Source organism: Pholcus phalangioides, unplaced genomic scaffold (assembly GCF_987345545.1).
Source record: "Pholcus phalangioides strain wild (caught in Gottingen) unplaced genomic scaffold, Ppha-v1.0 ptg000001l_1, whole genome shotgun sequence".
Lineage (NCBI taxonomy): Eukaryota > Metazoa > Arthropoda > Arachnida > Araneae > Pholcidae > Pholcus > Pholcus phalangioides.
In genome coordinates, this window is record NW_028301594.1 from 11543215 (window position 1) to 11687393 (window position 144179).

At 35.5% G+C, this 144179-nt stretch overlaps 2 protein-coding genes across 3 annotated transcripts; both read left to right on the plus strand.

Moving 5' to 3' along the window:
• The first annotated feature begins 8812 nt into the window (after window positions 1–8812).
• LOC149089885 (uncharacterized) lies at window positions 8813–38456 on the plus strand. The gene is made up of 8 exons (XM_089254317.1): window positions 8813–9148; window positions 25033–25138; window positions 26998–27073; window positions 27249–27428; window positions 31940–32128; window positions 32261–32350; window positions 34896–35102; window positions 38141–38456. The coding sequence occupies exons 2-8, from the start codon at window positions 25064–25066 to the stop codon at window positions 38227–38229; spliced, it is 906 nt and encodes a 301-aa protein (XP_089110443.1). The 5' UTR covers window positions 8813–9148; window positions 25033–25063; the 3' UTR covers window positions 38230–38456.
• Window positions 38457–46126: 7670 nt separating this feature from the next.
• Window positions 46127–100395, plus strand: skd (mediator complex subunit skuld). 2 transcript variants are annotated; one of them, XM_089254415.1, is made up of 27 exons: window positions 46127–46369; window positions 55842–56112; window positions 69035–69122; window positions 69551–69631; window positions 71163–71308; window positions 72623–72799; window positions 73168–73651; window positions 74145–74838; window positions 74979–75361; window positions 76282–76504; window positions 77210–77473; window positions 78393–78492; window positions 80396–80556; window positions 81375–81613; window positions 82655–83499; window positions 85131–85295; window positions 86259–86356; window positions 86605–86914; window positions 88164–88322; window positions 89606–89877; window positions 90498–90689; window positions 92238–92467; window positions 93470–93890; window positions 94145–94396; window positions 98197–98361; window positions 98594–98712; window positions 100114–100395. In XM_089254415.1, exons 1-27 carry the CDS (start codon window positions 46301–46303, stop codon window positions 100244–100246), a joined length of 6741 nt encoding a protein of 2246 aa, XP_089110541.1. In that variant the 5' UTR covers window positions 46127–46300; the 3' UTR covers window positions 100247–100395. The 2 variants fall into 2 exon arrangements, with proteins under 2 accessions (XP_089110541.1, XP_089110598.1); XM_089254472.1 differs by having other exon boundaries at window positions 46204–46369; window positions 76282–76492.
• Window positions 100396–144179: the final 43784 nt, after the last annotated feature.

Here is a 144179-nt window from a genome sequence, read left to right on the forward strand (position 1 = left end):
TTGAAGGTTCTCCCCCAAAAGCTAACGAATGACCTTTTGTCAACTTTACACCTACCAGTAACTGGAACACACGTAGGAATCGGTGGCAACCATTGTCCGTCTGACGTGCATTTGCTGAAACCGAGCTCTACAGAAGTCTTGAAGAACCTCTTGCAGTGGAAGACGCAGACACTGTCCTTGTGGAAGCTGTTCGAACATCCGGGTGGATCTGCTATCTCAGCGTTTCTCTTGTTCAATAAATCGATCGTTTTGCAACCTTTTGAGCTGAATTCAGCTATACAATAATGAGGGGGGGGGGGGGGTAGAAAAATTATGAAAAGTTATATTTTTTTCTGAACACACCTCACATTAATAACACCTAAAATTGAGTTTTATAACCACTTTTAAGGCACCTTTTTTGTGGAATACGACATTTGCAACCCCCATTTATAACTGTATTACTGGCAATCAACCGATTTCGCTGATATACCAGAAGCACTCAACTGTTTGATGAGCACCGGCCAGTTAATGGACTTGTGGCCGGCAGCGGGCCACTTAAGGGATTTTTTTAGTTGTTTGCGGGCCATAATGAAATTAAATGGTGTGAAATTCGCAATTGAATAGCACAATAAAAATTTCAAATAAAGAAAAACGTCAGCGGTGTCTTAAGAGGAGTGCCAACATAACCCGATTCTTTGGGTTCCAAGTAAAAAAAAAGCTCTTAATCGTTGAAGTTTCTTTTATTTTTTTTAATGAAATTGAGTTTTTTATTGAATTTTTTTCTTTTTAGCATTTCTTTAATTTAGATAAAAGCATTCCATAGTTTTTACATGGGGGGGGGGGGGTGGTTAAGAAATATGAAAATGAGTCCGAAATGTTCAGAGATCCTCCAAACTTGTTAACACGACCCTCATAAGGATGACCGCCTTTTGACTTTAACGAAAGTCCAGAAAATTGTAGATCTCTTTCACTAGTTTTAATATTCATATATTTTTAATTCAAATGATATCCATCAACCCTTTTGCGGTCCTATGACTAGATGGAATTGACATCAGGAAAAAAAACGGTACTTTGTAACGGCCCTTTATGATCACAGGAAGGTCCCTAGGTGTTATTTAATTCGCTTAAAGGAGCTATTGTAGGGGTTATAAAAGGGGCCTCGAGCTTATAATAGCTTACAAAACACAAAATCTAACATTGGGGGGGGGGATTCCTGTAATTACGATTGCGGGGGTGCTAGAAAGTACGAATTATAAAGTGCCAATGTGTGTGAAGAACCGAAGAAGCCTCTGGACCGCAAAGGGTTAAAGACTTATAATATTAAGCGTAGTTTCACGGGATACATTAGTACTTCAAGTGGAAAATTTGACCCATGGGCCACGATTTGAGCATTTATGGACTATACCAATGTTTCTCAACCTGGGCCCATATGGGCGGCCTACCTTTGCGGTCTTGGGATATTCTAAGGGGCTCACGGGTGAAAATCAAATGGAAAGAGAGCCATGGCAGGTGACTAAAGGAGCCGTGAAAAAAATTTAATCTTTAGAAACACAGCTTTTAAGAGAAATATAGTGGGAAATATGGGGTTCCTTTTCACATTCCATTTTGCTCACTAAATTAGAAAAGTACAGTAATTCAAGTAGAAAGGGTCTTGCTCCTGGAGTGGGGGGGGGGGGGGGTTCCTGAATGAAACAGGGACCCATGCGAAGAAAGTATGGTGCAAAGGACGAAAAAAAGGTTAAGAAACACTAGCCTAAGTATACTATTTTTTCTTTCGACGTTGTGGGAGAAGTTATCCTCATTCATTCTAAAGATAAATTCAAGGGAAAAGTATTTACATAAGTAATTATATGTATTAAATTACCAGAGTTTGTCGAACAATCCGGTATTGGAGGTATCCAACGTGCATCCTTCGTACATATACTCAGCTGACTTGAATTCTCACTAGATTGGTGCCCACCATCCTCTTTTGTGTAGCAAGTGAACCAACACTGGCTACCGATCTCCGCACCATCTGTACATCCAAGATCCCCGTTGATGATGGCGTTTTTACTCTTCAAGGCTTCTGACAGTTCACAGCGAACGCGACTCAGGCTTTGACAATACACACAACCTGGCCAGTATACAGACATTTATTGCAGACGTGCATATTAGTATTTTCATATATCACGAGTTTTTAGATATAACAACAAAGCATGTATTTGGATCTAAAACTACTTAGGAAATATATTTTTATGAGCTGGATCGGATATTTCTCAACACCAAACACCCAATACAAAGAAAGATGTCCTCTTCACTTGTTAATACACAAGATCAGGGGCGTCGGAAACGTTTCGGGCCAGTGGGTGCTCGTCTTGAATATTATGTAGGAAATTTTGATTTCTCTCACTGTATTCTGTGGTTGCTCGAACCCGTGTTAAAAATTACCGTGGGTGCTCAGCACTCCCCGACCCCGACGCTATTATGCAAGTAAGAGAAAAACTGGTTACATGTATAAAAAGATGCTGATTTTTTTGCAAATAAAAATTAATCTCTGCCTCCACGGGGACTCGAATTCCGGTCTCTCGTATGCCGGACGAGTGCTCTACCCCTAAGCTATAAAGACAGATAGGGCATTTCTTCCTTGGAGCGTACGTATATATGCTGAAAGGCACTGTGTGATGGAGAGTGGCAACAATCAGCTAATTGTTCGTAAATGGCGCCGGGGCAACCAGATGGTGACAAGTTATACGGAAGTCCTGTACAGGCTGTGATATCTCTGTAACCGTTGACTTTGAAAACATACTAAGTCATTTACAAAAACTTTCATATTTTTAAATGCAATATTAACGGAAATATTTGAAGTTTTTAGCATTTATCGCCAATGATTAAGAATGTGGTTCACTAATCGCGAAACGTAAATTTAATTCATAGTTGTAAGAATTCTGTAATTGTCAAAATAATTGGCAAAAAATGAAATTGTTATTATTTATTGTGAATAAAAAAAAATAAAATGGTTCAAATCATTACATTTGTGTAGCCCCTAAAAATGTCAACTTTTGAGCCAATGAAAACTTGCCAATACAGTGATAAGTTGTGAAAACTTAGTGAGATTGCGTAGTTAGTATTTCGATAAATATTGCATTTAAAAATATGAAATTGCTTGCAAATGACTTTTCAGAACGAGATCTACACTTCAATAATTGGAAGTTTTAGCAAACGGGGACTGTATAAAAAATAAATTTCTTCATTTTTTATATGTATACTAACTAACCCTGAAACAAATTTTGGGATTTTAAGTAACTTTACGTCATTTGTGAAAACTTTTTGTAATTAAAAGTATGTTTCTAATGTCAGCGGTTGCAGAGGTATCTACTGTGCAAACAATGTATAAGATAAATAATTTTTTTTTCATTATCACGTTGAACTCAAACGAAAAGCAATTAATTTCATGATGCACATAACAAACGAGTAAATACCTGATTTTAAATCAAACTCACTTGATAGTGATAATAATAAAACAATGCCGTAAATTAGGAGAAATTCCCCATCGAATCCATTAAATCTTCTCCATTCCTTCTCTACAATCCAAACACAGACCTGAAAAATTTCAAATACGGGAAATTTTAATAAAAAGAATGTTAATAACATGTAATAAACACCAGGCATATACAGTCAAACTCGGTTATAACGATTATGAAGATTCCATGAAATTTTTTCGTTTTAACCGGGATGTCGATACAACCGAGGTTGACTTTCTTGAGACCTTAATTTACAAAAAAATATAATTAGAGATGCTATCAAATATTGTGCTTTGCGCCATCTACTGCTATTTCTTTAAGATCAGGTTGACCGTATTTGTTGAGAAAAATACTTGAGACTTGAAATAGAGAGATCATCACGCTTATGCTCACCACAACTGTTGCCAATAGTCGGTGAAATTGCCAAATATTGCTTAAACCTTTGCTGAGAAATACAGTGATTCCGTAAGTCCGTTAAAATGTATTTCACGGGAAAAAATGAAACATGAAAAACATAAGAGGAGTATTCATAGTTATATTCATTAGTAACACAATTTATGAATTATGTAAGATCTTCATCACCGATTTTAGTAAAGATTATGCAGAAAAATATGTTTTGTTCAAAAAAATGAAAATATTGGACATTTTTATGAAAAAAAAGTACGGAAGCGAGTTAAATATACGGGCATGCCCCATATACGGGTCATGCCAATGATCAAAACGGAGCGTCAAATAAGTAGTAAATCCTTTTTTGAACGCCAGGTATGAATAGATCATTTGATCATTTTTGTCGCACCACGGTCATTTTCTGAACACTAGGGCTAATTAGACCGGGGCCTACAATTTATTGCCGATTCCGAACGGCAGGCTTGTTTTTTATATTCGTCGAGGGGGTTGGTGCGCTAACTCCTCGATGGGAAACTCCTTGCGATAGCAATTTTTTCCTGCTGTCTTGTCGCCGTTTTTTGTTGCACCCTTGTGTAAGGGAATTTTTCTGACATGGACGAACCGGGTATTGAACTCGCGACATCTCTAAACATCCTTTGGTACTTTAGGTGAGCATCTTATCGACCTGGGCAACCGCGCCCCGGTATGAATAGAACAGGCGAACATCGCTTCAATGTGTTGATCTCTAATTCCACGATTATCTTAGCAAAACGTAAAAGAAATGGGAGAAAAGCAGACGAAAAATGTATCGTAATATCTGAGGTCGTCGCCTTTTAGTAGACGTTATATATAAGTAAGGCGCATTTGCATTATTCTCTATGGGAATCAACTAGCAATACCAACTACTGACGTTATAGCCGAGGTGTCGTTAGAACCAAGTTTGATTGCATAACACTGAATTACAAACCTAAAATTTAAACAAAGGAGTTTTTAAAAATGAATTTATATCGTCCCGAAAATTACTTCATAAAAAAAAATTGATTCGGGGTGCTCCATGGAGTAGGCCTACTGACTGATATGATTCGGTAACATTACTGTTGTCTCTGATTGTTCCATGTCTGAATTCGAGTCCCAACTTCTCTAGAATGCTTTTTGTAGCTGTGAAAAATCTACTCAAAATTACATCCCTATACAATATAAGATAACCGAAGCGATCACGGGCTTCCGGGCATAGTGATGTTCTGGGGCTTCGTACTTATCTTAACGCAACAGCTGACGTATTTACATACTCTCTCAAAAATCATAGTACCAGATCTCTTCAAGTAGGCCACCTATGGATATGAGACCCCCCCCCCCCCGGTCCATACCATGGTACTATGAGCAGTTCTGCTAAAAATTGCGACATTAGCAGTACTTTTCCTTACCATACTTCACTTTTTTAAAAGGCTTTATTTCTTCACACTCGCAATTTTTTTCAAAACACTCTATAGCTCCCTTTAATCACCTATCATGGCTGCAAAATTCCAGTTTATTCGACTCCCCTAAGAATGCTGCAAGGGGAGAATTATGGAATTGCCGTATATTCACAATTTATTTTCCGGCTAAGTTCATTAACATGAATTACGCAACAAAATGCAAATACAGTTTCAATTATTTCGCGTAATTGTAAGAAAAAACGGTAGGGACTAACCATGTTTGTTCTCGATTAGCTCGCTAGCTCTCAAGATTCTGATTCTTGAGTTGATTTATTAATTGGAGCGCACCCATCATATGTATATAATATTCCGTCATCTTTCAAACGCGGAAATAAACAGACTCTCGATCGAAGAAATTATAATATTCATTTTCAACGGCTTGGACTACTCTCTTAAAAAGCAAGGAATCGAAATTTTATGTCATACAAATGTTACCGAAATAAGAAACATGTCAAAGCCTTTTTAACGACTGAATGACTAGATACGTGAAAGAGAATAGAGGTTTCAGAAGGTGATTCCTGATCTGAAAAAAATTCCAGTCCATGTATTAATTGGTATTAAAATTTCTGAGTGTTTTTGCCGTAAAATTTTCGAGAAAAAAAAAAGGAGACTACCTTCATTTTTTTGTATTCATTTTTTCCTTTGAGGAATTTCTAACAAATTGGTCCACACCGGAATTTGTCGACAGAGTGTACGTGTTTATGTGTGTGTTGAAGGTCTACCTGGGACCTTCAAATGGACTTTTCAAATGGGAGGCCCCATCTTGTGACTGGAAATACCCGATTTAAAAATTCACGAAATCGTCGAATTGTTGATTCATCATCTGTATAGACTTCATGATTATCTACAACACTTGAGCGCGCAGTAATTGCTTCACTAATAAATAAATAACAGCAACAAGTGTCCAAAATTAAGATTTTAACAAGGCGTATTGTAAATGCAAAATGCATCGATTAACCGATTAACGGATTTACGAAAATTTCGCCTGCCCTGACTGTATCAGCGATCAAGTGCGTGACTGTGTGAAAATGACCGCATGAGCGACCAAGTGACTGTGTGAAAATGACCGTATGAGCGACCAAGTGACTGTGTGAGAGCGTTTCAGTGATTGAGTGAGTGGGGCGTTTCAGTGATTGAGTGAGTGGGGCGTTTCAGTGATTGAGTGTGCGGTGCATTTGAGCTTCGACATTCCGTCCCTTATATAAATACAATGAGTAGACTCCGTAAAAATGTGAATAATACGTATAATTTTATTAATGCAGTGAAATCACGATAAAGCGATTTTTATGGAAAAAAAACACGATATAACGATATTATACGGTCACTCACACATGCAGTCACTCACACATACAGTCACTCACCTACTCACCTGGTCACTCATACTACCATTTACTCGACCAGTGATGCAGTCACTCACACACTACCTCACCTACTCACTTGCTCACCCATACTGCCATTTACTTGATCAGTCATGCGGTCACTCACACACACACACACTCACTTGGTCATTCATACGGCCATTTACTTGACAAGTCGGTTACTTGACCCATACGGTCACTCACACAATTACTCACATACCCGCTCGGTCACTCATACTGTTAGGGCAGGTTAAATGACAGATGCGAAATTTCCTGGGGCGAAATGTCGGAGTTGAAATTTCCGGATTCCCGATTAACGATGGACGGTAGATCGACTGAATCGGTGAACTTTTTATTTCTCCGTGTAAAAAAAGACACAATTTGGAAAACATGCGCTTATTAAAACCACTCAGAACTTATGGGATGACCCATTATTTAGTATTTATCATTAGACCCGGACTTGACAAATAAAAAAAAAAAAAGTAAGCTCCAGCCAAATTCTAGCACGCGAGTGGCACAGTGGTGAGTGAGATGCTCGTCTTCCACTATGAAGGTTACCATCGAGGTTCATGGATTTGAGTCCGGGCAGGAACATCCGGAACAAATTCTTTGCGTACAGAGCCTGTGGCGACCGCCGAGAGATGGCGCCTCCACTGGTTGGAAATTGCTATATGGCAATATATAACCGGAGTTGGTGTGGGGAAAGTAGGGCGCGGTAGCCCAGGTCGACAAGATACTCGCCTAAAGTACCAAAGGATGTTTAGAGGTGTCGCGAGTTCGATACCCGGTTCATCCTTGTCAGAAAACTTTGCTGACACAAGGGTACAACAACAAACGGCGACTTGACCGCAGGAAAAAATTGCTAACGCAAGGAGTCCCCCCGGGTTAGGGTTAGCGTACCAACCCCTCGACGAGTATAAAAAACAAGCCTGCCGTTCGGAATCGGCAATAAATTGTAGGTCCCGGTCTAATTAGCCCTCGTGTGCAGAAAATGACCGTGGTGCGACAAAAATGATCAATGATCAGTGGGGAAAGTAGCCAAATTTCTAAGAGGAGTGAAACGCTTCAAAATAATATTTTTCTGGAATTTTACGGGATTTAGGCCTCTTTCTATTATGGTACACAAACTGATATAAATTCTGAAATTATTGTGCTCTGTCCTCAGCCTTTAATTTACAAATGACATTACTTAATTAGACATAGAGAATATTTTGGTGAATGAATAAATAACATAATGAATTTTTTAGTCACCACAGCGATCTGGCACCTAAGCTTTTTCCAGATGTAAATTAGACTCAGACGCATTAGACCCCAGGGTCTCGTGAGACAAAAAAGATGTATAAAATTGATCATCACTGAAAAACGCAACTGAAATTATTTGCTTTGAATATTTTTATCACTTATATTAAAACAAATGGATATATTTGTGTGTTAAAAAAAATTAATTTGTTTATTTCCTTTTGAAAAACTAAAATTTATATCGCATTAGAGAACTCACTTTCCCTTACTACTACTTAACTGTATATCTATCTGTGCATGTATCTCGTACACATTCCTTTGCGGAAATACATGTCGGAATGTGCGTTCTGAGTGTATGTATGACCCCTAACCTATGTGTATATTGTGAGAGTTAAGCTTGTTTCATGTTCTTTCTGGCATAGCCATCTGTCTTCCATATTTTGAAGTGAAGATAGCAAATTGTTGAATTTTTATCTTATATATGTATTATGTTGTAGATCTGCCTGCTCTTTTCGGAGAGACTTTTTGGAGGTAGGCTAGTATTTGCACCCCGAAGTTGAAAAACCGCAAAAAACCAACTTCAGTCGACCCACACTGTGCCACCAACGGGGTCCGAACGTAAATATTCAGGACAAGAGTCAAACACGATGACCACGCGACTGCAAAGCGGCCTCACTTTCCCATACAGGTGATAAAAATGTTAAAATTTGATTCAGTAGATTTCGATAACACACATGTGTGTTTGTGTGATATTTCTCTCTCTCTAACTCCTTTATCATGGCTTATTTTTTCTTTTTACTTTTTTTTTCTTCATTCCTTTCCACCCCCGTCATCATGAATCTGGAAGGATGTTCTGGAACTAAGTTTGGATCCCACTCCGCTAAAGAATTTTGGTGCAGCAGGTCCTCTCTCTCACTCTATTTTGCATGCTTCTTCTTTCTTAACCTTACACACACACACACACACACATACATATCTATCACTGCCGAGTCTGTCTTTTATATAGAACACGGTCTTCTCCTTCTCTTCCTTAAAAAAAAAAAAAATTCTCACCATGTTTCTTAAAACATTTTCTTTGAGTTTTCCTCCTCCTCATCCAAGAAAGTAAGCAGAAGGCGACCACGTCCCGCAGTCGCCCAAAGGCAAGGGATTTTTACCTCGTCCATAAATCTCTGAGAGCAGGTCCGGGATCAGTTTAGCTGATTTGAAAGTAAGATTATCTCCATTACACATATTTCTTAACATAGTATAGCTTTAACCCTTTGAGAGTCACTTTTCATTTTCTACAGTATTTAATGAAATTGATAGATGTGATGAAATATGGTGAGAATTTTTTTTTTTGCATACCTGAGACGGAAAATGGATGATGGTTTAGTGGCATAACCACCGCTCCTACATAACATGATATTGATGAATTTTCAAGATGTTAGAGTCATTTGGATAAGTGTTTCACAACGCGGACAATATCAGCTCCGTGGGGGGCGATGGAGTAATTCGAGGGGTGGGGGGGGGGGTAGAAGCTACGGAGCGTAACATAAGATCCTATTTGATAGTGAAATTATTCTTTGATCGTCGTCTTTTTTTCAGTTTACTGTAAAATTCACATTAAGACATTATTCTTTATGTGAATTTTACAGAGAGATCAAATTAAACTTCTCAGCCGATTCCACAAAAAACTGTTCACATTTTGCACATTAACCCTTTGTCAACTGACGGTACTTTAAAGTACCAAGTTAAACAATTTGCAATGTACTAATTAATTGTGTGAAAAACAGTATTTTTGTTTTATTCTTTGATCTTTAATTAGCACTAAAATGACTTACCAAACAATTTACATGATAATTATTTATTATTATCATTGTAATAATACACTATATCCCGCTTATAACGTTCCCACTTTTAATGTTTTGCCGCTTAGTACGACGTATTTTCTTGGCCTCAACTCTAAGTAATTCTCATTTAGATTTCTCGCTTAAAGCGTTTTCCTGCTTACAACGTTTTTTCATGACGGTTTTTCGAAAAACGTTATAAGCGGGATCGACTGTATTTATATTTGTTTTAGCCTTTACTTCTTATTCTACTTTTCATATTAGGTATGTAAAGGTTTAGGGTTTCTAGAAAAATTCTCCATTCGTTGATACTTTCCGAATAAAAGGATTGACTAAATGAGAAAATTCCAAGACACAAATACAAATACAACGCCACAACAGGAAAAATGCCCAACAAGGTGGCTGAGTCGAAAACGTACAAATGGAGAACATTTGTACGTTTTTTAAAACTAAGAAAAAAAGTGAAACTTGGCTTATTCGAAATTAGTCAATTAGAATTTCAAGAATTCCCCCCTTCACTTTCCTATTCAATTTAATGTTAAAATAACCTCTTTAATTCGATCTTTTTTTTCTTCGTTTTTGGATAATTCGAAGTTTCATTCAGAGATATTTCATTCGCAAAATGTCTATTTTTTGAGAATTTCCGGCTGAATTTTGATAATCTTTTCCTTGATTCCGTGGGTTGTTGATCTTTTCCAGAATATAAGATGTGGCCAACACTTAAGAAATTACCATAAACAAAATCTAACTTTTTATTTTTGTGGGTTTAAGAAGCTTTTTTTTTTGTGGATTAATGTTTTGGTTATCAGTTTCACAGACCATTTTTTGTCTTTCCGTGAATGGCTGAAGCTTTACTGTTTCTTGGATGACTTCATTAACACCTGTCAAGAGCAAATTCAAATACCACTACATGGGAAATACGAAAGTTAGTGTGTGTGTGGGTGGGCAATCTCAACAAAGATGGAATGTTCAAAAGCTGGAGTGCTGAAATCCCAGTCACTTGTCAGGTAAAATGAGTTGGAGATTCGTATGTCTCTAGCATTATTACTCGTTTATTTCGGAATATTAGTATAGCTTAGCAACATTTTCTACCACGTCTAAACGAGGGTCATACGCTTGTTTAGCTCTGACAAGGAAGAAAAGGTGGTTTACTTACGGAGGCGGACTTTGGTGAATAAGTAAAGAATAAAGTCACATAGAAATAAAGTCAAAGAAAGCAACAAATGTCCCTGTTACTTGCAGAAGCTACGGACATGTTGGAAAAAATAATGGCTTTTGTGAAGTTCGGAAATAGCGTCATTCACTCTTTGAAACAACTTGAAGTTTTTGTGAAATGCTTAAGAGTATTCAAAGAAAACAAATAAAAAATACAAATTTATTAACTGAATAGTATTCGTGATTTCCTATATATAAATACTAGCTGCAACAACAAAGAATTTTATGTATCTCTTACTATGGTAAATGATAGGTAAAATTCAATAAAATATGAGCTCCTACAGCTCCTCACATACTATGGCAAGTGATAGATAAATTCAATGCATTTTTATGATTATTGGGAATTTATGGTTTTTGTGAGAGTATAGTTGTATATATCCTATATTGATAAATTGGATAAATCGAACTTTTTGTTGTTCCCTTGTGCTTCGCGAATTAACCGAGTTCGACAGTATATTAGAATTTTTTAGAGGATCCTAAGCGTATATTCGTATTTTGACAAATTGACGCCATTTTCCATTAGTTAGCTCAAAATTTTTCAGTGAGTTTATGGTAACAAAATTCATTACCGTTATCAATAAATCAATCATTTCATTATTTTTTGTCAATATTATCATTTTATACCAGCTACAATACCCGGCGCAGCCTGGGTTTTCTCCATATACTTGAGAGCACTCAAGAAGTGACAAACTGTAGCAAGTAAATGAGTAAACTTATCTGAAACGCAATATTAGGGAACCTCGGTAACCAAAGTAAACATTCCAAAAGTCGTTGTTGAGGCTCAAGAAACATTGTTGCCCTACAGTTTTTCGCCCTTTTTTGGCATTTTCTCAGCTCTGGTGAATTTTTAAATTCACCTATCGTTCAAGTCAGGTAAATTTGGCATATATGAAAAATTTGACGACGATCGGTCTAAAATTATAGATTTGTATAGAGAGTACACAGAGAGACAGACAAACATACAGAAAATCAATTATAGATGTACACGAGGATTGAATCCGATATTTGAATCGGATTTAAAACCATTCTTCCACCCGATTTTCCTTGTATCCCCCCCCTCAATAATATAGGTGTTTTCTGATTTATTTGTGAAACTCTGACATTTCTTTTAAATTAGAATTAAATTTTTTTTCATTGCATTGTTGAGTATTCGTTTACGCAACCAAATTCATTAAAAAATGTAGTAGCTGACATACTAACAAGGCTGACAGGGAGACAAGCAAGGCGTGAATAAATTGCGTCTCGAGAAACAAGAGTTACAAGAAGATGCGAAAAAAATATTATTCTTTTCTTCTTTTTTTTCAACAAGGACACGGTATACTTGCGAAGTGTACGAAGGTGTGTGTTTTATATTTCACGTTGGATCAGGTCCAGGTTTCGCGTTGCTTGAAATTCAGCCAGAGCCGTTTTTTTCCCTTTAAGCTTTTGCTTATGAAAATGTATTTGCGGAAATCTCATGTGAGAATAACCACCCCCACCTCAGACAAACTTCAAGTAAATTTTTCAAACTCTTAGTCAAATCAACAGCTGAAAAAAATCAAGCTTATGGTATCGAGGTTAATTAGTTAGATATAAATAAAAAGGGTTGTGAAAAAAATAACTACTCCAGATATAATCTTTGTTATAATGAGACAAAAATCACTAAATTATTTTTCATTTTTTGTTATAAGGATTATTGTTTTTTATCTAGTGCAGGGTTTTTCAAGCGGTGTGCCGTGAGAGAATCGCAGGTGTGCCACGGAAAATTTCAAAAGAAATTAATTCTGAATAAGTTCAAATTTTGTAACAATAAGAGTACAAACGAAAATTGGGGCTCTTATGATATGCATTATACAAGTAATGAGAAGTATATCATACCAATATGGTGGTATATATTTCGCACTTACACTCAGTAAAGTACCGAAGAGCAGAAATTTGAACCAAATATACAACGATGTCATTAAAGCTCAAGAAAGGAGATAGGCACGCTCAGAAATCGTAGCTAAGGAAGTGAAACCCCATACTTTTACAGAATCCGTTGTTTCGTACGAGTCTGCTCTACAGGGTGATTCAGAAAAGATGGGAAAACTTGGAAGAAAATATGAAAAGATGGAAAGATGGGATGGGTAGTAGTACACACAAAAACAAACAATTTTCATGTGCATGGTCTAAAATGAAATGCAAACGTGCTACAAGGCACTACGTAGTAAAACTGAGGATAGGAGGATAAAACATAAGACTAACATATAAAGCAATTTTAATGAATAATTTACAGTAATTTCTCAAAAGAGGGACCGCCAACGGTGATGCAAGAAGAACAGCGGTGAAGGAAGGATTGGTGAACGCTGTGGAATATTCCAGGCATATCGCGAACCTCCACAGCAGCAACCGAAAGTCTTGCAATTAGGTTCTCTTCACAGTCAAGAGGAATCTCATACACCAGACTCTTCAGCTGTCCACACAAAAAGAAATCAAGACACGACAGATCGGGCGATCGTTGTGGCCAAGCTACAGGACCACCTCGCCCGATCCATCGGTTTGGAAAACACGTCTAGATAGTGCCGTACCTCTCGCCCAAAATGGGCTGGAGCTCCATCGTGCTGGAACCACATATGCCGCCGGGGGGGCAGTTGGAACATCCTCCAGCATGTCTGGCAGCACCTCTTGCAGTAATGTCCGGCATTCGCCCTCGTCAAGGTGTTCCGGCAGAAGATACGGTCCTACTATTAGGTGGTCGCCGATGATTCTTGCCCAAACAATGATGGAGAAGCGTCATGTGGATTTACAGACGCTCAGACATGTTTATTGTGGGTACTGCATGCACCATCTCGTGCGAAAATTTAACGTTTGCGAAGCGGCCGTTTCATGTTAGACCATGCATTCTTTGATAAAAATTGTTTGTATTGGTGTGTACTATCACCTCTTAGAGTTTTCCCCATCTTTTCTGAATTCCCTGTATAATCATAAAATTTTTGAGATAAAATATGAGAAGAAATTTTCAATACATACATTCCGCTCAGAGAAAATGCGGTTAATGCCGAGATAATCTCAGCCAATTAAGTATCTATCTGAAAATGTTAGGTGAAGTTATTTATGTGATGTTTGGTATTTATCTGAAAATCTTTTAAATGAGACCGCCAAGTCTCATCAAAAAGAACTAAAAATTCAGTTGGATGAATTTTTTGATATCGATGATGAAGCCCAACCTCCTTTAGTGTCCAGGAAGTATGGTTGCAAAGATATCGCAGAATATTTTTATTTGTTCGACCATCCAAAACAACAAAAAATCAAGATATTAATCGATTTAATCGATAATTTCTTTCAATCGTAATAACTCATCCAAGGATTGTTGCTTGCATTTCGAATATAAATGCAGTTTCCCGCTTTATGTTGGAGGTATAGAATTTCTTACATTTTCGAAAACAAAAAGAACCTTAATATTTTTTTACTGCACTTCTTTCTGTAAAGAAAGGTGCTAGCGGTGAAATCATTATTGCATGAACTGAAAAAATCCAAGTTGGGACTATTTAATTTATTGATCATTTGGAAAATAGGCCATTGCAATCAAATGACTTATCTACAATTAATTATTTTTCTAGAAAATTGCTTCTTATATTCTCATATATACAGAGCCGTACGCAGGATTGACCTTTGGAGGGGGCAAAAAAGGCTTGGGGGCACAAAATTTTTCTTCCCGAGAAATTTTCAGTTACCACCATTCAAAAGCATTTAACTTAACAGTAATTGATTTAAATGGAATATAAAAGGAATTTTTTTCTTTCGATATATTAAATTTTTTTACCGAAATAGTAATTGTTTTCTGATTTTTGGTTCAGTTTAAGGGAAGGGGGGTTCGGGCCCTCTGTGTACGCCTCTGCATATGGAGAATTTTTTATGCACGGATTTTTATTTCAAGGAAGAGTAATATCAGTATTTTATGAATTGAAAAAGAAATTTAGTACTAACCTTTTTAAATTTTGCAACATTAGAAATTAGATATGCGTAATTCCCAAAAGCTTTACGTTATGTTAAGAGGTTTGGTGTAATGAAACTTCATTTACTAAAACTTTCATTTAAGTGTTTCAATATAATAATAGACACGAAAATAATGAAACTAATATCTAACTACAAAAAAGAACAAGACAACACGTCTTCAATTGTTAACGTCACATTTGTGAGAAGCTAGTTCTTTTTCGAATGAAAAATATAAAAATTGAAAACTGATCTCACACAACTAGAATATTTGGAAGAACTTCTAACTCCGTATCCTAAATTTGACGTTGTGGAAAATAAAATATTCTACAAAAATGTATGCTCAGATATGTAATTGAATTTTTTGTTTATGTTTCAGGAAATTTCAATTGCCTTTTTATTACAATATTTATTAATTTTTTCTTCTTCAAAATCTCACTTTAAGTGTGCCATCTAAGTTCAACTTTTGGTTCAAGTGTACCACGAGACAAAAAAATTTGAAAACACTGATCTAGTGTGTCAGTGACTGATTCTTGGGGATGGATATAAAAAGTAGAATACAAATAACTCTTTCGGCATCTTTCATTCCGAAGAAATAAACGAAAGGTTTTTAAACCCTTTATCTATAAATATGAAGATGAATCATCGAGACGTTAAAATAAACATGAATAGAAATGTAAACAAACAAGTTGGGTGTTTTGAACGTTTCAACTTCTCTTTTCTTATTTTCGTTAAATATTATGGTGGAGAGACAAGTGGTTTCTTATTATTAAACTATTCGTTTTTTTTTAATATATGCCATTTTTCAACCCAATTTGCCTTTTAAATGACATTAAAGGTCTTAAGCCGGGATTACACTATAAAAGTTTGATTAAAATATATCCCAAAAAAATCAACCAATAAGCTTGTTGGTTACATTTGCTCGAATGTAACCGATACTCTTATTAGTTGCATTTTTATGAAAGAACTTTTATAGTGTAATCTCGGCCTTATATAGATAAGCAAAGTTTGTTATTTGAAGTTTTTAAGATAAACTGGTTTACAACTGTTTATTTTGTTTTATTTTTCTGCGACAAAAAATTTTTTGCAATGAGATTGGGGATCATTTTTCCCAAAAAAAAAATTAATTTTTTAACTAACGGTTTGGTAGACAAGAGCCCTCGCTGGAATTTAATATCCCTTTCATTTTTCACCCGAGCATTCATTTTTCGGAATTTTCAAAATTTTGAATTTTTTTTAATTCAAAAAATGCATTAAAAGCATAAATGCCAGAAAATTTTTATTTTTCCAATGTTCTTGTAAAGAAATAATTTACTTTGTTCAAATTTTTTTCAGCCAAGATGATGCAGGATATATATTCATCTTCACAATTTTTCCAGAATTTTATTGGCAAATTTCATGTAATGAATTTCACTTTTTCCGGAAGTCCTTTTAAAAAGAACCATGAAAGTTCAATTTCAAGTGGTGCCCTCTGATGAAAGCACCCAAAGTTCATATTCACCATATTTCTAACTCAAAACTTACATAACCAACCCACACTTTTGCGGTACTGTGGTCTTAAAGAAATATACCTGATACTTCTTTCCCATGCTCGATAACACACAATATAGTAAATAGGCCTACGATTATGTGGTTACAGATTTTCTGTCACCAAAAAAATTTGAAGAAAAGGCTTAAAAAAAATTGTTTTTTTTAAATTGCATTTAACAAACATTAAAATTTAGGACCAAGAATTTAAACAAAGATTTGTCATTAGGATGGTTCATTTGTTAATCTTTCGTAAGCACGTGGCATCGAAAATGAATGTGATATGTGCCTTAAATTGTTTCTTTAAAGACATTCATTCCTTCCGCAACGTCCTAATACTACACAAAAAAGAAAAAAAAAAACCTGAAAACTTATTAATGTTCTAATTTATCATAGAACAAATTTATCAAGTGACTATATAACGACCGATTATAAAATGTCTCTTTGAAAACCACTCAAATTCATTCATCAAAAGTTGATAATTCTTTCCTCTATTACAAACGGTGGTCGCGTGATCATAGTGACGAACTCGTATCGCGGAGACCAGGGTACGAACCTCACCGGTAGCACAGTGGTGGTCGGCTGAAGTTCGTTTTCTGTGGTTCCCAACTTCAAGGCATGAACACGAGCCGATCTCCCCTTTAAAAAGACTCACCACGGGAAGCAACAGGCCTGCAACGGTATAAATTTTCCACTTCACTCACAATTTTAAGTAAAGAATTCAGCACCGGAAAATCAGACAAACACTAGATACGCACTGAGACTTTTAGGTACACACGCTTTGTTCCATACTCCACCGCAAATCTGGGCTGGAAGAGATCTCGGAAACGGGATAAGTCCGCTGGCAGAGCTCTGGTGTTCATTTACTCGGTTATTGCAAACGGTAAGGAATATTCCATCCTTTCATATTTTTTTTTAAATTAATTAACTCCTTTAAGATCACGGATGAAATATTTTGTCAAAACGCCAGTGGAATAAATTTAATCTAGTTCTCCGTGTTTTCTTTCTTCTCTCCTCACCGTAGCAAAGCTTTATTGTAACCCTATGAACCGAAGTTTTTTTACCTCCCCGTTTTCTATATACTTCGGTTAGAGATTTTTTTTCCTCACATATAATGTATCTTTCTACTCTATACACGTAAGAGCAAAAGAGAACACGTAGGGGGAGGGTGGAATGAGACTCTAACAACAATACTTTCTTATCTACTTATTTCTTATCCCTTTTCTTAGATTTTTTCTTTTCGCTTTTGCCTTTCTATAACGTGCGGTTAGATTAGGAAAAGTTTGCTAGATTTATCGCCGATTCGTCAAATATTGAGCATCCGAATTAGTTGCCAACAGCTTGTACGTGAAGTACGTAATATATGTAGTTATAATTAATGTTACCCAGTTCTCAGCTTTATATAGTCGTAACTATTCATCAGAGGTTATGGACCTTTGAGAATGTCAGAAAAAGATTGGGAAGAATTTTTAAAAAATCTCCGAAAAAAAGTGAAATGGCGACGCGAAATCACCGTGTTTGTAAAAATTTCACCAGTGAAATATTTCTTGTAAACTAGCCAATATTTTTTCCTCCTTTCAATGCGCTTTCAATTAACTTTAACACCGCGTTTGAAGTATCTCTCACTGAAGATACATTTTTAATTACCATTGACCTGCACGTAAGCAGTCTACCCAAAAAGCAAATTTACGATGTGCGTGGTGATATGAATTTGTGATTTGTCTCGCATAGCAAGACGCACGAAATGCCTGTTTGCTTCAACTGAACATTATGAGAACTTGTGGAAGTTATCAAAAACAAGATTTATTATTCTCTCATAAAACACAGGGAGGAATGAAGGCTAGCACTAGGATAGTTTTTCTTAACCAGGGGTCTACGGACCCAACTCCTTTTTGGGTTTTCGGACAGGTTATATGTATAGAAGTCCATGAGATTGGATGAGAAAACAATTATCTTCTTGTTTTTAAATTGTTTCGTTGACTATTATTCTATAAATGGGTCCGTCACCTTCATCTTTCGACAGAGTGGGGTCCCTGGCATTCGTTTCATTGTCAGAAAGGGTCCGTGGAATGCAAATGGTTAAAAATCCCTGCACTAGGATCACGAGTGCATGAAGAGCGTAATAAAATTTATTGGAACACGATCCTTTCAAAACGTGAAATTAACATTGGTTCAATCTGATTTCTGTACACCATTCGGTGATTACAAATTACACGGACGCTCTTTCTTTGGCAAATCAAAGCAGGGCACGATATCAATTCGATGGAATACCGGTATTAAGAGGGTATTTAGATCCCGTAGGCCAGTGGTTCCCAAACTTTTTGAGCGCGACCCCCTTTTGATCAGAATTTTATCGATGAGCCCCGTCATCACATAGGATGACAATATGTCCCAGTTTCCGGGACATTTCTGATCTTTTCGTTAATGAATGTGCTTTAATTTCTATAATCAGTGATGAATGAAATTAAATTATTTTTCTATATTTAGTTAGCAGAACTGTTCTATAAATGAGATTTCAAACCATTCACCTGTTTTTTAGACCCGTAATTCATTGTACTACTGTAATTGAAATACCAAAATCATTTTTCCAGTACAGTAGTATTTTCGATTATAGTAAGCACCCGCTGTACTCCGCACAATGTTTTTAACCTCCGCCCTCCTCCTTCCCGAAATGTTTTAGTCCTCCCAGTATTTTCAATGACTTTACTTCTTCATCAGAAGATATTCATAAACGACGTACTATCGTGACTAATTGTCCATAATCAACAATGCAAACATTTACTCCACACATTAACACATATTATTCATCATTCTGTGTTTTTAACTTTTTAAAATACATAAAAGTATTTTAAAATCGATTAATTCTTTCTGAATCCCCCCCGTACACATATTAACTTGATCTGCTGATTATTATACATATACAATTTAATAAAATTACATAATGCGATACATGTATCATAATAAGTAGAGTAAGTTTAGCTGAGGTACGGCGTATTTTAGTTTTGATATATTTTTACTTACATTGCAAAAAATAAAAATAAATTTCTTATTCGGATGTTTTCATTTTGAAGAACCTCTCGCGACCCCCCCCCCCCCCCCCACCAGGGGATCACGAACCACACTTTGTGAACCACTGCCGTTGATGAAGATGGAAAATGTTTGGTTGGTGAGAGAATATTATGTTTTTTATGTTTGCGAGCCCGACGTCATAAAGTCCCTGAAAAAACGTTCCCCTTTTTCTCACAAAAAATCTGATCACACCAGTTTACAAATCGTTGTAAGCACGTCTGCTTTTATCCCATATAACATCTTAAATTCATGTTCGTTAAAAAAATTAGACAGCACTGTCGTTCAGTACGTCACCATCTTCAAACGAATGAGAGTCTCAACTTGATCTTAATCGTAAGATTCAATCAAAGGTCTTTGATTTCGTAAATAAATGAGAGCGCACGTAAATAAATGAAAGCACGTTCAGCCTGCTCTAGAAATAAATAATTCAAAAAAGAACTCCTACACATTAATTTTGAAGGCACCTGTCGTTTTTAGCGAGGACATTCAAAGGGAAAAATGTAGCCGCAGAGATGACATATTGCTATCTAGATTCCCGTTCTTATGCACGCAGACTAGTTGATCTCTGATGGCGCTCCGTGGTAATCAGATACTTCATCGGAATCCTCCACCTGGATCCGCAACGTTCGTCATCTACTTTTAAGCAGTGGAAAAAGTCAACAGCTGTCCTTCATCTTTTGCTGTTTGGAGCATTTCCAAAACGAGGATTTTTCTTATTTTTATTTTTCTCGATGCTCGACCCTCTCTGACTTCTCTCACTGATGCCTTATTATTGATATATATATATATTTCCTTGGAAAGCATGCGATATTTATATAATTAGCCTTTAAAAAAACTAGCGAAACCATGTTGACTGTAGAATAAAACACACATGAACCGAAAGATGATGAATTGATCATAAATTGCTATGTATTTGATAATAATTAATCTGGCTTATGAGAAATACATCTCACATGGATCAATCAGTTGAAATAGTGTTCAAATTATGAGAAGTAACATTTTCAAAGATTCTCTTATTTCTTTAATGTTATTATTGCTGAGATGAAGACATTGTTGACGATAATACTGCTTGACAGGCTACCGTTCTCGAGAATACGACTTAAAAATCAACTGCTGTTGATAATACCGCTTGAACAGGTACTGCTGATGATACTGCTTAAATAGGTACTGTTGATGATACTGCTTAAATAGGTGCTGTTAATAATACTGCTTGGGACTCTTTCTAAAATCATTCTTGTCCAGAAAACTGTTTAAAAAAGAACTTTTGTTGAGGACAAACTGTTTGAAATAGCATTATTGTCGAGAACAATGTGTGAAAAGCGATATAGGGAAATGCCGTCGGAAAAAGCACTGTTGTGAAACTGTTTGAGAAAAAGGGTCATCAATAATACAGTGTGAAATTCCAGTGTTGTCGACAAAGCAGTATGAAATGATATTGTTGTCAAGAAAACAGTTTGAAATGACATTATTGTCGAGAATTTTATTTCAAAAATGTACCGTTGCCAAGAACCCAATTCTAAAAGGTCAAAGCCATTGTATATTGCTAAGACGAAGCTGGGCTGGAAGAGATCTCGGCAACGGGATACGTTCTTTGGCAGAGTGATGACGTTCATTCATTCAGATCATAAAAACCGAAGAGCTACGAAATCCATTAAAGATTGATCAAGGGGTTTGACTATTTGATGATAACATAGTGTTACAAGACGTTCTCATTTTTTGATGTCATTTTAATCGACTTCATTACATTGTTGAAATTTGTCTTATTTTCAGTGTTCCAGAATTTTTTTCCTTTTTCCTTTGAAGGGAAAAAAAATATACTGCGTGTTCCATTGTACTTGTATAAATCCATACCAGTATAATGAAGCATACGGGACCATCTTCTAGAGCAGTGGTTCTTAATATTTGGAAGCCCGCGGTCCAGTTTACTTCTTTTTTGTTTGTGGAAGGCACGATCATACGCACGACTAATGCATTATAAATGAGGGAAAATGAAACAGTAAATCACTTACGGCCCCGGTTTGACCAATGGTATCGGGCCGCAGTCCGGTGGCTGAGGAAACACTGTTCTAGAGTAAGGATCTTCAACCTTCCAGACATTGTGGGCCAGAGAAATATTCCCATAAATCCCGATGGTCAGCAAGTAATACTGAGATATCCACAATCAAAACAGTGACATCTTAAGGAGAGGGAGGGCAACGGTTGCTCAGGGCTCAGAGACAAACGGGGGGGGGGGGTGCCCTATATTATTAGAGAATTTCATTTATTCTAAAATTATTTTTTTCCCATTAAATATGAATTTCCACTGATTCTAAAATTATTGTTTCTCAATAATTTTGAAATTATTTTTAATTAAAGCTGAAATTATTTGTAAGAGTATAATTTTGAAAATACTTCTTCCACCAATTCTGGAATACATTTCTTCTTTGAGGTTTTTTTTCAACATTTATCTAAATTCTGTAACTGTTTAAATGTTTTTGTTGGTTGGCCACTGCAAAAGCTTCGAGAGCATCACGTGGCCCACGAACCATGCTTTGAAGGCTCCTGATCTGGAGCTACAGTCCGGAAACAGCTTTTGAAGAAGAAAACCACACCATTCATCTTGAAAATACCACTGTTCGCTTAACAACAGCTAATGAATGTCGTTTATTGGACAGGTGTTACCTTGGATCATTTCAACAGCATCATGGACAAAGCATTATTCCGAGCTACGTGGAAATTTAGATACTAGAAATGACGTACCAATTAAGATACTTTTCAAAATCATAACATCAGATCTCATTGTCATGGTGTCCCCCTGTGCACCTGAGTTCCTCCCCTCCGTCGTGTGTTGGTGGGCTCGGGTGATAAGATGACCCTGGCGTTGCTTCTTCCATTCAGAAATAAATAAAATTGGGGGGGGGGGAGACACTCAATGCCGATTCATTAATTAATACCCTCCATTAAAAAGCATATCCTAAAAATACTATGCAATCGTAAATGCAATTTTTTTTTGAGCTGATATTTTTTCATAGTTGATGACATGTATGAAAAGCCTGAAAAATCGTAAAAAACTCTATCTTGAATTGCACTGCTTATACAGGGCCTTGAAGTTGTCGTCTAGACTCTAGAGCCTCAAAAATCGCCCTTAAAATAAATATATTGAGGTAACATTATATTCAATATGTAATTACTTTTTTTGTGATTCAAACTACAGGGTGTCTTGTAAGGGCTGATGCGACCTTTATTTCATCAACAGTATGTCGTAGAGGTGTAGTTTCAATTTAAAAAATGCTCAAAAAAGAGGCGTTCAAAAACTGCTCTGTACCAGTTTTGAGGGTGAAAACACAATGTGTAACAAAATAAAAAAAAAATCTAAATTTTTATACCCCCCCCCCCTTTGTCCTCTAACTTCCAATTAGAAAGTTGTTACCCTGTCTCTCCTGAGGCTAACGAAATAAAAGTTCCAAGTTTTTATGTGCAATATTCGCTGAGATATTCGAATTCAAAAATCGGAGAAAAGTTGGGAAAGGACAGCATAAACGAGGGAAAGGAGCGCTATGTCCGTTAATTTTTGAAGTTTTTCATAATTTTTCTCCCATATTTGAGTTCAAATATTTTAGGCGAATATTGTACTTGAAAACGTGGAATTTTTTTCTGTTGGCCCCAGGAGAGACAGCGTAACAACTTTCTAATTGGAAGTTAGAGAACAGGGTGAGCGTATAAAAATCAGACTTTTTATTTTATTTAGACACTGTATTTTCACTCTCGAAACTGGTACAGGGTAATTTTTGAACGTCTTTTGAGTATTTTTTGAATTGGAATCATACCTCTACGACGGACGGTTGATGAGATAAATGCCGCATTAGCACTTACAGGACACCCTGTATAGTGAGAAAAAAAAATCGGGTTTTAAGGTAGAAAAAAGAATGAAAAATAAAAAAAAACCTTTTAACAAATTAGGGAAATCACAGCCGCACATGCTCTCAACAAAGAGTTGTTGTCGTTAATTAGGACATCTACCAGTCAATTCAAAATATAAAATGGAAAGGAAAATGACCTCAGCTTATGTGCAAAGTCGATTCTGAATCTTATATTCGAACGAGCTGCAGTAGTAATGAATGTCTATAAGACCCTTTGCATATATGCAAATCTACGCATTCAAGGGCTAAAAGCGACTCTGATTGGAAAACAGTTGTTGTTCTTTGTTGGTGAAATGGTGTCATCTGTTGTAAACATAGTTAATGGACATTGCCAAGGGTGCGAACATGTGCCCTCATTTCTGTGTCTCTGAATCTGGTAAACAAAGTTAGCAGCCTTAACACAGTGATTAACTGATATTATATACAAATAGACATATACTATGAACCCGGTGTTAGGTTCGCCAATACGCATCTAGATTCGTGATTCAGGCATCAAAATTCAATTTTTAGGGTGGTTTTTTTAATATTCATTTTCACACATGCAGAAAGATTTAAAATTAACTTTTGTGAAACATATTTACCATCCAGAAGCTATGATGCCTGTACGGATGGTTGAAAAGTTACGTGAAAATCAAGGAATAAATATATATATTATACAACATGGTCAGAAACATTAAAAAAAAAGAACATGCATATACAATACGAAAAAGACAAATTTTACTCCTCCGAATTTCGTTGAGGAGTGAAAATGCTCCTTCAAATTTTAGATAATTTTTTTAATGATTTCTCACTGATAGAAGATATATATATACCCTCTTTTTATAAAAATTTCCCTTGAAATTTTGGAGAGGAAGAGGAAATTACTCTAGAAAATTATATTTTCCGATAATACTATATGAATCAATAATGTTTCAACTGAAGCTGATCCTAGCCGCTGTAAAAGCATTCTCAGCAGCAGCCATCGAAACCGTAAAAGTAGCTGCTTATCTTCCAGAAATCTCGGTACTTTCAAGAAGATATCATCTTATATCCTCAACGATGAAACCATCGATGCTTTTTCGCAGCTTGTATGTGTCATGCCGTAAAGAATATGAAAAATCTGGCAATCATCAACAGTTCTTTTCAAGTCCCAGGGGTAGAGGTGATAAAGACGTGGAAAAGCAAAACCATTGTGCGAAAACAAAGGTGACCTTGCGAATATTATTAATTGATACACAGTGTGAGGGCGTAGAATTCTCTGGGCCTTTTCTCAAGGAAATAAAAAAGAAAAGACACCGAATGTTCTCCAGGGAAAATCTGGCAGAATATCAGACAGATGACTAAACTACCAAGACACCAAGCTTTTGTGCCAGATTGAAGTACAAAAAAAAAATCAAACATGGCTAACGTAAGAGGAAGAAATGCCCTCTTCCTACAACTACTATCATGTTTATTAGTACTCGTCCAATATTTTTATGTAGTTTTCAACAATTTCGAAAGTTTCTTTGCCAAACAGTATATTAATTCTAGGTAAAAAAAAAACGTAAAAACTCATTTTATTTTTAAGATTTTTCTTTTTTCATGTTTTAGACACACATTTTATCAAATATCTAATTATTTTACAGGCAGAACTCCGAAGAAAAGAAGAGCGAGAAAATGGCGGATGACGAATACGATGAAGAGGAAATCGATATTGATGCTATCGATGACGAAGAAACCTTAATCGAAATGGTGCGTATTTCTAATCTTGAATGGTCTAGATTAGTGATGGTGGGAAAACTACGGCCCGCGGGTCAGATGCGCCTCACCAAGGTGTTCCCGTAGAAAAGTATCAGTATACATAACACAATAAATACTTTGGCTGACCATATTTCCTTCATAAAAAAATGCGGAAAATAGAAAATCGGTATCCATACGGATATCACAAATTATCGCCAAAAAAAAGCAGTCAAATGTAAGTCAAGTTGCCAATAATAGCCAAAAAAAAATTGAAAAAGGCAAGTAAAGTTGCCAACTATCGCTAAAATTGCTGAAAAACATATCTTGAACTGGAATAAAATTGAAATTGGAAAAAAAAAATCGCTAATGGCGGAAAGTAGAGGGCTTCCGCAAGACGCAATAGGTGAAAATTTATAATTCACCAAACAAAACGTATGTTTGACAAATATGTGAGATTAATATGTTTATCGACAAGAATATTAATTATGATACAAGTCATATTATGATAATTATGCTAAGTCATGAAAATAATCTTAATTCTTGATTTAAAAAGTTCAAGCAAGCCTCATTTAAATAAGAAAGAAAACAGCTGTGTTGTGCCAACAATTTGCCACATTTGTGCAATTTACGCACATTAGTGATGTGCCAACAATTTGAGTCTCAGTGTTGTGTCAACAATAGGCTTCTCGGTGTTGTAAGAACCTTTTTGAGACTTGATATTGTTCCAACGATAGTATATGAATGATAGCATTTTAATGTTGTAGCAACTATTTGGACTCACTTTCATTTTCAAATTTCTCAAGTCATAATGGTTCGAATCATAGAATATAAACTATTTCAAACAAAAACTTAATTTTGGCATCTGCTGATTCTATTTGAACTAATTTTTTCTCTAACTATTCTAGTCACTAACCTGATGACCCTTTGATCTCGTTACAAATATTTCACGAGTCAGTCGGCAGTTTTGAAAAAGAATGAAGAATGTTCGAATTAAATATGGGAAAGCTACTGAAAAATCCTTGTAGTTTTATTAGATACCTTCAAAATACTGCTAATTTTAATACAGATCTTCAAAAACTCACAGTTGAGGGGACTCAATCCTGTGATCTGATAAAGAAGACGAAAGTACAAGTATTCAATGTATTGCTGTTTTCACTGCATGCTGGATTACACTGCTAATGAGCTACACTTACAGGAATCGATTATATGTGTTATGTTTATCGTTATTGTTATGGTTTAGTCATCTTTTCTCCCTACTAACAGTGAATTACAACGTACAGGATGTCCGGATAGTGACTTCGCAATTTTAAAGGTGTGTAACGAAAAAAACTATCATCGATAGAAATGCATAATTGCAGAATTTTTATCGGGTAAGGGAGAGAAATTTTAAACATTAATAAATTTACGAATTGGTAACTAATGTTTCAGATGGCGCTGCAGTCTGTAGAAGCTGAATGAGGTTAGTTGCAAGAATCACATGTTACGGTCGCATATGAAAATTTACGGATACCTGTGGCAAAGTCTATACCTGAACGGCACGCATGCATTTCAGCCGTGATATTACTGTTTTTTCAATGGTTTTGTTTCTGAATTTGGTGGTAGAACTGGCCTTTAAAATGATCTAACAGAAAGTTCTGGTGTTACCACTAATTTAGAAAAATTCAATATGGTTCAAAATTTACTGGCTCCCCAATAAAAATACCGCAAACGTTTTTTAATGCAATAAAAGTTTTGGTTTTTCACTTTCAAATCTGTCTACACATTTTCTTCTCATTGTCCCTGTATTTGAAACATAAAATTGGAAATGGTCATTTGAGCTTTAGTCAATGGAAGCACATCATCATACGTTTAAACTTGTTTTTATTTCATAGTTAGATGAAACTGAAGATTTCGACGAACGAAAAAGGATCCGAGACCGGCTCATGAAAGTTCAGCATGAGATAAGAGGTGATAATTTTATGATATCTATATACAAATGAAGAATTTATAAAATATAAAAATAATATGCTTGTTAAAAGTTTTCTCTAATACCAGATTTTATGATTTTGCATGTTTTCCGATCAGATAAGTAAGTATAGTGTGAAATTTTGTTAATTGAAAAATTACTAATTTCAATTGAAAGCAAAGCGAGCGGAAATGATGAAGAGAAGAGAAGAAGAAAGAGATCAAAGATTGAAACAAAAAGTGAAGGAAGCCGATGAGAAGAAGAAGAGAACTCTTAACATGTACGACCAAATGGCCAAATCTGCACCCGCTGGTGCCAAGAAAGTTATGGATGCCAACATATACAAGTACAATGATGGTCAGTAGTCATTTAATTGCTAAAGAAGTAGTTTCAAAAACATTATATAAAAATGAGCAAAAGCTAATTACAAAAACACACAAACATATAAATTAAATAAAGGTAATTCCAAAAATATTAAAATATAGAAGCATATATTAGAATAAAAAAATTAAGAACAGGAATAAGTTCATATCATAAACAAGTTTGATATCTATTAAGAAACATGCAAATGAAGGCATTTTTAAAACGTTCGACATCATAGTTTTGAAGAAAAAAGAAAATAGGAAAAAATGCTGATTTTTCCAAAACTGTAATAAGGTAAGAAAAAAAATGGATTCATTGAATAATAACTGAAGAGAATTATCATGTAAATACTTGCAGAAAAATTCAAAAATCAAAATCGTTTTATCTGATTCGATCGTCGAAATACGAGATTTGTTCAAAAAGTATCCGACCATAATTTTTCGTGCGTGAAACAATAAAGCTAGGGAAGTGTGGTTTGGTGCACGTATGTAAACAATCCAGTGCGCATGCTTGAATTTTTTTCTGCCTGCAAAAGCTACCAGTCGCCAGTAGACCGTTGATGAGTGTGAGGAAGTGAGCTCTGTCGAATTTTCGTCTTTGACAAAATGGCAGGAAAAACTTGAACAACGCCACTACATTGAATTCCCGAGTGAAAACAATTCCCAAGATTCTCCAGTCTCGGAGATGAAGAAATGTTCACCACAGCGAGATAAAGGAGTAGTACAACCACTTCAAAGACGGCCGCAAATCAAGGGAGAGTGAACTCGTTCCGGTAGACCCTCAACATCCAGAATTCAGATCGTTGACTGACTAAGTGAGGACAGGATCAGAGAATTTGCAGACGAGGCAAGCATTAGTATGGGATCCGCCCATTCCATTTTGATTGACGATTTGGTCTTCGGCAATGTCAAAGTCATGCTTACCATTTTCTTTGACTCCAGTGGCGTGGTTCATCACGAATGCGCATTGTATGACACAACAATCACCAAGGAGTACTTTTAAGAGGTTCTGCGTTGCAATCGGCAGCTCTATCACGATAAATGCAGTTGCGTTGTTCACGTTTTTCTTGCCATTTTGTCAAAAATGGAAATGCGACACGTGGCTCTCGCTTGCACTCCCTCACTCATGGTGGTCTGACGGCGACCGGAGGCTTCTGCAGGCACGAAAAAATTCAAGCATGCGCACTAGAATCGCCTGGAAACGTGCAACACACTAACGCACGAAAAATTATGGTCGAATATTTTTGAACAAATTACGTAATTGGAAGTGAACAAGTTGATACAACACATGTATACAGGGTGTCCCGTAAGTGCCTAATAATGCCTTTATCTCATCAACCGTCTGTCGTAGAGGTATGATTCCAATTTAAAAAATGCTCAAAAGGCGTTCAAAAATTACCCTGCACCAGTTTCGAGAGTGAAAATACAGTGGGTCACAAAATAAGAAATACGGTCCTCTTGTCCTCTAACTTCCAATTAGAAAATTGTTGCCATGTATCTCCTGAGGCCAACAGAAAAAATTCCATGTTTCTAAGTCCAATATTCGCTAAGATATTTGAATTCAGAAATCATAGAAAAGTTATGAAAGAACAGCAAAAAGTAACGGACAAGGCCCTTTCCATCATTTATGCTGCCCTTTCCTGACTTTTCTTCGGTTTTTGAACTCGAATATCTCAGCGTATTTTGCACTTAAATATTTGTATTTTTCTTTGTTGGCCTCAGGAAACACATGGCAATAACTTTTTAATTGGAAATGAGAAGACAGGAGGACGTATAGAGATTTAGATTTTTTTATTTAGTTTCGCACTGTATTTTCTCTTTCAAAACTGGTACAGGGTAATTTTTCAAACCCTTTTGAGCATTTTTTAAATTTAAACAAAATCTCTACGATTGACTGTTGATGAGGTAATGACCGCAACAGCACTTACAGAACATCCTGTATATGATGAAGAAACGTTTGTGTCAAAATCAAAAATTTATGTATTTTTAAAAATTTATTTTGTACATTTCAAACGTTTTAGTTGTTGGGTTTCTAAAGCACACATACTAACAGTCTGAAATATATGGGATAAAACATTAAAAAAATCAAAATAATAATACAGGGTAGGCGAAAAGTCCGTGAAAAATTTAAAAAATAAATATCATATCAACCAATTAACGTAAAAAAGAGCTGTTTGCTGTAAAATACTTATTATGGCGTAGAGTTTTTTTAAATGACAAATTTAAAAAATAGTTGAAAATTTCACTCACAGATCGTGCTTAAAAACCTAAAAGAAAACCTCGACATAATACATAAATAGTATCGAAAATTTCCTCCAGTTTATGGATTGGACGATATAGACCCCTGTTATGACCACCCCGGTGTAACCAACACCGAATCGAAGACATGAACCACAGAAGTGATCGACACTCTTCCGCAATCGATATTATTAGCAGATATGGGGGTTGACATAAAACAAACATGCTCAACCTATGGCCCACGGGCCAAATGTGGCCCTTGGTGTCATCCGATGTGGCCCACGACCTCAAACCTAATTTTGCAAAAATTAACTAAGTGACATATTCACAGGTCACTTGAGTGACCAGAGCATTCAAGCGACCCGTGGTGCTGCATCAATCAAGCAGCTCACGATACATTTACAGATCACTCAAGTGGCTCGCGGCATATTTATTGGTCACTCAAGTGAATTGCGGCACAGTTTCATAGCATTTAAGCGGCACTCTGTGTAATAAGTTCCACATCAATTATGTTACAGCGGCACAGTTCCATATCACTCAAGTGGTCCGCTCACATTTTCAGATTACTTAAGTGACCCGTCGCGTTGTTCCCGATAACTTAAGTGGCCCGCAACATGTTTTCAAACCGATGAAGTGGCCCTCACTCACCTAAAGGTTGATCACCCCTGAGATAAAGCATAATTTAGGCCAAGGGTCTTCGCCCTCTCGGGCACGGCCGGTAAAACTGAAACTTCCCACAAAGCTCGCGGGCCATCAAGTCATGCAATTGAATGACATCTTAATAGAAGGACCAGTTGGGTCTCGAGTTAAACAGAGGCAAAAATAATTGAAGACTTATTTGTTCTGAAATTATTTCTTTTATTAATTATCAATTTTTGTTAGTTCTGAAAATATTTTTAACACTGATTTTGAAAAAGTTTTTGATTAATTACTGATGAAATTAATTAATTCTAAGAGATTAATTTTAATCTGAATTCAATCATTTTTTAAATTTCTTCTCCTTATATTTTGAAATCATTTCTTTCAATAATTATGTAATTATTCTTGTATTGATTGTGAAATAATTTACATCAAAAATTACGAAATCATTTCTCTCGTTGATTTCATATGTTAATTTTTTTCACTAATTTTAAAATTGTTTGTTTCAAAATTATTTCTTCCATTAATTTTGAAATTATTTCTTCCATTAATTTTGAAATTATTTCTTTCATAATTTTCAAAATTATTTCTTTCATAATTTTCAAAATTATTTATTTCATTAATTTCAAAATTATTTCTTTCATTAATTTCAAAATTACTCCTTCCATTTATTCTGGAATTATTTTCCCATTTATTCTGGAATTATTTTCCCATTTATTCTGGAATTATTTTCCCATTTATTCTATAATTATTTTCCCATTTATTCTATAATTATTTTCCCATTTATTCTATAATTATTTTCCCATTTATTCTATAATTATTTTCCCATTTATTCTATAATTATTTCTTCCATTTATTCTAGAATTAATCGTTTCTCAATGTTTTCAACAATTCTCTCAAAATGATCGGTGGGCCAAAAAAAAGCTCTGAGAGCTAAATGTGTCCCGGGCCATGCTTTCAAGATCCCTGGTTTAGGTGTAGTTTGAGCATCAAAGAATGCTCATATTGATATGCGAGTTTTATTGAAATATTAATCATGATCTGTATCTTTCACATTCAAGAGTGTTATGTCGAATTTCTACGATACAATGTCATCTAATAGTGAAATTTCTAACTAGTTTTGATTTTAAAAAAAAACAACTCTATCTCTCTTTCGCTCGATCATCATTTTAGCACAAACCGCACTTTTTTATGTCAATTGATTGATTTCTTTTTTATTAATTTTTATAACCATTTTTTTTCCGTGTAACACATTTTAATTTACTGCAGACTTGATGCAGCGCTTTATATCTCCCCGAGTGTTGCTTATACACTATAATTAGCAATTTCATGGACAACTGGTAACATTGTGTTGTTGTTGTCGCCAGAATTGGCAACAACCCGAATACGATCCAATTTCCCATATTTATCTCTCTAAAATGCGTTCACCCTAATAATAATAAAATAATAACATCGTGTATAGTATTTAATTGTATCTGATTATATTTTTTCATACTCTACAATAGTGTTGAAAATGTCAACCTCGGTTATAACGACAAAATTTCATGAAATCTTCGATGTCGTTATAACCGGGTATGACTATATTTGAGTTTATTGAAAAAGAAAAATTTTCTTATTCTTGTCTTCCAGCTACCAGCAGGCCGGATTCACCTTCACCAGCTGCCCAACCTAAGGATCTTGTAGAAGATGCTATACGACAACGTGCAAGAGAAGCTGAACTTCGTAAGAAAAGGATTCTGGCGGCTTATGACCATGCCGCCAAGTCTGGACCTGCTGGCCCGAAAATCGTCAATTTCGATAATTTCAAGAGAGCTGATGGTAAGGAGAGACACCATGTATCACTCACTAATTATGAGAACATTGAGTCCTACGAATGAAATTATTTTTAAATTATCAAACTATACAAGATTTCACACCAACCCTTTAATAATTTTTATTGAATATTATTAGTGTCCAACTTTACACCACCTAGTCCTGGCACTGGTTTTAGTTGCACCTTCAGCATGTCTGGTGGAATACCACAAACGAAGATCGAAAAAGGTAAAATGCATTTACTATTTTATACATATTTTGTGGTCAAACTATGTATTGAGACACTCATAACACTATATGAAACAAAAAAAAAACGTTTCTTTTTCTTGGGTAGAAGTTGTTATTTCTGTGTTTGCTTAGCTCGAATAATCATGAATATGATGATTATTTCCCCCAAACGTTGTTTTTGTGGTGAGCGGTTCGATATTTGTCAATTGGTCATTTACCATTGGTTGCTTGCGTGACTGTCATTGAAAATGACAAAAAAAGCACTTTCGCACTGATAATAAATATAAAAACTGTGCAAATAAATTTTAAAATATAAGTCCCGTATCTGGACATTTAACCAAAAATAAAATTTGAGTTAAAATAAAATTCTAAATTTAATAGATAATAATACTTTTTCCATCTGTGTTCTCACACATGTATACTTCATATTCCCCTTTTTTGCTCTCAAAATAATTACCATGATATTTTCGATGTGTTCACCCTTATAAACATGCTTCAAGTCGAGAATTCTTTGGTGAAGGTTCTCTTTTTGGGTAAATATCCATACTTTCTTTGAATTTTTCTAGATAAGCGTGGAGAAAATGAGATGTGCCATTTGGCGAAACATTGGATATTGTATTTTTGAATAGATTTTTATGCTTTTCCACATGCTCAAGATGGTTTTTTGGTTCAGCTGTTACTTAAGAACCCATTAAGCATGCATATAGATATACTGTATTTTAAGCTTATTTATCAGTCTTTGACTTTTTGAAGTTCTTTTTATTCCACAGGCTCAGATCCTCACATAAGTTGTCTGCTATGGCCTTAACAATCATAATTGTATTGGCTGGGTTTAGGTTGCTTGTTATCTGAAGAGTTCTTGTCAAGATCTGGCTGGTGACTACTACTACTACTTAACCGAACATGCACCTCGTACACATACCTCAACTTTCCGGCCGGTGACTACTGGTTGAGTGTATTTCTTCTTCTGGCTCAGATGTTAGAACAGTTTTCCAACCTTTCTTCGTCATACCCCACCAAAGCATATTGTAAATATTTATGCGCTTTCCCTTCTTCAAGAGACACACGCGGGATTTGTGGGGGGATACGAGGGCCAATGCACCCCCCCCCCCCAAGATGATTGAAAATTGAAAAAAAAATTGTAATTTCCTTGGGGAGATTCTTTGCGTTCCTCTCAAACCTCGAATTAGCCTGTATGCTTCCGGTCCGAAAAGTAGGTCCTGTTTACACCCCTTGCCCACTTTCCGTGACACATAGAGTTCTTATTATTCGAAAACTCCAATCCACGCGTAGCATGCCCAAAAGACTTTCATTTTTCCTTCGAACCGAGCACAACTCCGGTGTATCGCTAAATGGGCAATTTACTAGTTGTCCCGGAAGTGTGAATGTGTATACCTAACAGTATGAGTGGATATCTAGTGTGGTGTCAGATTTTTTCAGTGCTGCCATCTATATTTCAGAAGTGAAGTGAGTGAAGTGTAATGATTGACTATTTGTATCGTTGTAAGCCTGTTGCTCTGTGTAGCAAGACTTTTTAACGGGTAAATCATCTCGCATTCACACCTCGAAATTGTGAATCACAGAAAACCAACTTCAGCTGACCCCCACTGCGGCTGAATGGTAGGGTTCTAACCCGGGTCCTTGCGATGTGAATCCGTCACTATGACCACTCCTTCGATCACCACAGCGGCTGCCCAAAAGATTATTAACCGGATCTAAAGCCGAGGTTTTCAACCTTTGAGACGGTGTGGGCCAAAAAAAAAAAATCTAAGAAGCCCAATGGCCAACTTGTCAAATATACAACCCTATAATTATTAAATAATTTTATTTATTCTGGGATCTTTTTTTTAAATTAAATATGAATTTCCATTAATTTTGGAATTATTTCCTTGTTAAATATATAAGTTCTCATCAATTCTGAAATTATCTTTCCGTTAGATATGAATTTGCATTGATATTTAATTGTTTGCCTTACCATATATGCATTTTCACCAGTTTTTAAATTATTTTTTCTTTGGATATGAACTTCATTAATTCTTAATTTTCTATTAGTTCTCAAATTATCAAATATTTAATTTTCATTGAATTCGAAATTATGTTTTCAATAGATGTGAAAATTTTCGCGGTTCTGACATTATTTTTCCACCAAATATGATTTTTTAACTAACTCTGAGAAATCATTTTGTCATCACATATGAACTTTTAAAAATCCTGATCGCTCCCACTAAAAGTCCAGTCACGCCCCCCCCCCCTCCTTAAAAACTATATTGTTCCGTTATGAGCCGTTGGCACCACGTTGAGAATCACTGTGTTTTTCAGGTTTCTTCTAATCGTCAGTCATCCTCAGTTGTGGGCATCACAGTCGTATTTTATGTGATCGGTGACGTTTTTGATCGAAGCGTTTACAAACGCTCTCCTACAAATAATAGGTCTTTCATACTTCTCAATATTTTGCATTTATATTGATGTCCGACTATTCTGCTTGATATGTTTATTTGTGCTCGATTGTATTAAAAAAATAAAAATCAAATGCATATTTTTGCAGCTCCGATGACCCCAGTCTCTGACATGGACAAACCCAACTTTGGACGTGGTGAAGAAGACTTAGACCCTATGGAACGGGCCATAAGAGCACGGAAAAAAGAGGCCGACGAACGGAAGAGAAGAACATTAGCCGCTTACGACATTGTAGCCAAGACAGGACCCGTTGGTCCTAAGACCGTTGTCCTGGAAGAATTTCGGGATCTGGAAGGTAAAAACTATCATGCTAGTTTCTTATTACTTTTTTAAATTTTATTTTCGCATGACGCTGATCTGATTCGCGCTTTAACCGTTTATATAATGACGGTACTTTAAAGTACCAGGTTAGATAATTTGTTTTGAACTAACCGTTAAAAATTTTTTTTGTCTTTAATTATACAAATACAAGGCCACAACAGGCAAAATGCCCAACTAGATGGCTGAGAAAAAGGATGCCCATAACAAATATGAATATGGATGTCATACATGGCAAAATAGATCAAAAATGACCTACCAAATAATTTTATTATTATCTCTCTCATTACATTTATACTTTTATTTTAATGTATTATAATTTTCGTATATTCTACTTTTCACAATGTCGTATGCGAAAGTTAAAACCGTGCGGAGCGAACAGAACAGTCTCTTGAGATTAAGCGCCATCTATTGGGAAAAGTGTAAAGATTTAGTTTCAGTTCCTTTGATATCATCTTCGGCAAGGGTGCACAAACTTTTCAGGCCGCGGACCAGAGACTTTTGTTTACGGGTTGGCAATATGACCTGTATTTTTTCCCCTTAATTTCAATAAGGCTTAATTGAATTTTTGGAATCGAGAATTTAGATTATTTTCATGACATAATAGATTGATAATTTTCATAATATCATTTATAATTAATTATGGTCATTTAAATATATTTATCTCACATATTCGTCAAACATATATGGTACTTCTTTTTGGTGAATTACATTTTTGCCCATAGCGTCTTGCAGTAGCTTTAATTTCCCGCAATTGTTGTCGATGTTTCAGCAATTTTTTTGGCTGTAATTTGCAACTTTACTTTTGCAACTGCCTTTGACAATTTTTTTTCGCCGTAACTAGGTTATATCCCGTATAGATACCGTATTTTTATAAAGGAAATATGGTCAGCCTAGGCATTCATCGTGTTGTGTGTATTGATATTTTTCTAGTGGGACACCTTCTGAAGTGCCGGGTGGAACTCATTCGCGGGCCGCAAGTTGTGCACCCCTGAACTACGGTATTGTTTCCAGCAGTTCCTTAATCTTCGAAATTAATGGTTAATTTTAATGGTCGTGTAAATGTTAACGGTAATGGTTAACGAATTAATGGTAACTAAATAAATAATGACTCTCACATAAATACCGGTCTTTTTAAAAAAAGAAATTAAAATTCTTTGAAGTTTATCAACGTCAACAGATGGCAGCAGTACAACCGAGATTGAATTGTTTGATAAACTGATATTGAATCGAAAAAAAATTTTGCGCGGGTTTTTTTTCTCTTTTGACTGTCACTATCAGTTTTACAGCAGAAGAACGAAAAAAAAAAAAAAAAAAAAAAAATATATATATATATATATATATATATATATATATTTAATTCTCCCGATACATAAATTAGGAAAAAAGTAAAATTACGTGTTTCTGCCATTTCAAGAGCCATTTATTTTGGCGAAGTGCGGGGAAAAAAAATTCACCTACAATAAATATTATTTTTTTCGATGAGTTATAAAGTAATGTTATTATTAGATAAAGTTCTCTCTCCTAAACGGTGTGCCGATGACTGAATTAAATCGTGCGCAACATGTGGTGCTAATTGCATGGGGAGAGGGGGGAGGGAAGCAAAATTTTATCAGTGGCAAATTTCAATTTTTTGAAGGGAAAAAATTAAGTCTATACTAAAATCGAACCTTATTAAAGTTGGGATGGGAGTAAAAAGCCCCAAATACAAGCCTGTGTGTGCGTGATATTCATTTTTCATCATTGGCCTCATTAGGATTTAATGAAACATCCCTTATATACGCAATCGCCCCATACTTTAGAAAGATCTACCGTTGTGCCCCAAAAAAATTCAACGACATCTGAAAAATGTGAACTTTTGATGCAACTATTCACGTGGCACTCTTAGAACCATGACTTGTCCCTCTGTTGCACGTGTACTACTACCACTAAACCATACATGTACCTCGTCCACATTCCGCTGTGGAATTTCTAACGAATTGGTTGCACGTGTACTACAGATTGCCTACCTTTGTATTAGAATTTGAAACACCTTGCGGCCGCATTGGTGATGGGCGAAAGGTCAGTGCTAACTGGTGAATATAACCATAATCCCAATTTTTACTTTCAATTTAACTTCATCCTAGAATATCACATGACACGAATAATTGATGGTGACTATGATGAACTGTTTGTGGGATCTCTGGGAATTAAGGCAATTATCCCTAATTCAAAGTCTCACGGCTCAAGCTACGAGATATGAATCGCTTCAGAACAAAATAAACGAAATCTCATCTCATTTCTAAAAATGCCACGAACGTAAAAAGTTTCAGAATTCCTATTCTAAAAGTTCATGGTAAAAATCCACTTGATTTTAAAGTATATACCGAACTACGAACTTTTACCATAATGTTTTGGAGAAACTATTTTCCGGTCGATAGATGGCAGCAGAAGTTCCATATCTCAATTACACTGTATTCAACATTGTTATAGACTCCATCTGAGTTTCAGAATTTAATCTATAGATGTCAGCACGATAAATAGTTTGGTCATCCAATCACATCAACGGAATGACGCGCGAAATTCAAACCATATTTTCAAAGAAATAATCACTCATTCTTTGATACCTTATAATTAAAAAAAAAAAAAAATTATGATTTTTTTTTTCGGATAGATATACACTAATAAAAAGGGGCTAATATTATAGATAACTATTTTAACTGTTCAAGTTATAACTCTTATAGCTAAAATTATAATATTGTAATTATTCTGGTAATTTTGGTTGGAAAGCAGTGCCGCCTTGAGGCCCATGCACTATGCCATTAAAGCATTTTTGTCTGAAGAGAAGGGGGGGGGGGGCTTATAAAAATGAGATCAGGTGGAAATTTTCAAGAATTTGCCTCCTCAGAAAAATCACATGTACCGAGATCCCACGATACTTTAAGACGACCCTGTTAGAAAGCTATAATTTTTTTGGGTTAAAAAAGTATTTTTTTTAATTTTATACATGAAGCTAATCAAGTCTTTATTCCACAGTTAATCCAGATGGCACCTACGGTAAGAAAGTGGACACAACCGCAGCATTCCACGCTGGGGTACCTATTGCTGCCGGTGGAAAGCGGTAAATAAAATCACGAAATGATGGAAAAAAGAGAAAAAAAAACACATTATGCATATGCAACCTTCGATTCAAAAATTGAAGAGAATTATGGAATTATCTCATTGTTATCGAAATAATACAGAAAAATAAAATAATCTTGTGCCACGAGATGTAATTAACGGTCCGAATTTCCATTGAATTTCCTTTGTTGCTTTTTTTTGAATAACAAATAAATTGAATTAAAACAGAGTATATACAGTTATTTGAATTTTTTCTTATTTATTATAGTAATGGATAAATTATATTAAAAAAATGCATACATATAAGTACAAATACATGTAAGAGAGGTGAAATGAACTTTAATATAATAGTTGAGAATATGATTGTCGATACACACCAATATATACCACCACCACAGGCAGCTGAAATGTATGGTGTGATTCATATATGCATACAAATATATAATTAACGTTCCCTTTTTTTACTCTGTGTAGTTTTTCTCAAAAACTGCTTATTGGAATACTGCGAAATTTTTAGGATACCTTAATGGGACCATGGGAGAGAGGTTTATGAAATAAAAAAAATAAAAAACTCAATTTTCAACCACCAGGGTGAAAAAGTATCGTTTTTTATTGCACTTTACATTTTCCCATGGACCATATAACATATGTACCAAGTTTCAATGAAATACGCTCTCCAGAACGGGCACTACGAAGGTCGGAGTAGTGTCAGTATACTGAAATATTTATACTGGTATTTTACTAGTATACCGGTTGTTTACTTATTTTCGCGACATTCACTCAAGTTTTTTTCCCTCATCTTCTCTGTCTCCGCCTCCTTTCCCCCGTAAACATAGAAGCTGAAAAATTTGATAATTTCCGTTCATATTTTGTGATGGTAAGCAGTAATCTATTAAATGTATTTATTCATTTATTTACAACAAGAACGCCTTCTCTGAGTTTGTGTTCCAGATGTTTCACTAATAATGGACTTTAATAAATAAATAAATTTATTAATAAATTTTCCTCAAAAATTTTAGTTGTTTCAATATTTTTTGCAAGGTTATTTAACGACCACACTCTCATCTGCAATGAGTGCAGTCGCGTAAAGGTTGCTTTCAGTAAACGACGTCATATGCTCTTTGTCATCTGACTTAATGTCGGCTGTTAGTGCTCGTGTAGTTTGCCGCATGCTGTCGCTTCCGGCGGACGACCGGCCTCAAGATTAAAAAAACTATCTAAAATTTTATTCGCAGGAGGGCCATTTGCCCATGGGCATGTAGGGCATTTGCCCAGGGCCCTAAAGAACCTCCAATTTGAGACTGGACACCCTGTATATATTGTGTAGGATTTTCCATGAAACAAAGATTTGAGTCCATACAATGAATTGGGGATGATTTTAAATGTCTCGAGAAATTCGAGATAAAAAAATTCATGTAAAGGAAAAAAATTGCTCCAATTTTTCAAATTTGATTAAAATTTTTTGTTACCCTGGAAACAAGGTCCCACATTCATATCCACCACATCCTGGAGCAGGGCTCCTAAGGCAATAATCTTTTGCGGGGGCTCAGATCAGACTTTCATGGGCCGCTTTATGAATTTATACCTCGAAAGTACAAAAAATGATAAAAATGGAACCCTGAGCTGGGACCATGTTATCCCCATCCATGTGATACCATGAACATATTTCTTTCAAATATGGGACGCCTTTCAATTTCAAACCCAAACGAGAGGAATAAAAAAAAATCAGAGGAAAATGTGAGCTTTTGTCAGATTGAAATGTCATCGTGTGGCTCACGAGATGGCTCTTTGGAGCCCTATCTTGGGAACACATTCACGCATCCCCCCCCCCCCCCCCCCAATTAAAAAAAATAAGTGGCACGAGTGAGATTTCCTGATCTCGATATTGTACATAGGTTAGAAAATTAAGTCTTAGATAGTTTTCAGTAGTTAACATGCTCAAAAGAGGGCAGCACCATAAATGAAAATACTGTAACAGGAAAATTGCATGGGTGTTTGCCCACAATACAATAACATAGGAAAAACTTAATTTTATCAGTTTTCACAAAAACTTCCAGGTTGGTCTTGATTTTGAATGCTGGAAAATCTTTAATTGGCGGAAACCTGCTTGATGAAGTGAGAAGTAGGGTGATCATATGATCCGTTGGTATTTTATATGTAGTCAGGGCCGCAACTAGGAGGGAGGAGGCGGGTCTCGTGCCCCGGGCGATAGACCCCAGGGGGCGCAAATTTCATTCTGAAACCTCTCCTTCAACATTACAAGGGGGGGCGTCAAAATGCATGTTTGCCCCTGGTGACCAAGCATCTAGTTGCGGCCCTGTGTATAGTAGAACTTGGATAATTCGAGCATTTACGAACTCCTCTTGAGTTTTATATCTAATTTAATGGTGAAATTTTTTCTCCCCCAAACTTTCCGGATAACTCCAAGTTGGGGGGAAAAATTTTGCGAAAGAAGCCAGACTTTACTTCAATCGATCAAGTTGTTAAACAACAAGTTTTTAAAGCCTAATGAAAGTTTGTGAAGTCTGATTTTTCTCTTAATTAGAACCTTATTCGGTGAGTTGGTTACCAATTTTTTTTAGCCATCATTGGCAACGATGGCCGCAGCATTCAGACAGAAACTCAAATAATAACAGACTTGGCTTGTTTTCAAAACAATAGCTATGTATACACTCATGGGCGATGATATTTGTTCACCAAGAACGTAAAATACCCTATCAGAGAGAGCATTACATAAATAACTGAATTTCGTGGGCTTTTATGCTAATGATATAAGTTTAAAAATGCGTCGCGTATGCTACAGAGACACTGTAAACACGAACGGGCAGCCTTACCAAATGGTGACTGGTCGGTCACCCATGATCGTGAAAAGCGAGTGAGTGCTCTAGACAGCGTTTAAATACCGTATCCGTGGGGACTCAACAAGTGGCCGCAGACAAACGTGAAAATATAATTTATTTCAATAAAAATAATTCAATAGAAAAAATATTTATATGCCACAAATGTTATTAATATTTTCATGGATCAAAATGAAAAATTAGACCCTTATTCAGTGAGTTGGAGGTCCGCCGATTTTTTTTTATCCATTCTACTTCATATTCCTCAAGACAAGAAAGTTTGAGAGACGCTGCACTAGACCACTACGTTTCAGAAGCACAGATATTTTCCTCCCTTATTTTTTTTCCCTCCTTATAGAGAGTACACATCTAACACAGAACAGGATTACTACTGCACTACTACTACTACTACTACTAAACCGGACATGAATCTCGTCCATATTCCTCTGCGGAACTTCTAACGAATTGGTACATGTTGGAATCTGTGTGTATGTATAGTGAACCTTACGTGAAGTTTGCTTATAAGGAAGATCCCTGCCCCACAATAATGGGGCTGACAGGGCTCAAAATCGAAACTATTCTTATCAATTTTGTTTTTCACATTATGAATTCACTGCAGAAAGGGCCCATAAAACATCTGGTTTGGGAGGCCCATGAAATATCCTAAACTGGGGGGGGGGGGCTGACTCAAGATTTGGGGCCCGTGAGGAATATGAATGTCTGTGCTTCTGTAGCGTAGTGGTAAAGCACACTCTCCCGGATCACGAGGGGACGGTGGTTCGATTATCTCCGCTGAGTCATGTAGAATTTCCTCCTCAGAAATTTCATTTCCACTCTGCGCATCCAGTAATTTATATTTTAGATCAAGAAATATCACTTGTCCTGGAGGCCAATGACTTCACCCCCCCCCCCACATAAGATGACCATATGTCCCAGTTTCCGGTATATTCCTGAGTTTTTTATTAATGAAAAATAGTTTCGATAATTACGCGATCCAATCAAAATTAGTTTCGGTTTCACTAGACTCACTAGAGGCATCTATTGTCAGTTTCAGATCCTTGATTTTATGTGTGTTTAGGTGAACCATATTTTCTCTTTTTTATTCTTTTCTGAAAAACCAATTTTTTTTTAAAATACGTACTACAATTTATTATTTCAACAATGTTTAAGAAAGTTGAGTTCGCTTAGAACAAAATCATGTGTACTGAAATATCGGCTAATACGATTTTCTTTTCCCAACTTGAACCTCAAGCCATGAAACGTGTCAAGATAAAATAGTTTGTTTTTCAGCGTCATCTGTCTTTGACTTCAAATGATACTTCATGATTTTACACGTATGATATTACGTTTCTGTGATATCTTTTTACTTTCTATCGTTTCTTTTATCCGAAAAATTAATTTCTCAAACATTTACAGAATATGATTATTTTGATAAGTCCCACCCACGTAGTGTGGGCTCAGATATATAGTGAAATATCGGTTTATACGATATTTTTTTTCTGCCGCCATGAGCATGAACATTGAAAAATCGTTTAAAAATTAGATGTTCGTTGCAAATGTATTTCGTACTGCTTATTTATTATGTTTTGAAAGTAGGAACCAAGGCTGGACGAATCTACTATTGTCAGATATGCCCGGGAGCACGGAACATGTAAAAATTTTGACCGGCATATATTTTTTTATATGCCTATACGTTCTAAGAATATACATTTCCAATCTTGAACGGCGATATTTTCGGAATGACGAAAAGCGTTCAAGGACATACTGTCGGAAAAATTGTATAATTAGCATAGGTGAGAAGTGGACATTCGCCCTCCCTCGTTTACTATACACACCCCCTGGTGATTCACCTTCTCCCCCGTTCGAAGAGCCTGTATTTGCCTATGCGGAAAACACTCTCTGAAGAAAATACATGTAAATTAAAACCTCGATATAACGACACTCTATGAATCCAGTAAAAATATTGTTGTAGAGAGGTTATCGCGTTATACCGAAAGTTATTATCATCAGTCGTTGCCAAATTTATGTTGTTTTTGGCATATGTTTTGCATATGTTGTACAACCACCATAAAATTCACTTATAAGTGTTTATTCACAACAAAAAACTTTATTGATTAGTTGATTAATAAAATTCAGTTAGTTTCACACTGTAAAGTATTTTATAGCACAATACTTTTGTGTACCGCACAAAAAGTAGCTTCACGGCAACTTCATTAACAATTTCAGAGGTTGGATTGAGAAAAAAAACTGATGTTGTTAGACGCCGTCGAAAGAATAAAAAACTGGTGAGGAATTAAAAAATATATCGAAGGTGATTTTGAGAGAAATATAGAAAATATCGTTGCGTAGCAGTTGCAAAATCTCCTGAAAAATATCGTTATAGAGAGATTTATCGTACTAAAGGGTATTGCTGTACCGAGAGGAGTTTAACATTAGATGTACACCAAAGGTCTTCGATCTTTTTCTAGTCGTGGGCACTGCCTGGACCTATCATCAAAAGAAAGAGCTTCCTCACGTCAAACTTGACATACGAATGTATCAAATCTGAATGATTTCAATCCTTGAATGCAAATTATAATCCGGGCAAGTAATTTCAGACGAGTTGCACTTAAAATATTCAATTTTTCTGTGTAAAATTCCTAGTTTTCATTATCTCAACACATTTCATCGTATCCTATACTCAGCTCCTCCAAAAGGCTTCAGCATATCTCAACAAGAGATATTTCAAGTCCTGATTGATAATTTTTGTAATTATTGCCAGGAGCGGCTTAAGCAAGGGTGTAAGGAGTGCGGTGAATCCAGATGGCAGGTTTTAAGGGAGAGCAGCCTAGGCATTTATTTAGACACATAAACTTTTAAAATTTTGAAAAATAAACATTCACAAGACATCGGCACTCTTGATTTTTCGAGCCATATCTTGACAACGAAGATTTCGAAAAAACTTAGGGGGAACAGGCAGTGCCTGGGGCCATAATACCAGAAACAAGTATGGACTATATCACAAAAGGCAAGGGTGCTGTTTTGTGCAACCACCCAGTAATTTTTCCGGAGCGGCCAAATAAAAGGCAAAGAAAGAATTTGGATTCTCACTTTGCCCAGGGCCGGGAGCATCAGAACCCCTTTTATCGGAGTTTTACTAGGTTCAAATTCATGATGTAGATTTGAGATAAAGTGAAAGACTTCAACACAAAAAGAAAAGCAAATATGAACTATGGCGCCTTACTGAGATAGATCACTGATAGCTGCATTGTGGAAAAGTTATATGGCGTAATTAAGAACAGTGAGATAACTCTGGACCAAGAAACGCGAATTTTCTTAAAAAGCGGGATGTATGCGAAGAGCATCTAGTTGAGTAAACAAAAGTGTGCGGCTTTGGACGAAAAACAAAAAACAAAAACATGTTTATCCCAGAGTCCAATGACAATTCAGCCTCCCAACAGGAAGGCTGGCCGTCTTTAGAGGCTTTGCACTCAGGTAGCAGGTGAGCTCGAGCTGAACCTGATTATTGCCCAATTTAAATGACCATTATCTGTCATTGAAAGTTCTTTCAAACACAGATGGTGCCATTCTCACGCACCTCTTATTTTCACAAACATTGTAGATTCAATAGTGGCGTAATCCCCGTCCCATCACTCTGAAGCTATGTTCTGCACTTACACAGTCGGAGTATTTCTTTCTTCATTCTTCAAAGGACTGCGTCACTCAATGTCCGACTTCATTAGCGTACACAAAGGGGGTAGGAGCTGAGGCTCTAACCCCATCCTCTTGAGCCGAAATTGCAGTGTTATTTTGCAGAAAAAAAAGTAACTCCTTTTTTCAGAAGGAAAAAGAATTTGAACTCTCGCAAACGAGAATATCCTGCTTACGCCCATATCCGACTTCAATAGGATGTTTTACATCCAGGACATTTTGCTGAAGAACCATTCACTTTGCTTCAGTTTTTTTTTCTAATGAAGCCATAAAAAATCTGCAATAAAAATTTGCTTTAAGCCTTATCTTTAACTCTCCATAACATTTTGTTAGGGTTTGAAATTGAATCCTATTCTTTGTACAAAGAACTGGCACTCTTTTAAGCTATGTAAAGGGAATCCTATTCAAAAAAAGCTATAGAAAAAAAGCAATGACCCCCAGCAATAATTTTTCTCTTCACTGGTGGGCAGGGCCATCTTAAGAGTATCATACGGCCCCCGGGACAAGTTATTTTCCAGAGCCTCTATCTGACAAATTTATATACTTACTCTCGAAAATTTCCAGATCTCATTTTTGTGAGCTCCCTTCTCTTAAGGTCTCCGGACCGTGTTCGGGTGTTCCTATGCATCAAGATCATGGGTACAAGGGTGATATTGACAGCCCTTGTGCCCGGATCCATTCTCATCTTTTTTTTTTCACTCTAAAAATTCACTATACAGGGGATCCGTGAAAAGTCGGATCTAGGGGACTGCCCCGATGATCCCAGCCTAGAGGCCCTGCTCCAGCATGTGGAGGCCATGCTCAAGACGGCACTGCTGGTGCCCCAACTAGAAAGACTAGTGGGGACAAAATCTCCACCAGTTAACATGTAAAAAAAAGGCTTGGTGCATCAAACGAAAACGGTTGTTAAATTTGAAAGATATTTTACGCATTTTCATTCACGGTTACGGAAACGTTTAGCTTCATCTTGGTGGAGACATTTCCCCACATTATTAATAATTAGGAATCGTACCCGAGTCAACATCGGTCAACAATAATAAAACTATTCAACAAAGAGAGTCAAAAACAATCCTCAAAACAAATCAGATCACAACAATGGCTTTACGAAACGTAAACATTGTTAACTCAAAAAAAAAAAAATCCTAATAAATTTCGTAGCCTAATTGATTTCATCGCAGAAATACGAAAACAATCCCATTTCCGACATCGGAACGACGAAACAATCGTAACTCGCCAGCGAAAAACTCTCGCGTCGCCGCGAATAGTCGTAAAAGTCCGAGGATAATTTTATCTGGCGAGGCAGGCATAAAAATTGTAGTGACCTTCGGCACGTGACAGCTGTTATCCAATCACAGGCGCTGTCATTTAGCGCCTTGTTGTTTCCAATCCGCCATTAGCCGTCACCATCCTCGAGCAAGGTACTATGGTGATCCCGTTTACGAGAAGAAAAATTTTTTTTTTCGGCCGTTTTAAATGGGTGTTGAAGTGACTTAATTGGAAAGGACACCGTTTAGAGTCCTTTGGACGTGATTAAAATCATGGATACACCATGACGCACCCGAACTTTGTTACAAATGGCGCCAGCCTCGAAGATTGTCACACAAATTTCTTTGCTTTGGTAAGTTTATAAAAACTAGTTTATACTGTTGTGAGAGAGTAAGCAGTGTGCGAGTGTGAGTGTGTGGGAACCCTAAGGGCGAAAGACCTATTATAGGCCATAGGCATCACCATTGTTGCCTAACAATAGACATCGCACCTCCAATTTGACAATCATTTCTTTATTATTATTGAATAAATCGGATTTATTTATTTTTGACATGATCGTTGGTTTTTAGCATGATTGCGGCAACCCGTTGCGATGTAAATAAACGCGGCGATTGGTGTTTTAAATGCATTGTTGAGTAAATATTTATTAATTTTTTTGAATGCAATATTATTGAGATCGTTCTTATTGTTGTCATTATTTTTTTTGGGGGGGGGGGGAAATTATAAGCGTGTGATATATTGCATCTAGGCCTCTCCAGTGTCTTTGGATGTGACTAGTTTTAGCGTTGATTGATTGGTAATTGATTTATCAATTGTTTTGATAGAGGAAAATATATCGATTCAATATTTAAAGAGATCGCTTTTAATTTTGATTTTTCTAATATTGTTGTTGAGAGGCTTTTATTTTTGTATTCAACATGATTATAAGATACTGCTACAATTGATGTTTGGAAGATACTTAGCACCATTGCTATGCGTTAATGATCAGTAATTGATGCATTCAACATGTTGTTTTGAAATAAGATCCGATTATTGGTTTTGAAGCCAAATGTTAAAAAAAAAAATCCAGCTACCTTCTCTACCCATAGAGCTATAAGCAGGGCTGGACAAATCACACACACACAAAAAAATCTAGGTCTAGGTTCCAGAACAATTTTTTAGGTGTCAAAAATTTTCTTTTACCCGAAGAAAGAGGTTCAAATAATGCTTCTTTTGACTTTTTCAGGGCATAGTGACCCTCTTTCATGTTGGCAGGTATGCTGCTTTAAATTCCAAACATTTTGTGTGGCTATCAGCCTGCAATTTTGTAATTATAGGAAGAAAATTTTTTAAAGTTTTTAGCTGTTATGTCCAGCTCTGGCTATAGGTTCAATTACTGATTATAGGGCAAATGTGGAGAAGTTGACACGATAGCTTTATGCCATCTAGTTGTTTGTAAAAAAAGTCAATAACATGTGCATAATTGCCATGATACATGAGAAAGGTATTCATTGAAAATTTAGTGAGATTTTGATGCATGGATGGTGCAATGTTGTTGAGAGAGAAGAGGCTTTTATCATTCTTAATGTGCTGTTACAATTGAGATTTGAAAGACTTCTAGCATCATCATAATGCGTTAATAAGCGGCAATCGATACTTTGGTTGCCATTGATTTATTCAAAATGGGTTTTTGAGATAGAAGATTGACACAAACTTTTTTGCTTTGGTAAGTTTATAAAACCCAGTTTATACTGTGAGAGTAGAGGGGTGTGTGGGAGCAATAAGGGAGAAAGACCTAGGCCATAGGCATTACCATTGTTGCCTAACAATAGACATTGCTATTGTCCAAGCACATTTAATTAGACAATCATTTCTTTATAATTATTAAAATAATCTGATTTATTTAACGATATTTATTTTTTTAAATTGAGCATGATTGCAGCAGTATATCTCAGTGTTAATGAATGCGGTGATTGTTTTAAAACTAATTGTTTGAGAAAAAATTGAGATTTATATTTTTATGCAGTATTATTATTAATTCAGGGAGGGGGGAGATTGTTAGCATATAATATATTAAATTTATGCCTCTCAGGATTGTCTTGATAGAGGGGGAAAAAAATTCAATATTTTTGAAGAGATTTCTTATTTTGTTTCATGGACATATGTCGTGGACATATTGTTGATGAGAGGCTTTTATTATATATAACAATAAGACTCTCATCAACAACAATCGTGATGCTTGAATATATTCAAACATTATGATTTATAATGTGCTGTTACAATTAGGATTTGAAAGTTTTTAGCATCATTACAATGTGTTCATGGTCAGTGATTGCTGCTTTTATTGTTATTGATGCAATCAAAATGTGATTTTGATCTAGACGATTTGTCATGCAAATTTCATTGCTATGATAAGCTTATAAAAACTAGTTTATACAGTGGACGCTTGATTTTACGAACTGCACCTTTCTATGAACTAATCTTTTGGTCCCAGGTAACATACTATTGTTTCAAATGTGTTTCTCATTTATAAACATTCGATTTTATAATTTTCACTCCTACTTCATCACACACACTTACACACTAACCCCAGCCATATCGCTATACTGTAATTTACTGCCGTTGGGGCTCCATCTATTGGTGGTCTCCTCAAGCTTGTTAAGGAAAATATTTTATTTATTGTTTTTTTCCTGGTTCGAACCTGATGGCAACTTCCATAGTGGTAGACAAGCATCATTTTCATTTCGAACGGGTTTGTAAAAACTAGCGTTGACTGTATGATGTGAAAGAATAGTGTATGTGTTTGGGAACCCTAGGGGGGAAAAGGCCTATTATAGGCCATAGGCATCTCACCCTTGTTGCCTAACAATGGACATTGCTATTGTCCAAGCACCTTAGACAATCATTTCTTTATTATTTAAATGATCAGATATTGGTTTTTAGCATGATTGCTGTATCCTGTTGCAATGTAAATAAACATGGTGATTGTTGTTTTAAAATGCATTGTTGAGTAAATATATTTTTGGATGCAATGTCAGAGATTGTTATGATTGTTTGTGTTGTCATTAGTTTGGGGTGACGGCCGAAACTGGGTAGGGGAGAGTGCAACGGTCCCAAGCAGTTAAATTTGGGGGCGATCAGTTTTAGGTGGAAACAAAGAACACCCTTATAAACTTATCAAATTTTAAAGTTATGGGGTGGAAGAATCATATTTGTTTTGGGCAGCAAAAACCCTAGTCAAGGTCCTGGGAGAAGAGATTGTAAGCATGTGATATATATATGACATTTAGGCCTCTAGGTTGTCTTTGGATGTAGATTTTGATTTTAATCTTAGCATTGATTGATTGGTAATTGATTTATTTGTTGCCTTGATAGGAGAAAAAAAAATTCGATATTTGAAGAGATTTCTTCTTATTTTGTTCCGTGGACCTTGATGAAAGAGAGGCTCTTTTATTGTTATATTCAAACATCATGATTTATAATGTGCTGTTACAACTATGATTAAAAAATTTTCAGTATAATTGTAATTTGATAATGATCAGTGATTGGTGCCATTCAACATGTTATTTTGAGATAAGATCAGGTTATTGGTTCGAAAAGGTTCTGAAGTTGAAAAAGTTAAAAATTTCTAGCTACCTTCTCTCTACTGATCAGATCGCTATCAGTTCAGTTACTGATTATAGGTGAAATATAAGCCTTGGATGAAATGGGTTCATAGAATTGTTTATATAAATATAAATACAACTATATATGACATAACACATGCGTAAATAGATGCAATATTGTTGACGAGAGGCTTTTATGATTCTTAACATGCTGCTACAATTGGGATCTGAATGATTTTTAGAATCATTACAGTGCATTAATAATCAGCAATTGAGGCTTTTGTTGTTATTCATGGATTCAAAATGTGTGATTTTGAGATAGAAGATTGTAACACAAATTTCTTTGCCTTGACAGGTTTATAAAACTTGTTTATGAAGTGGATAATGGATTTCACAAACTGCACATTTTTAGGATCTAATCTTCTTTTAAAGTTCTTAAAAGTTCATTTATGAACTTTTCAATTTTATGAACTAATATTTTTAAAAATTCTGGACTGGTTTGTAAAAATGAACATTGTATATTATGCGAGAGTAGAAAAGATTGTAGGAACTCTAAGGGCGAAAGGCCTATAATAGACGTAAGTAACACTAGTGATGTCTAACAATAGACATAGACATTGTCCAAGCACCCTTTATTAGACAATCTTTTCTTTATTATTATAACGATCAGATTTATTTAGTGATACCTATATTTTAATTATTATTGCAGCAAACCGTTGCGATGTAAATAAACATGGCGATTGTTTGACAAATATTTGTTTTTAAATGTATTATTATTGTTGCCATTATTTCAAGGGGGGGGGGGAATTGTAAGCATGCAATATATTACATCTAGGCCTCTCGGGTGTCGTTGGATGTGTGCTCTGAATAAAATTTTAGCATTGATTGCCTTGATAGAGAAAAATTTAGTATTTATTCAATATTTTGTGAGATTTTCTCTAATTTTGTTTTATGGATCTCAACATAATATTGCTGATGAGAAGCTTTTATTGCTATATTCAAATATAGTGATTCTTAATGTGCTGTTACGATTCAGATTTGTAAGGTTTTTAATACCATTGCGAGAGTCATTAATGGTCAGCAATTTATGCTTTTGTTATTCACTAATTCAAAATGTGATTTTGGAATAGAAGAGATTGTGTGTGCAACACACAAACTTCTTTGCTTTGACAAGTTTATAAAAACTGTTTATACAGTGGACGCCTGATTTTATATGGACCACATGTTTTTATGAACTAGAACTTTTGGTCCTAGATAATATATTATTGCTTCAAACATCTTTCCCATTTACAAACTAATTTTCACGTCTGTCCTCAGGGATAAAAAAAAAAAATTTGCAATTTTATTTTCAAATTAGAAAAATCCATATTTTGTTTTTCATAAATTACATATTTTTCTGCTTTTGATTTTTGTGAGGAATTCAACTATTGGCGTTGCCTGTGAATATGAAACTTGGAATTATTTGTGTGATGTGTGCATACTGAGAAATATTGTGAAATGTATATCAAGATCGGGGCTTGACAAGTTGCCCTGGCGACTAAAAAAATTCATATTTGCTTCTAAAATTTCTGTGTGGTCATTGAATTGGAGTGTGAGGATGACATAAAATATTTGATGTCTGTGTCGTGATATTGATATCTGCGTGTTCTCAAGGAAGAGAATCGTCAAGTCGCACAGCAACATGGGCAGAGATACGGGGGCAAAGTGGAGTCGACTGATCTAACCTATGTGTATATATGAATCGTGCTCCCCCCCCCCCCCCACACACACACACACACACACACACTTCCAAGTCTATCTCTGCCTATGCTCAGCAAAACTCAAAATAAATATTTTCTATACTATTAACATAGTTTTTCTCAGTGAAAAACATATGCTAGGCTTCTGAGAAGTGTTTTCATAAAAGATTGAGCTTGTTTTGGAGTGGAAAATTTTTTTTCTTTGATTTTTTAAGCCTTGATCAAAGAAGAAATGATAGTGTAAAGCATATGGATCTCATGAATTTACTTTTACAATATTAAAAAAAATATATTCTTCACCTAGTGCAGAGTTCTTGAAACTTTTTTCTACCAGGAAATGAGAAAGCAGCTGGGCCGGTCTGATTTTGTCCAACACATAAAAACCTACCAAAAATGGCACCTTAAAACTGCACTTGCAAACATTAAGCTTTTCAATGGTTTCATTTCGTTGTTATTCTTTATCTAACTGTACAGCTATGTACAGTTGATCCCTCTTATAACGTTCCCACTTATAAAGTTTTCCCGCTGAGTAAGACTTATCAACTGTAAGTGATTCTCATTAAGATTTCCCGTTTAAAGCGTTTTCCTGGTTACAGTGTTTTTCATGATAGTTTTTTGAAAAACATTATAAGCAGGATTCACTGTAGTCAATGCTATTTTGATTATAGGGGGTTAGGAAAAAACTCGCCAAAAATTACACCTTAAAACTTTTCTTACTCGTAAACAGTATGTTTTCTAATGGCATTCTTGCATTGTCATACTCTATCTAAAGAGAAATACATTAATAAATCTATGTATTTATTTCAATTTAGATTATAGGTGTTAGAGAGAGAAAAAACCCTTGTGAGAAAATCTATTTTATAGACCCATTTATCATAATAAGATGTAAAATTATTTTTATTTTGCCCCCCCCCCCCAGAATTTTCTGTAATGAGCCATCACTGATATAATAATTACATAAATAAATGCCATATATTACTAGGTCTATTGTAAGGGTAATGATTGAATAATTGCACTGTTGTAAGTCATGCTCTCTGAGGCGAGACTTTTTAACAGGGGAGATCGGTTCGCATTTCACCTTGAAGTTGGGAATAGATTTTTTGGTACTTGCTTACCACTTCTCAATCTTACATGTAAGGGCGGTATTCACTGACATGGTTTAAACTATAGTCACAATTTTTTGATAAGAGATAGACACGGACATAGGCGGAGATAGACTTGGAAGTCTGGGGGGGGGGGTACGATGATGATGATGTCAATTCATATATGCATATATATACATTAGATCAGTCAACTTCACCTTTGATGCACCCCCCCCCCCCCCGTATTCGCCAAAAATTACACCTTAAAACTTTTCTTACTCGTAAACAGTATGTTTTCTAATGGCATTCTTGCATTGTCATAAAAGGCCAATCCGTGTCCATGGGCCAATCCTTGTCCATTGGCCCATGGACACGGATTGGTTAAATTCAGGTTTTTAACCAATCTCTGTTGATCTCTTATCCAAAAATTGTGACTACAGTTTAAACCATGTCAGTGAATACGGCCCTAAGTGATGCATTACTGCTGGCAGGATCATTGGAACAATCAAACGAACATGCCATCGAGCCCACAATTGGCCATTGCATTAAAGCTGCAGGAAAACTAACTAACCACAGAAAACAGACTAACTACAAAGAGGAACTCCTGCTTGTCTGGTTTTGCACAGAACACAGTCACCTCGCACAATCATACCTTCTATAACACGTATAGTGACCAGTAGAGTCAACCTGAATGCCCAAAAAATGGTCGAAGACCATTGCTCATGTTTTTACTTGTTCACATCATTGTCATTATTTTACAACTGCTTTTGGTCAGAATCAGTAATCACTTCATGAAATTTTATTGTACCATTGCAGTGCATCTCACATTTTAAGCTCATCAAAGCCATTGGTTTTTATGATAAACTAGCTATAACTCGTGGCTTCGCTTGTGTTGATTTGGTAATCTGAAAATTGTTCTGCAATGATTTCTCCCATATAACATTTGTACCCCTTTGAAAGTTAAATTTTCAGAAATCCTGTCGTACTGATTCTCTGTATATTATGATATTATAAAATATAATGCTCACCATATTTCATATTTATAGTTTTTGCTGTTTGAGCTCAGCGGTGATTGCACCACATAACCTTTTAAACCCTCCCCCACATATGACCCCCTTAGGTGTTGAATTTTGAAGTATCCTTCGTGAATCAGTCAGGACATGTCATTTTATATATGTATAGACTATAGTTTTTTTTACATTCTATGTCATTGTTTTCGTTTCATGCATCATTTTGTTTTATCATACATACCTTTATTTTCCTGAAGAACAACAAATCTTGTCTTGTTTTTAGTTGGTAATTTGTTTTGTCACAGTTTGACCTGTTTAGTCTTTGCTCCAATAAAACCAAAATCCAATCCAAAACTTTTCTAGTCCACTGTATAATTTTTCCAATTTATTTCATCCTACCCCACCCCAAATTAAGCTAACCCATAGGAATAGATCAAAGTGTAATCTGTAACTTCTACCATCCTCCCAGGGGAGCAATATTGCCTATTTTGGGAAACATATCCAGTGCATCATCCATTACAGGCATTTATCAAGTTTATTATCATTTTATTTTGGCTATGGAGTTCACTGCAGTTTTTTTTTTCTTTCCAAACTGCAGTCACCATAAGAGCCACTGTGGTAATCAAGTGGTCATAGTGACGGAGTGGTCATTGCGAGGTCCCGGGTTCAAGCCCCACCATCGCCATAGTGGTGGTTGGCTGACTGATTATAAAATGTCTCTTTGAAAACCACTCAAATTCATTCATTAAAAGTTGATAATTCTTTCACTTATTACAAGCGGTGATCGCTTGATCATAGTGACGAACTCCTATCGCGGAGACCAGGGTTCGAACCTCACCGGTAGTAGTGGTGGTCGGCTGAAGTTTTTTTTCTGTGTTTCCCAACTTCGAAGTGTGAATGTAAGCAGATCTCCCCATTAAAAAGTCTCTGCAGCGATCAACTGGCCTACAATGATAAAATCTTCAAACATTACACTTCACTCATAGTTCACAAAAATATGACAGCACTATAACATTACACAGAAACAAGCTTCACGTTAGGTTCATAACACAGACATGCACATCCCAACATGTACCAATTCATTAGAAATTCTGCAGAGGAATATGGACAAGGTACATGTGTGGTTTAGTAGTCACTATAAAGTTTATGATGTATTCAACGGTAGCTCCAAATAATATGGTTATCTGTGGTTCCCAGCTTCAGAATGAAAGCCCATCTCCCTGTCAAAGTCTCGCTACAGAGATCAACAGGCCTACAACGATACAATTATTCACTCATTACACTTCAATTATAGTTGGAAAAATTTACAGCAGCACAATAACACACATTAAAAAGAAACAAACTTCATGTTAGGTTGTGGCGACAGCATTCCCAACTGGATGGTGCTGCCTGTGTAATAGGAAAACGAACGCACCCGCACGGTGGAGGAACTGGTCTTGCTTTTACTGCGCAAACTAGACAGTCACGCCGTCCGCTCATATCGATGTAACACGTGCTTGTAGATTCTATTCAGATGCATTAGTTAAATAATAAATGTTTAATTATGTTTGCATTGTGAAGGAAGTGTTGCTTCTAACCGCCTCATTCTTTCTACAACAGTGTTCACAACACATACACACACATTTTCTAGCGTGGTCCAGGTCTTCGACCAACTGCTACAATCTCTTCATTGAGATGCTAAAAAAAATATATTTAGGCACCTCTTGAATTTCTCAGGAGCCAAGCATAATTTTTGTTTATTAGCCAAGCATAAGGTGTATTTTTCCAAGGGGTGAATAACAAATTTCAGGCTCTTTGCTGCCATGGTGACTAAAATTTCTATGCGTTGTTACCAGGGCATGACAAATTGGAAAAAAAGAATTAGGCCTCAGTCAAATTTTTTAAAAGCTTAAAACTTTTTGTACTTTTTCAGGACTTTCTGATTCCTTTTTATGATAGTCATGCTGCCAAATTTTTTATGTTCTCAAACTTTAATAATCACACACAGAAAATCTTGGGTGCCAATGCTGATAATTTTGTTCGCCATGGCGACCTAGGATTTTGCAAGCACTGATGACTACTAAAGAGGAATCTGAAGACAATGCAAAAATTTTTGGTATAAATATCAGCATGTGTCTCAACTTGAAAATGGGTCACTAAGTCCTGCAAAAATTGAAAAAAAAAAAAAAAATCTTTAACTTAATTCTTAATATATTGTATTGACAGTTGTGCTTCTACCGATGAAAGAAAAATGTGAATCATTAAAAGAGCAAGTAAATGGTGACAAAATTCCATGGTTTTGAGATATGTGCTGTGGGGATATTTTTTTATGTGAAAATTGTAGAGTAATATTTTTGGAATTGTGATCAATAAGTTTGTAGGTTTGACATTGTGAGTGAAATGAAAATTTGTGTGTGCATGTGATTTTAGGCTGACTTGTGTGGGTTGAAATGGCGGCGCTACTGTGATGACAGTCCTCTGTGTTACAATCCCCTGGATGACCCTGTCTTATCATCGTTCAGTAAGTGCCTGGCCGCAGACATATTATGTGTTTGGCGGCGTGTTGCATCTCCCATCCACGACCACCATAGGCATGGCTTGCAACAAGATGGCAACCAGCTGAATTACAAGAAGGAATTGTGGATATTTTGGTACAGGAAGGAGCCAGACTTAACTGGTCTGATCAGCTCTGCGCTGAATGGTAAGTTAATTTTTTTTTATGAATTGAGCACAAACATTTCTCATTAATTTAGGATATTCATATTTTCATCTCTATATAGAAATGCTTCATCAATATTTAAACAATAGTTTAAAAACATAATACAATCTTTTTGCTTAAAATTTACAGTAACATATATGCACAATAGAACCTCCTCTATCTGAAATGAAGATAGCCAATTTTGGATATTACTAAGATATCTGTATGAAGCGGTAGAAAAGCTGAAAGAAAATGTAAGGGTTTTTAGAGACCGGCTTAAAAATTGTGGAATTTTACTTGTTTATTTATGAGATTTTACATGAATCTCTAAAATTAGTTCCCATTATTGTATTGGACTGATAAGCTAAAGCACAGTGCAAAGAAACAATTGTCTCGCGTGCCTTTTCCTTATTTTTAGAACTCGATCAACAAAGATGTGACTTTACATTGAAGAACTGACCAGAATAGTTCTTTTCAGTTTCTAGTGTTCTTGATAAGATTCTAAACCTTAAAACAAAAATTCTACAAGCCATTGAAATATCCTGTACATATATTTTTGTGAAAAAAAGTGTCAAGGTTACACGATTCATCTAGTGAACAGGAGTGTATGAAACAAATCATTTCTGCTTTTATTGATGAAATATTTGAATAAGTTTTCAAGTTTAGTCTACCTAATCTTTTAACTACCAATGTTTGGAATTGGGAACATTTTTTGTTTTGTGAATTAAGTGGGAATCTCTCACCCTCAAGAAAAAAAAAAAAAAAAAAAAAATCAAATTCTTCCATGTAAGAAAAATCAGTTTTCTAAATTTAATAAAATTGATTTGCCTGATTGGGAACTTTGGCAGTTAAAATGTTAAATTTCAAAACAAAAAGTTCATTTGAAAACTTATTTCATAAATTTAATTTTTCAAATAGCTTATTTTTAAGGAAGAATGAAATTTTATCTTTTTCAATTTTATTATTTCTATGGACATGGGCAAGTCCAGAAAACTTTTTTTCATGAGTTTTTTTGGTTGGTATCACTAAACTAAAAGATCAGAATGAAAAAAAAAATTAAAGAAATCAATCGAAAGCTAGTAAAAGATTAACCCTTTAAGCGGCACAGCAGAAATCATTAATCGGGGTCATCAATGGTAAAATGCCATAGGTTTTTTTAAAAAAATTAAGTAGGCTTTCTTCTGATTTTCAGCAAGTGCAAAGATAGCGGTATAGGGAAAAGTGTTCCATTAACAAAATCAACTTTACAAAATATCTGTACTTGTTAATGCTAAAATAAGAGGCAAGATATCTCGTCACTGCCACTCAAAGAGTTAATGATCAAAAACAGTTGTGGTTAAAAGCTTAACAAAGCCTATTTTTTTTTGTTTTGTAAAAATATTCTCAATTTGTTTCAAAAAAGAATTTTGGTGGGCAAATTTTTTTCTGTACCAATTTTAATCTTGAACGTCTTCAGCAGTGGGACATTCTGAATGTTTTTTAAAATTCATAATATTTCATTAAATCTGTCCCGGGCAGCAGAATTGAGGTGGAAACAAAAACACGTTATGAAATCATAATTTTGCAATAGTGGAAGTGGCAAAATCTTGTTTGCCCCACTATCCCCTTACAAAAATCCTAGTTATTGCTCTGGGTATTGTAAGGGTTCTCCCAGAAATGGGGGCGGGAAATCAAGGAAATCAAACAACTTCATGCTCCATATATTATCCTCATATGTATAACCAGGTAAAAAATGACACTGCAAAGTCGCATTTATTAAGTATTCTATAAAAAAAAATTGACTGTGAATTAGTTTATATTGGTTGCTTTGTTACATGAAAAAAAAGTGAACTTTGCCATTCTGATATCAAAAAAGAACAAAAACTATTTTTTTTCGATGGCGAAAATGATCAGGAAATCGCACGCTGGCGAAGATAACCCAATTCCTCCCCCCCCCCCCCCTCCTTTCTAAATCTGTCTCTTGATCGATCTGTAGTCGCGTGAAGAGGAAATCGCCAAAAAACTCGCTAAATCTTGCTGTCGTCACTTTGTTTCCCCGGGATATTTCGGAATCGTGTGAATTTTTTCGCGCTTTTTGTATTACCAACTGGATAGAAGATTATACCGCATCAAAAGGTACATAAGTACTCTTTGATGTGTCTTTTGGTGCATATGTAAAGAGAAAAGGTGTCGATTTTTGGTGAGGGAAATACTTTACTGTATTTTCACGAGGAAAAATTCTTGTTCTGGTTTCATACTCGGTGTGAAATTTGTATGTGTGAAAATGGTTTTATGGAATTTTGTGTGCTTAAGAAAAATGGGGTGTGTATGAATTCAGATAATGCTCGTATTCTACTCTTAGTGAATAATCACTACGTTCGATGGCTCTTAGTTGCTTCTGATTTCTTATGCTTAACAGAGTTTTTGTCTCTTTTTGTTGAAATTGTGGACATTAATTGGGCACTCTATGTCCCTCAGAAAAAAAGTCTGTATGGGAAGGCGGCTTTTCGAGATGCCTCACTAAGTTTTGATACGGAAAGGAGATATAGACCAGGGTGGATCCTTCACTGGCTTTCGATACGATTAGTATCGTCCTTGCAGGAATAAGAACATGCAGTTCCGCTCAGTTCAGTTCAAGATTCTGGTTTGTGAATAAGGCCCGGGATTACACTATAAAAATTTCATAATTTTTTTTTAACTTAACAAATGCAACCAATAAGTGCATCTAAAAAAATGCACGATATAGGTGACATTATTGGAATTTCAAAAGATGTTTTCTTTCATTGAAACCAACATGTTCGTTGTCGATGCATTGGTGATAATGTCTTCACTTCGAAGCAGACTTTCTCTAACATGCCTACAGAAAAAAGAAAACCGATTGAAATTAATCTTTATTCGAAGGTCATCTCTTGGTTAAGGCCTTCCTTGATCCAGTTCAAGTTTTGACCTTGCCTCCAATAATGCCTATGTCAGAACCCTTTAAAGGGTGTGGCTGAAAAAAAGTGGGGAGGGTGGAGGAAACATGCATGAGCGCTAGAACTAGTACGCTGGCTGGCTCCGTTTGCCCAACTGATCGAAGGTTGTTTTGACCTCTCGTAAACGGCAAATTTGCGAGGGTCCATATGTAAGTGCTATGGCTCTCAATTCCCCCCCCCCCCCCCGTTCTTACTGGTATATTTACATAAAGCTGCCAAATAGTTCGAAATTTTTCTTTGGTGATCGGAACTGAATCTTTGCTTTAGCACAAAGGTGCTTAACTTTTTGGTGAGCATCAGCCATCAAAGTGGTTTGAATTGAATTTCTGTCACAGTTTTACGGCAGGGTTTCCCCAAAGTGGGCAATATCACTACACTACGCAGCCACCGTAGACTTCGAACAACTTTGTTCAGTTGTCACCACTGGGATTCGAACTTTGACCCTCTATCGGTCCTCGAAGGCGGTAAAACCTATAGATATAACCTTAACATAGAATTATATGGGGTGGCTTAAGTTGGGAGTATGGTTATGAGAACAAAAAATTTATAAAGGAAGCGATAGAATAAAAATTGGGAACTCCGGGCTGCGGAAAAAATATGATAATCTAAAACACCGATGGCCGGCACGCGTACCACTACGCTTTTCAAAAATTAAAGAAATTCTATGTCATTTTTCAATGAAAGGAATTCTCTCGAACTTTAAAAAACTTTAAAAAAAAAATCCTTTTCTTATGAATGATGGGCTTGTAAGCTGTCAAACCTATGTTTAGTATGGTAGGCACTATCAAGAATAATAACTGCTTGATGAATTTCTATTCAATGCGTTTCTGTTCAGTTTATCATATTTGGGTATAGTTGCTGGAAGTCCCATGTGTGCGAGATTTAGGATCGTCAATGTGGGGGACATGCATTGTGTAATATAATTAATTATATTGCATATTTATGAATTCTTGTGGAGGTTTATTGGGGGAAAGACCCAAGCACCCAGAATCCTCAAGTTCCGATATCTTTGCCCAACATGGTGTAGGTAAGATGATTTTCTACCAATATGCTCTCACACAAATCTGCATTGCGATAATCGAATTTATGACTCAAAAATAAAAAGTTTAGAACTGTTTCAGTTAGAGTGACAACCTGGACATTTTTAAGAAAATAAGAGGATCACCGAACATTATTTTTCAAGAACGGAAAAAATGGTCTTTCCCCGTAAAACGAAACTTATGGTTTGGTTGTTAAAATTTGTAGAGTGGCACGTGCATTGAAAATAATCTTGATTGTGGCACGGCTTGAAAAAAGGTTGGGCCACTCCTGATCTAAAACTATCTCCGTCGGGCTTGTATATATATGTTTTAGTTTTCACTATTGGCCTTTCAACATCCATCGTGCGAACAACCATAGAAAATCGTATTCAATATACTATATGATTATAGGAAGAACTCAACGAACACTTAACTGAAATTTTTATTTTTCATGAAAAATGCTTCGCTTGTTTCTCGCATTTTTATTAATTAATCGTCATGTTGGTTTTGAGTTTTTAGGACAAATTTATTCCGTGGGCCATAGATTGAGAATATTACTATTGTATATTTTGTGTTTGAATTTAAAGATCGGTTTTGGACTGCGTGGTCTTTTGTCTAATTAATCTCCACATACAAGAACAATATGAATGCGGCTTGGTAAAAGAATCAAAGACATTTTCCTTAGGGTAATATGAGGACTATTCAGTCTAATCGGTTGTCGCGTAATTACCAGAAATAATGGTATTAAACAGGTCAGTTACAGCTGATAATGAGAAAATAGAAGTACTTAAAGGATTGAAAAGGCCTCCAGGACTTGTTGAGAAAACCCTCAACCGGAATTCTTTTTGGAATGGGGACAAAAAAGAGGGAGGTGGGGGTTATTCCGTGTATATATTTTTTCTTCTCCTGGAATTCCACACCTGGGAGGGGGTCATACAAGGGGCTCCCCCCTCATTGCCGAGTAATTTTTTCTCCCCATTCATGAAGCAGAGAATATACATCCACCCCTCTACCTTCTCCACGCTGCGATATCCTTGTGTGACTTCCGTTGAAAGGTCATACGAAACCGTGCGATTTATAGAGCAGAAATGCTACGTCGGAACCGAAATTTTTTATTTGTGCTTTTTAGTTTGCACGAGAAGTCGAAGATTTCTATAAATTTTATTCGAAACCCATGTTTTTTTAAAAGCATCGATGTTTGTTTGAAGCGCAAGAGATGACTAGTAAAAAAATAAATAATGTCTGCGGTTTTTCCTACGGTGTTCATTAGCCCTATTTTCTTCTTCCAGTTGAAGAGACAGTTCAGACATAGGAGCATTTGAGTGAGTGAGTGGTTGAAAGAGGGGAGGAAAGAAGGGAATTGTGTGTTGTTGATGACGCCGCCGCCGCTGCTGTCGTTTGAGAAGAGCTTGGCCATGCTCTTGTTGCTCATCCAGTCCGATCGAGGTCCTACATACAAGTAGTATAGGACGCTTCACTGAGCGGCTAACTTGTTGCCCCCAAAATCAGGTTCATGGCACGGTTTATGCCTTCGTGCCACCGCTCGCACGCCATTCTCCTCCTACTACGTACTACAACAAACGCCATACTTCTTGCTCTCTCTCACTTCACTTACGAGAAAGAGTCTTCTTTACCATTTGCCACCGTTGCGGTGTTTTCTTCAACATTTACCTTCTTTTTGGGACCAGCAGCAGCGAAGATTTCATCGTCGCATCTCCTTTCTGTGTGTGTGTTTTTTTGTGTTCTCACTCTTTTGTGCCTCCCCCTCACCCTGCGAGTTGTGTTTCGTGTTCAATCCCGATCGTCCACCGACTTTTTTCTCTACCTCCATTTTTTTTCTCTAGCTAGTTGTTTCCGCCCTTCCCCCTAGGGGCCGTTGAACTAAAAACTTGAAAGCTATTGGTGAAACATTTGCGTCTTCTTGCTGCTTGGTGTGTTTTCATCATTGATTTTTTCTCTCTTTCTCCCCTTTATGCTATAAGCCAGTTCTGATGTCTGTTGTTGGCGCCCTCCCCTAACAGTGGGCCCTGGGGGCGATTTTTTTTTCACTTCATCCCCCTGTAGGATGTTCTTTCCTTCCCTTTGATGCCTTCCCACGGGCACAGTTACTAAGTTCCCTTCATCCCCCCCCCCTCGTTTCTCGTCTGTGTGTATGATGTCGTGGGGGGGGGGGGCGCATACATCTTGGTCAGTGGTGAGGTAGGAAATAATTTCAGGTGTTCTTTCTGAAGAAAAGATCTGTGGGATGTGGGGTTCTAGTTCCACCCTTGTCTGAAAATGCGTCTTGATTCTGAAAAACGTCTTGAGCAAGATTTTTCTTCCCCCCCCCCCTGGAACGCATCAGCTGGAATAGCTTTTATAGAACTTACATGATCGAATGAATGGAATGATTTGAAAATAATGTCAAAATTTTTCATTGATTCAGTTTTTTCATAGAGGGGAAACCACTCGCATTCGCTACTTACTTTTTATTTCTCTGAAAACTGCTCTCCAGAAAATATTTATTTATGCAATACAGTTGGCCTAGAGCAGAGCTCTTCAACCTTTTTCCAGTCGTGAGCACTGCCTGTACCCATCATCAAAAGAAGGGCACCCTTACGACAAGTTTGACATACGAATGCATGAAATCAGGATGATTTCAGTCCTTGAATGCAATTAGTACAAGGTGTTCAATTGGAACGTTGATCAAGTGCTCGCGAGCACGAAATCGGACACGAGCATCGATCACTCTGAGTTCTTCAGGGAGCATCGTGGTGCTCACGAGCAAAGAGTTGAAGATGCCTGGCCTATACAAGAGAATGCGGTTGATTTACACACAGATATTTTATAACATTGAACAAGAAATCAGTAATCGTGGGAGAATAAACAATAGCGGAGGAGAGTGTGTTCCATTAATAGTATCCTTGATAGAGGTGAATGAAATTCTCTCAGCATGTTTCAAGTCAAAATGTGCAGTGATAATTGTCAAGAGTCTAAAGTGGGGTCCACACTAGGCGTGCTCAAGTGATTTGCTGAGCTCTTGCCCCCTCCCTACACACACACACACACACACTGTAAGAGAGCCCCCATAGACTATGATCGTTGGCGGGAATACGATCAGATTTTTCCACTGGCTCCATTATAGTGAATTTATAGTGTGAAAAAAGGAAACTAATCACCCCGGGCTGGAGCCCTATCAGCCCCACTATTATGATGGCTATGAGGTTGAGCTCTTATTTGTCGAGCTGTAGTGTCTATGCTATTTGGCACTCTTTTAAACCTGTGCTTCACAGAGCTCTTGGGAAGGGGGCTGTGAACTTCCTAATAGCTCCTCGGCCGCTCCAGGACAATAAAATAAATCAGTAAATTTGATAAATAATGAGGCCTACGCATAAGAAGCAGGCTTCTCGAACGGTGTGGGAGGGGGAAATCTCCGCATCCGCCAATAATACTTTTTTGCTGAACAGGATGGGACGATAGACCCCTTTGCCCTCCCTCTGCAGGGTGATTCGGAAAAGATCGGAAAAAAAAATCTCAGAAAAAAGAGGATAGTACACACCAATACAAACAATTGTCATCAAAGAATGCATGGGCTAACATGAAACGCGATAACGCGTTTCAAAACGGCCGCTCCGCAAACGTTAAAACGACATTGAATGAAAAAGAACACCATGCATGCAAATGTAACCTGGGAAAATATGATAAGTATTTTCATATTGAAATGCATGTCTGCTTTTTCAGTATTACTAAAGTGCGCCATTATCCCTCACGTTACAACTGTTAGAACGGTTGAACGCTATAATGACTGCACAGGGCTGGCGTCCGCGCCTCTTATTCACTGTGACGCAGATTTCCACACGGTTTCTTCCCCAGGTTACATTCGCATGCATGGTGTTATTTTTCACCCGATAAATTTCGACAGAAATGCCGTTTTAACGTTTGCGGCGCGGCCGTTTCAAAACGCGCTAGCACGTTTGCGGTTAGACCGTGCATTCTTTGATGACAATTGTTTGTATTTGTGTATACTATCACTTAAAGTTTTACCTATCTTTTATGAATCACCCTGTATATCCGCCTATGGGCCTACGTTGCTCCGCCATAGAAATTCTAGGTTAAAAATGTTGAGAACTGCTTTTTTAGACAATTTCTCCCTCCCGAACTACAACCCCTTATGGTACTTCCCCACTAGTTCGGGGGAAGGGGATTTCATTCTATCATCCTGAACGTAGTTTGGGTGTCATTATTGACTTCAGCTGCCGTTTTCATAGTTGAATCGCGTAATGTAACAGTAAATTTCTCAGATGCAAAGCAGTAAGGCAAAACTTCTTAGCTATAGACCTACCATTTTGCCCCCGTGTCTGTTGAACAAGCATGGAGTCAGTGCAGTTTAGTTACAAAGTATTAACTGGTTTGTGATTAATTCTATCAAACTTATTGATGTTGAGCGAAAACTGAGTTGGCCGGGATTACACTATAAAAGTTTCGTAAAAGCTTTTTGATAAAAATTCAACCAATTAGATCACCGGTTGCATTTGCTGAAATGCAACCGACGCGCCTAATAGTTGAATTTTTCGTTTCATAAAGAGTCCTTTTATAAAACTCAAATAATCCAACCAATAAAGGTCATGGGTTACATTCGAGCAAATGCAACCGATAATCTTATTGGTTGAATTTTTCAAGTTTTATAAAAGGACTTTTAGAAAACTTTCATAGTTTAATATCTGCTAAGATGGGAAAATCCATTTGATGTACAGTCGGCCTCGGTTGGCGGAGAGAGATAGATATCCCGTTTACTCGGATAAAAATAACATCCTGCAGCCGGGCTCCCTAGGCTGGGATCTTTGACGGGTCCCCTCTAAAGTCATTTTATAGTGTGAAAAAAAAAGATAGAAATTGTCTTGTGCTTCAGGGGCTCCAGACCTGCCAGCCCGGCCCTTCTTTGGCCATACGTCAAACCACTGTGTACATAATATTTTTAATGAAATTGACAGCATATATGTTGCCAAATGAAGACTTGGGGAAGAAAACGTAGACTTAAGAGTGGGTACTGGTAGAGGCGCGGGGCATTGAGGGCACGTGGCCCCCACCAAGCCTACAAAAATTTAAAAAGTTTTAATTTTTTTTTACCGAAATATTAAGTATCGAAAGACAATAGCTATTTTAACCAATTTTTGTAAATTTCAGTACTTTTTGAAGGGTAGTCACTCGAAATTTCTGGGGAAGAAATTTTTTTGCCCCATCCAAAAGAAGATCCTGCGTACACCCCCCTGGTACTGGCCTCGAAGTATCTAAGCTGTCTTCATTAAGCTGCGCATTTAATTTTTTTTTAATTACAATTTAAATATATATAATCGAATACCCCACTTAATCGGATATTTTGTACTGAAATCGTTGATATCCGTTTGAGCGAGGCCGACCGTACCTTCTCAAAGTTTCAACTTTATTCATGCTTTCGTTCACTCGCCGTAGTGAGCGCCACCTCAGCTCTCTTGATAATAGCGTTTGCGTGTTTTTATCCCGGACTGTTTGTTGTGTTAGCAAGTCCCTTGATGTCGGCGAAAAGAAAAAATATTCCGAAACGGATGCTTTGAAAAAGCTGCATTTGTTCTTTCTCCTGGCGGTTCAACACTCAAACCCCCCCCCCCCCCTTCGCTCGGGTGCCCCTAGCCTTGTTCTCGCTTTAATACCATCTTGTTTTCGGTGTGCGTGGTGCCCGTATTCGGATTGCTTTCTCCCCCAACACGATGCCGAGGTCTCCCTTTTGAATGACTGGATGCACCGGAGCCTGATGGTGCGCGAGAAGAGGACGAGGGGGGTTGGTTGGTTTGGGAAACCGTGTCTTGCCCTTCACTTTCACTACGGAAGTATACCCTATCTCCCTTTTCAGTTACTGGTCGGAGGGTGAGAGAGTCCGCCGCCTCTCTCCCTCTCTGTTATCGATTTTGACTCCGTCGGTCGGTCGGGCCCTTGCCGTTCCGGTCTTGGCTGTTGAGTGTGTGAATGCGTATTTGCGCGTGCGTTGCCGGCTACTCCATGGTGGTTCCGTTGTGATGTGAAGGGTGGCTGCTGCTGCGATTGAGAGTGCGGATCTCTCTCTCGCTGCTGCTTCCGTTGCTGGCAAAGCACAGTGGCGTCTTCATCCGGCGTTAACTGCCGCGGTACAGGCAGTAGTCTCTTCTCTCTTGCGTGTGTGTAACCCCCCCCCCCTCAGCGGAGGAAAAATTTTTACTAAGGCGCTGCGGTCGCGTGGTTTTCTTTTGGGTCTTGACGCGTCTCTCTCTCGTTTAGCGGCGTGCCACCTACCGCCACTCACGCTCTGCCAGCGGCGCGGCACACATGTACCCTGTTCACCTGTGTGTATGTGCGTTTGTTCCACCTCCCGACCACCCCCCGTCCATGTGGAAGCGATCTTTTCATTGGAGTCGCTCTCTCTTGGGTTGTATCCTCTTGTAATGATCCCATAATCACTGATGTGTCTCTCTCTGCTCTCCCATATGGGCTTGTAGATTCTCCTGTTTACAAGAGGCTTAGAAAACGTTTATATCTTAAAATACTGTGTGATATCACACCCTCTTTCTTTGAAAGGATTTGGAATTGACTTGATAGAAAAGAGTTTTATGGGAGCAAAAGAGTTTCCTGGTAGATGATATTGAAGTCTATGATGCCCAGAAGATACTACATAAGAACTTCATTAAAACCCATGCACTTTTTTTATTAAACCAACTGACACTTTGAAGTATTAAGTGTTCTATTATCTTAGGGCTAATTTCCTGGGACGTGTTACTTGTTCAATCATTATTGAACAGTTAAAACCATTGGTTATAACAAATTGAGACTTAAACAATATTGCCTTCAAGAAAGTCATGCATCACACAACCACTGTGAAACTTATTTAAAGCAATAAAATATCCAGCTATATCATAATTTTCTCTACATTTAACATTAAACCACATTTCATTCATTTCAAATTCGATGTAGCTCAGTAATCCTTTAACCATGAGCAATTAGTTATGAAAATATGAATGAAATTTGCCTTATCCACACCTGTTTCAAATGTGTAAACCCAGTTTTTTTTCTTTCCTGTGTACCCAGAAGTGGATACAGACTCCTCGAACGGGGGGAATCGCACAATTTCAGATCAATTGAAAGTTTCAACCACTATTTACTCTCTTCTGGTGATGCATCATGAAATTTGCGATTGATTTTTAAAATTTATCTTTCTTTTTTAGATGTTCTTTCCCCCTCACTTACCACTTCAGACAAGAGTAGCTTAATATCTTGTCTGAATAGTTCATCCTTCGTTAATGAACTTGCTTTGTGTAAGTAGGAGTCTGTCCAGCCGAAATTTAGGACTTTTCTTCAGACTCTTCAAAAAATTCCAGATTTGATAATCGAACCCTTCTCAAAATGCGATATTCGACATTTCAATTCTTTTGTTAAAAATTAACTACATTATATTGTTTCTACAAAATCACTTATTTTTTTTACAAAATTAATGATTAAATTTTCATAATGAATGTTTTCACAAAAATGGGACCCAATCAGGGTTTAAGCTAGATAAAAAATTCCTTTAGCAAAAAAGCGAAAATGGGAGGAAGAGTTTTAGCAAAATGCTACAAAGCTAATGATTTATGGTTGGATGTCTTCTCATTTCGTACCTCCTGTACGCATTTTTGCAAAAGTAGCTACTACTACTTTCGCATTCTAAGATTTTCTTTCACATTTTGCGAAAAATGCAACCGTAACTTAAACCCTGGACTCAATAGAAAAAGTCTAGATGGACTTCCACGAAAAGTCATCTTCACTTTCACTTTATTGTAATGGGATTTGATTTTTAGCTTCATATTTTCCCTATCCCAGAAGTGAACACTGAAATGACGCATAACTTCATTTATAGAAAGGACGTGTGTACCAGGTTTTGATTAATAAAACCAGACGCTAGGTTTTCAGGGCAATTATAAAGTTGAAATTGACATCTAATTTTTTTAAAATGTATGATAACTGAATTCAAGTTTGAGGACAGGAAGAAATTATAAGAAATTATATCAAAGTATCTGTTAGCATGGAAAAGGTTCCCAAGTCCTGGAAAAGTTAGAGTACACCAGGGCTGGACAAATCCCAGGTGCAAGGTCGCCATGGTGATTAAAAACTTGGCATTGGCACCTAAAAACTTCTTTGCGTGGTTACTAAATTGCAGGCTGAGAGCAGCACAAAATATTTGGAATTTATAGCAGCGTATCTGCCAACTTAAAGAGGGTCACTAATCCCTGGATAAGTCAAAAGAAGCATTATGTGAACCTTTTCCTTTGGGTGAATTTTTTTTAGTGCCTAAATTTTTTTTTCTAGTGCCTAGATTTTATTGCGATTTGTCCAGTCCAGGAGTACACCATTTTGGATCGATTTATTCAGGGAGGGGGGAATGTTCGGTGCCCATGACATCTTGCTGGCATATAATTTTTTTTCTCCAATTTGTCAATTCCTGATATATACCATAAAATAGACTATAATCAGTAAATTCTTAATTTAAGTTAATTTATTAATATAACTTTTTAATTAGCTTATTAATGTACTCTGATTCACCAAGATATCCAGCTGAATATCTTACTAACATTTGATCAGAATAAATTTTCGGCAAAAGGGCTAAATACTGAATAGTAACCAAATATTCATCCTATCTCTTACTTTCACCAATACATACTTATTGTTACACTAAAAATAAATTTGCTCAAGTGTAATGGCTGTTGCACCAGGAAGTTTGGGGAAAGCTATCATGCCAAATTACCTCTTCATCATCTTTTAAAATTGAATAAGGTTTTTAATTTAAGAGGTTCACGCAAAAGATTTGGAGGATTTCTTCATAAAATTTTAAGTAAAGAAATACTTGCTATTTCTGTTTTCTATTAATAGCAGTATAAACAATATGATTAATTATGTATGTGATTGAAGTAATTATGTTTTTTTTCCATTTTGTAGGTGATGATGAGCGAGGATCCTGGGAAAATGGCCTATCCTACGAATGCCGAACTTTATTGTTCAAAGCATTGCACAACCTTATTGAAAGGTGACTACATTGAGACTAAATGTTGAAGCTTTTTTCTCCCCACACCTGAGTTATTATTTTGATTTGTCAGTTCTTTATTTTAGAGCAGATACTATATGGTATGACCTATGTACAAGATCTACGCATTTTGCTAAGTGGCTGACCGGTTCCTGGTTACTTTGCAAAGTGGCTAACGAGTTCCTAATATCTAATGTTTGACAAATGCGCAATATTGTTGGGTTTAGGGTTATTTTTTTATATATTTATATACAAATTTAATTCATTATTTATATATTTATCCATTATATTTTAATCGTATTGATATGGACGTGTAGAACTATTTATGTATGAGTGCACTTGTCTTATTTTTTAAATGAACTTTTGAATTTAGTGTCACTGGAAATGTTTATGAAGAACACTGTTCATGTTAACTTTTTTTTTTAAATTAGATCTCTTATACAAAGAGGTTTCTGCAGAGTTGGGGGCTGGTTTGTTCAGCCTTATGATGGAAAGGACCAGGACACTAGAAAGTAAGATAATAAAATTTGTCATATTATAAATCTAGATAAAAATTATTTTTTAAAATGCATAGAGAACTAACTGTAAGGAAATTTTAATGTGATAATCAACAAACTTGCCTTTGCCGATAAGTGGCATTGATTCAAAATCATTCTAGTATTGCATTCTACCAAAGCTAAGTTCAGTGCTTGGCTTTTTTTGTGAGTGCCGTGATGCTCGTCTACTACCATGAAGGTTGCCATCAGGTCCCAGGTTTGATCTGGTGAAAGAGTATGGATAATAAGATATTTTCCCTGATGAGCTTGAGGTGACCACTGATGAGCTTGATAGTGCCTTCATTTCCAAACGAACTCCTTAACTGCAGTAAATTGCATATAACATATGACCGGAGTTGGTGTGCAGTGAAATAGCCTTTTTGTGAACTTGAGCAACATAACAGAATTTGAACGCTTTACTGGAAACTGCGTAAATGTTTTTGCGATGGGAGGGGGGGCACTGGCCACAATGAAATGAAACCGTTCATAATTTCTGATTTAAAAAAAAATTAAATTGTGTGATGGTAAATTTTCGAAACAAAGACAAGGATCATCATTTTCATTTGAACTTATGTGAATTGACACTGCATTGTTTGCCAGAGGCTTGTTTTCATCCTTAGTGAAAACCCCATTGGAAAGTCCCAATCAGGATAATCTATATTTGAACAAAGTGAAGATTGACTTCATTCACTTTTTGCAAGAGACTTGGTTTTTGGTCTAATGTCAATCATTCCTTACTCGTATAATATTTTATCAATTAATACTGAAGTGATGCTTTACATTGAAGCCACTTAAGATGTCTCTGAGAGCCATAGGTTGAGCATGAAGGGTCCAAGTTATTTATAGTATATCACTTTCATTATCAATTATTTGTATTCAGTCGGACTAGACAAGTCCCAGGCACCAGGTCGCCATGGTGACTTGACATTGGCACCTAAAATTTTCTTTGTGTGGTCACTAAATTGCAGGCTGAGAACAGCACAAAGTGTTTGGAATTTATAGCAGCATATCTGCCAACATGAAAGCGGACCACTTTGTCCTGACAAAGTCAAAGGCATTATTTTGGACCTTTTTCTGTGGATAAAATTGTTTTGGCGCCTAAAAAGTTGTTTATTTGTCCAGAAGTGGTATTCAGTGATTCTTAATATTATTAGCAATATTGTGACCTGAATATCGAAACTTACATCAGTTCAGGGTCCTAACTAAGATTTTCACCACCCGGGGCAAGAATTATTTTGCTGCCCTCAGAATTTTAAAATTCGATAATTCTATAACAGTGCTCTTTGTTCCCACCTAAAACTGCCACCCCTCAATTTTGCTACCTGGGCAGTCACACCTTGCCCCACTCTAGTTCTGGCCCTACATCAGTTCATTCCTAAATGAAGTAGTAGGATATCACTGTTTTTGAACTGTGAATGCATTTTTTGGGTGAATAGAAATATCTAAAAAATTTTCAATGACAAGTAATTTTTTTATATTTATAAATTTGTTTAAAATCTTTTCACAGTTCCCAGCTGACATTCTCATTCAGATTTTTCGTCCATGGGGAAAGTACAGTGTGCACAAGTATAGATGTAAGGCAGAGACCTGCAGTCAGCCGATTGCTTGACAAGCATTTGACTATGGCACAAGCAGTGCATTCTGGGCTAAAAGGTGGGTGTTTTGTGAATATCAGTAATCAGTGAGACCCAGACCTGCTTATAACTAAGTCTGGAAAAAAACAAAAATATTTGTTGTGTGCAAACTTCAATATATCCTTAGTGTCTTGATGACGATAGATAAGCGATACAAAATTTACAGAAAATGGAAAAACTTATTATATGTGAAAATCCAGAATATATCCATATTTATCAGCGAATCTGACTGTATACTACTACGTTCAAAAAGTTCAGAGACTTATTACGGAAGAATGAATACAGTTATGAAAGAATGAATGAATCTGTTTATTTGGTGTTTTGGAGTAACTACCCTGTACAATTATGCATTTTTGCCATTGTTCATGCAAAGATATAAAGGTAGATTACTAGTCTTTTTTTGTCACACCGTCCAGTGCCTTCATCACTGCTGGCTACACTTCTGCAGAACCTTAGAATCATTGGCTCTCAATCACATTCTTTATGTGAGGGAAATCTCACATGCGGCGAAATCAGGGCAATAAGCTGATTGTTGAAGTATCAGAATGTGATGTTTTGACAGGTAAACTGATGTCAGGAAAGATTTGTGAATCCTTAAATGTCTGCATAATTTAGTAAGATGCAAGGGACCAGATCTTTGAAAGGTCACGGGCCGGGTTGTTCTATCACGATAATACACCGGCCCCTCCAGGTGTCAGGATTATCTGTCAAAATATCACATTCCAATATTTATACAACCAGCTTATTCTCCTGATCTTGTGCCCCATGTGACTTTCTGTTTCCTCTGATGAATTTCCTTAAGGGGAGCAAAGATTCTTAGGTTCCGAGAGGTGCAGTGATGAGGGCACTATAGGGTGTGACAAAAAAAGGCTTGCAATCGGCATGTATACCATTGTATGAACAATGGAAAAATTCATAATTGCATGGGGAAGTTATTTCTAAGGAAATACCAAATAAACAGGTTCTATTCCTGTAAACAGGTATTCATTCTTCTGTAATAAAGTAAGTCTCAGAACTTTTTGAACGTAGTAGTATTTGGAAAATGGATATTAGATCTACAATGCCTTTGTTGGCTTAATAAACTTTGCACTCAATTGATTTGAATTTGATTTTTGAAAACATTGAAACACAAAATCTTTTGTTGGTAGGTTAAAAATTACATCTTATTTAAATGCTGGGATTTTGTATCAAAAACACTTGTTTAAAATCAAAAAAGAAATACTTGAAATTTTGTGTTGTAACCACTTGAATGATTATTATGTGTAACCCCCATATATGCTCTAGTTTCTTGTGGAGCTATTTTTTTCTTCTAATTTACTTTTTATCCTTCAAGTCATTTTGAGCCCATTTGGTCTCGCTGGCATGTTAACTGGTCAGAGCTACAAAGGCACAGACTTGGCAACACAAAAACTGCTAGATGACTGGCATCAGTTTTATCCTATAAGATCAAGGCATATTAAGGATTATAGACCAGAAGATGATGTTCCTCCTGTGGTAGAAGTCATTGTCAGTAAGTATCTAATTGTTTTATTGCTTCCCCTATGATTTTTTTTTCTTATTGTGTAAAAATTTGGAATGCAACAAAAATCAGAAGATTAACTGTGCAATGAAAATGGTCGAATTTTCAATGTGAAGAATCACCACATCATATGGTTGTAAGAAAACGTGAGATCAATGTATTTCTAAAGTAGCTTCATGACTCCCATGTTTTTTTCCACCAAAAAGGTTTATGAATAAGAATTTTCAACCTTTACATGAAAAAAGAAGTTCGTATGATATGTGTTAATCAAACACACACTTCTTGATTTAATATGTGATGCAATGGATTTTTAATGTTTGCAATCAGGAATTCATTTTCTTATCAACATTTTTTTACAGGTGGTGTCAAGATGCGATATCCTTCTTGTTATGTGTTGATTGCTGATAATGATGAAGCTGAAGCAGCGCGAGAGACAACCCTTAATCCTTACTATCCTGATGCATTATCATCTTCTATGGGTTTCTCTTCCCAACCCCCTCCTCACCCTCATCCATCATCCTCACACAAGTTTACATCTTCTAATGTTCTCACACCACCGGCATCACCTTGCGATCCATCCATATTATCGTCTACACTTCATATAAGTTACAAGCACACCAGTCACCAGATGTTGAACGGCAGTGAAGTGATGTATGCAGAGCATTTCCATACAGCTCTCTCTGAACAATTTAGCCAGACATCTTGCAGAGTTAAGGAAGGCTCTTGGCAAGATAGTGGTCTATTGGGCATTCACGATTCGACTTCCGAAGGGAATCCGGAGCAAAGCCAGGGGCAGTGGGACTTCAATGATCCATCTGCTTCATATGAGTGCAGATGTTCCAGGTAAAATCTTCTTTCTTTATTGATCTGATCATTTAAGTTTGTCAAATACATTCTTGTGGGTTTTTTTTGTCATCTTCCTTGACCTTGTAATTTTATATTCATAACAAACATGTATGTGAAAAAATTATGATAATTAGAGTACATTTTATCTTAGTAGGTATTGACTAAACCAGTGATATCTTGCCTCTCTCTCCAACCTTGAGGTTCATGTAGGATTTTGATCCTGTGCACCAAAAAAAAGGTTGGCGGATGCCATAGTGTTTGCAAGCACTGGTTGGGGACCAGACTATTTAAGATTTATAATCATCTTGGCAAAACTTTGAATCTGAAACACAAATAATTATATACATTAAATTAATAGAATCATCATTGGTATTTATCTCAGATGTAAAGGGTTTATTGATAAAGTTTGTTATATAGTTTTTTCAGATAAAAATTATGAGTATATCCATGTATGCATATCATTTATTTTTTTCTCTCTTTGTTATTTCAGATGCAAAGAAAAAAGCAAATCGAATTCTACTGGAACATCAAATACAACTACAGCAACTCCAAAAAGTATGGACACTTCTAGCACAGTTGTAAATACTACATCAGCCGCCAGCCCCACTGTGTCTACTTCGTCATCTAGTACTGCTGCTAGTGTAACCACTACTACAGTAGTGACATCCACATCTTCATCTACAGTAACTCGCAAAAGCGACAAACCAGAGAGAACCAAAGTGCCACACAAATTCAAAATTTCAACTCCTTTTCATAAGCGAAATGCGTTCACAGACTCAGTTGTTGACATAGAGGCATTTATGCAACAGACATTCAATGTTTCTGCTTCACCAGGTGCAGCTGTAATTAACAACTGTGGAGTTAACTTTCAGTTCAAGGGGCCCAACCAATCATTAAGAGCTGCCACACCGATTGGTTTGCCTCAGCTTCATACCTCAGTGGCTCAACCTTCATCCCTTGGATCTCCGTTACCTGGTACTCCAATGATGGATGGTTTGAATTCTCAGTCGTCATCAACAGAGCCTTCTATGCCAACATTATCCCCGCATCCTCCTCTGCCAAAAGAAGAGTGTGCAGCACCTCAACTCGAATCTCAGGAGCCTCAATCTATGACTCAAAGTCCTGGCACCATACCTGAAACGAACAATGAAGCAATGACTGAGGAAAAGCCATCAACCGAGCTAGTGAGTGCTGCGATTATTCAATGATCACACTGTAAACCAAAGCTATTTGTATCAGAGAAGCTATATGTAATTGAAGATGTTTGAATGAAAATTTTTTTTCAGAATGAAATAGTAATGAATGTTTTTTCTTCTCTCTGTAGCTTCCCTCTCCATTTCAAAGCAACTTGCCTTCAGTTCCAGAGAATATAACCATTAAAAGTGAAGATTCTCCTTCCAATCAACTTCCAAGTTGTCAACATTCTCAGCAACAGCAGCAGCAACAACCATCATCACAGCAACAGCAGCAATCCCAACAGGATGTGAAACCAAATGTTGCAGAATTAGTGATTCCGCCGCCACCTGTAACTACAGCAGCAACCACAACACCTGAAGCAGCTTCAGTTGCTTTAGCTCCTGCACCTCAAGTCACCAACAACTTCTTGAAACGACCAATACTTTCTGTGGCTACGCGGGAAGATCCACATGATGAATTGATAATGGATGGTTGGCTGTATGACTACACGTTTCTCAGTTCATCTGTGTGGTAATCTTGCTTTTTTTTTTTTATCAATGAACATAGGATTATGTTTTTATTTGATGTGCCTATATTCAATAATATTTAATTTCCTCATCAGATTCTTTTAGAATTTCAAAATGCTTTGGCTAATGTTTATTTGCCACATAATTTTAATGTAACATTATGATCCTTCAAGACTTGAAATAGCTGCAGAAAAGAAAAGGCTTAGTTTCACCAATTCAATTTCAGCAAGCCTACACAAGATCTGTTTGAAAAGTTAGGGGACTAATTTTTCCCTCCAATGTTGTTTAACCGTTTGCTTGCTAGTGTAGTTTATGCCTTTATTGATGGGGGCGGGGGGGGGCACTGATCTTTGTTCTTTCAAACAATTAGGAGGCAATAGTCAGAGGAGAGGTTAGAATAGATAGGAATATTTCAATGAAGTTGTAAAAAATAATAATTTTACATTTTAAGAATTTATAGATGACATAGATGCGAGTAGAAAAATCAGCATAGTTTTTTGCAAAAGTGTGGTCAATAACATTTTAAGATTTCATTAATGATGAATTGAATTCACACATGCAGATTAGATTTAATTTTTTTTTTCAAAAGAGGGAAATTCACATCTGCAGATTATTTGCAGTTGAGGATTATATACAGGAAAATAAAATATTCAAGAAACTGTATGAAGGTCAAAAACTGTGTACATATAGAGAAAGAGTCCGTCGTACATTAAAATAAATGTTTTGATATATGCACCTTGTAAATACCACGTAAAATTAGTTTGTTATTGAGGCACTCCTATAACTTCTTGAACAGATTACATGATTTATGTGAATCAACTTTGTCAGGTACTCACATGATTATGCTTATTTTAGTTGTGCAAACGATTATTCAGCAGTGACATTTCATTTTTTCAATATCATGACCTTCCATTTATTTTTTAGGGAAATTGCTCCTGGTAAAAGAAGACGCGTGAGAGTTAATGTCAGCAGTTCAAATGAGCTTGATGACATCCTTGGCGATGGATCATGTTCTCAAAATGGTCACCTTCAACTTGATGATGCCTTGCTTAAGACCAAAGATCCTTATGAATTCAATGATGAGTTTGATGAGGACAGCCCATCATCTTCATCAGCCTTCAGAATCAAAACTGAAGTATGTGTCAAGGTAAATGCTCGTGCAAGAATAACTTTCTCCTGCTTGTTGAGAAATACACTTGTTAATCCTACAATGAAATATTAGTTAAATGCCCTCAAGTTGAATGAATTGACGGGGGGAGTGGGGGCAATACATGACTATTTAGTTTGAAAGTGCCGGTGCAAGTCCCAAAAATTTATAAAACAGTCTAAAGCAATACTCTTGTGAAAAATTAAATTATTTGATGTCTTATTTTAGTTCAGAAAATAATTGGGACAAGAATTATCTCTTTAATGTCCAAACACAGACTACTTTAGAGCATGTAAGCTTGTCTAATCTGTTCCTGCCTTTGACAAAAGTTCTCATATTTTTTATTGTTTTTTCACAAGAGCCTCTAAACTCACCCATCACATTTCTGGAGTTTCATTTTTTTGAAGAATAGTTACAGCTTTACAGTCAGAACAGGGGAATTTTAATTATGTGCACTCCTGTGCATTTAAAATTGCCTGTAGGGATATTTTAAACTGTGCAGTACGTTGTAGATAAGTCAGGTTCTGAAGGCAATGAAAACCAGACTTATTTTAATTTTAAGTTGAATAATTTATTCATATCCACCTTTTTAGTAACTATTTTTATCCAGTTTTATGTAAATGATGCAATTATGGCGTACTTTATACAAGTATAACCTTTGCGAAATCAATGTACGTGTAACTATAGAAGAATTTTAAATTTCAGGAGGAAGAAAAAGTAAAAGAGCCAGGTTTACCACCTACACCTGAATCACAACCTCCAGTTAGTACCAATGTTGCTCCACCGACACCAACTAATGATGTTACAAAACCACCAGCAACCGAAGACCAACAGCCTGTTGCGTCACCTACATCTCCTAAGAACAACCAAACCTCAAGTTTTACCAGCGAGAAAGATCTGCAAGTCACTGATAGAGATTTGGAAAATATCTTTGACACATCTTCATCAGATGACAGCGCAGATGACTTGGTAATTACCAAATTGAAATATATTTTTTGAAATACAAGAACAGTGGTTTTTAATCGTGTTATTACTGATTTTATTTTGAGAATCTATGGGCAGTATTGAATTTTTTAGCTATTTTATTTATTGAATTTGGTATTGTTATGAACTATAGATGATAGACGGCACAATTCTTTATCGCAATCTTCTGTTGGCAACGAGAGTTGATGCCAGTTTTGGTTTATTGGAAAAAAGATGCGATTGGTGGGAACATTCTGGTCCCGCCCCTCCAGACAGTGGTTCCGCACCTCCGTGCGGTGGCGCCACCAGCTTAGAAACTGTAAAGTAGAATTTTGTAGAATGTTCCTTTTCTCGAAGTTTTGACAGACGTATAAATAGTAAGGAATTGTGCGATTTTGAAGCTTGAAGAGGGAGAGAGACTCGATGAAAAGTCAGTTGTGATTGAACTTTGAGTTATTAATACACTATCAATTGACTGTTTCCACGATATCAGGAACATCAATATCGCTTGGCAGGGGACAATGCCAGGTTGTGGTGTTGCAGGGAATTTTTCTCTAATAGGAGTGTGAATAAAAAAGAATAGCTTGCCACCTGGGGGTTGTGAATTCTAACTCAATCGACACATTCAAAAAGAAACACGATAAACATTCGGTATAAATTGAGAAGCTATCTGTACTTAGATAAGACAACCACAATTTTTTTTATGGGCAGTTATTACATTGAAATATAATATACTGTCTATAATTATTGGTTTTTTATTGCTCTTATCGGGCTGCTGCATTTTTGCTATAGTTTATGGGCATATAGTTTTATATAGTTATGATATAGTTTTTATATGGACATCTTATTTTGTAGCCACCTCATTGGGCACATTGCCTGTTGTGGCCTTTGTATTTGTATTTATTTGTCTTTTTTTTTCTTCAAGTTTCAACCACCCTCCACACCAACTTCCACTAAGATATGTGGTACTCCAGATGATAGTTCCACAAAGAGCAAAAATTCTCTGTGTACAAGCGGAATAGTGGGTGAGTTTTTGAATGGAGGCTGCAATAATTTTTGTATTTAATATATTTTTTTAATATTAAAACTTTTTTCCACATTAAAATGCAGATTTTAAAGTTTGAATCATCTTTTTTATTGATTTTAATTTTTCAAACTGCTGTAAACTTTCCTTACAGTTATGTGAGTTATCGAAGTAGATGATAATATGAGCTCATAAATCTCGTGCAAATAGGTTACTTTTTTTTTATACCGAGTCGTGAATTTGATAATTTAACACAGTTTTGTTGTTAAAGTTTTGAATGATGTGTAATCTTTTATGGTTATGAGACACTTCCATATAGAACTGAAACAAGCACAAGTATTTTTTCTGATGTAGATATTTTTATTGCAACTCTAATGCACTTTTTTGCCTCGCTTACACTAGGGAATCGCCTGTATAACTTTCCTCATTGACTTTTTTTGTTACATGTGTTTGTACAGTGGAGCCTCCTTTATACATTTGCTCGGTTATACAAGAGTTAGTATACAAGACAAAGAGAACTTTCATGTTTATACAACATTTAGCTGTAGTTACAATTGGTTCCTATACATTTTAATGTTAAAATCATTCATTTATCCAATATAAAACTTCAATTATTCAGGATTTTCATTTTGACTTGAACCCCAAATCCCTTGAAAAACATCATTTATATCCATCAAATGCAATTTTTGCATGCAGTCAAAACACGTTGCTGTAACAGTTCTGCTTACATATTGTCACAACAAAAGCTGTAAAGTTTATGGCGATTGCTGACGTATACGAAAATAGCCAGTGAACTAGCCGATGACCATTTAGAGTGGACACTTAAGTGATTTGTTTATTGCTTGTGTCTGAGAATATGCAGATGTGTCTAGCCTCAAAGAAACAGGTTTCAATTGTTTTTGGCCATATGTCTGTTCAGATTTTTTTCTTTCTCAATGTTTCTAGCGTTATCCCTAGAGGGAAAGAAATAGGGCAAGTCTGCACATTTTAAAACAGTACAAGTATTCAGACATTACACTTCACTTCTGAAATATAGATGGCAGCAATGAAAAATCATACACAACACTAGATATGCAGTCAGACTGTTAGATACACACTTACACTTCTAGCACAATGCACTAGGTAGTAAATTGCCCATAAATGGCAATAGACCCGAATTGAAATCTGTATGAATAAAAAAAAACCATCTAGAGGGTACGGGCCTGCTAATAAAAGACACTATACATACACAGTAAGTTCTTTCAATTATTTCCTGTAGAATTTTATTTCGTTGTGATGCTTTGTTGGCTGGCTGTGTCAAATGCGCCATTCGTAATGTTGAGAAAATGAAAAGCGTTTTCTCAAAAATGAAAGAAAGAATTTGACAAGAATTTTAAATTAATGATGACAGTTGATCTTGCAAAACAGTTGAATATCCCTGTGTCAATTTTGAAAATGATTATAAAGTAGAGAAACAAGATTAAAAATGAAGCAGCTGACACTGCAAATCATCTACTGCCAAAGAAATGAGTCCAAGATGGGAAGTTTTCCAAGTCGAAAAGATTTTGTTGAAATTTTTCACCCAATGTCTTGTTACAAATCTAATTTTTATTTCTTTAAGTGATTATTCACTTATTTTTCCACTAAATTTTATTTCTTTAAGTGATTTGAAATGTGATTTAGTTCTTTTTCTCTCAAGTATTACTAAAATAATATGTTTTATAACAGAATTGGAAATGCAATTAACACATTGAATTTTATAACAAATAATTTTTTAAGAAGTCATAGGCGTTCGATTTGCACATTTATACGACGTTTTGACTCAGCTTGAATGTCATATGAATGAGGATCCACTTTACATAGTCAGAAATTGCTGAACTTTTTTTGTCTTGATGAATCTAAAAAAATTACATTTTGTGTTATAGGTGTAGCAGAATTGACACGGATGTTTCCAACCCCGCCTTCTCTTGATAACAACACCGCATCATCTCCAGCCGGGCCATTATGCGGTAGTGATATGTTGTCTTTGGAGGGAGAGCGGTTAGAAATCGATGGTGGTAGCAGTCCATATTATGAACCTGTAAAAGTAAGACAGTATTATAATACTTGTACATTTTTATTCCCTTCTTTTAGCAAATTCAACAAACATTAATTTTCTTAGAAATAAAAGCTATCATTATTTCTGTGTAGAACATTTTTCTTCATCATATTCTGTTTCTAATTTCTGTTATAAGCAATTAGAATGTCTTAGAAAGCACTCATTATCAAATAGGGTGCCATGGCATTTTGATGTGCTGCCAGAAAATATGACGGCCAGTAATAGCAATCATTTAAGAGTGCTGGTTTTGGTAGTAGAAAAAAAAGAAAAATGCTAGAAAAATGTCTGTAGATTATATTCATAACTTGATAAAATTTACACAGCTGTCATTAATTGAGAGAGTTTTTTGAGGCACAAATTTTGTCGGCAGTCTCCCCAGTATAAGTTTATTTTCTTTTTGGCATTTCTGCAATGCTAGTGGTTGAAATCATCAGTAAATGTTCAAGTTTTATTATTAGCAGATATTGAATTATAAGATTCATTGCTAGCCAGGACTAAAAGTCCAAGACTTTTCAACAACTGACCATTCAAAGGTGCCAAGCTATCTGTCTCACTTAGGTATTCAGACAGTCATTAAGATAATTTCTCTTTCAAATAATCAGATCTATTTGCTGGTCATTCATTACTACTCCTCATAACTCATTTTAATGATATCTGAATAGATAATGTGTTGGATTGGGGTTTTTTTTTATGATGTATTCAAAGAAAATCTTGCAAATGAATGGAGTTTTCATACAAAAAAATATTGCAAATAGTGAGACTATATATAGAAACAAAATTGACTTTTTCTTATTTTGTTTGTTTAGGACTGGTCCTATGTTTACAAATTACCACAGCAACAGAAGTTTCTTGGCTCTCAACGTTATTCTCTCCTACCTGGGATACCAAGCAATCCTTCATTGACAACAGAGTACACTTATAAACCATCTTGGCAAGTCAGTCAACAAGTTACACCAAGTTCACTACCTTATTCGGTACCGCCAGCTTCTCATACTACCACACAGCCATATACTGCACAATCTGAACGTCTGATACAGCCTCCGAGGTACTAATCTAAGTTGTGTGTGTTCATTGGTCCCCCTTTTTTTTTTAAATGAAATTGTTCATTCATTGGTTCATTAGATATATAAATTCATTACATCTACAGTGTAATTCAAATTGTTGGTCCTTAGAACTAACTCTGTAACCATTGACTTTCGAAGTACAGTTCCAATTACAAGAAAGTTTTCAAATGATGTGCAGTTACTTAAAATCTTAAGATTTGTTTGAGGGCTCATATACATGAATAAAATAAAGAAATTAACTTTTTATACTGTCCCAGTTAGAAAGTTGTTGCTCTTCCTCTTCTGAAGCCAACAGAAGCATTCTGCATTTCTTAGTATAACATTTGCTGAGGATGTTTAAATTCAAAAATTGGAGTAAAGTGAATACCATAAACTAATGGACAAGCTCATTATGCTGTTCTTTCCTACCTTTTCTCCAATTTTTTCTAGTTTTTTTTTCCAACCGCTTCTAAGTGCAAATATCTCAGTGAATATTGCACTTAAAAACATGGAATTTTTTTTGTTCGCCTCAGGAGAGAAAGGACAAAAACTTCCTAATTAGGGGTTTTTTAACACACGAGGACTGTATAAAAAGTTGATGTTTTTATTTTTTTCATGTGTATGACTATTCAACAAAAATTACATTTAAAGAAACTGCATGTCATTTGAAAAATCTCTTGTAATTTCTGAAGTAAAAGGGTACAAAGTCCTAGGGACAAACAATTTGAATCACCCTGTATAATGATTTGTATTTAATTTATTTTATGTCGATAATAAACAGTATGATATGAAGTTGAGTCAAGATGAAGTATGACAGGTTTGATTCTGCCATTTGTGATCATCATGCGATCACATTGATATGATCACAATGGTGTCTAAAATAACTATGAATTAAATTCTTTATGTGACAAAAATATTTGAAAATTTTTGGGTTCATAATTGAGATGGAAAAAATTTCAAAAATTTGATATTTACAATTTCTGTTTCCAAAAGTAATGGATTGTTATTTGTTATAAATCTTGATTTTTTTTGTTTTGTTTTAGTTCTCAATATCCTGTTTTGCCAGTAAATGAGGTGGGAGATAGGGTGGCGCCACCAATGTATGCAGTTGAGCCATCTTCAGCAGACCAGAGGAACATGTCGATGATGTATGACATGCAAAGCCCAGCATCTAATGCCTCATCATATCTTAATAAGCACTTGAACTCTATAGATGGTGGGAGCACAACTTTACCGGTGCCTGAAGCACACAGTCTCCTGGTTAATATCGTGATCTCGGACTCCATGCTCAACATATTCAAGGACCATAACTTTGCTAGTTGCACACTATGTGTCTGCAACATGAATACTAAGGGAGCAGATGCTGGCATCTATCTACCTAGTAATCTCATTCCTTCTGGAAATGACGAGCCACAGTACAAGTGTACGTGTGGTTTCAGTGCAGTGGTCAACAGGCATCAGAGTCATCGATCCGGACTGTTCTATGAGGATGAGTTGGACATTACTGGTCATCATTACGAGTCCTACACACCTCGCAAAAGTCTGTTGGCGATAGAAAGCAATATGAAGAAACTGATGGCCATGGAAGGTACCATAGGCTTTGAAAACTTAGCGGCACAAGTGGACCACATACCTCATGCAATCATTGACTTAATAAAAGTGCAGTGTTCACAGTTGTACTCCTCATTCTCACTGTTCCATAAAGCAGAGAATCTCAGGAAGCTCAGCAAAATGCTTATGCATTACAATGCTTTGGAGCTGTCGGATGGCTGTGAAATTTGCTTCCTTGCATTGGAAACAGGGAAGCAAGCAGTGGACAACATGAACAACAATAGAATTGATGAAAATCTCAAGTCTTCTAGCCTTCACAAGTGGCCTTATCTTTCTGGTTAGTTTCACACTCAGATGTGCTTATTCTACCCTTAAAATGATATGCTCATGTCACTGATCTAAACATTTTTAGCTATGCTGCACAATAGTATCTTGTTATTCAGAATAATAACTGCGTTGAATGTTGCTAATATATAGTAAGTCTCATTGTCTTATTTTAAAAGGTGGGATCACAAACTTCATGATTCTTGTAATGGCTTGTACTGCACAAGATTTTTGAATCCATGCATGTATCTGTTTTTGATTGAGCTGCAATTCAAGTACAGCCAAACTTAGATATATCCAGAGGTTCCCTATATCCAACAAACTTTTTAGTCCCATAAAGTTCCACTGAGATTACTGCAGTGTATTTAGTGATGGCACAGTGTTGGTCGACTGAAGTTGGTTTTCTGCTGGTTTCCAGCTTCGAGGTGTGAATGCGAGCCGATCTCCCATTTGAGTCTCTCCACAGAGAGCAGACAGATCTACAATGCGATAATGAAATAATATGAAAATTCAAGCATTTCCATCTTTACTTCAGAAAATGAAAGACGGGTGGCTACATGAACATGAAACAAGTGCAACTTCACAATATAAAATATGTTAGGGAACATATACACTCAGAACACATTCCTGCATATGCTGATTTGTTGGGAATACCGTAGAGGAATATGTACGAGGTGCATGTACAGCTAAGTAGTAGTATATTTAGTGAACCAAACTTTTTGAAAATTCCTAAAGCAGAATATATCAAAACTACAATATACGTCTCACAGAACAATCATTGCTATTGCAGAACAATCTGGAAGAATTTTAATTAAGGAGTGGAAAACACCATTTTGGGAATTTTTACTAAAGAATATCTCCAGTCAGCTGAGGGCTTGTTGCAGAACAGCCCAAAACATTCTGCTTTGGAGCTTACAAGTTTGTTATAATAGGATTTCACTGTACTGTATATAAGGGAATAGCCGGCTGTAAATCATTACTAAATGATCAGTGGAGCTGTGATTGATTGGTTGTGCTGTATATGCCAGAGCTCGACTACTTTTTAATTTCTATGATGATTTACCATCTTCAAAATATAAAATACAGATAGCAAGCACCAGCAAGAATGCTAAACAAGTACAACTCTGACAACATAAATACGTTGGAGGCCACACATAACTTAGAACATGCACCCGTCATGTACGGTTATGTAGTAGTCACTATGTTGCCCTGGCATCGTCAAGCCATAGTTCCTATAACTATTTCTCTTCCCTTTGCAAAATCTGTTATACCTTTTTCTAATCAAAGTTTATTCGTGTAGAATTAAAAACCACCTAGCATTCATTTTTTATATACAATTTTCCACAGAAAAATGCTGTGCACATGCTAATTCAGTCCTAGGGTGGAAAGTGATTTATCAAAACAGGTATACTGAAACTGAATGTACCTTACAATGAAACTACAATCTATAGTAAAATCTTTGAGGAGTTTTTGTAACCAAAATCATAATTGTAAATTTTCCATCAAAAATCAATTATCATATGATCAGTTTGAATGAAATCTGAGAAACATTGATATGAAAATTTGATGCGACTTCACTATGAATAATTTTAATATAGTAACTGTTTCTCACTTGTGCTTTTTTGATTTTCTTTGTACTTTTAGCTAAAGTTCCAGCAAGTAATTTTGAAGTTGTGAAGCTTCTCCGATCCCTTCAGCCCATGTTACAAGAAGCTGTTCAGCAGAGACGACATCAAGGGCTTTGGGAGTCTGTCTACCTCGTCTCTGGTCCTCTTACTTGGAGACAGTTCCATAGACTTGCTGGACGAGGTATTTTTCAAATTATTCATTTGCTTGGATCTGACTCAAAACTGAGATACCTCAGCTCACAACTTTTTTTGGCTAATAAAGATTTTTCCCCCAGTCTTTACTAAGGAATGTTATACAGGTATCCCTTGCTTTACGCAATTGATTGGTTCTACAAAATAGTCATATAAGGTGGAATCACGTAAAGTGAGTTGAATTTAACATGAGAAAAATAGGGGGATGGGTTTTCTTCAGAAGGATTAAAAAAAAATTAACCCAACAGCAAAGGAATTTTTTTAAATAACTTATTCAAACTTTTATACATGAATACATCCTATGAATTTAGGAAATATGGATTAATTAATGCTTTTTCTGTCTTCAGTGCTTCTTATTGATTCTAGTGAGCATGAATGCTTTTTCTTTTCTGAAAGAGCAGGGTATGATAGGCTGATAACTTTTTTTTAATGAAACCATCCAGACTTGCTGTGAAGCAGCATTTTCCTCTCCTTATAAAGACTTTAGTAGCAAAGCCAGAGAATTCCGCATATTTCTCGTTAGTATGAAAATTCTAGTTTCCCTGGCACCATTTTAAATTTTTTATGGCATTGCCAATGTAGTACAAAACGTTCATCAGTGAGATCTAGTAGCTGAGACAAATTCTCAAATACATCATCGAATCCAACCTATTTCATCATCAAAGGATTTAACTATATTATGCATATCTTCAATTTGCATTCCCATTCCCAGGATTAAAGTTAAACTCCAAGCCAAATTTTGCAGGTTGGGATTCCTGAAATCACCTTTTACAAATCTTGCTATAGCGAAACCTTGCAAAACAAGGGATGCTTGTATTTGATATAGCTGGATGTGCTAACTTTTAACTCAGCTGCATGTTAGAATGTACTTTAATAGTAATTATGTGAGGTGTTTTGACTGATTTTATATCTTGACCATTGTTGTGTAATGCAATTTAATTTCTATCTATAGGGACAGAGGATCAGTGTGAGCCACAGCCTATTCCATCACTGCTAGTTGGTTATGATAAAGACTGGCTTGCTCTCTCACCGTTTACATTAAAGTTTTGGGTGAGATTTTCAATCATATAATGGCTTAAAACTTAACAAATAAATAACTTGTCTAAAAATAGAATTTTTGAGGTTAAGTGCCATTATCTAAACAAGTTTATTTTCTTAATGTTTCTTTTTCAATGTTAGCGGTTGGGAACTCTATTTAAGGCAGTTGTGTAAACTTGATCTAATATTGAAACTTTCCTGTTTTGATAATGCAGTTGAATAAAAGCAATAAGCTTCATTTCAATTTTTTGTGATTTCAGGATAAGTTGATGTTGGAGCCGTACACACACAGCCGAGATGTTGCTTACATTGTAGTAGCTCCGGACAATGAATTTATTCTCGGTCATGTTCGCACATATTTCAGAGAACTCAGTAGTGTTTATGAATTGTGTAAACTTGGCAGGCATTGTCCTATTACAAAAGTTCTGAGAGATGGTATCATGAGAGTTGGAAGGTCTACAGCAAAGAACCTAGCCGACGAGCCTGTTGATGAATGGTTCAATATCATAGGTGAAGGTCCTATAGCTAGTAGACTGAAACTTTATGCTCAGGCATGTCGTTATCATTTGGGTAAGCATTCTTTGATTAAATAAAATTGTTTTAACTGCATTTTTATTTTTCAAATCACAGTGAATAGATTTTTTATTAAATTATGGTTACCATTTTCATGAATTATGTTGTATGTCGATTATATTCTGAAACTTCTGGTTCTAACTCCTTGCTTAACACATTAATGACCAGACTCTTCCAAGCCAGACATTTTTTGAAAGACTTTTGAAAGTTATCGTATATATCCATCAAAAAATATTCTACTCCATGCGCCAGTCCAAGATAGTTCAATAGATGGTCAAAAGCAATAACATTCAAGTTTTAAGAAAAAATATTTTATTTTTACAGCTTTGTATATATTTGTCTCAAAGCAATATTCGGGATGCATAGCTGAACGCTGTCACTGCAAATTGTTGTCAAACCATTGATCCTGGAGGCTTCCAATTAGAAAAGTTATCCAAATAATGTGCGGACCTCAGATATGTCATTCTTATTGTAAGGGGATGTTTAGTTATGAAAATAAAAAAACAACTTTTTATATGGACATCTTGTGCTTTTCAAAAATCCAGTTAAAAAGTTTTTCTCTCCTGTCTCTCCAGAGTAAAAAAAAGCAAGTTTCTCTATGTGCAACATTCTCTGAGATATTTGAATTTAAAAATGGAGAAAAGTTGGGAGGAACAGGATAACTTAGTCGATAAAATGACCAAACAAATGATTTTTTGAATTCAAATATCTCAGGGAACACTGCATTTAGAAACATGAATTATTTTTTTGGTCTTAGGAGAGACAGAGTAACAACTTTCTAATTGAGTTTTTGAGCACTGGGTGTATTTATAGAGTTATTTTTATTTATGATAATAACTATACAACCCCACACATGTTATTAGGATGCTTTTTCGAATTGGAAGTACATCTCTAGGCTTAATGGTTCACCAGTAAAATGTGGTGAGTGCTGTTAACTATGCAGCCTGTGTGTAAAAACTGCAAAGTATGACAGAGAATGAGCAAAATGAAAAATTAAGAGTAGGGAAGGAAAAAAATCGTTTACGTAGAAAAATAATATTATAGAGAATTTTTTGCCACTAACCATTTTCTGTCAGCTGAGAGCTTGTTGCAGAAAAATGCAAAACATTCTGGACACATAAATAAATATTAAAAATTATTTTATGTTTGAGGGCATATTGGTCTAATTTTGTCCATTTGAAAACAGTTAATTTTACTTCATAACTGAAAATTTATGTCAAAATTTAATGGTATACTTTTATTTCAGCTCCTCATTTGGCACAGCAGTCTCTAGATAGTCGTCTGTTAGACGGTCCTGCGTTGATGAAACCGCCTGATAAGCCAAAACCTGTTTCATCTCCCAGACCCACATCAGTGGGAGAAAATGCAGAAAAAGACCAGTCTACTGCTGTTAAGCTTGAGCTAGGTATTATATTTTTTTATGCTGTTATGCATAATATATATATCACAATTAATAGGAACAGAAGTAGATCACATTATTCTATGTTCTTGTGAAATTCCTGAAAAAATTTCATCAGTTCTCAATAGCAGAGACCTTAAAATTTTCCTCATAGATTTAAATAAGGTATAGAATATTATCTACATACTATACTGCAAGTCTCTGGAATTGGTTCATGCTTTATCTTTTCAATTGTATGAAAAATGATGCATTGCTGCTGGCAGGACTATTTGGATAGTCAACCAAATAATAAATTATGGGCAATCAATCCCACAATTGGTCATTGAAGTTCGAGTTTTAGGACCAACCTCTAAAAGGTTGTGCTTGCCCTGTTGCGCATGGGACACAGTTGCCTCACACAATCATACTTTTTATTAAGAGAGAGTCAACCCGAATGCCTATATTGTCAAATTCCATTACCATTGCTCATGTTTTTATTTCTTTACATCATAATCATTTTATGACTTTTGCTTCACATCATTTTAATTGACCAATGTGATGCATCTCACATTTTTAAATTCATCAAAGCCATTTGTTTACATCACAAATTATAATTTTATTTGCACTTCACATCATTGTTTTTATATTTTTATGAATAAAAATTTCCATTCATTTTATTTTTGTTGATGATTTGTTTCACACAACATGACCTTAGTGGTCCTTGCACCAAAAAAAAAAAAAAAATTAAATTCCAACCCACTTCATGTGTAGGGTGTTTCTTTATATCTGTTATGGCATAATCATAGCTGTGTATCTATACTAGAATAATGCACACATCATTTCTAAATACATGTAAACATGATTTCTGCTGTGGACATCAAAATTATGACAAATGCTGTCGTATATTATCTACTACTTTAGAGACCTTAGTATAAGTAACTTAATGAGTTTTTCAAAGATCTTTGTGTGTGTGTCATGAATAAAACTTATGCATGCTTTTTTTGTTTGTTTTAAAAGTGTACATATTCATATTATACAGTGTACATGATTTTATGTTTCTTACAGTTAAGTTAAACATTATGAAGTTTATCATGAAATGAATACATAATATTTTTTCCTTCTTAGACTTCTTTTTTTTTGTAATAAAGTAATCTTTAAAGTGTCCTAGGAGTCCCTAAATCACTGCAAATATACATAAGACATATTACATGGCTATTTCTTTAACATTAATGCTGTGCAGTAACACTATTTCGGTACATGTTTTTAGTTGGATTTCAATTTAAGTCATGATTAATCTCTTGTAACCACAGATGCATCAGAGAATTCTGCAAGTGGAACACCTAGTGGTAGTGGTCTGGATGCACCATCTGGAAATCCAGCTACGAGTTCAGGATCTTCTGAGCCTTCAGACTCGAGTGAAAACCATCAAATTCCAACAGTTGTAATGTACATTGTGGAACCTTTTACATATGGCTCTGTTGATTCAGACTTATACAGGCTGGCTAGTCTAGGTCTCTTGCGGTCATATTCTCAGATGCTTCAGCACCTTCCTGACCATATACGTAATGCTGTGCAGCTGCAGGTAAAAGAGGAAAATTAATTTTTTCTAGGTTTTGTTCCCAAAATTAATCAATTCTGGACACATTTGAAGTTTTCTTTTAAATATTTTAAATTGTAATATGGAAGACTCTCTTGATTATCCGACCTATTTGTTAAATAATACTCCATTTTAGAAAATAAAATTGGGAATGATTTACTTTGCTAAAGCATCGTATGTGTAATCAATTTGTGTTATCATTCACCAATGAACAGTAGCATAAGTTTGATTAATTTTGTAAGAATAAAGCCTAAATTTTTTTGTTTGTTTTAAAAGTGTTCATATTCATAGTATACAGTGTACAAGATTTTATGTTTCTTATAATTAAGTTAAACATTATGAAGTTTACAATAAAATACGTGCACAATATTTTTCATTCTTGGACTTTGTGTTTTAAAAATTTATTACAAAAAAAAGTAGTGCAGTACATAAAAATTTATAAAGTACTAGCTGGTACTAAGAAGTTAGTACTGTAACTAATTCAATTTTACATGTTGATTTTGTCATGCAATAATAAATGGAATTCTATATTTTTATTTCAAAGTCTTGCTGCATGATGAATGTCAATAACTTTTAAAATTTATTTTTTTTATTCATTATTGCAGATGATCACACTAGATTCAATAATGAGTATAGGTAGAACAGAAGATGCAGAAAAGAGGCGGGATCGATTGAAAGATTTGGCCTTTTCAGTGTTTTCCCGGTGTCACCAGCTCATGACTCATCAATCTGTTGCAAAATCTCTAACAGGGTTTGGTCCAGCAGCTGCACAAGATGTTTTCTTGAAAAGCAAAAACGTTAGTATAATTTTTTCTTGCATGTTCTATGGATTAAAATAAAAATTGGACAAACAATAAAATTTATCTGAAATTTTCCTTAATTTGTTTATCTTCATTACATTAACGGGTGTGCTGCTAAACTAGGCATCTCTAACCTGTTGTTTCCAAGCACCCAAAGTGTTATATGCTCATGTGTGATTTTGTGCTCACAGGCACTTTTTCAAATTGAAAACCTTGTGCTAAATTCATTCAAGAACTGAAATCATCTTGATTTAATGAATTTGTATGTAAAACTTGCTGTAAGGGTGCTCTTCTTATGATGGGTACAGGCAGTGCTCATAACTAGAAAAAGGTTGCAGACCTCTGTTCTAAACCATAGTTTCCCAAACTTTCTGTTCCATTTCCCCCTTCAAAAAATTCTCTTATCGTCCTCCCCAACCCATAGGATCCTATGCTATATCCGTAGCTTCTACCGCCCCCCCTGGAAAATTCCATCGAACACTCCGGAAAACATGGTTCTAAATATAAAGGTCTTGGATATTTGATAGGTATAGTAGAACCTCATTATAATGAACTAATAGGAGCTAAAGTTTGTCTCTTTTAATGAAAGTCTGATTTATAATAAATTATTCTTATTTGGGTGCAATGAAACAAACTGTGCATCAATGAAAGTACAGTAGTTAACTATAAAAAGTTAATTATATCTTTTTATGATGAATGTGAAGTGCATCATGCCACAAATGGAAAGTTTTATTGAACAGTTTAAAGTTTGTGTATCGTTCTTTTCAGCTTGCTTGTTTTATAAAATGAATATCTGTTATTTCTTGGAATAAAAGGACTTTGTGTCCTATATCGCTGTGTAGTGTACAGCAAATTGATAGTGCTATTCCAATAATGAAAAAATAGAAATGGTGTCCTTTATCTTTGAATATATGGATGCATCACAAAAACCTTCAACATAGGTTGAATTGCAAAAGATGTGTGTAAACACAGCATTAATCTTAATTTTTCTGGCTGGTGAGCAGTATGAGTCATGCAGTGCATCCATGTTTATGAAAAATAACAACGATCAGTGTTTAATTGCTTGCTTGGAAATGTCAAACTCATCAGATAAAAATAAGCACCTTTTATTATTATTGAAATTTTTTAACTGCCCTTTATAAGTGACATCCATTATAATGAGGTTCTGTTATATCCAAAGCTATAAGAAATTTTCTTGTTGGAGAATAGGCAAAATAAAATCAACAAAAACCCATTAAAGGGTCATTCTAAGGAAAAACACACCTTAGAAGGTGAGAAGAGTTATAGGTGTGTGCGACATGCTCTCTTCATTTTTGTTGCTATTTTTTTTTACAAAAATCCTTTAAGAATAAACAGATTTTCAATGTAAAATGTACAAAAATATCCAGACTTTGACAAGCAATTCTTTACTTAGAAACACAATTCTTGAAAATACATGGGTTTTTTTCTGCTTATTTGTGGTGGTTAATTTTTGATAATTTTTTACTTCGAGTAAATTAATTTTTTACTTCGAGTAAATTAATTTTTTTTAAATATTTCTTGCAGGCGCAAAATTCAGCATTGTCTATGTTGACCAGCAAGCCATTCACACTTGCTCCACAAAAAGACAAGCAGACAGAGTTAGGTGAAATGTTTGGAGATAGGAGAGAGAGGTCTAGCATACTCTATTGCACTTACTGCCTGACAGAAGATCAACGCTGGCTCGTTGCTAGCTGCACCAATGATAAGGGTGATATGCTTGAGACCTGCTGCATCAGCACAGAGGTTCCAAACAGGTGATTTGATATGTTGATCTTGATTGGTCCTTGAGTTGTGCATGTTTCATTTCATTACTGTTTTTTGTGTTCATGAAATCGCATAATGCTATTGGGATTATTTTTGTAATAATTATAGTTGGAGGGAAAGTATTATAAGGAAAGCATACCTTTTGAAGTATATCCTTATAGTTTGATTCAAAAATACAGGTTGTATGTCAGTTGACCGGGCGTGATGAATCCCAGGTGCCAGGTTGCTATGCTGACTAGAAAATTTGCATTGCCGCTTTATATGGTTGATTATCAATTTGGAATCTGAGAACCACATAATTTTTTTTAGTCAGCATGGCTACCAACATGAAAAGGGGTTGTCTAGAATTGCTGAAACTCCTCCCCCATAAGTTTCCAGTTTTTTTTGAGAAAAATATGCTTGGCTCCCCTACTAAATTTGTCTGGTGCCTAAATTATTTTTTGATTTGTTAAGCCTTGTCAGTTAAACAGGATTTTATTACATTAAAACTGTGATCCTCAGACCTGACAACATATTAGGCCCACTCATATGCTTAAAGCACACATTTCGGCATATACCTATTTGTTAGAATTTTAGTGGAGAAATGTGTATGAGGGGCATGTACGGTTAAGTGGAAGAAGACTCAGACAACCTACATCTCTGCCCTAGTCATCATTATCTGCAGCTCCCTTATTGTCACTTCGGGATTCGAACCTGGGTCGTCAGGATGAGAGTCATAAGTCTGGGAAAGAAACTTTAAGGTTTAAGAGGCCCAGTAGAATCAAACTTATTTGGCTGTTGTAAGATGATAAAAAAAACCCATATAGATTGTTCTTGTTTCCACTTCAGATGTAGATGAAATGTTTTGTTCCATTGGATCTGGGTTCTTCAGTCTAGAACCTTCTAACCTGGATGATGGTTATGAACAGCTAAAGCCTTGAGTTTTCTTATGATAAACAAAAATATAATTTTTAGCATTTAACTTGTTTTAAAAAGTGCTTATTATTTTGCAGGACAAGAAGGAAGAAAGCATCAGTTCGTAAATTGACGTTACACAAGCTTCTGGACTTTATAGTTGAAGTTATGTCTAAGTGTTTGCACTCGTGGAGGTTAGTCATTAGCAGACTTGGTAGATTGGGACACTTAGAACTCAGAGACTGGGCCACGTTGCTCAGCAGAAAGTCACTCCTTCGTTACAGCCATCAGCTTCGAGATCTGTGTCACCAGTGTGCAGTGCTCAGCCCTCCTGACAACCCAGCCATTTTGTCTGCTTGTTTAGTGTCTTTGGAACCAGATTCTGCTTTACGGATTATGTCTGATCAATACACGCCTGATGACCATTTCAGAAGTAGTTGTAATTCTTGTGTACTTAGTACCCCAGAAGATGCTTCCTGTACTCACATTCTGGTCTTCCCTACTTCAGCGACTACACAGGTAATAAGATTTATTAATTGTTTCATCATCAAAATCTGGTAAAATGGTGCTATTTCTGTAAGTGGATTTCTTGTAGAGTGATTATGATGGATTGTGATATGATGGATTTATCTGTCATTGAAAAAGAAACGCCATGAGAAGTTGGAGAAATTTCCCTTCCATTTCTTTTGCAAAATCTGCTTTTGAAAATTTGAAAATCAGTTGTGCATATTTTTTATTATTATGTAATTTTCATTTTTACGCTTCACTTCCAGTCATCCCAAGCTACATTTCAACAAGAACATATTGATCCATTGGCTGGTCCTCTTGGAGATGATGACATATTCCAAGCACTGAATGATGATGATATTACAGTGGGCCAAGATATTAATGATATATTCCGTTGGACAGAAAGCCCAACCCAGAGTCCTGGAGCCTCTCCAAGAAGAGATATGTCACAACCCGGTAGTCCAAGCTGTGTGATGAATGGAAGACATTCGCCTTTTCTTCCAGGAGGTCCAAACCGAGTAAGTGCATGTAAATACCATAATTAAAAAATTTTGATTTGAGATTTTTCTAAAATCGATCAATATCTTGGTATTTGCACCTTGATTTAGCAATCAAATTTTTCTATTAAACAATTTATGTGTTTTTTAAATTTTTTTATGAAATGTAGTTTTGTCAAGGTGGATATTTTTTGTTTCTTTACAAATTAATTTGTGATCACCGTGTGTTATCCACAGCTAATGCTTGTTAGAAAGATTGATGAAACAGCTTGTTCCTAGCACTTGAACATTGTAATTCTGAAAAACAAACTTTTTAGTTGCTTGCATGTAACTTTTATCCTGTGGTTTGTGTGATAAATATACAGTCGGGCCTCTGTTTAACAAACTCTGATATAATGAATTTCTTGATGAGATGAATTTTTTAGAAGTTTCTGTATGTGTGTTAATCTCAACCCTGATACAATGATTTTCCTTGATTTATCAAAAAGAAATAATTTTGGTTTTAGACAGGGTTGTTTGGTTTAAACCACGTTGGTTTAAACCATGGTTTAAACCTTGGTTTTAACCAAGTGGTTTTTTTAAAAAAACCAGTTTGGTTTTTTTCAAAAAATCAAATAAAAGTTGCCTAAATATAATTTTTTTCCTTGAAAAATATCATATTGGTTCATTATTAGCCAAAATGTTTCATTTTTACCACATTTTATATCCTTGGGGTACATTCTGATGGTATATCTTTAAATGACATAAGATTTTATAAGTGGTTTTTTTCAAAAAGTCTCTTAAAAGTGGCTAGAATATATATATATATTTTTCATATGAAGTATCTTAGTCATTTAAAGTTATATACAAAAGCCAAAATTTCTCATTCTTACAACATTTTCTACCCTTTGGCTACATTCTGATGCTCTATCTTTAGCAAATTCATGAATAAGGATTGCATCACACATCTAAATGTAGTGGTGCATTATCTCACAGGGTTTCTTTTTCACTTCACAAAGTAGCAGCAACAGTAGTGACACCATCATGCTAGGGGCAGGCATTTTCTTTCCCATAAGAAGTAGCACGTCTCCTACTGTATATCTCCCAGTCTTAATATTCAATAGTAGTTTTTTTTATACTTTCACACTGTTAAGCCCAGTTAATCAGGGTTCTACTGAATAATAGTAACAGATTTATGAAAAATAATCAGCTATATACAGGGAGATTATAATTTGAATTTTGATTCTCCAAAACTATATAATAAGTACTGATCAGAATGACTTGAAAATTTGCATGGATACTCCTGAAGCAATGGAAGTTTCTTTCGCAAAAGAAAAAAGTGCAAAATGTGCAAGTAGATGATGCTGTACTTGGCCAGCAGTATAATCTATTTTGTGCAACCACATCATTTCAGCACTTCCACAGCATCAGTGTGTGGATAGAACTTCTATCAAGATGCACATTGCAATACCAGCAAAGCAGCTGCTGAAGACCCATTTTGACAGGATGCACCTTAACCCTTGCAACTTCTGGCTGTGGGTGTAATAAATAGTGGTCAGATTGCAAACTTTGAATTGCAATCTCCAGCACATTCCCTATATGTTAGATGTTAGAAGTTCCTCAGGAATATTAACGGTGGGGGGGGGGGGGGCACGTTTGGTTTAATAAAGCTGAATTGCAAGCACATCTACATCATGACCCTGGCATACTCCGATTCTGTTGTTGAACAACAATTTTTGTGCTTTCAACCTCAGGTTGGACAACATATTTAACATTTCTTAAGTAAGTTGTAGTTATTTGTTCAATTACTTCGTTTTTTTGTGATGTTTCCATGAATTATGAAATCATGCAATGCTATAATTAAGGTATCATTTTGCCATGACTGGCTATCGTTTCCATTCTGCGAGAAAATTTCCCACATGTTGGATGATGTCATTAATTTTACATTTTTAAGTATTTTTTCCCCTTTACCAAATAAAATTGCATTTTTTCAGGAATATTCATGTCAATTTTCAAGTCATTTTGACAATCGTTCTTTTACAGTGTTTTGAAATCAGAACCTTAGTTATAATCACCCCGTATATCGTAAACCATTGCTAATTAATCTGCATTATTTATGCTTCATTAAATACATTATATTCACCTAATTTTTATTACTTTTTGCAAAATAGCTTCCTAATTAAGTATACTGAGAGTAACTGGAGAAAAACCTTTATGTATTATATGATTAATAATAACATTAAAAGAATTTTCAAACACTCAGTAATCCATTGAGTTGAGCAAAAAATAATTAAATTGCAAAAGTTGGTTTTTGTTAAAATGTAAGAAATATTTATTGATTAATTAGTATGGGAATAGTGTTAATTACATTAATAACCATTTCATTTTAGTTAATTATTAGAAGTTTGAATGATTTTTCAGAAATTTCATTGTTTTTAATGTTAATACTATTAAAACAAAAAAACCGGTTTAAACCAAAAAAACCTGGTTTAAACCAAAAAAACCCGGTTTTTTGGTTTTTTTCAAAAAAACCGGTTTTTTTACCAACCCTGGTTTTAGAGGATTTGTTGAATCAGGGTTCGCCTGTAGTTATATACAGTAGACACCTCCCATTAACAGATACTTTTAAATGTACACTGACTGGCCTCAATGTATTTTACTATTTTTTAACGGTCTCTCCTTGCCAACAGACAAAAGCTTTAGTCCCAAGGGGGCCGATTATCATTCCTATATATTGTCTATAGGCTGTATATAAATAGGTTTTGTGAAATTGCATGGTTGCTCGTTTTGGTTTGAACAACCCAAGTTTCATTTACGAGTTTAATAGTGGTATTATTCTGGATGCAACTAGGATTTGGAGAATTCTCATTGATGTGTGGCTTAGGTTTTCTGAACATTGTTCAGCAGTGGTCAAAAAACAAATAAAATGCCCAGTTTCATTTAAAAAAAATATTTTCGTCATCCCCTAAAGTGATTCTTCTGCTTTTCTGGGGGCTTAGTTCGTCTTGGCTTGGAGTATGCAGTTAGGTTTTGAGACCGTACCTACAGATTGACATAGATTTAGTTGATGGGATGCAGAGAAGAGATATGAGTGCTTTGATGTGTGTTTCCACAGGGCTGAGCTATGGAGAAAGAATTCATTTTTTTAATGTACTTATATTGGGCAAATGCCGGTGTTGTGGATATGATCAGAGTGTTTAAAAATTTCAACAGGATGGATAGGATACAATGCCAACCAACTGCTTTGACAAGGGGACACCAGTATCGTTTGGTAAGCGACAACTCTTAAGTTGTGGTGTCATGGAATTTTTCTCCCATAGGCCTTTGAATAAATGGAATAGCTTACCCCCTCCAGGGTCGTGAATTCCAATAAAATTGGCACATTTAAAAAAAAATACGATAAATATGTTGAGATAAATCAGGAAGCTATCCATTTTAGATGAGGCAACCATAATTTTTTTATGGCCGTTATATTTATATTTTATCATACTTATTGGTGTTTTATTGCTCTTACTGGGTTTCTATATTTTTGATACAGTTTAGATACATATTCAATATCTATATTTTTATGGGCATCTTTTTATCAGCCATCTCATAGAGCATTTTGCCTGTTGTGGCTTTTGTATTTGCATTTGCTAATAATACTTTAAGCAGGGCTTTGGTGTATGCGTGTAAAGCAAACCTTGATACAGTATGTATTGAGTTCCATTTTACTTCAACCAATTTGTTTTAACTGCATATTTACTTAGGTCTTCTTTGTTCTGGTCAATGTGTATAATCCATAATAATGATATTGCATCATCAAGTTTGATTACTATACACTACCTTTATTCTTTCCTCAGGGATCAGGAAGCCTTGTGATGGACAGCATAGAAGAACCTTTGCAGCTACTACAACAGCCCTTAGCTCTTGGTTATTATGTCTCTACTGCTAAAACGGGGCCACTTCCTAAATGGTTTTGGTCAACCTGCCCACATCTTCAGCAAGTCTGCCCTGTGTTCCTGAAGGTATAAAAAATTTCAATGAATTAAAAAAAATATATAAAATATCAATTGCACATTGTATGCTCAATAAATATTCATGTCTTCTATGATGGGTAGTATAAGAAGCATAGCCTTACTAATTATTCTTTTTATGACATTAGCTTTTAGTGACTGAACAGTATATAATTATTAGCATATTTCAGTACTTTATTCACATTTGGATTACATGATGGTAATATTTATATTTTTATTTCAGTCTGCATTGTTAATACATTCGCCATCTTTGCAACAAAATTCTGATGATTTATTGCATACAACAACACATACACGAAACTGCCATCCTTTGGATTCAAACCTCACAACTGATGTGCTCAGGTAAGAAATGCAGTTTAATTTTTTTTCCATTTGATTACAGTGGCTATTTGCAGTAAAAAAACCTTCAGATATTACACTTCACTCATTTTACTTCTGAAATATATATGGCAGCACTGAAAAATCAGACAACACTATATACTTACGCAGACTGTTAGGTATACACACACTTCTGGCACAATTCACTCGGTAGTAAATTGCCTATGATGATATAGAGCAGAGTTGTGCTCAGTATGAAACAAATTAGAACCTTGATGAAATGAGCCACGATTGCTGAAAATGTGTTCAGACCAAGCTTGATGAGAGTTACAAATTTGGCACTGGGGGAATGCTTTGGGAGGCATAACAAACTTAAACTGATTCTCATAAAATAATCCATGAAGCCAAGGGCTTTGAAACACTGTGTTACTGCACTCAAGTATTTCAGAGAAGTGATTTCATAAGCATTTCCCAAGTATCACCTGGGTCAAACGCAGAGGGAACCAGAAACTCTGACTCGATGCCAAGACTGCTTATATTTTGATTCTAATTTATGCTTTATTCTAAAACAAATCCTGTAAACAACCCTTTAAAGGGAATTTTCAACTTTTTGTTGAATTTTTTTTTTGTAATCTAAGTTGAAATCAAACATTACAGTAGTTTGCTATTTTAACATCAGATAAGGAGTATTTCCAAGGATTATAAAAACAGATGGCAGAGTGTGGGAATTTGACCATATGCAAGATATCAATGCTATAACAGCCAAAATGAAAGTCCAAAAAGGGAAAAAAAACAATTATAAACCTTGTATTCAGGCTTTTTGCCTACTGTCCAGGCAAAACTCAACCCTGGCCTGTGACATAGTATTATGGCACCCATTCAAGCTTATTGATCTTCTGTATCACTTACCATCTTCTGTATTAACAAAGTGAATCCAGACCTATTCCCTCTGACTAATGAAGATTTTACTATTTTTCCATTCATTTGATAAGACAGGTTCCTTTCATGAAGTTCAGTAATAAGATGATTAATATTATAACAAAAAATGGGCACAAATTTCAGCACTTATGCCCAGTACTGACTTGCTGAAAATACCTTAGTTTTATATTAGATTTATCTTGAGTATTTGCTTTACTTACTGTAATTTGGTTTATTAACAAGTTGAATCATTCATTATGCAAAGTATTGCTTGTGTTTTTCGATTTGTTTGTGGGAAATGCGTTGAGGTGAGCATTAGTTGTACACCGACAGAAATATTGTGAAGATTAATAAAAAACAGCCCTGGCTTTTATGGTACTTGTACTAATTCATTAATTTCACAAGAAAAAAAAATATGCAGATGACAGATTTTTTTTTTGAAGACAAAAAAAATTTGACCAGTAGTTTGCAAATTTTTTTCCTAACTATTTTGTTTCTTTGTTTCAGGTATGTGCTGGAAGGTTACAATGCTTTGTCTTGGTTAGCATTAGATCCAACGACACATGATAGACGGTCATGTCTCCCTGTTCATGTGCAGGTGCTTATGCAGCTATATCATTCTGTTGAAGCACTAATATGAAGACAGTAGAAAGTACATAATGAGTAAGACAAAGGATACAAATCTATTTGCAGGAACCAATCACACACTAATAAAAGGGATCAACTGTATAGTGGCTATAACAATCGTAATGATTTTGCCAACCATAAATAGGTCTGTGATTTTTCCTCAAAAAAAAAAAAAAAAAAAAAAAATTCCAGCGCAGGATCACATATCAGATGATTCCATGTATCCGACTGCTTATATTCTTTTATCGAACATTTACCTTTTGGTAGCAAATTGAACAAACACAATATCATTTAAAATAAAATCAAATTTCAAACTGTCACAAAGGAACAGGGAACATCTTATATCTGCTGAAGGAACCAAAATTAGAACAATTTAGATGTTTTTTAAGGGGAAAAAAAGAATTCTCACTTCCTATCAATGTCTACCATTTATTCTTCTACCCCACCTTCTCGCATTGTACAGCTGTAAATTTGTCTTTGAATTTTGAAAAAAAAAATGTTAGGCTTTGGGGACTAGGCGAGAAACTGTCACCATTCCATTGTTGAACCCAAAGCTTGACAACATTTGATGCGTGGGGGCTTGTATCATAATATATATATAAATGATCATTATGTGATTGGCATTATCACAACTTTGTTTTCCTTTTTATTTCAAGAATTATTTATTTTGTATATATATACATATATATATGAAAAAAATTGAAATCGTAACTACGTAAAATTATACGACCCAAGAAAAATGAAACTACTTAGATGAGATTTATGAATGTACAAAACTTGGACAGTTTTACAGACTCATAGTTGGAGTCGGACGAAAGGGAAGAATCTCCAGCGAAAACATTTTGTACAGAGAGAACGATATTGTACAGCATCACAGTTCTACAAATCTTTATACAAATTGTGTACATAGTATAAATATATATATATATAAAATATAATATTGTGGTTTATGTTGTATTATTTTTTTATTTTTATGTCATTTGTGGTTTTTTCTCCCCTTCTTTTGGAGGCGGCTATGAGCAGCTGGCTCTCTCTCTCTCGAAATTTTCTTCACCGTGCATGTCAGTTACGGGGAATATGTTCAAGGGAGAAGAGCACTGCCGACTTAGCAAAATCACTAGAAGTTACGCATAAGACATTCATTTTCCACTGCCTTATGTATAATTATTCATCAATCATTTTGTTTGAGGTTTCTTGCTTCTTTTTTTTTAACATTTGTATGGAGTAGGATTTTAAAATTGCAATAATTTTTTTCCCGCAAAATCATGTTTTTAATCTTTTATTTTTCATAATCCTGCTTTTAAGAGGATATGAGAAATTTTGATGCTTTCCAATGTTAATTGTTTTGCTCACTTAGAATCAATGATTATTTATTATTCATAATTAGTCTGAAAGTATTTATTGCACAATTCTTTTTTTCTTCTGAACTTCTTTCAATGATGAAATTGTGAATTGTCACATGAAATGGTATTGAATATTATTGCGGAGGATCAAGAAAAATTGATATCTTGATTCTTGGTGAACAAATGAATTTTATTTAGATGTATATTGATTATATTGTATTTATTCTGCTCAACAAGAAATTTATTTGTCAACACTATTTCGTTAGTTATTAATTTTTTTGGGGGGGGGGGGAAGACAATTAATCATATAGAACAATGTAAAAGTCAGAGGTGGCCAAACTCTCTCTCAAAAACATCGAAATGAATTTTTATTTTCATTCTCTGAGGCAGGGGCTGTGTTTAAAAATATTGTTAAAAAAAATCACGAATTAAATATAACTTACATCCTGTATGGAATTGTAGTCAGCAAAAGTAAATACACACAGGTTAAAACTGTAATTTGACTAGTGATATAAGGTTTAATTTATTAGATTTTTCAAATACATACCATTCAAATGTGGGTGCAATGATAGCTTTATTTAAAAAATATTTTATATATTTAATGTTTGTATATTTGAATATATATGTTACGGTAAATGTGATATACATCTGTGACTATCCGTAATTGCCAGTTGTTATGCATAATCACCAATCATCTTGGTAAGTATTGCCGCCTGGCAGTCTAGCGGTTAGGGAGCTAGTTTCTAACTGTGCAGGTCAGGGTTTGAATCCCAGTTCGGGCATGGATGTCTACTAACACAAATTCCCTGGACACATCATAAAGATCTCTTGGGAATACGTGGTGATCACATTAAAAAAAAAGTTTGATAAATTTTCCTACATTTATCACTTTTATCAGTGATATTATATAATTATTGACTGAAGTTAAGTATGATAAATATGGAAGATATGATGCAGAAATATTACTTGAATGCAACCACTTATCAGTTTCTCCCATAAGTGATGAGTGCGTTTCACATATTTTGCTATAAAAAATTAAATTAAAATGTTATAAAGGCAAAAAAATGTATAAATTATCACCAGTCTTCTAATGTTATGTTTCTTCACATTCATCAATCTAATCAACATCACTGATCGAATCCGTCATCCTAGACTGAAGTTTGAGCAAAATGGGCTGTATATTTAGGTTATTCATTGAAAATTTATCATATTTACCAATATGAGATGGAGTTCATGTGTAATCACCAGTAAGTGTAACAAATTTGCAAAATTATGAAAACTTAACAAATGGTCAGTGATTATGCATAATTATCTGATTTATCACATTTATCGTAACATATACATTTCTCAATGAACACAATCTTTCGCTGTAATAAAAATCAACTTTTTATCAATAATTTACATACTGTGCCTCATAAGAGCGTGAAGTTATATATTTTCATGCTTTCATTTTGAGCATTTCATTTGCTGATCTATTGGTTGAAATCATAGCATTATATATATACAAACTGAGCATAATCATTTGATTGAATTATCATATTACGACAATAGAAATGGCTAGAATTTATTATCCATCCATCAAAAATATCATTAGATTCAGCTTTGCTACATTTTGCATTGCCTCATGATATCATATCAAGTGGCAAATTGTTTGGCCACCCCTGGTTAAAGTGATCAATATATATTTTCCTTTTTTCCTGCGCGATAGGATGTTATAAGCTATGAAGACCTGATACTTCATGCAACAAATTTATCTTTTATTTTGCTAAACAAAATATGTGTTATATATATATGTATCAAGTACCAGTGATGAATTATAAGCGATTAAATATTGTGATGTGTCTCATGCGATATATGTATAAAAGAAGAAAACAGGACCATGTACTTTTGTGAGGGTTCTTAGATCTGGTCATCTTCAGAGAGGATTAGATGTTAAGACTCATCGTAAGGCATCTATGTATTCCTAAAAATAGTTGAAATGATTGGAAGCTGCTTTTTGAGAATACATATATGGTATACTTACTACTTTTAGGCTGATCAGTTTTTTTAAAAGATTAAAAAAAACATTAATGACAATGTGATTATGTATGTGTTTAGAGATGTTTTTTATTCATGAAGATCTCTATTTTTAATTGTTTTCTCTTACAGGTGTAGAATGTTCTTAGAATCACTTTAAGTTAATCACTTTTACTGATAGAGAACAAAATTTGGTTAAAAAACAATGTGGTTAAAAAATTTGCATTTGTATTAATTACAATCTACAGAGTTTAATTCTTAAATGCTGCTGTTCTTTGTATTCTTTATTAATTGATTTCTTAAAATTGTTTTGCAGTAATGGATATGTCAACTTTTTTCTTGTGTGTGTACAATACACACAAAATATTACAGTAACTTGTCATAAATATCAGTTGCATTGCCAATATTCAACAGCGAAGAAATTCTGAAAAAAATTGACCAATTTTTAAGATCAAATTTCATTTTCAGTTCATTAAATGATAATTTGCAAGACATACAGTGTAATATTTGAATCTATAAAATTCTGAACCTTAATTCATCAATCAGATCTAATTTCTTTCCACAAGAAGACAGAAAAAAATATTTTTTTTGAATTAATAATTTGCCATTTATTACTTTGACTTCACTTATAAGAAGTTATTCTGGTTGGTAGTTCAAACTGCATATTTTTAAACTATTTGTCGTTATGCTGTGAGAAAAATGCTATGATGCTGTTATGCCACAAACTAAGGAGCAATAACTTGATATTTCCAAAAAGATGATAGAGAAGCATGCATGAACATATAATTAATGTGCGTGTCATTAAATATCTTAAAAATTAATCCAATGAGAGTATAGATTATTTCCACAAAAGAAACAAAAAGCAATAGTTTCAACATGATGTCTGCATTTAAAACAATGGCTATATTGGTGTTTACCAACTTACATTTAGTTTTATTGTACCTTTCAGATTTGCTTCTTGTACTGTAGTTGGTATGTGAACTGATTTTCATGAAGCAATAATATTAAGAAATTTTTTTGTTAGTGCAAAATGTTGAAAGAAAACAAAACAACTTGGCTATGCATCATCTTTGGAAGAATAGGTTGAATTTATATGTGACATGAATGTGAAAAAAAAAGTGTTAGAGATAACTTGATAAACTTTATGCAATGAAAAATCATTTGTGTATCTATGCAAATAAAACGTGTTCCTTGTCTTTTAAAGAGGTAATAGCCGGGAAAGGGGGGAGAGAGACTGTGTGTTTGTGGACATTAATTGTTTTTACTTTTTGTGATGTAGACATTTAAAGTTTGATTCCTGCTCAAGTTATGTAGAAGCATGCATGCATATATTAGGGCTGTTCTATATTGTTTGAAGCGTACAAAGTTTAGTCGTTGACTAAGATAAAATGACTTCCAATATTATCCACATTAATTAAAATTTGTTGCCCATCCCACTGAAATTATGGGATTTAAATTTTGCATTAATTATTCCAATTAGAATCTATATTAATATATAAAATAAACAGTGTTAGATCTCAAAAAGATTCAGAAGATGTTCAATCAGAAATTTTGGGAACATTCATTTGATTTTTGAAAATTTCAATTTTTTTAATTGATCCAAGTTTTTTCTAGCACACTGTTTTTTTCACACATTTTTTTATCCACATTTACAATTTTGGGTAATGACAAGTGGCAAAAATGACACACTAATACTGTGACTTACTCTACCTAGAGTTGAGCAAATTCAGAGTTAGATAATTTTCTGTGAATATATATATTTTTAATTCAAACAAAGGACAAATGCTCAGATATTAAATAAATTGTTTTATTTGATCAGAACATCATATATATATATATATATATATATACGTAGTAAAACTTCGATTAACCGTCAGTTTCTTTTATCTGTCATCGTCTAAAAAAAGGAAAAATAGCCCTAGATTTTAAGGACCAGAACGATTGGATCACTGCTATGGGGTCTGTGCAAATGCCACTGGCAATCATGGATTACCCCTGCTTGTAATTGGTAAATCCACAAACCATTTGCTTTCAAAAATTTAAAGAGGAACGCATTGCCTGTGAACTATTATGCCCAAAAAACTGCTTGGGTGGACCAAACAATTTTTTAAAAATGGTTCACTGCATTTTCATGCCTCAAGTTAGAGCCCATATGGCCGAAAAGCACTTGTCGAGGAAGCACTGCTGTTAATGGACAATGTCCCGACACACCCCTCTTGTGAACTCAAAAGTGATGGTGGCAAAATAACCTCTCTTTCTTAACGCCTCTTTCTCCCAGCCAGTACAACTCCACTTATCTAGCCTATGGACCAGGGCATAATTGAAAATATGAAGCGACAATACAGAAAAACTTTTATTGAAGGCTTGCTTTCATCTGATGATGCTATGACTGCCAAAGAATTCTGGAAGAAATGCAACATAAAGGACACTATTTTCAATATTGCCACTGCCTGGGCTGACCTTATATTCAAGTTTATATTGATCGTTTCATGTAAAATTAAATACAATATGTATGTATTATTCACTTTTGAACGATTTTATTCATCCCAAGCTAGCAGTGAAATCATGTTATTGTACATATGTATTAAGAGACTTCTGTTATATCCGCCACAGCCCTGGTTTGGTTGGTTACTGTTAATCGAAGTTTTACTGTATGTAGATGAAATTTTGCCATTTGATTTAGAAATGGAATCCCTAGGCTTGTATGGTAACTGCCACTTTTGCTGGTAAAGTCACAATTTCTCACATGAATTCGAATGTTTTTCTCAGTCTTAAAAAAAAATAGTTCAATCTGATGCTCATTGATAATTCACCTGCAGGTCTGCAAATCTCAATTTAATTCCAACCCATGGTTGCAAGTAGTTTTCTTGTCTCTAATATCCAAACACACACAGCTTATTTGTTTCGATGGACCAAGGTGTTATCAAAACATTAAAAATGTTTCACGTGGAACTTTTTCATTTGTATATATTTTAAGGAGAACTGCCTTTTTTAATGATCAGATTACAGTCAAGTTAAATTTTATGATGTCATAGGAACATACCATATTTTACAACAATATATTACAAAATGTATACAACTATCACATTTACAAAAATAAATTTGATCATTTTTGTCCAACCACTGTCGTTTTCTGCACAAAATGGCTAATTAGACTGGGACCTACAGTTTATTGCCGAATCTGAATTGCAGCATTCAACATTGTTGCCTTTTTATACTCACAGAGAGGTTAATGCGCCAACCTCTCGTGTGGGACTCCCTGCGATAGCAATCTTTTTCTGTGGTAATTTTATTGCCGTTTTCTGTTGTAACTCTGTCAGGAAAGTTTCTGACAAGGATGAATCAGGTATTGAACTCGGGACACCTCTGAACATCCTTCAGTATTTTAGTCGAGTATCTTATTGACTCTGGGCTACCTCGCCCACTATATTAAGATGGAAAAATACTTATTTTCCAAAATTGTGGCCCCCAATTAACCAATATTTGTATGTGAAAGTACTTGTATGCAAAATTGTAACCTTGAATTACTAGGTTATTGTCTGTCCCACCTATTGTGTAATTTCAGGGCATTACAGTACAGAAAAAATAAATATCAATAAAGAAATGATAAATTATGAGGGCAGTTGGAAATGTTTTGTGATGCTCTGTCAGTTTTAACTTATAACAAAATCTCCATATTTTGAAATTGAGGATCACCTGATGGCAGTTGCGTATTTGAATAGTAGTGGTAGAGAGTTTAATGTTGCTATTTATTCCACAGTTGACTTTTTGTTAGTGATTGGTGTAGTCGTATTACATCTTTTCAGGCTTTCATTGTCAGACGAGCTATTGCCTACCACACTTGTTTAAATCAGTGACTGCTGGTCAATGGTCTCATTTCACCTGATAATAATACAAATGAATAAATTATTCGTTTTTTTAAACTTTTTTATTGGCCCTCAGTGGTCTGTTTTTAACATCAGCAGCAATAATGCTTCTTCATTGTAGATAAGTATTAAATATGCAATATATATATTCACAAAGGTACTGAATATGTATACAATCGCATGTGTTTTCTTGCCTTTATTTACTCTGTCATAAATTTCCAATGAAATCTTGGAAAATTACATGTAGTGTATTTCTTTGAATATTATCTGTGGAATATTCAATGAGACATATTCAGGAATGGGAGGTAGCGTTTTTTAAAAGCAAGTACAATGCATTTTTTACTCTTTTAAAAAAAAAAATTAGTAATGCAATCTATGATAGATATAATGAATTTTCATTTGCTGGCAGAGAAGTAATTCTGCATTTGTGCTATGATTTAAATTTCATCTACTTGTGATCAAATGATTTTTCAAACAATGTTTTATTTTTTGAATTGATAAAATTTATGTATACATAAATGCTCATTTTTTTATGCTATATTTTGGCAAAGACTATTGAAATATTTTGTTCTAGCGATGATTTTTTTATTGATTTGGGTTTTAGATATATTTCGGCCATTTTGTGTGACACTAAAAAAATGTTTTCTTTAAAGATCATGGTATCAATCAATCATATATATTGCTGTCCCGCCCCTAGAGGCATACAGCGGGTAAGATCATGGTATGTGAGAAGAAAGAGCTCTTGGTCTCTGATCTCATAAATGTTCTACGAAAATGAGATGGATTTCAATAAATGGGTAAAGGTGCTCAGGATATTTACACACATGCATAATTACTGCTTAATAATAATATAGCATACAATTTAGGCTACATTGGCAGCTGCCCAGCAGCTACATGCATTTTCTTGATACCTGTTTAGCAAATTGTTCAGAAATTTTGCCCACGTTTCGTTTCTGAGTTGCATAAAAATCGAGGCCTTTTTCAGTTTTATTAGCAGTGAATGACCTGTCAATGACGATGTTGCATTGTTGACTGGTATGCTTGGTAATTTATGATCTCTCCAAGTCAAACTTAAATCTGGTGTATACATAGTTATATGATCTACAAGATTGTAGGGGGCTTCTCACTTTTTCTTCGAAACGAGAACTGGACATATCTCTCTTCCTCCTATTATGGTTATATTTGACATCCATATTTTTTTATGGGCATCATTTTTCAGCCACCCTGTTGGGCAATTTGTCTGTTGTGGCCTTTGTGTTTGTATTTTTATATTATGGTCCGATTTTATAAGCACTCGTGAAAATGACCATAATGATTTAAATATTTTTTCGATTTAGCAAAATCCGGTACAATCATCGTAATATCCAATATTTGGATACAACAAATTTATATTTCCACAAAAAGTTATTTTAAATATTTTATTAGGTTTGAATCAAAATTGAATGCTTATTTAAAGTGGGTGGTTTTGAAAAATATTTGTGTCTATCAATGTACTTGGAAAAAAGAACAAGAATTAGTAGGATCAAATTTGAAATGAAAACTTATACTGTTTAAATGAAACATATTTACCAATTAGAGAAAAAACAATGTCTGGGTGGAATTCATTACTTCAGATTTGGGTTTATTTGCTTAAATTTGTCTTATTTATACTTATAAAATGGCAATATGGTTATTAATTCAATAATATGGCACAATGCTCTCAACAATATAGAGCTGAATGACATAGCCCTGCTTATTCTTTTTTTCTTGTAAGATAGGTTAGGTATCATGCACATTAAGCAGCATTAGTATCTGGATAAAAATGACAGTGTTTGTTTGGTTGACACCCCGAAGGAATTAGCAATAAATGTTTGGAAACTTTTGTGATCAAAGCCGTAGTTTTTTTTTTATACGTGTTTGGTGATATCGTTTTACTGAATGTAATTTTTATAAAAATCTCTCAAGTTTTTTTTATGGTTGTTTTTTGAATCATAAAGGTATTTATTTATTAAGTATCTACATATATTTTTTCCCTTCAGTTCAAAATTGTGACAAATGTTTTGAACATCAATGCAGCTTAATTTCTCGCTTATAGTTAATATGCTTTCCATTTTCATATGGGAATGTTCTGTCACACATCAAACATAACGTCCTTCTAATGAAAAAACATTATTTCTCGATTTCCGCTTATGAATGAATTGACAAAATACATATATGATCCAATTTACTCCACGTATATAATGCAAGTTGTACAAATAAGGTATTGCATTTTTATTTCTTCTGTGTGTTTTACATTTTTTTTATTATCAAACTTTGATCTTAAATGCTCAAGTTTTTATTTATTATTTTGTTCAATAATCTGATTCCAAATTCCAAATGGTTACTATTATTTTTCCTCATTTAAAGTCATCTAATTTAACCTTTAATGTGAACATTATTATGAGTAAGTATATAAATAAAAATGGAATAAAAAATAAAAATATATATATATGAAAGAGAGATGTACATTTTCAAACTAATGTTTCTTGTTGTAGATCTTAATATTGCTCTTTTTATTTATGGTGTATTCATACGAGGCAAGGTAATAAAAAGCCAGTTTTAAGTTTTTAGCTCATACTAATGTGATTCTTGTTCTTTTTCAAAAGCCAGCTTTGTTCGTTTGCTGTGTGGAAACTGCTGTATCTTGTCAAAACAATGATTTGCTATATATTGGAAATATACTTACTACTAAAACGTACAAGCACCTCGTGCGCATTCCACTGCGGAGTTTCTAACGAATCTATACCGGAATGGGTGTTTATGTTGCTGGGCTTAATTCGTGTTCTTGGTGGTGCTGCCATCTGTCTTCCATATTCTTAAGTACAGATTATAAATGCTTGAATTTTCATGTCATGTACGTATCATTGTTGAAGGTCTATTCATTCCTGATTTCTGCGGAGAGATTTTTTTTCAAATGGGAAGATTCTGCGGAGAGATTTTTTTCACCTGCTCGCATTCGTGCCTCAAAGTTGGAAAAACGTAGAAAACCGATTTCAGCCGACCACCACTGCGTCGTTCATATGGTTCGAACCTGGATCTTAACTATAAGAGTCCAGCATGATCCCATATAACAGCTCAGTAGCTGTTGGAAATATACTGCTGCGGATAATGTTAATTCAACACAGAGAAACTCTTTAATAACAGACACCCATAAGTGGAAAATTTTGTCTGTGGAGAGGGAGTGGGCGATAACAGAGAGCAAAATATATTAACGTTTTAAGTGGCATATCAAAAATCACTAAACTTCCTATAAAATGTCACGTCTCTTTTTTTTTTTTTTAATGAAATAGGCTTGCTTCCGATTTTCAGCAGGCGCAAACTGCGGGTGGGGGGGGGGCGGCGGTGGTGCTATGTTGACAAATCAACGTCTTAAAATATTTGGGTTTGCCATTGCTAAAATAAGAGGTTTTTATGGAGGTGGAATATCTCGTCAATGTCGGTTAAGAGGAAAGAATACAAGGTGACATCAGGCACGAAAATTGAAGCCGTTGTGGCAACCCTATGGGCTGACAAGTAAGCCCAAACAAACCACTCTTTTCCCTATACTTAACATGTGTTTTGCCAGATCAAATTCTTTTAAAATATTAATAACTAAATAAATTTAAGCACCATGACTGTTTAATGCATCTTCAGGTAATCTACATGATCCAATAAAGGGGAAAAATAAAATCTTATCCTTATATAAGGGGTTGTTATATTTTTAATTTATTTTTGAAAGGGGACGGCCATCACTCTCAACTCGTCATAAGTTTTTAGTTCAATGCCTTTAATTTATTTAAATTCGATGTATCACATTAATGTCTATGGGAACATAATTAAAATAGTATGGAGCTCCAATAAAATGCAATTTTTATAATTTTTTCTTCTGTTTATTTTGCCTTTTTGTTTCGTTCATTATGATAGATCCGGGACATTTCGAAAGTGTTTCAGGCCCGTGGTCGCTCGTCTTAAGCTTTACATGAGGAATTTTGATTTCTGAATCAATTCTGAGGTGCTCGAGCACCTTCTGACAGGGCCGTAGCTAGGATTTTCGCTACCCGGGGCAAATATGATTCAGCCGTTGTGGCAAAGTTCTAGAAGTATTCGAGCGTCCTCCGCCACCCTTCTTCCGTTCCATTCTCATATTCTTGAATACGTATTACTGAAATATATGCCGCCCATCCGAACCTTCCGCTATGTAGATGTAGTATTGAGAAAAAATATATATAAAAAAAAACTTTTTACGAGCCGCAATAAGTCATCTCTGTGGCCTATAGTATTTAGGAAAATAATCTCTTGGGCTGTTTTCTTTCCTCTTAATTTTGTACCCATTACTTCGCTTTTAAAGTGGTACGTGTACGAAAATTTGACAAAAAAGTTTGAATTGAATTTGAAATCAAAAATTGTGCGTGTGTGTCTGTGTTCGAGTTTTTGTTTTACCTGGACTGAAAATATTTCTACATTTTAATATAAACAGCTGAAAGGCATTATATATGCTAATGTTTTGCATATATAATGCTTTTCGCAAAAAAAAAAGTCAGATTTTCTTCAAACACCGCTTGTTCAAGTGTCTTTAAACATTCTCTCTCTCTCAGCACAGGTGTTACATGCTTTGGCATAATTTTTTTTAAATTAAAATGCTGAGAAATTTTGTAACACAAGATATGGGTAAATTTTGGTTAATTTTGCAAAAAGTTCCATGTTGAAATTAATATTCGAAAACAATTAAAATTGTCAAAGCTCTGCTCAATTGTATAAATATATACACAGAATTTGAAAAAAAAAATTGAGTTCCTGAAGTGAAAAGAGAATTTTTAAATGTTTTTTTTAAAAAATGGGGGTGTTTCTCATGGGAAGCCACGGTTTGTTTGGGCTTACTTGGTCCCTTTAATAGAGCGATCACTGGCTTCATCTGGCAACCGCGATTCCCCCATACTTTCTCAACGGACGCGCTGGTCACGTCACCTCCTGTTCTTTCCTCCATGTAAAGCCTTATTCCACACAAGACTCTCTTATTGGGGTGGTGGTGGTTTCTGCTGTATTTCATGATTCATCTTGGACACATATACAAGATAATTCAGTAATTCATGGGAAAAACTTAAATGGATGATAGAAGACACCTAAACAAAAGCATTTGTTCGTTATGGATTAATGTGGTCGAATATGAAAGGTTGCCAACCACTGGAATAAAACACTGGTGATATATTAATGCCACTAATTTTGGCGATGACGGCCCCAGAGGTTTCAATGGGAATCGCATACACCAGCGGTTCTCAACCGGTGCTCCACGGCAGCGCGAGGAAAAAAAAAATTATAGGCATTTTGAAGTATAAGTGAATTTCATGAATCAATTAAAAATAATCCTATACGGTGCTCTACCATAGAAATTTTTTTACCTGAAAGGGTTCCACGATTAAAAAAAAAGTTGAGAACCGCTGGTGTACATAATGCCCAGGAGACGGGTTTCAAGAAAAGAAATCGAGAGAGATCATCACATATGGGAGATGGTTGCCACATATAATGGGTTTGACGTGCCTAATCATTTGAAGCAGAAAATGTAATGTTTGAGAAATTAACAAATTTCCGTGTAAAAATGGGTCGCCTACATCTGTGTTTCTTAACTTTTTTTGCCCATGGATCCCTTAGGAACCATTTGTCCCTAGTCAATTACGATAAAACTATACAAATTAGAGTTTACAATTAAATTACATGTTTTACAATATTAAAAAGGAAAAAAAAAATTATATTTGAATGGACACGGTGTATATATCTCGACCCCATCTCTATAAGTGAAGCACATACATTTCGTTATTTCTTTTGACCTGAAAAAGATAAAAAGGTGTAAATATATTTGATAAGGGGGTTGGTGCACGGCAAATTTTCCAAAAATTACATTTTACAATTTATATATATAAATACTATGAAATTTTTTCTGCGTCTCTGTTCAAAAGTTTTTGTTCTACCTATACTAAAAATATTTTTCAAATATTTTAATATAAACTGCTGTCAGGCGTACATACTCATGTTTTTCAGTAAAATGTGTTTTTCCTTTACATAAAGGAACATTTTTTCAAATACCACTCATTGAAATGTCTTGAAACTTTGTGTCCCTCAACACTATGGTGCCAAATACTTTAATTTAACGTGAGGATTTTTATTAAAATTATTTAAGAATTTTTATGCCAAAAAATATGGGTAAATTTTGACGATTTTTGAAAAAGTTGCATGTTGTTAAAGTTAAAATTCAAGAAAAAAAATAACCAACAATTAAAATCCTAAAATCTCGTGTCAACACTATTGTAACACTATCGTATGTAACACTATTGTGTTGAGAAACATACAAAGTTTCAAGACATTTGAATGAGCGGTGTTCCAAAAAATGTTCCTTATCTAAAAAACAAAAAAATTCGGAAAAATAATGAAATTTGCTTTTGGTGAAGTGTTATAAGCTATCTAAAAGCACCCTCTATCGATTGGTAAGGGGCAATTCTAGGTTGTGGTGTCACAGAGATTTTCTCTTATAGAGTTGTGAATAAATGGAATAGCTTATCTCCGAAGGTCGTGAATTCTAACACAATTAACAAGAAATACGATAAACATATTAGGATAAATCGAGAAGCTATCCATACTTCAGTAATTTCCATTAACTCTGTTTACACAGAAACTTCTAATAAAACGTTAAAAGGAATAAAATAACAGAATTAAAAGATAATAAAGTAAGTGGATACGCGATGAATTAACCCCCTGAAATGCTTAAAATCATCTCCTGTTATCACTTTCATGTTATAAAAAACATCGCTGATCATCAGTAACCAATGGATTTTTTTTATGATGAACTAGCTGTTACCCGCAACTTCATTGGTGTGGATTATGCAATCTCAAATTTACTCAGCGATGATTCCCCTCATACCACTTGAACACCTCATGATCCCCATGGGTGATGGACTTTCATAAATCCCGTCTAAAGTGTGTATCTACATTTGGCATAAGGTATTTTGAGGTATGCGCTCAAGAATGATATGGAAAACAACAGTGTCACTCTAACAGTTACGGTTACAGTGAGAAAATATCAAATGGCAACACCAAGTTTTTTGTATTGGAATGCGATCTTCATACTGAAAAACACTAAATAGCGTTGGAATGGCACCTGTAGCACGAAAATCCCCGGAGCTAGGCAAGGAAAAAGTAAAAAGGACTTTGCCGTGCACCAGAGCATTAATGTTCGTTTCATTCGTCACACCGTTTCTTCGGCTGAGATCCCAGCCTGATTAGTCCTCCACAAGGTCGTGTGGAAAATTTGTGAAACACAATAAAATGCTTTATTTTATGCTGCTTCTCTGTCCTTATTGGTTGTCCTCACTTTTAGCCTATCTACCGCCGGTGATTTTCATGCTACAGTTGCCGTTCGAACGCTATTTAGGGTTTTTCACAATGGAGATCACATTCCAATACAAAAAACTTGGTGTTGCCATTTGATATTTTCGAAATTTTCTCACTGTAACCGTAACTGTTGGAGTGACACTGTTGTTTTCCATATCATTCTTGAGCGCATACATCAAAATACCTTATGCCAAAATTTCATTCAGTTTCTGTGAATGGTATGATAGTTAGGGGCCCATATGTCGGGATAGTTTTTTTATAATCACCCTGTATATACTGTATATAAAATAACATGTCCTGACTGATTCTCATCATCGCCGAGCCAAAACCGCGGAAGCTATAAGTAACGAATTTTGTGAATAGTTTTGTTTCACGACGTAAAGACTCACTAATTCCATATTCGATCCCTAAGGTGGTCATAAAGGGGGGGGGGGGGTTCAATAATGAAGGGAGTCATGCGTTGAAATCACGCCGAGCCCCGAAACCACTGAAGCTATAAATATAACATCAAGTCAATATTGTAATATAGAACAATCGGATTTTTTAATCATTTGTGACACTACGAGGTTAAAAACTAACTAGCTAACTAACCAATTCACTCACTCACTAGGTCACTCGCTGAATCCCTCACATACTCACTAGATTATTCGCTCACGGCCGTATTCACCAACACGGTTTAAACTGCAATCGCAGGTTAAACGATTAGCGATCGATACGGATTAGTTAAAATCCCCAATTTAATCAAAAATCCGTTTCGATCTTCAATCCTTCCACCTGCGATTGCAGTTTAAACTGTGTTGGTGAATACGGCCGTCACTCACTCACTGACTCGCATCGAACTGTTGTCGGTGAATTTTCCGGACACGATTAAAAGTAGGGTCCGCCAGAATTTGGTATTATGAAATTTGAGAAAAACAATGGGAAAAAAGCAGATTTATTGTTTGTGCAGAAAATTTTTTGATGCCTTCATGGGAACGTCTGAAAGTTTTGAAACAGAAGAGGAATTAATCATGAGTAAATCAGATTTTTTTTCTCTCCAAAATATTACTAATAGCTTCTCTTGATGTTGAGAGAAGTTTATCTCAAAATTTTACAAGCAGAAATTTCTATTTTGTCTTTTTTGAAATTTCCTAACTCACTTATAAATTACAAATTATTTATTTGAAAAATCCCATTGGCAATTTTTAACGGAATTTGTTGTTGAAATAAAATTGTGGTTCATTTTTACACGCTTTGACCAACGCCCTCGAAATTCCCAGACGAATCCAAGTTGCCTCCAAGCAGGGCAGATGCTATTCTAACCATGGCCCAGCTTGCAACAGGAAAACATGAAAAAGACAGTCGGAAAAACAGCTCTGAAAGAAGAAAACCACAATATCCATTTTGAGAATACCATGGTATGCAGATGCCGTGTACTAAAGTTTGGGGTGAGGGGGTTTAACCTATTCCACATTCAGAAATAAAGGAAATAGGATGTAAACAACACTAAAAAAAAAGCGAATTCCTCTAGCAAAAAAACATTCTCAAAAGATGGAAAAAAAACTTCTGGAGGGTATACAAAGTAAGACGACTTCATATACGGAGTATTAAGGAGTTCTAATACAAAGAAGTATGAAGAAATGAAGTCATCGAGCGTGCGCGCAGTCATCCTCCTTTCTCAGTTTGCGAACCTGGTAACCCTATATACCTAGTTTCTTTATGGCATTTTCACATGCCACTGAATATTTACTGCCATCTATTGATGAAATTTTCAAACTTTAGTTTCGAGTTAAATTTCTATGGATAGATGGCAGCAATTGGTACAAAATCTAATGTGTTTCACTACCCGAGGGATACCAGGTTCATAAACTGAGAAAGGACGCCTGCACACACATACACCCTTAGTGACGTCACTCATCCTAATTTCCCCAATAGATGGCGTCACTATTTCAACCAATAAAACCAGCGCAATAATATTTTCCCCAACTCTAAAACAGAAATGCTAAAAAAAGCAGGAACAAAAAATTCTGGGAATTTCGGCGGATATTGGGGAATGCGTGTGTGTGGGAAGAAAAACACATGTTTCAAAGTGGGGGAAAAAATTTCTTCAGAGAAAAAAAAGAAAAAGATTTTCGAAACCCCTGTAAAGGAGAGGACAAAAAGGCGAATTTTCCGAAACGTAGGAGGACGATTGGTAACCCTACACTAGCCGTAAGAATCTGCCCATGATGGATCTGTCTATATACAGGGTGCATAGCTAACAGCACGAACCACAAATTACATGCGAACCGTCGATCCTAGAGGCATACTTCCGATTAGAAAAGTATCGAAATAACGTGTGGACTCCAGATAAGTCATGTTGCATGGGATTGTACAGATATTAAAATAAAAAATTGACTTTTCATACGGATGCGGTGCTCAAAAACAAAATTAGGAAGTTGCTGCCCTGTCTGAGAAATTTGAATTAAAAAGTATAGAAAAGTTGGGGAAAAAACAGTACAAATGTGTGCGGGTAAAAGCTGATAATTGATAAATACCCTACGTTGAAAAGCACCGTTGTAGGAATGTAAAACATATTAGAAGTGAAGATTTTAACAACTGGATGTTGCGAAGATATATTTTGGAAAGAGAGAAAATTCAACTGCCCCTGCGGGGAATCGAACCCACGTCCTTTCACTTTCCGGGTGAACGCCCTAGACCACTTTTCTCTCTTTCCAAAATATATCTTCGCAACATCCAGTTGTTAAAACCTTCGTATGATAGCGGAGAGTGACGTCATCCTTGTATATTAGAAGTGGTTCTGTTTTTGGTGGTGAGCAATTGTTAATTGTTGGGTAGTGCCGTTGTAAACATAATGTACAGAATATAGCCGAAAATGCGTTTGCGTCCTCATGACGACGTTCATTAGTTTAGGAATTGGAATTTCTCTCTCTCTCTGGTAGCTCTATTTCAACTCTTTCTCTCGTATATTGGGTACGTAAATAATAAACAACATCGTTACACATTGGAACCCCTGCTGCCATCTATATGAAGTGTAAAATGTACTAAATACATCAGCCGATTAACAAATCCCGCTGCGCTGAATAAACATTTGTATTTCGGTGTATATGCATTTTATATTTTCAAAAGGATCCTTTTTTCTTCCAGATGGGGGGAACATTCTCTTTTATTTTCACCTGCACAGACCTGTTGTGCGCACAGAATTTCGATATTTCTGTTGAATGACAAAATAACATGCTTATATCAGGGCTGAGGATATCCCAGACACCAGGTCACCATGGCGACTACTACTACTAAACCACACACGCATCTCGTCCACATTCCTCTGCAGAATTTCTAATGAATTGGTACGTGTTGATTTCTAACGATGGAATGTACGTGTAAGCGTTGTGAACCTGATGCCAAGTTTGTAGCGCTGCCTTCTGCCATCAATTCTTCTAACTATGAGTGAAGTGTATTTGTATTTGTATGCGTTTTTCTTCCCACACACACGCATTCCCCAATATCCGCCGAAATTCCCAGAATTTTTTGTTCCTGCTTTTTTTAGCATTTCGCTGTGGTGGTCGAGTGGTTATAGTGACGGACTCGCGATGCGAGGATCCGGGTTCGAACCCCACAGTGGTGGTCGGCTGGAGTTGGTTTTCTGTGGTTCCCAACTTCAAGGCGCAAATGCGAGCCGATCTCCCCGTTAAAAAGTCTCGCCACAGAGAGCAACAGTCCTACAACGAATAATCATTCAATCATAACACTTCACTCATAGTTTGAAAAACTGGTGGCAGATGGCAGCACTACACATAACAAGCATTACAGAGAAACAAAAAACTTCACGTCAGGTTTCACTACACGTACACGCACATTCCCGCATGTACCGATTCGTTGGGGGTTCCGTGGGGGGTTGAGGGCGGGGTACATGTGTGGTGTAGCAGTAGTAGGTAGGGCTCGTAGGTAGGGTAAAAAAGGGTTCGGGGATCCATGATGTTCTTAAGTCAGCCACCTCGTTGGGCAATTTGCCTGTTGTGGCGTTGTATTTGTATTTGTATAATGATCAAATGATGGTTTTGGGCCTGTTGGCGAGACTTTTTAAAGGAGAGATCGCCTCGCATTCTTAATTGGAAACCAGAAAACCAACTTCAGCAGACCACCACTGTGGCGACGGTGGGGAACCACGGTGACTAATGAATTGGTATTGGTGCTTAAAATTTTCTTTGTGGGGTTACTGAATTGTAGGCTGAGAGCAGCACAAAATGTTTGGAGTTTATAGCAGCATATCTGCCAACACGAAAGGGGGTCACTATGCCCTGAAAAAAACAAAAGAAGCATTACTTTAGACCTTTTTCTCCGGGTAAATTTTTTTTTTTGTCGCCTAAATTTTTTTTTATGTTGCCAGATTTTTGTGCTATTTGTCTAGCCCTGCCTTATAGAATTTGGGGAATTTTCTTTTACGCAGAAAATTACTATTGTACACGGAAACGTTTATAGTCTTTCTCAGTTTTTCATTTATATTTTGTAAACTCACTCGTCATGAAGAAATGGTTCTGTTCTCATCTTTGTTTATCATAGTTTTTGCAATAATTAGCAGATTCGTCATTTTTTTTTGGCTACAATAAATGATATCCCGTACTATCGCAATTTTCTCGATGAAACATGGGGATGCCAGGTATGAAGCTGTAATTTTTATTTAAACCCATAACTATATTACTAGTACCAATTACAACGATTGAACATTTTTACAATTGATTTGGAAGTAAATTATCAAGTCTGCCCGCGGACCACCTTTATGATCTTCGAGGACCACCTCTGGTCTATGGACTATTGGTTGAGAAACACTGTGATTGTCTATAACAAGAATCATCTTTTCCAACTTCCATTGTCCCTACCCTGTCTTCAGAACACTCCCTTCTGGGTATCCTTCCTCTTCCAATACAGAAGTAGAAATTCGCTGTATGAAAATGACGCAAACCTCGTGAAGGTTCCATCATTGTTATCTGATGAAATTAAAAAAAAAAAAATTATCGATTTATATCCAATTTTCCCGTCTCTTCACTCCTTTCAACGTTTCCAACATTCCTTCAATAACATGATGAGCATGTAGCAAAAAAAAACATATTTGAAGACAGACACCACACCTTTGAATGGAAAAAAAATGTGTCCTCCATCATCTTATCCATGTAGAAAAAGATAACCCTTCGATGTTATCTCATAAGGCAACTTTGAGTAAATAAATGAATGTCCTCGACACGTTTATAACATGAGCGGATTAATTCGATCGATTTTTTTTTCTCACATGTTATATATATATATATATATATATATATATATATATATATATATATATATATATATATATATATATATATATATATATATATATATATATATATATATATATAACCCGATTAATCCTCGGAACGATTTCTCAACGTAATTTCGCTGGGGCCTATCATTAAAGCGACAGGTAGATAGGCTTTCGGCCTGTAATTTAATAAACTTCTGTAAATAGTGAATATTTAAAGGTGTTGATGTATATTTTTTTTCCGGGTGGAGAAATCTTTTATATCTTTGTAATCAGTCTTTTTTTTTTGGGCTCCCTTTTGGTTCCTTGTTATAGGGTGCCGAAAGAAAATCGATCTGACAGTTTCCAATTACGAGCACTGTAATCAACGATCTCTGTGTTGATTTTTTTTTTTCATTATTTTATTATATATTGTGTGATCTCATCTTGATTTAGGATTCGATGAATCTTCGGGTTGAACTATTTTTGACGCCTTGATTCGTTGTTGTTATGGGATCGGCTGATAATGATATTGGTTGATCAAAACTGTCTTGTTATCATCATCTCTTCATGTTGAAATAATGAAAAGTGCTATGTATTTTTCTCCTCTTTCTTTCATGGGCTGTTTCTCAAGTGATCGATGGAATTTATGACTTTTTCAATTTTTTTTTGTTGAATGTGGACTTTTAAATGTCTAATACAGTTGAAGCTCGTTTATACGTCGCTCAGTTATACGACTTTCACATTTACATGACGTTTACCTTCGGTCGCAATTGGTTTCTATATGGAAGAGTAGAACAACTTTGCCCAAGAATATTAAGAAGTCACCAACGAATACGGCAAATACACGAAAAATACGCAAACTCCTTTGTGTGTATTTTTCGTGCATTTGTCGTATTCGTTGGTGACTTCTTAATATGGTTTCTATATATTTTAATGTTAAAAGCGGATCACTTAAGTGGTTTGTAAATGCGCCGCGGGGCACTCAAGTGATCTGTAAATATGCCGCGAGTCATCTAAGTGATTTGAAAATGTGTTACGGACACATTGATCTGGAACTGCGCGGTGGGTGACTTACGTGATCTGGAAATTTGCAGCTTAGTTTGTTTTTGCAAAATTAGATTTGAGATCACTGCGCTACATTAGATGACTCTAAGGGGAGGAAACTCTGAAAGGAGTCTCAAATATGTGACGCAACACATTTATACGACGTTTTGAACCGGCCTGATGAACGTCGTATAAACGAGGTTCCACTTTACTCTTCTTTAATTATTTTGACAATTTTATGTTATTTTAACACACTTTAGATAGTTTTAACGCCTTTTTACAAATACGTTTCTTTACGCATCTTAGGAATAATTTTTGCTTTTTTTTAAATCCTTTTTCTATTTCATTTTGAAATAATTTTTTATAATTTTGAATTTTTTTTAATCTCATATTTCACAAAATTTTTTAACAATTTTTAGCAATTTTGAAACAAGTTTTTTTTATGTAATTTAGAGAGAATTTTTTCATTCTATTCAGAATTAGTTTAAAGATTTGCGGAATTTCTTTATATGATTTTATAATAATTCTTCTTTTTTGGTGAATTAATCTTTGCCTAACATCCTTAATGATTTTAAATATTTCACACCTTTAATAACTTTTTTTAGCAACAATTTTTTTTGCAATTAACAATTTTCAACTTTCTTTTTACTAGATATATTTTCTTTTTTTCATTGTCATTATTTTTAGTCTACAATTTTCATTAATATTATTTACTTAGCCTATAATTTTCATTTCTTAATGCCCAATTTTTTAAATTTTTAAATTTTTTATTATTTTGGTTTTTATATTTTCAAAATATTGTTTATTCATTTTAAATCACGTTTTTCACAGTGATTTTCTATTTTTTCTTTTTGCTCAAATTAATTTTTAAAATTTTTACAAATTTAACTTCTAATCACTTTTGCAGCTTTTCCATTTTTTAAAAACATTTTCGTACTTTGAAAAAAAATTTCAGTTTTTTTTTAACTTTACAAAATTAATAATGTGCAAGACACTATTTGAAATATTTTGAGCATATTTTTAAGATTCTAAAATTTTAAACTGCTTTCAAATTCCTACATCTGATATACAGATTTTATACAATACATTTTAATGAAATTTTCACGCCTTTTGAAACATTTTGATCATTTATTTCCAAAATTTTAAATTTTTTATAACTATTAATATTTTTATGGTTTTAAAATTCTTTTTCTTGCATTTGACACGTTTATAAATTTTTTAGCACAAAAATTTTTCCCTTTTTAAATTTTTCTCTCATCGATTGTTCGTGTGGAATTTACAAGCATTTTTCTCTCTCGTTTGCATCTTTTCATTCTTAATGTTCCTAATGTTTTTTGTATAAATTACAAAAATACAGCGTGTGCGAAAAGTCCATATATACAGTATAACACGTTTTAAAGAACAATATAAAATAAATCAATTGACCCATAAGAAAGTGCGGTTTGATAAAAAAATCACCAAAATACTCAAAATGGCGTATTTTGTTTTCATAAATGTTTGATATGTTTTGTTTTCATAAATGTTTGATATGTTTTGTTTTCATAAATGTTTGATATGTTTTGTTTTCATAAATGTTTGATATGTTTTGTTTTCATAAATGTTTGATATGTTTTGTTTTCATAAATGTTTGATATGTTTTGTTTTCATAAATGTTTGATATGTTTTGTTTTCATATGTTTGATAAATTAAAAAATAAATGGGCCGAAATTTCACTCACAGATAGCGTGGTATCGTGGAAAAATTCACATAACTCATAGAAGGCAACACAAAGTGTGCATAATTTATTTTTTTGCGATTTTATAACATTTATGACACGAAGCCATCTATGATTGAAATTTTTAACTATTTTTTAAATTTATCAAAGAAAACAAAAACACTACACCATCATGAGCATTGATGCGCAAACCACTATTATTTGTCAATTAATTATTTATTTATTTATTTATTTGCAAAATGTTTCATGGACTTTTCGCAGATGCAATATGTTTTAATTTTTTTTCGGAAATTAAATTTGATATCTTCAAAACAAAATAATAAAGAATACGGCATTCAAAGCTTCCACCCCATTTAAAAGCCGTCGATCAAGTTTTTAACTCGTACCTGGTGTTAGATCTTTCCCATTCAGAAAAATAAATCAATTACTTGTAATAAATATCAGTTTACACATATCAGCAGAATCAATTTAACACAACCCTAAAGGTTCGAGACTAAAAATACACAGGGTGAGTGAAAAGTCCATGACACATTTATAAAATTATTGAAAGATAAAACAAGTGACATAAAAAGTGCGGTTTCCACAAATTATAACTTATCATGGCATATTGATAATATACATAACTCTACGCTCTACATAACTTCGAGTCACGATCACTTATCATGACATAAATTTCCCCCTCTGAAACACACACACACACACACACACACACACACACACACACACACACACACACACACACACACACCGCTGTATATAAAACTCAAAATAACATAAAATGCGACATAAATAGAGCATAATTAATATATATTAAGATATGCATCCCACAACGCTGCCACATTTAAAAAGTTTCGACATTTTTATTATAATACTAGCTAGTTCCTATCTACCGATGCTCTTGAAATTTATGTATGGGCCCTCATCTATGGTGCATACTATGATAAATTTCAGTACTTGTTAAAGAGGTGTGTATGTATAATTTACTACCACGGTAAGTTGTTTCCTTCTAATACACGGGTGAAGACAATCTTTGGTAACCACGTCAACCAATTAAAAGATTCCTAATAACAAATATACCGATAACATCGATACCTTATTTCACGAATGTACCTATTCATTTCATTCAGCATGGATTCCTCTTTAATGCTCTTAATGTGTTATATGAGAGAGAGAGCCAGAAAAAAATAAAATAAAAATCTAACCACCGCCTATATGTTAACACGTACGCATTTAAATTACATAAATGACCTTACACCAAGTTAAATGGAATGTCTTCTCTCCCGCTTATCTGTATATATTTTCTAACCCATGTCAATTTGCTTCTCAGGTAGGTATTATCATTATCGAACCCCGTGGACATGATCTGATGGGTGCGACTCCTAAGGTGAGGCATGATTTCGTTATAAAGTCGATGCCGAAACTCGATAACACAAAGTATACGTATTAAACCTTTTTTGCGGTGGCATTAAAAGTGAGCTTGTTTGACGTAATTGCATCTTGTGACATCAGATTCGACAGGGTTGGGGTGACTTAATTATGCCTCTTTTTAATGTTTGAGGTTCCGGATACGTAATCTCGTATAAATGGAACACCCAGTTGTTGCCTCCTTGCAGCTGGTGGTATTGGATTCGAAGGAGAAAATGGTCATCACACAAAAAACATAAGAATGAGATGGTTCATGGTTTCAATAAAGGGTGTGACTGTCATTGTGTGTGTGTGTGAAAGTTCCGTCGAGAGAAGAAAACAACGAAATGGTTTTAAATTAGACTATAGTTGTGTCTATCCCAGTGTCTTTCAACCGTTTCACAACTGCGGAACGGTGAAAATAGTTGAATAACTTCAGGAAACCCGTGGAAATGAGAGATATAATAATTTTTAGCAGACCGGCAAAAAATAAATAAATGGGAGGAGTAATTTGAGGACCAGTGAAAAATAAATAAATGGGAGAAATAATTTGTGGTTCTGCAAAAATATAGGTGAGATAAGTAACTGGTGGAGCGGCAAAAAATAAAATAAATTGATAAAATAATCTGAGGACCCCCGCAAAAAATAAATAGCAGAAGTAATTTGAGGATCTACTAAAAATAAATAAATAGGGGAAATATTTTGAGGACTAGCAAAAAATAAATAAATGCGAGAATACTTAGCAGACAGGAAAAAATAAATGAATAGGAGAAATAATTTGAGTTACAAATTTATATTTTTATATAACATAAATGCGATGTTTTTATTTTTAACAATAATAAATAAATGAATGAATAGGAGACATAATTTGAGGACGCGGCAATTTCTCAATAAAATAAATAAATGGGGAAATAATTTGAGAACCGCAAAATGTAAATAAATACATGAAATAATTTGACCATTCGCATAAAATAAATAAAGGGGACAAAAATAATTTTGGGGGCTAGCAAAAAATAAAATAAATAAATAAATATATATACAATGAAATAAATAAACGGGAGCAATAATTTACGGACCATTAAAAAAACACATTTGCGTAGCGGTCGAAAGAATAGGAGAAATGATTTGAGGACCACCAGAAAATATAAATAAAGAGGAGAAAAAGAATATGAGGACCGTTACGAATAGAGAAATAATTCGCAGGCATGTTGACAGCTGAGACAGAAATAAAAACAAATATAAGGACAGTACAATATTTAAATGAATAATAAAACTATATAGAGGTTATATGAAATGGGTGAAATGTTACGTGGACCAGCTGGAAATTCTCGCGGACTAGCGTTTGAAGACCACTGGTTTATCCTCCCTCCATAATCTGTATACACGACTGATTTTTTTAATAAAAAAGGATAAAAATAGTGATATTGATATTGGTTGGGATGGTCAAACCAGCTGTCTTGATTGTCTGAGTCGGAAAATTGACACACGTATTGCATATCATAAATAGACAGTTGTCATATTGATGGAGATAAAAAACTATGATATTCGTTTTTCGTATCTCTGACATGTGCATGGTCACGTCTTTACGTCCGTCAATACTCTAGATTTCGAGTATTGAATTACTTGGGACAGATTCAGAGCATCTGTCAATGTGATGTCTGATGGAGAGCTTGGTAGGACCTCATACCTTGACGGATTGGCCACCCGTCTGACGATTCAATCTCAGTTCCTTTTGTGTCATACCTCCCATAACGTTCTCTTTGTCCAGTATGAAAATGGTTACTTGACACCCATATTCAGCTGAAATTTTTCTATTTTGCAAAACTATCTTAAGCACCCATTTGTTTCGATTGAAAAAAAAACTCCATCAATTTTTGTATTCTAAGTTATTCAGTATTATATTATGACACCAAGCAATGACGTTATTTATACGAGGTTACTAGATATACAAATACAAGGCTACCAACTGGCAAAATGCCCTACGAGGTGTCTAGAAAAAAAGATGCCCATAACACAAATATGGATGTCATATTTCTAAAATACAGCAACCCAATTAAAAGTGCAATTTTAAATACTAAAAACTATATACGTAATGATAAAATATACTGCCATAAAATATTTATGATTATCTTATCTAAGTATGGATAGCTTCTCGATTTATATCAATATGTTTATCGTACTTGTTTTTAAACGTGTCAATTTCGTTAAAATTCACTACCCCCGGGAGTAAGCTATTTTCACAACCCTATTAGGGAAAAACTCCCTGCAATACCACAACCTATTGTGTGGCCGCTCAGATCTGAATAGGGCCGCCTTAACCAGCCGCGGGGCCCGATGCGAAAATAATTGCGGAGCCAGAGGCATATTAATTATTTTGGGGCCCTCTTAGCCCCGATTTTATGTATTCTGTGTGAGTGAGAGGGGAATTGGCATAAAAAAAAAGAAAAAAATAATAATAATTCCAGCATCCATAAAAATTCAGAATTTCAGGATTGATGAAAATTCAGAATTTATTGAAGAAAATAATTCCGGTACTGATGGAAGTTCAGAATAAATAAAAAAAATAGTTTCATAATTATTTCACTCTAGATGAAAATGCAGATTTCCAGAATGGGTGAGAAATGCAATTTTCCAGAATGGGTGAGAAATGCAATTTTCCAGAATGGGTGAGAAATGCAATTTTCCAGACTGGATGAAAATTTAGACTTTATGAAAGATATTATTATTACCGTAAGTGTGTGTGGAACCTAGTGCGGCCGCAAATTTCTCACACCCCTAAGGTTGGCTCTGGATCGAACATATCATTCGTTGCCATTGTAAAATTCATACGATCACATAGCGACCACTGGGCGGACTAGTAACAGACAGAAAAATTTCCGATCGAATCTATACATCATAAATCATTGTCCATCCACTTTGACTATTCATGGGGTTGTCAGTTAGCCGTTTATCGTAATTGCATGATGAATATCCGGTCTTTTGAATGACTACAGGTCACCTATGTCAAAACTTGAGCATCCAGAGGCTTGTCGTGAGCTATTCAAACGATCATCGACGTATACAATTCCAAAATCTGAAGCTACATTAGTCGCAATCATAGGGGAAGAAAAAAAAACCACCTAGGTGGTATCAGAATAATAGGGAAGGATAAACAAAAAAGTTTAAAAAACGATCTAATTGATGTTCATTGTGAAAGCTTTCACACAGCCCATTGCTCGCAATTATCTCTTGAGAACATGCCCATCTTGTCCATCATCAAATAAATGACACACCCACGAGAAACAATGAAATTGTCCAATGAGCAGCAGCAGGAGCTTCATCCAAGACAAGGTAGCCATTGTGTGGTGTTATTGACAATCCTTTAAGCCTTTAAAAAAAAAGGACGTCATATTCTTTTCCTTATTTTTCGGACGTGATAAACCTAATCAATCATTGTGGTGTTTTTTGACAAGTTACAGAAGCAATTATAAAAGCCCCCCCCCCCCCAATACGTTAATAAAGGGCCATCTTCCCCCTACCCGTCTTTTACGTACGTACTTTTAATTTTTGAATCAACTCTTCGTTTAAATTCACGCCTCGAAGCATCAAGAAACTCCTACCGATGCATCATTCTTCACACGACCCCGGGGCCTCGACACCTGGGCCAAGAGATGAGCTGACCCCTTAGAAATTAACTACTGTTAAGGTTGATCATAGATTTTTTGACGAATTAGGTTTTAATAATTCTCACACGTTCTCCTAAATAATGAGTATACACACGCTCATAATCATTGTTGGGGGATTCAACTATATTGATTCTCTCAATAGCCTTTATCTATTTTATTTTAAAATTCCATTCGGTTGAATAGAACTTTTAATTATATGACGTATCGGATTTCCGTATGTAAATTTTGTGTTTATTGGGCGTGTCGGATAGGGATGTTTCAAGAAAAAAATTTTTTTTCCTCATTAAAATTCGTAAGATTGGATATTAGGAAAATGAAATCCATGAAAAGCTTTCCATCAAATATTTTTTAGATAGTCCGCCGAGCAAATAATAATTTTTTATAACAAGGGATGTTAAACCTTTAAGAGAGCGCGAGTCACTTGCGCCTCCGGCCCTTGGGTGATCTAGAACTGTCACTTAATTGATCTGAACATGTGCCGTGGGTCACTTAAATGATCTCGGAATGGGCCGCGGGCCACTGAAGTGATTTGTATATCTCCGGCAGGGCACGTGGGTGCTCTGGAACCGTGCCGTGTTTCATTCAAGTGATCTGTTAATATGCCGTGCGTCACTAAAGTGAGCTGGAAATGTTACTCGCTTAGTTCATTTTTACATAATTAGGCTTATAAGGTCACGGGCCACATCAGATGACTGAGGGTCACATTCGGCCCGAGGGTCATGAGTGTGGCATGTATGTTCTACAACCATTTTTCAAATTTTTGTAATCGATTTTGAAATTTTTGACTCGATGATGAAAAAATTCATTCCAAAACGATTGAAAAACTCATTGATTCACCAACTCTTAAATAAGATATATTAAAATAAATATAATGAAGCAGGTTTTTTAAAGACTTCAAGTTTATGCAAATTTATGTAAAAGGTGTGAGAGTAATTTTGTGGTTTGTTTCCCCTCGAGGTCAAAAACATTGCCGTGAAACATACATTTTGAAATATGGAACGTAATAACTCGATTATCTTTGAACTGTTTATCCGCGGCCCAAAATAAATCATAATTCAAGTTTTTCAAATGGCCCCCCTCACGCACCAAGGGCCCCAGAAATGTTCATGCTTCAAAACGGCCCTGGTTTCAGTGACCTTTCTTTGTTAAAATGTGTATATATTTCTTGCTAATTCTTATATATACTATTTCTTTTTTTTCATTCAACTTTTTACAAAAGAACAGAATTTTTCACTCAGAAGCTATATTTCCTTCGATTTTGGAATTAAATTTACCTCTGTAATTTCTATCTTATTGTAAGAATATATACTTTATGATTATACCGCCAAATTTTAGCACAGTTATACGAGCAATCGATTAATAATAAATGAATATAAGGGAAATAATGGGTGCATGAGAGAATGTTTCAAATGTTGCCAAAGAAATATTATTTGTGTCTGAAATCTTGACTTCATGAAGAAAAAAAATTTGATTCCTCAGATTTGAATTCTAACGTCAAAAAAATAAATTTTGAAAAAAAAAACGGGCTGTTTTTTTGGATTCAAATTATATCAAACAAATTCAGGCTCGAAAAACAATGATATTGAAAGAATTACATTTTAAAAAATAATGATGCCAATAGATTAGAATTTTAATAAATGATGCTATACTCAAAGAAAGTAGATTTGGTTCAAATTATATTATGAATAAAGAAACGATTCAATTTATGATGCAAGTTTAAATTCTGACTCAAATTATAATCTCAAAAGATTCGAATTCTGACTCTAACTTTGATATAATAATAGAATTAAAAAGAAATAGAGTTGATCCAAACTATGATGCTATTTTGAATTCTGATTCAACCCAGAAATCAAATTCTGACTCTAGCTCCAAGAATTGAATTTCAATTCAATACCAGAACAATTGAGTTCTGATTGAAATTATGATGCCGATAAAATTGAATTATGATTGACATTATGATGCCGATAAAATTGAATTATGATTGACATTATGATGCCGATAAAATTGAATTATGATTCAAACTATACGATGCCGATAAAATTAAATTGTGATTCAAACTATGATGCCGATAAAATTAAATTGTGATTCAAACAATGATACCGATAAAATTAAATTTTAATTAAAACAATGATGCCGATGAAATTGAATTATGATCCAAACTTTACAATGCCTATAAAATTAAATTCTGATTCAAACAAAGATACTGATAAAATTAAATTCTAATTCAAACAAAGATACTGGTAAAATTAAATTTTGATTCAAACTATGATGACGACAAAATTTCATTTTGATTCAAAGCATGATGCCGATAAAATTGAATTATGATTCAAACTATGATGCCGAGGAAATTGAATTACGATATAAACCTGATGCCGATAGAATTGAATTACGATATAAACCTGATGCCGATAGAATTGAATTACGATATAAACCTGATGCCGATAGAATTGAATTACGATATAAACCTGATGCCGATAGAATTGAATTCTGATTATAAGTATGATGTCGATAGAATTGAATTCTGATTATAAGTATGATGTCGATAGAATTGAATTCTCATACAAACTATGATGCCGATAGAATTGAATTGTGATACAAACTATGTTGCCCACAAAACTAAATTCTGATTCAAAGCATGTTGTCGATAGAATTAAATTCTGATTTAAACTATGATGCCGATGAAATTGAATAATGATTCGAACAAAGAAACTGATAAAATTAAGTTCTGATTCAAATTATGATGCCGATAGAATTGAATTCTCATACAAACTATGATGACGATAGAATTGAATTCTGATACAAACTATGATGCCCACAAAATTTAATTCTGATTCAAAGCATGTTGTCGATGGAATTGAATTCTGATTCAAACTATGATGCCGATAGAATTGAACAATGATTCAAACCATGATGCCGATGAAATTGAATAATGATTCAAACAAAGAAACTGATAAAATTAAATTCTGATTCAAACTATGATGCCGATAAAATTGAATTACGATAAAAACATGGTGCCGATAGAATTAAATTCTGATTAAAAGTATGATGCCGATAGAATTAAATTCAGATTAAAAGTATGATGGCGATAAAACTAAACTCTGATTCAAACTATGACGCCGATAAAACTCAAATATGATTCGAACTATCACGCCAATAAGTTTAAATTATGATTAAATCTATGATGTAGATAAGATTGATATCTGAATCAAACTATCACGCCGTAAAAATTGAATGCGGATTTAATGTGGGGTTATGATGCCAAAAGAATTTTTTTTAATTGAAAAATAAGACAACAAAACAAAACATACACTGTGCAGCTCTTAGGTACGCAATCGGTCCGTCCCAGAGCTTAATAAATTTTTTCTATAATCAGAAAGCAACAGTAATTACATTATGCGCAACACTAAATACATTTAAACTATGATGCAGAATCGAATCCAAAGCTTTTAGTGTTGAACCCTGACTTCCCAGATTCGAATCATGACATCAAAAGAATTCAATTCCGATGACAGAAGAATGAAACTCCACTTCCCAGGATCATGGAATACTTTTCCACAGATTACTCCACTTTGAGATTATCGAAGAAGTTAAGGAACTCTTTCTTCAACTCACAGGTGTTCTATTTAGGTGAACGTTTAAAATTCCCGAACGGAAGTCATCAAGGAAGGGGGAGGATACGTATTGATATTGCGCTTGAGTGCATACAATATTTAATACAAGATGGAATTCAGATTCGGTATCAGGTGATAGAAAAAAAAACAAAAACAAAACAAACAAACCAAAAAGAAACCAAATAAATAAAAGTGTGATGACCCGAATCAATCTTGAAGAGATTGGCTATTTCCTTTAAATTAACCAGAAGCTATATACGAAAGCTCGATCTTCAAGACACTACCAAAGACGTTTGACCTCTCGCGCCTTCAAAAGTCAATGGAGAGAAAATGGCTAAGAAATAAAAATAATAATAAAAAGATGTGTAATTCAATCAGAGCCAGGTTTTATTATTATTATTTTTTCCACCGGTCCTCCCGTTGTTTGTGGACAGGTCCTCCTCCTTCCAACTTTGGCCACTTATCAATAAGAAAGGTGCGAACTTCGTGGGTGGCCGTGACTTCGATTTAAGAAATAAAAAAAAAAAGCAAAGAAGGCCTTAAGGGGAGTTTCGAACCAAAAAAAAACAAAAACAAAAACAAAAAACCAGAATAATAAGAAATTAATTTACTTTTTTTTTTGTATCTTATATATTTGCCACCTCCTAAAGTTTCAATGGAACTTCTTCGGTTGCTGCCAACCGAGGTGGTCTTTTTTTTACCGTCTCTTCAATAATAAATAATAAGAACAAAAAAAGGAATCACTTTAAGGTCTTTTGAATCTATTTCCTTCATTTAATTATCATTCTATGGGTATGAATTCTGGCTCGGATTCTTCTCCTGGGAATAAATTACATGGATGACCTGGGCAGAGGACGCAATATATTTTCCATCGTGCTTAGAACAATGAGATGCATGAACGAAAGAGTAAACATTCTGTATTGGCAGCGAAAGGCTTATAGTCATCACATTGAAACGGGTTGTTGAAAGCAAATTACATCTAAAAGACACGTTTTTTTTTATCTCTCGAATTTTCAATTTTCAAATACTATAAAATTTTTTGCGTCTATTTGTGTTTGAGTTTTTTTTTATCTGCACTAAAAGTATTTTTAATATATTTTAAAATTAATTTGGTCTTATATATATATACCATTATATACTAATACTTTCCATTAAAACGCTCTTTTCTCAAAACTAAGTTTTTTTTGTCAGATAAGAGGAACGTTTCTTCAAACACCACTTGCTCAAATGTCTTGAAACTTTGCGTGTCTAAATAATTTCTATCAGAAATTACGAAATTATTTCTCTCATTGATTTATAAGTTAATAAGCTGTTTTAGTTTTCATCAAATTGTATCGGAATAATTCCTTTCATTAATTCCAAAACTATTTCTTTAATTAGTCCTAGAATTATTTCGTTCATTTATTCTAGAATTATTTCGTTCATTTATTCTAGAATTATTTCGTTCATTTATTCTAGAATCCCTCATTTATTCTAGAGATTTCTTTCATTTATTCTAGAATCCCTCATTTATTCTAGAATCCCTCATTTATTCTAGAGATTTCTTTCATTTATTCTAGAGATTTCTTTCATTTATTCTAGAGATTTCTTTCATTTATTCTAGAGATTGCTTTCATTTATTCTAGAGATTTCTTTCATTTATTCTAGAGATTTCTTTCATTTATTATAGAGATTTCTTTCTCTAAAATGGAAAATTGATCTCTTGGGAATACGCTGAAGGAGCAGGTGCCGTGATCACACTTAAAAAATTAAAAAAAATTATTCTAGATTTATATATCTTTAATTTATTCTAGATTTATTTCTTTAATTTATTCGGCAAAGTTTTCACCTTTATATACTGTAGCCTCTCACAAATCAGTGTGATTCCATCATCACACATGACGTTTTGATCAAATAAAACAATTCTTCACTTAATTATCACTTAATAATCACTGGTATCTCAGCAATAATCCCGTGATTATGATTGACATCGCCGAAATGTGCATTTTTCACAGAAAATCGCGTAACTCCGAAATCGCATGACTCGGGGTAGCGTAAGTCGGGATAATACTGTACTTGGAATATCAATTATTTTGGATTGAAATCTTTACACCCAAACACACACCGTAAATAATTACTGTCTGCGTATTTGCATATTCCAGAGACTTATCGAAATTTCTTTGGTGGGAATGAAAGAACCTCTCAATTCAGTATAACATATAAAATATAAATTCATACAATCCGATTCTACAGGAATTGGTTTCGGTTTCTCTTAAGCAATCAGATGAAATTCTTGAATAACTGTTCATCAAAATCTCTCTGAAATGGACGTTATCTTTTTTAACTACAAGACGGTGATTGCAACAGTCTTTCTCGCAGTATCAGATCCTCATTTTAATCTTGGAAATAAGTAAAGTTGAAGAAATGGGAATCGCGCGTGTGTGTGTTATGAGAGTTCTGGAATCCATTTTCTTAAAGAGAGAAGGGATGGAAATTCTCTTTCTCTCTTCTTCGGTACATACGTATCTACTGTCTAAAAAGAAAAGTATGTGTTATCCTCGCGCCATCCCAAGACAATGGCAACTCTTTTCACGTCTTTTCATCCTCCTTAATAAGTTTATGCTTTTCATCCTCTACCTCTGTATTCACCAATGGGACTTTGAGCATACAGCAATAATTAAACTAGACTTGAGTGTTGCAGAAACTTTTACAACATTCTCGCTTTGCTTTTAGTCGCTTTCTCTCTCTCCTATGTAAACCCCTCAGTGACTTGCACAAAGGATTAAAAACATCCTAAGAAATAAAAGAAATCGAACTATTTCTCCTCCAGCACCATCATCCCCCCATACACTTTCTTCCTTTTCACCATCGGCCATTAATGGCGAATTCTGTAATGTCTGCCATGGGATTCCGTCTGGAGCTGAGCAGATAGCATTCGTGGGGGTGTCCTTGGGGACCTGCAATGCGACGTTCACAGTGAGATAGAGCAATGAACGGTGGAAGAAGGGCAAGGAAGCCATCAGGACGAATGGGTTAAATCTCTGGAACCCTACATTCTAGGAGTCAGGGGGGTATTTTAATTTTTCCACTCACACACACACACACTCTCTCTCTCTGTCTCTCTCACACCCACACATATTACCCAGGACCCTTAAGAATAAGGGACAGGGGGGAAGAAAGAGGTAAAAGAAAAAATGCTATCCATGGATGAATCATTGGCCATTGCTGAATCTATAGCCTTTTATTTTGCATATCCTTTTTACTACTACCTCCGCCGTCTTCCCAATGTGTGTTTTCCTATTTTCCCTATAACACGCACGTATGCATTCACCCCTTTACATTTAAAAGGATTGGAATCGTCTAGTCTCTTTTATTTTACTTTTTTTTTTACTTCTTCATCCTCCTTCAAGAGTTTTCTTCAATAATAAATGAAGTCAATAAATCGACGGAGCACAATCGCCGTATATTACGCTTAATGGGAAGCGAGAGGAGGCCGGGTGTATAACTCCCAAGGGAAGTACCCCGGGCTTTTGGATCCCGAGGACCCTTGTGGGTAAGAGATGTGGGGGGGGGGGTTTATTCGGAAGAGGTAAAAAGAACCTCTTCTAGGAGAAGAAGAAGTACGCATGCGTAGAACGTTTTGTATGTTAGATTTAATTATCAACAAGGGAGCTTAAAAGGTGAACTTGGCAATGCCAGGAGGATCGAAACTTGAGAGAGAGAGAGAAGATGGAGGAGGAGGAGACTAAAATGAAAAAAAAAAAGTTGGCTCTCCTTTTCTCAATCTCCATCTACCCTTTTGCCCATCATCTAGTTTTGAAACGACGAAGGACCTAACCTCTCTTTTACCACTAACCATTCTGGAAATCGGTGAGCGCGCGCTTAGAGAATACCGAGAGAGAGAGAGAGAGAGAGAGATGTTTTGAAGAGGAATTTTTGGTGATTATCTAGCGATAAAGATATGATTTTAATTCCTCGGTAACGTTACCATCTCATCCACACATTCCTACTACCACAGCCTTAATGAGAGGAAGATCCGTGTAATGTTCAACCTTTAGGAGAGTGCGGGCCACTTTATTGATTCGAAAATGTGTTGCGGGCCACTTAATTTAGTGATCTGGAAATGCGGCGAGGGTCACTTAAGTGGTGTCGAACTGTGCTGCAGGGATCAGCAAATATGTCACGGGTAACTTAAAGCATCTGGGAATGTGCCACGGGATACTTAAGTGGTTTGGAACTGTGCCGCAGTGGTCTGTAAATTTGTCGTGGGTCAAAAATCATCTGGGAATGTGTCACGGAACACTTGAGTAGCCGTCTGGAACTGTTCCGCGGGTAACTTAAGTGGTCTAGAATTGTGTTGCTGGTCACTCAAGTAGTCTGGGAATATGTCACTGGTCACTCAAGTGATGTGAAACTGGACATTTGAATGTTGAATGAACGGTTTTGCGTTCACTTGAGTGGTCTGGAACAATTTTGCGGGCCACTTAAGTGATCTGGGAATACGTCACGGGCCGTTCAAGTGATGTGGAACTGTGCCGCGGGTCACTCAAGTGCTCTGGAATCGATCCGCGATAATCTGTAGATATGTCGTAGATCACTGGTTATTTGAAATGGAATGTGCGATGTTTTCTGGGAATGTGCCGCTTGTCACTTGAGTGATCTTTAAATGTAACATGTTTCACTCAAATGTTGGGGAACTGTACGGCAAGTCACTTAGGTAATCTGGAATGTGCCGCTTAGTTCACTTTTACAAAATTAGGTTTTATGTCCACGGGTCACGGGTTGAGCATGCATGGTGAACTTTGTAATGCCAGGAGGATCGAAACTTACAGTAAGCTGGAGAAGGAGGAGACAAACGGGGGAAAAATAGTTGGCTCCCCTTTTCTTAATCTCCATCTACCCTTTTGCCCATAATCTAGTTTTAAAACGAAGATAGACCTGACTTGTTTTTTACCACCAAACATTCTGGAAATCGGTGAGAGCGCGCTTAGAGAAAATCGAGAGAGAGAGAGAAAGATATTTTGAAGTGAGTTATTGGTGATCATCTAGCGAGTTTTGTGGTGTCATTCATCCATTTCTACCACCACCGTCTTAATGAGGTGTTCAACCTTTAGGAGAGAGTGGGCCACATGATTCACATTTTTGAATCAATGAAGAATCATGTGAATCAGTTCTTAAATAAACGATCTGGAACAGCGGAGTGTTGCGGGACCCTCTGGGTGATATTTAAATGCGCCGCGGTTCACTTAAGTGATTTGGAACTGTGCTGCAGTGATCTGTAAATATGTTGAGAGTCACTTAAATCATCTGGGAATGTGCCACGGGACACTTGAGTGGTCTGGAGTTGTGTTGCGGGTCAGTCAAATCATCTGGGAATATGCCACGGGACACTTGAGTGGTCTGGAGTTGTGTTGCGGGTTGCTTAAGTAATCTGGGTATGTGCAGGTCACTCGAGTAATCTGGAACTATGCCACTGGCCATTTAAGTGATCTGGAACTGTGCCACAGCGATCTGTAAATATTTCCTGTCACTTGAGAATCGGACATATTTACACACATTCCGGACATATTGCACATTCCTGATCATTATCTGGGAATGTGCCACGGGGGACTTGAGTGGTCTGGAACTGTTTCGCTGGTCACTTGAGTAGTGTGGAATTGTGTTGCGGGTGACCGGGTGTGTGCAGTTAACTCAAGTGATCTGGGTATATTCAGGTCATTAAGTGATCTGGGCATATGTAGGTCATTAAGTGATCTGGGAATATAAATTATAAATGAAATAATGTTGATCCTCTCGTATTCCCAAAGGATCAGAATGATCCGTCCAGGGAATTTGTTAATGTTAGTAGACACACACACACCCATGCCTTATAACTGGGATTCGAACCCAGACTTGCACAGTCAGAAGCTAGCTCCCTAACCACTGGACTGCCAGGCTGCAAACGGGCCGTTGAAGTGATGTGGAACTGTGCCGCGATGATCAGTAAATATGTCGCAGGCCACTTCATTGATTCAAAAACTTGTCATGGGCCACTTACTTAAGTGATCTGGAACAACGCCGCGGGCCAGTTAAGTGATCTTTAAATGTGCCACGGGTTACTTAAGCGATCTCTGAATGGGCCGCAGGTTACTTAAGTGATCTGAAACTATGTTGCAGTGATCTTTAAATATGTCGCGCGGGTCACTCAAATCATCTGGGAATGAGCCGAAGGGCACTTGAACGGTCTGGAACTGTTCCGTGGGTCACTTGAGTAATCTAGTATTGTGTTGCGAGTCATTTAAGTGATCTCTGGGAGTGCCCCACAGATCACTCAAGTCCTCTAGAATGATTTGTTAATATTTCGCGGGCCACTTAAATGATCTGGAAATGTGTCGCGTGTAACTTGAGTGATCTTTAAAATGTGACATGGACCACTGGAAATGTGGCGCTTAGTTCATTTTTACAAAAATTGGTTTGATGTCACGGGCCGTATTAGATAACTGTGAGGGCCACATCGGGCCCGTCATTTGGGGGGGGGGGCAGAAGGGTCGTTGCACCCCCCCCCGGCATTTGAAAATACACTAAAAATGGTATATATATATACAAATATATATATACATACATTGAGTACATGTGCTTTGCCACCCACCCCCCCCTGGAAAATGTTTGCCCTCCCCCTGGAAAAAGTTGAAATGACGGCCCTGGGCCACATTTGGTTAGTGGGACATGGGTTGAAAATGTACGGTGAACTTGGTATTGCCAGGAGGATCGAAACTTGAAAGCTGGAGAAGGAGGAGAGACTTAAACGAAACAAAAAAAAGTTGGAGATCTCATTTTCTGAATCTCTATCTACCCTTTCGCCCCCATCATCTGGTTTTGAAACGACGAAAGACCCTGGCGATTTGGCTCTTGTAATCTTTTCCTTTGCCGGGAAACCCCTTTAGCATCAGTTGTGTATAACCTCTGTTTCTCTCTTTTACCACCAACCATTCTGGAAATCGGTGAGAGCGCGCTTAGAGAATAGACATTCAGAGAGAGAGAGAGAGAGAGAGAGAGAGAGAGGTGTTTTGAAGCGAATTTTTGGTGATCATCTAGCGATAAAGATATGATTTTAATTCCTCGGGACCGTTACCATCTCATCCATTCCTACCACCGTCTTAATGAGCTACCCAATACCTCTTTTCGCCGCGTTCCCCCCTTTCCTTTTCCAAGGAAAACCTTCAGCAATTTGTGTTTAGTATGCATAATTGGCGAATCGTCAATGGCAATGTGTGCAGTGCGTTTCCTCAACTTGTACAAGAAGGTGGAGGTAAAAGAGAAGAGAGGCCATAAAATTTCCGTTCGTTGCAATTTAATCTACGAGGTAATTTGAGGCCGGTCCAATTTGCTGATGTCTTCTTCTTTCCAGTGATGGTAGGTACAGCTCAATTAATGTCTGCTGGAAAATGGTTGAAAAGGGTCGAGCGACTCTTGGAGATTAGGACTCGCGGGATTTTTCCCAAGGAATATTATTCTCTTCATGATTTTTAAACAGGGAATAGGTTTTATTATGATTCAAGTTTTCTCTCTCTCTCTCACGTTCCCGACATATTTTCAAAGGCGCATAAATATATTTACTACAAGGGAGAGAGAGGGAAGACACATTATAAAGCTAATTATTATTATAGAGTTTAAACGATGGGTCGCAGATGCTTCATGGATCCCGTTGGGAATTCGACTTTCTTGTGATATGAAATCATTAAAAGTTCGTGTTTTAAGAGTTAGTGAGTGGTGCTCAATGGTATTATAATTACTGACGAGTGATTTGCTGGGAGAAAATCACCTCGGAAAAATATTAATTAATACTTCGGCAAAGTTCTCTCGCGCTTTCTCATGTAATTAACGCAATTAACGTTTTTACCTAATACTTTGGATTTCGATAAAATAAATTTCGAGCACCTGGTGCCTTTTTATGGTTGAGGAAAAACCGTTTTGAAAGGTCCATGGGAATGATTTCGAATCGTGGACAGACTTTCTTAAGCCTAAAAACTGATAGAAATCAGATAAAAAACATTTTTTTCTTCAAATAATAGGACGGGCCTGATTTTCACATGGGCAAGTGGGACATTTCTTTAGGATCATACTGATTTTAGGGGCACTTAATTTAAATGATAAATATTCACTAACTCAGTGATGGCTTCCATTGTAGTATTGAGACATTCTGAGGGGATCCACGGGTGAAAATCAAGTAGAAGATGAGTCATGAAGAATGGAGGGAGGGGAGTCACAAGGAGAGTGAAGAATTGAGCATCTAATGAATCACGATGCGAAAACGGTGTGAACTTCTTTTAGAATTAAAAAAAAACAACCCATAGAACCAGGGCCATCTTAACGTACGGCCAGGGGCGAACGCAGAGGGGCACGATAAATATTTCTTCTTGGGAATTCTCGTTCAAACATTTTTTCAAAAAAGCATTTCAATTAACAGAAATTGATCAATATAGCACATATGAATCTATTTTCTTTCAATATTTTAATCATTTTACAAAGATATTTAAAAATATTTTTAATTTTTGATCTTTGGGAGGGCACGGGTCCCTTGTGCCTCTTCCTACATACGTCTTCTGCGTATGGCCTGGGGGTTTCATGTTCATACAGAGATGAGATCCAGTACCATGATAGCTGAGGATAAGTACAGTTAAATTTTGTTATAACGACCTCGGTTATAACGCCAGCAATTGGAGGTTGTGATTAATCCACGCAGAGAAGAATGTTAACTAACCTTGCTCATAACGCAATGAAAACGCAACGAACTCGGAAATAACGACACATGTTTTGTGGTTATTCCCCGGATTATTTATTCATCATAATTAAAGTGATAGCATGGCACGTACGCGGAACATTTCGTAATATTTCGCCATTCTTTTCAACGCGAAGCTTCCTTTAAACTAAATACGTGTTTTTCTCAGTGTCATTTTAACGCATAAGCCGACCCAGGCACTGCCCGCGGACCTCTATTGCAAAAAGGGCCTCCTCGTGAAAATGAGATCTACTCAGGTTTTCGGCAGTGAGTTTGTGAGTTGAGTAGCAGGTATTGCTATGGACATCCGGACCCGGGTTCAAACCCCACCGTCGCTACAGTGGTGATCGGCTGAAGTTGATTTTCTGTGGTTCCAAACTTTAAGTGCGAATGCGACCCGATCTCCCCGTTAGTCTCGCCACAGAGAGTAACAGGCCCACAACAGTTAAATCTTCAATCATAACATTTCACTTATAGTTAGAAAAATTGGTGGCAGATGGCAGCGCTATTCATAACAAGCATTACACATAAACAAACTTCTCGTTAGGTTCACAACACGCACAGGTACATTCCGGCATGTACCAATTCGTTAGAAATTCCGTAGAGGAATATGTGTGTGGTCTAGTATTAGTAGCAGGTATGTCTAGTCAAATAGGAGGATCAGAAAAATCACTTTGCCCGAGGCCTGTGAGGCTGTTGAGACAGCAATGGCCATGTTCAACCTTTTGCCCCCCCCCCCTCTCCCCCTGTGAAGTACATTTAAATTACTGCAGACTTGCTGTTGCACTGTATTTCTCACCAAGATTTATTTATAAGGAATAATTGGCGATTTGGCTGACACTTGGCAACATTTTTAGCGAGAATTTGTAATTCCTCGTAGTTAAAATGATCTAAATTTTCCGTATTTTTCCTGATGAAATGTGGTCATCCCAATTACAGTAAAACAACAACCTCCTACACACTATTTGATTGCATCTGATTCTATTTTTCACACTTAAAAGGTCTTGAGAACGTCAACCTTGGTTATAAGGACGAAATTTCGTAAAATCTTCGATGTCGTTATAATTGAGTATGACTGTACTTAAATATGTAAGTTGTTACTTCCAGCTAAGTACGCGGTCCCCCGTAACATCACTTTTCCACGGGGCCCAGTATATTGAGATGGCCCTGAATACAACCAGGATAAGAAGGAAGCTCACTGAGCTCCAGCTCGGGTGTGAGAAAAGACCGACCTTATTTGTAATTTTTTTTCACATAAATTTACTAAAAAAAATCAATTAAATACGCATAAAATTAGTCTCCTGAGTGAGGGTGAAGATTCTGGATAAGACGGGGGGGGGGGGAACCTCGAGAAAAAAATTTATTATAAAGGGACGCCCAAGGCAAAAATAAATTTTAGAAACACTGCTAACTAAAGATCATTGGCTAGTCCAGGGGTCGTCAAACTTTCACGAGACCCGAGCACTGCACAAAGAGCACCCCCTTATAGAGGTATACCTTTAGGAAAGTGTGGGCCGCTTCACTGGTTAGAAAACGTGCCACGGGTTACTTAAGTACACCACAGCTACTTCAGTGAACCGTGAATGTGCCGCTGGTCGCTTAAATGATCTGGAACTGTAAGGTGGGCCACCCAAGTGATCTATGAATGCATCGCGGATCGTTTAAGTGATATGCAAATGTGCTGCAGGCCACTTGAGTGATTGATAAATTTGCCACAGGTCACTTAAATGGTATTTAAAAATACAGCTGGGCCACTTGCGTGATGTTTAGACATGTCGAGGCCCACTTGTGGGACCTGGAACTGTACCCCCATGCAACTTAAGTCATCTGTAACTATGCCGCGGGTCACATGAACTGATCACCTGATCTGTAAATGTGCCGCTTCGTTCATTTTAACAAAATTAAGGGTTGCCCGCTTGGGCCGTGTCATATTACTGAATTAAATCTGCATAATCGTAATTCGTGAATGCAATTTTTACAGGGTATTCAATTGAAGAGTTGATCAAGTGCTCGCGTGCACGAAATTTAGGAGTGAGCATTGAGCACTCATGTAGCTTCAGGGAGCACCATGGTGTTCGCGAGCAACAGATTGAAGATCACGGGACTAGTCGCTAGGGAGGTAAGGCCTATCCGATGTCACTCTCCAACTATCCATGTGAAGGTTTTGAATAGCTGGCTGATGCGAAGATACTTTTTGGGAAGAGAGAAAATTCAACTGCCTTTGCAGGGAATCGAACCCACGTCATTTCACTTCGCATGGATAGCGGAGAGTGACATCTTCCTCGGATAAGTTGCCATCTGGTGGCAATGTCAACAATTGTAAGCTTTGGCCTGAGTTACGTCCGACCGTCCATGTACGGTCCCGTTCAGTGCACACGAGCTACAAGAAAAAAGATTGAGATATTCGTTGTCTTTGTAGTCTGGTGGTCTAGTGCGAGGGTTGAAATCCCCGCAAAGGCAGTTGAATTTTCTGTCTTTCCAAAATATATCTTCGCATCAGCCAGCTGTTAAAAACCTTCGTAGGTAAGGCCTATTTGAAGCCCTATTCTCTATACAAAATCAAGCCCCGAACGGATTGAATAGACTGGTTGCTCACTGAATTATGACTTCCTATTTAAAGTTTAGTTTGGCACGGCACGACGTCGGTGATTTACCTATACATAATAAGCTTCTGAAGTTCTACCGTTTTATTACTGCAGCAATTTCGAGATGATGATGACGCACTCCGTTTTTATGAGCCGTGTTATTTGATGCTCACCCCACTGTGTCATCAGGACTGGACTCGGACAGGTACGACGAAGAGGGAGCACCCCCAACGGGCCAAATTTATTCGACGTGTAGTTTATTTTGACTTTAACTGCTTTACTTAAACCCAGCTTGAAATTCAACCAGTGTATGGATAGTATGCCATGTAGAAAAATGTTTCTGAACATCACGAATAAAGTAAACCCTACATCCAGGATTTTCTAGACGAGCCTACGTATTGATTTTCCTATTAAATTTCTAGTGTTGGAAAAAAATTGAAAAATATGTGTATGGGTGATCTCGGGGTCTCTAGGGTTTCCAAAACAAAGTTTTTCGCGGAATTCTTGATAGTTACAAGTGGAGCCCATGATATTAATATGCAAATGCATATGTGCATGCATATAATTGCATATTTTAGGAATTTTTATATATAGTTACGGCACATAAATGCATAAAAACACTGGAATTTTATAATAAGTGCATACTTTTAGAAATTTTTCTATTAATCACATTGTATTAACGTATTTTCATTGTATTAAGATTATTTTTTATGTTTTTATTCGTCAAATTTGATTGAATTTCTTTGATTTTTTTCAAGGAAATATTTCGCACTTAGTTTTTAGTGAGTTCTCTAAAGTTTCTAGTGAATATTTTACCACTTTTTTTTAGCGCATGTAATCCGTGCTCTTTGGCCTGTTTCAAGGAACTCAAAGAAATTTTTGAATATAAATCCAAAAAAGTGTGTCCTTACTGCCGTCTCAACAGCATCATAGCCCCAGGGCAAAATGAAAGAAGGCACCAAGAAAGGCAAAATAAAAGAAGGCAAAGCTTTCTGGGTTCCGAGATTTTTAAGGGTTCTGTGGTTTTTTGGAGACCCAAAAAAGTTTCAAAACTGATGAAAATTCACAATCAATGGAAGAAATAATTCCAAAATTGATGGCAATTTTCAGAACTAACAGTAGAAAAATAATTGGAAATTTATAGAAATTTAGAATAAACGTAAAAGAAATAATTCCAAAATTGATGAAATTCAGAAATAACTGAATAAATAACTCAAGAATTGGTGAAAATTCAGAATCAACGGAAGAAATAAATCAAGAATTGATGAAAATCCAGATTTATTTCAAAAAATAATTAAAGAATTAGTGAAAACCTCCAATAATTTACTGT

What these genes read in the sequence shown, in the direction of transcription:
- LOC149089885 (XM_089254317.1), top strand. Translation starts at nt 25,064, where the DNA reads ATGGCGGATGACGAATACGATGAAGAGGAAATCGATATTGATGCTATC. An exon ending in AAGAAACCTTAATCGAAATG is followed by an intron (nt 25,139 to 26,997) that starts GTGCGTATTTCT and finishes TTTATTTCATAG; the next exon opens with TTAGATGAAACTGAAGATTT. An exon ending in AGTTCAGCATGAGATAAGAG is followed by an intron (nt 27,074 to 27,248) that starts GTGATAATTTTA and finishes TTCAATTGAAAG; the next exon opens with CAAAGCGAGCGGAAATGATG.
- skd (XM_089254415.1), top strand. Translation starts at nt 46,301, where the DNA reads ATGACGCACCCGAACTTTGTTACAAATGGCGCCAGCCTCGAAGATTGT. An exon ending in AAACTGAAGTATGTGTCAAG is followed by an intron (nt 76,505 to 77,209) that starts GTAAATGCTCGT and finishes TTTAAATTTCAG; the next exon opens with GAGGAAGAAAAAGTAAAAGA. An exon ending in TGCTGTTAAGCTTGAGCTAG is followed by an intron (nt 88,323 to 89,605) that starts GTATTATATTTT and finishes TTGTAACCACAG; the next exon opens with ATGCATCAGAGAATTCTGCA.